The following is a 144179-nucleotide window of genomic DNA, read 5'->3' as shown; positions in this document are numbered from 1 at the left end:
GCTGTCCAAGGGACTCTCAAGAGTCTTCTCCAACACCACAATTCAAAACCATCAATTCTTCGGCCCTCTGCCTTCTTTATGGTCCAGCTCTCACATCTGTACGTGACTACTGGAAAAACCATGGCTTTGATTATCTGGACCTTTGTCGGCAAAGTGATGTCTCTGCTTTTAGGTTTGTCATAGCCTTTTTTCCAAGAAGCAAGCATCTTTTAATTTCTTGGCTGCAGTCACCATTCACAGTGATTTTGGAGCCCAAGAAAGTAAAGTCTGTCATTGTTTCTACCTTTTCCCCTTCTATTTGCCATGAAGTGATAGGGATGCCATGATCTTATTTTTTTTAATGTTGAGTTTTAAGCCAGCTTTTTGACTCCCCTCTTTCACGCTCATCAAGAGGCTCTTTAGTTCCTCTTCACTTTCTGTCACTAGAGCAGTATCATCTGCATATCTGAGGCTGTTATTTCTCCAAGCAATCTTGATTCCAGCTTGTGAGTCATCCAGCCAGGCATTTCACATGATGTACTCTGCATATAAATTAAATAAGCAGGGTGACAACATACAGCTTTGTTGTACTCCTTTCCCAATTTTAAACCAGTCCATCATTCTATGTCCAATTCTAACTGTTGCTTCTTGACCCGCATACAGGTTTCTCAGGAGACAATTATAAGGTAGTCCCGTACTCCCATCTCTTAAAGAATTTCCCACTTTGTTGTGATCCACACAGTCAAAAGCTTTAGCATAGTCAATAGGCAGAAGTTTTTCTGTAATTCCCTTGTTTTCTCCATGATCCATCAAATGTTGGCAAATGTAATTTGTAATTTCCTTTCTTTTCATTTTTCTTTATGAAAAGCATTAGGAATTTCTCACCTGAGCCAGACCTCCTGTTTATTTGCCTAGATGCTGTCTTTGACAGTTAATGCTAAGGGCAACCTGTGAGTGACAGTATGGAAACCAGCTGTCATTGATCATTTACTATTAAAAGTAAGTGGTGAGGGATAGATCCCTTCTTGCGCTTCCCCATCTTTGTGGGCCATCCCTGAGACACACTGTAGATATTCAATGGCCTTTTAAAGCACGTTGGTCTACCTACTATGTCAACACAGTCTACCAAAACGCGTGTCTCAAGACACCATCATTGTAGAATGGAAGTTTAACAGTCAGAAGAGTAGCCTTGAGGTATTGACCATTTACTACACATTTACCATTAAGAGCTGAGCTTGCACTAAATACTTCATAGGGATTATTTCAATCTTCCAAACAATCTCACAGGCATGGCTATTACTATTGTCCCAATTTTACAGAGGGGTAAAGCAGAAATTTCAAGGGGTCATCTGTCCAAGATCACATAATTAGTAAGCCAAAGAGCCAGGATTTGATCACAAGTCTTTCTGCCTCCAGAACCCCATCTCTTAAACATTGCTCAGGTAGGTGTCAGGACATAGTTACAAGACAAAAGTGAGGCTTAAGAGCTTTACAGAGCATGGATATAGATGTCTCCAGTTGGGGGTCTCACTGAATGACACAGCCTATGTGTCTGAGACAGGTCTTCCAAAACCTTGTTCCCTCCCACAGAGCCCTGGGACTAGTCTCCAAGCCACAGTTCATAGGCCCAGCCACAAGGCTAGACCCTTATCTGGCCAACCGGAGGCTACCTTTATCCTTGTCCATCCAGCACAGATGCCAAAAGCTGGAGATTCTCTGGGGGACCCTGGGGGAGTACTTAAGGGTATGGCACTCTTGGGGATACTGGTGCTCTGACACTGTAGTGGACCAAGAATTGCAAGTGGCCCTAAGAGCCAACCCTATAAACTATCCCGCAGTCACCGGCCCACACTGCAGGAGCCAGAGAGTCCCATACAGAGGCCTCCAGAGTTCCTCCAAAGGCTGACTGCTCATCTCCCCAGACCATCATCTGCTCTCCCTCTTGTCCAGTCTCCATCTGCAGAGGGCACGATGGGCCAGTGAGCAGCCCCAAAGAGAGAGTCCAGAGAAGGAAAGCATGAGCGGGAAGAGACAGATAGACAAAGCTCCCAGCAGCAGCTGCTCAGGGAGGCTGGATTCTCACCTCTAATCTACTTCTGCAGATTATGCATCGTGCAGTCAATGTGGGAGAAATACCACGATTTACATGACAAGGACCAAAGGAGAGAATTACGGCAAATCAATTCTGCATGAGGAGATAAAGCCCCATATTTAATGTATGCAGTGAAAGGTAGAAATTCAATTCTCATAACGTCAGATGAAGCTGATTAAAACTGACATTCATTATTAGTATGATGATTTTTCCCTCTCTTCTTGGACTTGAACAAACAGGCCCCATAAAGACGGGGTTGTAGAACACCATCGTGAATGGGCAAGTGAATGAAGAAAGGGCGGCTCTGGCCATTGCCACGGACGATCCCTCCGGAGAAGGAGCTACGGGAATAGCACCAATTACTCTCGCTGAGGCTGGCAAAGAGCAGACACTATAGCACGGCCTTGGGAAGTGCTGGCTGAGCCCTTTGCAAGCCGCATGGCCAGTGGTGAGTCACTCTTCCCTCTCTGAGCTCATCTTCCTTTTGGCCAAATGAGAGACATCGGACTCTTGCAGTGCTCCCCAAAGCTCACCTAAGGATGCCTCATGAAAGGGGGTCTTGTAACCAAATATGTGAGGCTGTCCCACAGACCAGATCCTTCTCTAGGCCCTCCACAATGCACATTAGTAAAGCGAAGGCTGTAAAGAGTTTTGCAGCAAAGAAACCCCTGTTGAATCTTGTTTAACCCTGGGATTTCTTAGATCAGGGTTGGCAAACTTTTTCTGTACAGGGTCAGACAGTAAATATTTCAGGTTTGGCAGATCATACAGTTACTAATACAACCACTCAACTCTATAACTGTAGAGTGAGACCAGCCCTAGACAAAAGGCAAACAGAAAGGTGTACTCCCATAAGACTTTATTTAGAAACATAGCTGTGAGCCATAGTGGGTCAATCTTTGCCCTAGATCATGAACTACTGCAGCCCCCAACCTTCTTTTCTATGCAAAACTTACTAACAGGTCAAAAAGTGAAATGGGTAGAAGGTCAGGTCTAAACCCCAGTTCCATTGGGCAGTAATTTTGAATCCTTGGGTAAATGAGCTCTGTTACAGCTCCTGGCACATAGATGGATGGGTGGGTGGGTGGGGTATTCAACATGACAATTTACTGTAAGACTATCCATAAATCACTTGCCACAGCAACTGTCACATAAATGCTCAATTACCATGTTGTTGAGGATCATTATTATTATTATTATTAATAATAAGCAGTGGAGTGTTCTTTGAAACACCCTGAAGAAACAGTCTCTGAAAAGCCCCTTGGGCGCCTGCATTCTGTTAGGTAAGGAGTGGGGAGACCAGCCACCAGTGTATCACCAGAGCCGTGGTAGCAAAGCCCTCTCGTGGAGTTTCCAGACTCTCATCATTAATTTCCCATCAGAGTTCATCCTCCCTGACCTCTCTGTCAGAGAAGTTTCTTTAGCTTCCTTTCAGCTCAGTTAATTATACCCAACACAGTGACCAGGCCACCAAATGAACTGCGGCTCAACTCACGGCCACCCTCCAGACTCAGCCCCACGCAGCTGGCTCAGGCAACTTGGTGAGAGAGGCCACCCCACCTCCACAGGCCCTGTCCAGATGGCCAACATCACGGGAGACCTTGGGGAGCTGGGAGCTATGCTAAAAGTGTGTGCCCATCTAATGTAACAAAAAACAGTTCCTCGGATGTCTGGCAAAGCCTCATTTTTAATGATCTCATTATTGGGGGGGGGGGCTTGTTTCTAAAGTAGACAATGCTTGTGTATCAGAATTTTTGAGCTGACAAGCAAAGGAGCCTTGCCTTGGGACAGAGGAGGAGAGATGCCGGCTAGGGGTAATGGTAACCATGAGGAAAAGGAGATGGGAATGACAGCCATGTGTGTGTGCATGTTTGCATATGTGTGTGCATGCATGAGTGAGCATGTGTGTGCGTGCACAGCATACAGGCTAGGGCAGCAGGCAAGACCTTGGTTTTTTTCTTGTTTGGTCCAAGCTTAAGTTGAGTCCTGTCTTCTTCTTGTACTATGTTTATACTTGCAGAAGCAAGTGCTAACCCTAACACATGGTAGGTCCTCAATATATTATCACTGACTGATCAATTGAAACATTTGATAAATTAACAAACCTAGAAGCACATTAAAAAGCAGAGACATCACTTTGCTGACAAAGGTTTATACAGTCAAAACCATGGTTTAAAAAAAAAAAAAAAAAACATGGTTTTTCCAGTAGTCATGGATGGACGTGAGAGTTGGACCATAAGGAAGGCTAAGCGCCGAAGAATTGATGCTTTCAAACTGTGGTGCTGGAGAAGACTCTTGAGAGTCTGTTGAACAGCAAGGAGATCAAACCAGTCAATCCTAAAAGAAGTCAATCCTGAATATTCATTGGAAGGACTGATGCTGAAGCTGAAACTCCAATACTTTGGCCACCTGATGCAAAGAGCCAACTCACAGGAAAAAACTTTGATGCTGAGAAAGATGGAAGGGCAGGAGGAGAAGGGAGCAACAGAGGGTGAGATGTTTGGATAGCAGCATTGACTCAATGGACATGAGTTTGAGCAAACTCCAGGAGATAGAGGAGGACAGGGAAGCCTGGCGTACTGCAGTCCATGGGGTTGCAAAGAGTCAGACAAGACTTAGCAATTGAACAACAACAACTATTCCCCCTCCTTTTTCTTCCGCTCTGGTCTGTTAGGCCCTCGTTGTGTTCCCCCTTGGTGAACTTCAAGCTGGCTGCTCTGATGTTGTCTCTTGGAAACCCTACTTTCTTCTCCCACCCCCTCACACCGGAAGCCCTCTATCAGGGATCCCTGCAGGCCTCTGGCCCTGGACCTGCCTGTCCAACCACACCCAGTGACCCAGGCTTCCCTTTCTTTGCTGACACGGAGTTTGTGGTTTCCTCTGTCCCTCTCTGCTGCTGTCCCTCTATGAACCCTCCTCCCTCGCGCCTCGGGGGAGCTCGTGCGCTGCGCCCTGCCTCTCTCCCCTGACACCCACACTTTCTCTAATTGACCCAGATCATTTTCTACCTGATAAAACTCTTTTTAATAGACAGCCTTTATTATCCTCCTAAGGGCTCTTTGAAGGCTTTAGAACATCTTTCCAGGAAAAGTTGTTACTTGAAGCAATAAATGCTGAATTTGTCATGATAGCTATGCATTAGCCTTTGTACTGGATGGTGTTTGCACTTGGCAGAGCGCCGTCACAGGGGAATCAGGGCTGTGCTGGAGGCCACCCAGAATGTAGACTCCAAGGCTCAAACTTTAAATCCTGGCTCCCCTCCTCCTGGCTGAGAAACTTCAGGCAAGGCCCTCCACCTCTCTGAGCTTCTGTTTCCACATTTGTAAAATGTAGTTGGTCTTGACCCCAGCCTTATCTAACTCAGGGAGAGGCCACAGGAATGAAATGAGATGATGAATTAAAAAAGAAGCCCTGTAAACCTTCAGGCATCATAATAACAGTAATTTGCTGCAGCCTGCTCTGTGCCAGGCTCTGCTGGGAATCCTCATGAAGGCTGAGAGTTTCCTCGTGCGGTCCCCAGTTTAAGATGAGAAAAAGCGAGGCTCAGAGAGAAGTGATATAACCAAGGCCACCCAGACCATTCAGTCCCAGTTTCCATCCAACTGTGGAGTTTCCACTCTGCCACACGGTGGGCATTGGGTTATTTATGACTCTAAGGGAGGAACCGACATCTCAGGGGGCAGCAACCCTACTCAATAAATCCTTCTTGATTAACCGTTTGAATGCATACGATATAATAAATAATGCAAATAAATCGATGCAGCTCCCTGCCCTCTAGGAGTTTTTGGTGTAATGCAAGCAGCAAACATTTCAGGAGACAGAGAACAGCAGTCTGACATAAAAGGGCCATAAACATGACAGGTTTTACGGGGTTTAGCAATCTTTTCTTAGCAAGGCCCTCATCAGTGTTCCTCTGCCAACACCAATGGAGGGCTGAATGGCTGGTTCACCCTGACAAGTGTTTTCATATTCTTATCCCAAAAGATCATTTTGCCTGACTCAAGACTGGCTAGACTTATCTTCCTGTGGCCCAGTTTGGGGGCAAAGGACCCCCCAGGGAACATGATATGATGGGGGGCGGTGAGTGATCATTCCTCAACTTCAAACCTCCCTGGATGCCCCATGCTTGGCAAGGAGGGGCAAACTGGAGCAAGGACAGAAGGAAGGTCCACAATTGTGCCTGCTGGTACTGTGCAGGATGCCCTGACCCAGGGTGAGGATGGGGTGGGCTACACTCCAGCTCTGAGTCTTCCTCCTGGCTGGGAACGTGGGTGTCATACTTCATTTCCCCAAATCCAGGCCAGACAACACCAGTGCCCCAAGATGATCCATGAAAATCACTTCCCTGGTAAATCCATTTGAGAAGCAGATGCATGTCAGTTCATCAAGGGCCCTGGAAAGGCCTGTGTATGGGGGTCGACTTGACTGTGTCTAAAGGTGCCTTCCAGTGAACCCTATTCATGTCCCGTGGAGCTAATGTCATCCGAAACACAGTTGGAGAGATAACATCCTTTCTTTTCACATAGAAGGACACTGGGGGCAAAAGTGGGGGCCAGATGGGATGGTTGCCTAGGATCAGTCGGTCAAACACCAAGGCCAATATCTGGGCCTAGAAGTTTCAGCAATAGCCCAGTGATTGGAAACAAAAGTACCCATAGGAGAAAAGCAGCGCAGCTCTAAGGAAGCAAACAAAAAAGTCTCTGGATGATTTAGCTCACATCTTCTTATATTTTAATATGTCATGAGTTTGGGCAATTGTTTTGCCTATTAGATAAATAATAGCACAAGAGTTGGGGTTTCCCTGATAGCTCAGTTGGTAAAGAATCTGCCTGCAATGCAGGAGACCCTGATTCAATTCCTGGGTTGGAAAGATCCACTGGAGAAGGGAAAAAGCTACCTACTCCAGTATTCTGGCCTGGAGAACTAGCCCATGGGGTCACAAAGAGTCAGAAAGGACTGAGAGACTTTCACTTTCATTTGACTCCATCAAAAGTATATCTCAGACAGTAAAAGCGTCTGCCTGCAATGCGGGAGACCCAGGTTCAATCCCTGGGTTGGGAAGATCCCCTGGAGAAGGAAAAGGCAACCCACTCCAGAGTATATATAGCACAAGTGTGATATATATATATACATACACACACACACTTGTTGGAGAAGGGAATGGCAACCCACTCCAGTATTCTTGCCTAGGAAATCCCATGCACAGAGGAGCCTGGCAGGCTGCAGTCCATGGAGTTGCAAGAGTCAGACATGACTTGCAACTAAATAGTAACAGATATACTCTTTTTTTTTCCCAATTATTTTTATTAGTTGGAGGCTAATTACTTTACAATATTGTAGTGGTTTTTGCCATATATTGACATGAATCAGCCATGGGTGTACATGTGTTCCCCATCCTAAACCCCCCTCCCACCTCCCTCCCCATCCCATCCCTCTGGGTCATCCCAGTGCACCAGCCCTGAGCACTTGTCTCATGCATCCAACCTGGACTGGCAATCAACAGATATACTCTTAATGGCAACTGACATTCAGTCTCAGGGTTTGGGAGCAAAAGGGAGTGGTGTGGACTGGGGCTAACAGAGTGCTCTGGCTACAGGGGCAGCCACTCCTCAGCCCCTGTGATTTCTATGAATGTACAGGTCAAATGGTATCAGCTCTTTTGATTTCTGAAGAGAAGCAGGATGGATTTAAATATTTCTAAAAATATATTTTTGCAGGCTGAATTTTGTCAGTGGGTCCCTGGTCTGTGTGTGCTAGACCCTTCTCTTTCATCCACGTCTGCTCCTCTCCTCAGACGGTTGAACACTAGCGCTGTCCGGCAATCAAGGGCAGTACCAGGCGGGTCAGCAGGAGGCAGAGGTTTCCCTTGGCCAGTTTGCTCTGCTCTGAGGGACTCCCCGCAGAGATGAATTAGGACAACAGTGCTCTGCAAACAGCCGTTTTCAACATAAATATTGCCAGGTTTGGGCTAGATATCAGCCCAGCCTGTAATCCAAACAAAATAGACCATTGTCCTGTGATTATTTTTCCTTTGGACAAAAGCCTCTGAACACTTGGTTTCCCATTTTTTAACCTCTGTATTTATGGGCCATGTTAATTTAATTCAGCAGCTCCGCCTTCCAACGCGGTTCAAAAGAAGCCGGGGATTTGCATTTCATGATCTCAAAGCCTTTCTGGTCTGCCGGGGCTGCCCTGAAAGGGAGGCTTTGTCCTCTTCATCCTGAGAAAGAAGAGGACAGAAAAGCCACCCAAACGCTTTGACATAATGCAAAACATCCTCGGCAGCTACACACACGGCTGCTCATCTCCCAGAAACAGAGACGGCCTCAGAACACTTGGAAAGTTCTGGAACAGTCTGTCTTGGCCCTCACAGCTGTGGGCTGTGACCAGGGAATGGAGATCTCCCCCTTCCCGGGGGCTTGACCCAGGCCCACCTAAAGGTGATTGGAAGTGCTGGCTGCTGGCCGGTCAGGCTGGGCCAGTTGTTCACTGGACTAGCTTGAGCCCTGACCAGGCTGCCAGGCTGTCTTCTCTAGAAGCAGGGGGCGGGGCGGGGGGGGGGCTTCCCTGAAGTCCACCCACCACTTTTTTCACAGTGTGCCCAGCATGGGGCTAACCGCTTCAGAAGCTATCCCTCAGCTCAACCTCACAACAGATGGGAAGGGATCTGTGACTATCATATCACAGATGGGGAAACCGAGGCCTACAGAGACAGAGTGAACTGCCCGAGGGCTCAAAGTCTCTTGAAAGGAAAAATAAAGGATTCTCTTTGGAAAGCAAAGTTGACTTTTTTTCATCTGGCCTCAGAAGATGACTTTGATTTTGATTTCCATGACTGAAAATGGATTTTCATTTTTCTTTTTTAATGTAAATTTCTAACAGAACAAATCATCCACGAACGTATTCCAATATGTTCTTTTTACAAAATGTTACAGGTAAGGCTTCAAGCTCCTCAGACCATTCTGCTCCAGTCCTCACCCCTTCCCGATACCCACATCCCAAGTCTCTCATCCCCTCACCCAAAGGTAGCCCCTGGAAGCAGCTTCCACATCAACCTTCTGCTATTTTTCTGAACACTTACATACTATTTTAATGGCTATGCATCACTTACATACTATTTTAACAGCTATGCATGTTTGTAGTTTTGGCCCCTTTTTAATAAAATGGTAATCATATTGTCTATATCTTTCTACAAGTTCCTTTTTGCAGTCAATAAGCTCTTGGAGAATATGGAATACTGCCAATCTAGAACTTTCGCAGTCTTCTTACCATGCTCCACGGTTTGGCCACACCACGGTTCACTTAGCTGTTCAGTGTTTGCACTCTTACACTCTGCAGGGCCAGAGCAGCCCAAGCCTGCTTCCTGGGGCACAACTGTGAGTATCTTTTCAGAGCCGATGTGAAAAATGGGATTGCAGTAGGCAACACGTACTGTTTGTTCCCGACATCCTCTCACTTCTTCTGTGATAGAGAACCCAGATTTCTCAGTTTAGGTTCCCTGAACCCGTCTCTGGCGTAGAGTGTGCAGACAGAGGTTTACTGGGGAGAGATCTCAGGAGGGCCACCTACAAGCAAGTGAGGAAGGCACACTGGGCCTGCAGTGCTCTTCCAACCAGGCCCCAGTGGGCCCCTGGAGGACCTCTGGAGTGGAGCTGGAATGCCACTTCAGAGCTGTCCCAAATTGATCAAGGGGGCCGGGAATTTTTCTGCCTGCATAAGCCAGGTACTGGCAAAAATGGCCTCCTTCTGGAAGGGGGTGTGATCCTAGGCAAGGTGGTTCCCTGTGGCTCTGGGCAGTGGCCAGAGAGAGCCACAATGGTGTGCTCAGTCACCGATATTCCCAGAGCTGGGGATGGGATGTCAGCCCCGAAGAGGGATCTCGGTCATGTAGCAGGGTATCTGCTGCACCCACTTCTGGAAGAGGGACTCCCTCTCCCAGGCTCCCCCCAGCTAAGTGCACGTGATGGGCTTCTGACCAATGGGACCTGCACTAACATGAGTAACTTCTAGGCTCCCATAGCGGGATCATCTCAGACTCCTGCAGGAGAGAATAATTAACTTCAGTGGTATTTAGATCAACTGTATTTGAAGTTTGTCTGAAAAACAGCTGAACAAATATACTGACTAGTGTATCACATGATTGGACATGCATTTTCAAATAAATTGAGTGGCCAGGGTGCTACCAGGCCTCTTCCCCCTTACCCACATCTGTGTGAATTTATCCTGCTACCTCAGAATATGAGCATTTCATTTCATGAAAATGACTTTGTACTGAGCCATCTAACCTGGGCCCATTTCCGACCTATTTGTAAGGGTTCTAGCAATGGGTAAGGATTCTGTCAGATGCATGGAACAAAGCAAGCCTAACTTGGCAGGAAACAGACCCAAACAGATCCCCCCACCAAGCTATATTGGGCTTCCCCGATGGCTCAGTGGTAAAGAATCCCCCTGCAATGCAGGAGATGCAGGAGACGCAGATTCAATTCCTGGATCAGGAAGATCCTTTGGAGGAGGGCATGGCAACCCACTTCAGTATTCTTGCCTGGAGAATCCCATGGACAGAGAAGCCTGGCAGGCTGGAGTCCATAGAGTCACAAAGAGTCAAACACGACTGAAGTGACTGAGCGCATGAATGCAAGCCATGTTAGCTCCAGCTCCTGGCTTCAGCTGGCTCGCACCTCAAAGAACAACTGGGACCAACGAAGCTCTATGAGTCTAAGCCAGAACTCTAAACTCAGAAACCTTGGCTCCAATCCCAACTTGGCTGCTTTCTTGGGAGCCCTGGGAAGATTCCTATGGGTCCTCTGTCTTCTCATCTGGAAAACCTGCCAGCCTGTGGCACAGAGGGGGCTCTTCACCCAGAGCTGGAACAGCCTCCAGTGAATCATGGTGCTTCTGTGGGTCACACAGCTGAGCTGCTGAGGACCCCACCTAGGAGGGCAGGCAGCATCAGGCTTGGCTGCCGTTGCTGAGTAAATGATGGTTTTATTATCAAAACTTCGGGCAGAGCATCATCTTCTCAGCAGGCACCACTGAGTTTATTTACAGCACAGCCTGAATCAACCAGGAGACAAGGGCCGCGGAGAAACAGCTCCAGGGAGGAAGGCAGTAACACTTTCTGAGGGCCTAGGATGAGCCAGGCGCTTACAAACATCACCTGATTTGATCTTCCCGACAACCTGCAAGCCCTTAGTCTAGCTACTGATAAGGAAATCGGGACCCAAACTGAACACAATTGCTTGGGCTGACCGAGTTGCTTCAGCTGAAGCTGAAGTTGCTGAAGCAATTGACACAATTGTTTCAGACTAGCCCTGTGTGGCACCAGGATTCAATAATAATAGCATTACTGCGCGCATGCTAAGCTGCTTCAGTTGTATCCGACTATCTGTGACCCCATGGACTGAAGCTCACCAGGCTCCTCTGTCCATGGGATTCTCTAGGCAAGAATACCGGAGTGGGTTGCCATTCCCTTCTCCGAGGGATCTTCCTGATCGAGGGATGCAGCCAGAGTCTCCTGCGGCTCCTGTATTGTAGGCAGATTCTTTACCACTGAGCCACCAAGTAATAGCATTACTACTAATAATATTAATAACTCTCATTTCCATGTCATATCTATATTGAGACATTGTTCTCAGCATTTTGCAAAAATCCACTACTGAATTCTCAGGACGACTCTGTAGGGTAAATCTTCTAATTATCCCCAATTTATGGATGAGGAAACTAAGACACAGAGTGGTTAAATAATTGGCCAAAGTCATACAGCAAGTAAAAGTTGGAACTGGGATTTGAATGAATAGCCTTGTTATGGAATCCATGTCCTTCTCCACATGTCCTCTGGGTTCACTGCCTTGTATTTGTCCTGACACAGTCAGCTTGCTACAGAATAATGGAGTTCAAAGGGATTATGGAGAACATAGTCTAATCTCCCCATTCTACAGATGGGCAAACTGAGACCCAGAGATGACATGATACTTGACCAATAACACACAGACGAGAGCAACAATGCTTGGAGCAGAACCAAGATGGAAGAAATGAGCCAAAATTCATCACTAAGTTTAAAACAAGGTACTTTTCACCCTGAGCCTCTTTTCTTTTTTTTTTTTTAAATTTCAACAGATCTGTGGTTCACAGCAAGCTGGTGGCTCTAGCTGTGGTGAAGGCCCCAGCAGAGGATGTGAGGGCAGCATTTGTGGGAAGAGGAACCGAGTGAAGCTGGGCAGTGGCATGGAAGGCTCTAGGGGCTCTGGAAGTTAGGTGGGTGGCCAGGCAGCCACAGTCAAGCACCACAGAGGGTGGAATTCTACCAGACTGATCGGGCTAAGCAATGCCCTCTTCATGTTTACTAGCTGGAAATTGAAAGCGAATACCAAATGAAGAGGGCGATGGTGAGGTAATCACCATTGAGAAGTCATAGAGGGTCATGGTTAGAACGAGGACTCCTGGGTCTGCTTCATCATTGGCTCTTGGTGTGACTACAGACAATTGCTTAATTTCTCTACCCCTCGGGTCTTGCCCTGATAAAACCATGATGAGCAGCATGTCTCATCTACTGGCGAGAACTAAATCCGCAGACATTCCGAAAGGGCATAACACACATCAAGCACAGAGTAAGCACTCAAGAAACAGTTGTTGCTCTTGCTTCTTGTTTAGCAACAAGAAGCTAGCTGTGACTAGCTGGGCACCGACCCTGTGCCCTGATTCAGGGCATTATAATCATTTTTCTCACTCACCCACCGGCTGTGGTGGGTGTATTATATCCAATTCACAGATGAGCAAATGGAGACTTGGAAGGATTAAGTAATTTGCACCAGGGAAGCAACTGACTTCTTGATGTGAGCGATTTACATGGAGCCCTCTGTCTCTCCGTGTGCAGTGTTTAGAATGGTACTGATAAATGAGGACATAGCCAAGGGTGCCGGGAAAGTCACCAGAAAAGGGAGGTGGGGGAGAGACACAGAAGGCAAATTTCAATGCAAATGCAAATGACCTTCATTAAAATGAGAGAATTCGGAGGGGTCTGGTTTTCTCCCTTAGCCCTACCATTCTCCACACTTCTCTGCCCGCTCTGGCTCAGAGGCTGACTCTAGACCCCCTTGCCCTCCAGGCCAACATGAGGCCCTGCCTGACACGAGAAGGGATAAAGAAGAAAGAGGGGTTGGGGGAGGGGCTAATTCCCCAGCTCCCTCCCTGCCAAACTGTCTCATTCTTCACCTTGAGGCCAAGGCTGCTGTCGGGGAGCCCCTTGTCCAAGGCTACAGCTTTCTCCCCTCAGCCCTCAAGCCTGGGGCTTGGCAGCGCTCCTGCTTTTCCTATCGGTTCCTTTAACCCTGCCCATGCACTTGTAAATAGTCCCCTGATTAAACTCTCTTCAACCAGTACTTTTTGGTGAAACCCCTACCAGAACCCTCATCTGGGTTATAGGGTTCCAGGGAGCTTATGGTACAGAAATGTCACTTGAGTCATTCTGATTCTCCTGGAGGCTGTCTAGGGAACACTCCCGACACCTTTCGTGAGTTCTCAGGGTAGTCAACAGCTCCCCGAAGCCCTGTGGCTCAGCCAGCACTGATTCACTAGTTCTTCAGGGTTTTCCAACCTCCTTCAGCCCCAGAGAGACAGGGAATCTTTGCAGAAACAAACTCCCACGAGTCAGTGTAAGGGCTGCCTGGCAAGGTCTGGATTGACCCCCTAGCCAAGGGCAAGTTCAGTGCCAGTGATCTCCAGGACTGGCAACCCTCCTTTCGTGGTGTTAATAAAGAGGCAGAGGTGACAGAAGAGACTTAAGGGTAGCCTTATTTTGCATTCTTGCCTCCTTTTAAGAAGACAGAGACACAAAGGGAGAGCCTCTCTTGGGGCTTTAGTACAACTGGCCAGAGTTGCCTGGCTGGAAAAATTCAATACAACAAGGGAAAAAAACAAAACTGAAAGAAGTGCAGAAAGAAAATACAGAAATAGGTAGAAACTGCAGTACAGCCAGAAACAAATGAAGCCAGATAAAGAATATAATTTTTGGATTTCAATGGTTCCTCTTCCCTTCCGACCTTGCTCTTTCCAACTCCTGCCAGATTTGCCAAGGAAAAGCCTGCCGGGATCCTGCAAACAGGTAAGAGTGTACCTGGTGAGGTGATGCTAGAGGCCGTGATGGAATGCTAGAGATGAGGAACACAGCAACTAACAGCACAGACTATATGGGGATATGGCTCTGGTAGACCAGATGGCTTAATTGCAGGGTTGGCAGAATTGGGCTCTAGGAAAGGTAGGTCTTTTTCTGTTCAGTCTGGCAGAGAATACATGATCCTCTGGTCACCAGAGGCCAATCTTTTAAGGCCCTTGCTATCCTCTGTCCCATCCCACAGAACTGATGGCAAAGGCCAAAGGTCATAGTCTAAAGAGATGGCCTTCCCACCACTTCTGCCTCACCCTGGTGGCCTGCCGCAGCTTATTCTTGATTCATGGGCATTCTTGGAGCCAGAAGTGGAGCCAGGGGAGCAGCCTCCATCTTTGGGGGGCACTGTGTTCCCTGGAAAGGGTGGGGATTTGGGTGTCACGCTGTCTGGGGTTTGCTTCCAACTCTGCCACTTGGGCAAAATGCCTACAAGTTTTTGAATACTTTCCATCCACCAGGTACAATGCCAGGAGCACTGCATGAAATTCCCTCATTTAATCCTCATGAGAATTCATATGACAGTCCCACGAGTTAAGTTGGGTTGTCCCTATTATACAGGTCCAAGGTTCCAGACACAGCATGCAGGAACTCAAATATCAGATCTTCATTTTCAAAATCTCTGCACTCAACAGTTATGTCATCTGTATTTCATATAACCTCTTGGCACTTCAATTTCCTCTTCCAAAAAATAGGGTACAAGCAGCTACCTTGGAATGAAAGGACCTAGAAACATCTCCATAAAAATAGTTTCCAGTTTTTGAGATTTACCACAGATTTACCATCCACCTTCAGACAGCCCGTCCCAGGGACAGGACACTGATCCCAGCAACAAGAGGTCATTCTGATTCACCCGCATATCTGAGAATCCACAGATCCGCATGAGAAAAAAGATATTTCCTGATGCTTCTTTTGGCAACATTGGATGTCAGGTCTCTCCTTTTAACTTACTCTCCATTTTATGATGTTTCTCAAGGAAAATCTGTCCATCCAGGGTGTAAGGGAACAAGCTTCTGACCACCAAAGGAAATGTAAATTGGTATAAAAATTCCTGGAAAGCAAGCCAGCCATGAGCATCACAAGTAGTTTTTTTGTCTTGTTTAAGTTCGTAGCTCTTACCCACTTCTAGAGATGGATCAGAGATCCATTTCTGATCAGAAATTCCAGGTAAGATTTATGTTCAAAGATGCTTATTATTTTCATTTATTGTAGTATAAATAATTATAGTATTTATTATTTTGAATAAAACTGAAAACAGCCTAAATGTCCAATGATAGATAATGGGTTAGATATGGTATAACACAGTGTTATGCCTTGTTGGTTAGGTAAGTTATGGTTCTTCTAAAAAAAATTATCCCTGAGCTATTAAAAATGTTAATCTGAAAAGAACATCTTATCATGGAAGCATGTGAATACAATTTAAAAATCAAGTCACAAAAGTATACATACAACATGATCCCAACTTAGATGCAGATAGAAGGGAAGAAAGGGAGAGAAGGAAAGAGAGAGGAGATGAGGGGAGGGAAGGGAGAGAGGAAGGGAGGAAAGTAGGAGGGAAGGGAGGGAGGGGGGAGGTATGGATCATGGGGGATAGGAAGAGAGAGAGACATTCTCAAATTTACAGGAGATATATCTAAAATATGCTTTTCTTCTCGGTAACAAGTCTAGAAATAATTATTTTTTCCTTGTAACTTTGTATTTTCCAAGTTCCCTACAGTGATTACAACTTGGTATTTTCCAAGTTCCCCACAGTGCTTACCGGTAAGAGTTTTATAAGGAAGCGGGGTGGAGGCCATCTCTGCCCAGTGAAGTGTCCTGAACGTCTCCCTTTCCCCTCCCTGCCTAACTGCCAGCCTCTTCTGGGCTCCACCCATGGCTCATTCAGAGCCTTCTGTGCAGCTCACTCCTGAGCCACGTGGAGCTGAGAATAAGCAAGCGTCAGTGCATTCAAGAGTCAAAGAGTGGACATGGTGAATGGACAATTTTCCGGTGCATCTCTCTGTACCACAAAAGCAATTCATCGTCTGGGACTAGTTCCAAGAAACGCTCATCTGCTCTGAGCAGCAGCTGGCTCCAGCACCTGCACACCTCTTACCTTGTTCCCAGACCTTCAGACATAAAAGCGAAGAGGGATGGCAGGCAAGCCCATTCACCCCCGAACTGGAAATGATCCCTCTTGCCAAGGGTGTCGCCGCCAGTCACATCTCAGGGACAGGCCCAATAGGGGCATTTGGTGGAAGAAATAAGGAGCTGCGGGCAGGTGCAAATGGATTTTCCACAGTGAGGTCACAGGAGGAGAAATCCCACCGATACAGACAAAATGGTAAGTCTGACCTGTTACTTTGGCCCATCACCCAGTGCAGCTACAAGGCTTTTACAAATGCTGTCTGTCTTCCCATCTGGCATGGTGCTATAAAAATTTAAATGAAATACCAAACACACACAGCACCAAATTACTATCATCATCACTCTCTCATGGAAACAAAAAATTCTGCTAACTGAACTCTCTCTTGTAAACTGCATTTTAATGAAGCTCACATTTATGTGTATTTCTAGACCCCTGTGTCTCCCCAGAAAGCATCATACATTATTGGGACCAGTTGGTGCTTTACCATCAGAACTTTAACTGTTTAATTTCCTCTCTACTGATTACCTTTGGGGTTCACCTCTTGGGAAAAGACTATTTCTAATCCTAAAATATTAGAAAAAGTAAAGGAATTTGGGTACCTGGGTTCTAACTGCAGCTCCCCCACTAATGAGCTGAACCTCAATTTCCCCAACTGTAAAATGTCTACCATATGTTTGAGGATCAAGTGAGACATAAAGTGTAAACTATAGTGACTCCTCAAATAAATGTGATTAATGTTATATCATCTTCCATTCTCAGGGTTCAGCTGTAAACTTTCACAAAAGCCCTAAACGGAGAATCTTTTCTCCAGTTCCCCTCTCTACAACCTTCCAACACACAAAATGCCCAGCATTTCATTCTTAATCTTTCATTATGAAATTTTAGAGGCTTTTTTGGGGAGCTAGTTAATTGAATTTGATTTATTTGACAGCAATTAAAATAATTAAAATCTTCTGGAGAAATAACGATCATTTAATACCAGAGAAAGCACCTTTATTTTTTTAAAAATGAAGACTTTTGATTCTACTCTACCTATAAATACAGACTAATCTTGATATACTTGTGGCTACCACAGCAGGGCAGTCCTCCCTCCAGCAGGGGGCTCCCTTTTTTCTTGCACAATCAGGAGCACACCTTCCCACACATGGTTGATGCAATTGCAAGAGAAGATACACGCCCTCAGCGTCCTCTTATCCTCAGACAACTGGACAATGCTGTTCTACAGATAGTTTCCCAGGCTCACCAAGTTTCATTCCAAGTTAAATAGTTTCATTTCAAGTTAACCTGTCAAAATCAACACTATTTCAAACTAAAGCAATAGGACTGTTCCACGGGAGCCTCATCATAGAACTACTGTTCCAGGCTAGCTCATGGAAGGGCCCAACTCCAAGATATTCTTTAAAAATAGTACTAGTATCAGCCTAGTCCCGTAAAACCAAAATTACTTTAGTTTCATTAAGGGCCAAACAGGGTTTTTGTGGATTGGCCAAGAAAGTTATCCCCAAATTAAATATTCCCTGGAATGCACATTTGGAGTTTGACACAAGAAACGTAAAAGCCAACTGTAGGGACACAGCACACGCTGCGGGGATCTGCCAACAAAGCCTAACTTTTTTGCACCAAATAGCTTGCCTCTGATCACAGCAGCAAATTTGGATAAAGCACATTAGCAGTGTTTATCCCTCTGATGGATGAGAACAGACAGAGTCTGGCAATTTGCTGATCAAACTCCTTACAAACCAAATCTCCCAAGTGATTGCTGTTTACACAAGAAATATTACAGATGGAAGGACATTTAGATTGTACAACTCCAACGTCTCCATCCTGCAAGTGAGAAAACTGAGGCCCGGAAAGGGGAAGGGACTTACTCAAGGTCACCCAGGCATGAGCCAAATCTGAATGCCAGACCCTCTCTCAGAGGTGTGCTGCCTCTGCCTCTTTCAACCAGCAGGCTAGTTCCCTAGATCCCTCAATTCTAACGCTGAAAGTTCCACAGCCAAAATTCAAAGCCAATCACCCCCGAAAGCAGGACCTTAAATATTTTTGCCGGGCCCCCAATCCCCCTCACAATAGCAACAGGGCTCGGGTTCAGTGAGAAGGACATACTTTTAAAGCAGGGATGGCATTTTTTTTTTTTTTTCAAACAAACAATCCCATTAGAGTGTAGCCTGTAGTCAGCTCGTGATGGAAACGGGCGCTCTGGGCGGTTTTGGCCCAGCACTAATCAGGTTCTGTGCTGGATCCTGAGGGACCTGGATTACTACCGTATGAAACAGAGAAATGCGTCCATTAGCCCTTAAATCTTTCCACTGAATTCAGGGGTTTTCATACCAAGGAGAGACATTGCTTGCCTGTTGGCTTCTTTTCTCCAGGTTAATCTGCATCAGTTCAGCTTTCTCTCCACTCAGGCAGTGCCGCCTGCCTGCTCCCAGGGGCACAGTGATGGTCCCCTGACTTCAGCACGGCCAGAAAGGCCGCTCCTTACTGCTGCAGTCTCAATACAGCCTTTCCCTACACCCGGTCCTCCTTACAGTTCCCCAAATGCCCCCATTGCTCCCTCTTGCCTCCAGAACACACAGGAGGAGATGGAGAGAAAGATGGAGATGCAGATGGGGGTAGGGAGGGATGTGGAGAGAGAGAGAGAGAGATGGAGATGGAGAGAAAGAGAGGGAGAGAGAGATGGAGATGCGGATGGGGGTAGGGAAGGAGGTGAAGAGAGGGATGGAGATGGAGAGAGAGAAAAAGAGAGGCCTGCCTATTTGCTCGTCTATCTGTCTTGTATGTCTGCATGTATACGTGCTGTTCCCCCATCTCCCTGATTACCAACTCTCCTTTACATCTAAGTAACTCCATACCTGTCCTTCCAGACTCAGCTCCTTCTGGAAGCCTTATACAACATACTCTCTCAGGGAATGAAGCAACCCTCACACAGAATCTGAGGATCTCTATTTTCCCCTATCATGGCATTTACCACATACCACAGTAATTGTCCATTTCTAAGTCCCAGCCACTAAACTAAGGAAAGCAGAGAAGTCAGTGGTTTACAGTCACTCCATCTGCTGGGCCACACTGCCTGAACTGCCATGTAGAGAGGCAAGTTAAAGTGCATATTGAGCTCAGTATGAAATGATACAAAACAGTCAAGTAGCCATGTCTGCCAAGGGCATGAGATTAGAGAGTGGGGACAGGTAGTTCAGTTGAGCAATAGAATGTGAGCTGCCTAAAGGCAGGGCCAGTGTGTGTGTATGCTTAGTCGTTCAGCTGTGTCCAACTCTTGGCAACCCCACCATGGGATTCTCCAGGCAAGAATACTGGAGTGGGTAGCCATTCTCTTCTCCAGGGGATCTTCCCCACCCAGGTTGAGCCTGGGCCTCCAGCATCGCAGGTGGATTCTTTACTGTCTTTGTAGCTTTGGTAAGCATAGCACAGTGCCTGAAATAAAGTAGGTACTCAATTAATATTTGTGCATGAATGAACAAGGAGTATACTATCTGCTATTTACTGAGGGTTCCTTTGGTACCAAGTGTCATGCTAAGTGTTTTAGATATGTTATTTAATATTCAGAAAGTGCCTATGAGGTTATAGGTATTTCTAGTCCTGTACAAAAGATGTCAAATCAAGACATGGCTCAGACGGTAAAGAATCTGCCTGCAATGCAGGAGGCCTGGGTTTGATTCCTGGGTTGGAAGACTCCCAGAGAAGGAACTGGAAACCCACTGCTGTATTCTTGCCTGGAAAATCCTATGGACAGAGGAGCCTGGCAGCCTACAGTCCTTGAGGTTGCAAAAGAGTCAGACACGACTAAGCAACTTCCACTTTCACAAAAGATATCAAATCAAGACATGAATTAAGCAGGTAGATGGCTCAGGATCACATGGTAATAGACCCAGGATTTGGGTCTGTCTAATCCCATAGCTATTGCTCTTTCCACTTAGCTACATGTAGAAGAAATAAAAACATCCTCTGAATACTATACTCAATGTCCCAGGCTAGGAAGTGCTATATGTGAGTCACTATTAGGGTTCTTCAGGAATCAGAGTTGATACAGAGAAAATTCCTGGGCAAAGAGGCTTTCCCTCAGTGTGGGATCTTCATGAGACCAAGCCACACACTTGTCAAGACTCCAGTTAAGACCCAGGTATGGAGTTGTTGAGAGAAGGAGGTGAGGCAGGCTTGTAAAGACTGATGAAGGCTAAGGATGCCGTCCAACTTCTCACCAAGTCTGTGTTTCTCTTCCCTTCCGGGGACTAAGTACCCATCTAAGTAATAAGGGGGTTGGGCTTGTCAGTGTCAATGTTTCTCCTATCTCAGACAATTTATATAGACAGTGGAGAAAAAAATATAGTAACAAACACAAAATATATGGAGAGATGCCAGAGTCACTTGTTGAAGATGGATTATTTCCAAAACTAAACTGAGTATAACACGGTTTACAGTTTTGGGGTCAGACAGATTGAGTCTGTATCCTAGCTCTTAATCATACCAGCTGGGAGGTGTATTACTTTCTCTCTGAATCTCAGTCTCTTCACCTATGAGATGGGGTCATTTGGTCAGTGGTTTTCAAGCATGGTTTGGAACAGCAGCATCACTGCCCCTGGGAGCTTGTGAGCAAACTTTCAGGCCTGACTCAGACCTACTGAGCCAGAAACTCTGGGGACAAGGGCTGGCACCCTGTGCTTTAATATGCCTTCCAGGAGACTCTGATGCAGTAAAGCTTGGGAACCTCAGAGTTAGGCCAGTGAATTTCCAGCTTTTTTCTCCACCACCCAATGTAGGAAATTTACTTTTCATTACAACCTAGTACTCACACATATTATGTTGGTAACTGAGACATACTTTCATGAAATATTCTTTCTTTGGCTTCTTGCAATGCTCTCTGATATTTAATATGCCATGCCATTCCATTCCACTCCAGTTCACATCATTCTACCCCATATCAATCCACTTCAAACCATTCCATCCCACTCCATCCCATACCACTTCATTTCATCCCAATCTATTCCATTCCATCTCATTCCAGTCTCCACCATTCCCTTTTTTAAATGCTGTTTTCAACTCATCAAATTGATTTCATGACCAAGTAATGTATCACAAGCTATGGTTTTGAAAGAAACAGTGACCTAAGCAGTCCCTTCCAGATTGGGCTGATCAGAAGACAAGTTTATAAAATACCTATCACACTGCCTAAGGCATACTGGGTTTTCAAATTAATGGTAGCTTTCATCATCATCATCAACTCACTATGCAGCAGGCAGAAACTTATTAAGTATTTTCGTGAAATGAAACTCATGTTAATGTTTCAAACCACATAAAACGCACAAGTCCCAAACCTCTTTTTTTGAATGTGCTTATGCATAAATCCAAGTTCATCTTTCCCTAGGAAATCCCTGGGAAAGTTATAATTACTCTGATTCTTGGCAATAAAATAATCATAGTGCTAGAAAATCCCCATGGAGGTGTGCTGGCAACAGACGAGTGAGAGGGGAGGCGGGGTCAGAGATGATCATTCTGTGAGGGCTGAGAAGGGAGTCTCTATGGTGCGCTGAGCTCTGATGGGTAAATTTCAACTTTCCCGTGGCATTTACTCAACACTGTCGTTGCCAACAAAACAGATCTCCGCTAAGGGGACCAGATGGCCGCAAAGGAGCCAAATGGGAAGGTGCTGGTTACAAATTACAACCACAGCACCTGAACTCTGCAGACGGAAGCTGCTGCAGTGCTAATCGCCCCCTCCTGGAAAATCAGACCTGCATTTAATGCTAAGGACCTGAAACGATGAATCCCATCAGAAGTACGCTGTAAGTCTCAACTCCCTTTACTGCATGCGGAAGGAAATGAGGAGTATAAAACCCCACCCACCAAGCGAGGGGGAACCTCTCTCCCAGGATTGCTAGGTGAGATTCACCTATCTAGAAAGTTCATCAACCCTCACAACCAGGACTTTTTAGTTATGATTTCTAATACGTACTCTTTGGAGGTTACTCAGTATGTGCCAGCAGGTGACATGCTGAACTTCATCTGTTGGGTCAAGTAGGATTGTAAATGAAAATTTTCAGAAGAGAACAGAAACTCAGACTGTCCAAGGTCATAGAGCTGTTAAACAGGGAGGTTAGATTTGACCCAGGTCTCTGCCTCCTAGGCCTTCCCTTGTGGCTCAGACGGTAATCTGCCTGCAATGCAGGAGACCTGGGTTCAATCCCTGGGTCCGGAAGATCCCCTGGAGAAGGGAATGACTGCCAACTCTAGTATTCTTACCTGGAGAATCCCATGGATAGAGGAGCCAGGCAGGCTACAGTCCACGGGGTTGCAAAGAATCATATACAACTAAGCAACTTACTCTTTCACTGTTCACTTTCTGGCTTCCAAGCCCACATTCTTTATCAGTCGGAGCCTACTTCTTCAAACTCAGCTGAATTGGGTCCCCAGAGAGAGGGAGAAGAGGAAGGAAGAAGAAAAGAAACCAGGATTTGTTGCATACTAACAGTGCGAAGTGCACAATTGGCTAGGTGTGTTACAGAAATTTTCTAAGTCACAATCTTTCAGATCAAGATTATTATCCCCTTTTCCAGATGAGAAAACTGAAGTAGAGAAAGGTGATGTATCTTGCCCAGGGTCACACCATTAAAAATGGAAGAGCCAGATTTTTTCTCTCCAAGTCGAAACCTCTTGTTTCTTCACTACTGCATGCTGACTAGAATCTTGGAAGGGCTTCTTTCCACTTCAGACCACTTCTAAGTTACTGCGGCACTAGTCATTATGAAACAGGCTAGAGCCCTCTCTTGCTCTAAAACATTCTATGGCTCCCAAGTACCTAAAGAATAAAGTCTCAGCCTGACTTCAGGATCTCCTTAGTTCAGATCCAAGTAGTCTGTCCAGTGTCTATTTGCAATACTGCTTTTCAAACACAAAGAGACCTCCCACATCTCCCTGGCCCAGTCTATCCTCCATATCAGCACCAACACATTCTTCCTAAACTGTTGCTTGATTACACCACCCCTTTGCTTGAGCACAGCTCTAAGGAGACATCTGTTACATCACTGCCATCACTTGCCCGTCTTCTGGTAACAGACATGATTATCCCCCTTGGGGTGAGCTTGTGACCACTCCTGGACAATTGGAGCGCCGCACCCCTCAGACTACCAAGATTACTTCGGTGTGGGCAAGTAACCTGGGCCAGGACAATCAATCTACTCCGAGCTAATCTCAGGATCTTGGCTCAGGCAAAAGCGTTCACTGTTTGGGGGGAACTGAACTGTAAGGACATTGGTAGTCGGTGTGCCACCAGAGGGGAGAATGCAGGGTAGAGAGGAGAGAGGCAAAAAACTCTTAATGACATGATGTATCATTTCTGGATCAAGTCTGGCCTGAAACTTCTTCATCTGCAGACGATTCTGTGACATAAGCTAATACATTTCTTCTAATGCCTAAGCGAGTTTGGGTTGGGCTTTCTTACCACTTGAACCTGGCAGTCTCCTTATGATTAGAAACTTTAATTGATGTAGCACTTTCCTGTCTTCCGCATGAGATTCAGTTTCCTAAGGGACCTTGAAGCCCTGAGCAGTCAGGACCTCAGACTCCATTTCCAAGCTCATCTCCTACCACTTCCCCTCCGCTCCGCCCACCTGTGTCATCACCTATGCTCACACACTCAAGTCTTCCTGCCATGGTCCATGCTGCTCTCTGCCTAAGTTACTTGGCCCTAGTCACAAAGCTAGTTGATGCTAGATCAGACTGGAATTCCCACTCACCCATCTCATGTATGCAGGTCAAGATTTGTATGCAAATCTGTATGCAGGTCAAGAAGCAACAGTTATAACTGGATATGGAACAATGGACTGGTTCCAGATTGGAAAAGGAGTACGTCAAGGCTGTATATTGTCACCCTGCTTATTTAACTTATATGCAGAGTACATCACGCAAAATGCCGGACTGGATGAAGCAAAAGTTGGAATCAAGATTGCCAGGAGAAATATCAATAACCTCAGATATGCAGATGACACCACCCTTATAGCAGAAAGTGAAGAACTAAAGAGCCTCTTGATGAAAGTGAAAGAGGAGAGTGAAAAAGTTGGCTTAAAGCTCAACATTCAAAAAAACTAAGATCATGGCATCCAGTCCCAGCACTTCATGGCAAATAGATGGGGAAACAATGGAAACAGTGACAGACTTTCTTTTGGGGGGCTCCAAAATCACTGCAGATGGTGAAATTAAATGCTGCCATGAAATTAAAAGACACTTGCTCCTTGGAAGAAAAACTATGACCAACCTAGACAGCATATTAAAAAGCAGAGATTACCTTGCCAACAAAGTTCTGTCTAGTCAAAACTATGGTTTCTCCAGTAGTCATGTATGGATGTGAGAGTTGGACTATAAAGAAAACTGAGCGCCGAAGAATTGATGCTTTTGAACTGTGGTGTTGGAGAAGACTCTTGAGAGTCCCTTGGACAGCAAGGAGACCAAACCCGTCAATCCTAAGGGAAATCAGTCCTGAATATTCATTGGAAGGACTGATGCTGAAGCTGAAGCTCTAATACTTTGGTCACCTGATGCGAAGAACTGACTCATTGGAAAAGATCCTGATGCTGGGAAAGACTGAAGGAAGGAGGAGAAGGGGACAACAGAGGATGAGATGGTTGGATGGATGATATCACTGACTTGATGGACATGAGTTTGAGCAAGCTCCAGGAGTTGGTGATGGACAGGGAAGCCTGGCGTGCTGCAGTCCATAGGGTTGCAAAGAGTCAGACACGACTGAGTGACTGAACTGAATTGAACTCACCCATCTCAGGGTTTAAATGCATAACCACCATGGGAGATGGCCTCTCAAAGGTGGGAGGCATATCTGGAAGGTGGGATGATGGAGCAAGGAGTACCACATGCCAGGAGAGGCCTCTGGACTCTATTCTTTATTTACTGTGTATAGAAAACTGTTAAAACACAGGGCCTAGGAACCAGACTTCTTGGCTTCAAATCTTGACTCTGCCTCTCACTAGCTGCAACACTTGGACCCCTCTATATTTTGGCTTCCTGATCTATCCCATGGTGGTGATAGTAGATCCTACCTTGAAGGATCAAATAAGCTAACAAAGGATTTAAAAAGTTAACAAAGATACTGCACTCAGAAAGTGCTTGACCCATGGTAGGTCAACGGAAAGCTTAGCTAGCTACTATCACTGTTAATCTGCAGGGGACAAGGAGCCATGGAATGTTTCTGGGCAGGTTTCAGGGACATGAGTGGGGCCTTTATCGTATTTCATACAAATGTGTGCCTTAGAGACAGAAAGGCCTTGGTGAATCCTGTGCACTCGTGGAGGGTCCCCCCATCAAACGCTTCATCTCCCTTCACACCAGACACCTGTGGGAAGGGGCCCTGGGGGCAGCCACATCGGGCTGGTCACCCTGGCCTCCATCCCCCTTACCTCCCAGCACAGGCCCTGTCTGCTCCCAGCTGAATGTGCCTGTCACTGGGCTGACCTCTGGTCCACAACAAGGCGTGAGCCACTAACTGAATGGCAGCTATGGGCACCAGGCCCAATGCCCACCGTGGGGCCTCTTTCGCCCGCAAAGCTGCCGCCTCCCAGATGCTCTCAGCTGGCTGGGTTGGCAGTCTGGGTGAGAGCAGGATGCCTGGCACATGGGAACCAAGCCTGTCCCCAAACCACCCGGAGACAAGGGGCCAGAGGGAGGCGGCGGGACCAGAGAAGATCCTGGAAGGGAGACCCCCTCCTCCTTCCAACTCCGACTCCCAGCCTGTGCTCCTGCGGACCATTCTGTGCCCCACACCCAGCTCTTCTCTTCAATGCTCTATAATTACTTCGTGGGGGGTGGGAGTTTGCAAGTGGCTGTTAGATCCTTCAGGGCAGGGGCTTGTCCCATACACCCCGGTTCTCCCCTCTGACCGGTGCAGACCTGCCCCCCAACTTGTTACAAAATCTGCCTGCTTTCCCCTGCTTTGCCAGTGGCACCTCAGACCAGCAGCTCCTGAAGACAGGGCCGGCCCTCCTGCTCCCCCTCTCTCCAGCCCCCTGCCATTCCTCCTTCCTGTGGCAGCCCAAGTGACCTTTTAGAAATGCAAATCAGAAGGTGTCACTTCCTGCTTAAATCTCGCAAAAATGCCTCCCATCCTAATTAAAAGGAAACCTAAACTCCTTACCACAGCCAACAAGGCCCTCCATGCACTGGCTCTGTCCACCCGCTCCCTTCCTCTTCCCAGTGATGCCTGCCATCAGACCATCGTTTTCTTCCCTCGACCTGGCACCCTGGTCCGTTCATTTTCACACAACTGGTTTCTTCTCGCCTCCAAGTCAATGTCCTCGAGCCGCATTTCCGGACCACCCAGTCTGAATTAGGCTACTCACCCCACCCTCCCTTTTCTACTGCATCATTTTATTTCAGTTTCTCCACAGCATTTACCAGTGCTCCCTAAGAGGCATTAGTGATGGTACTGTTTTCTTTCTTCCCTGTCTGATTTAAATATTGCTTATACTTTTCCTCCCCCATTAGAATATACACTTCATGACAGTGGAGATACTGTCTGATCCATGTCGCCCTCTGTCCCCAGAGCCTTGAACAGAGTCTGGTACAGAGTAGAAGCTTAATAACTATGTTTGAATAAACTTTTGACCTAATAAGTCACCTGATCCCTCTCCTACCTAGACCGCATTTTACAGAAGAGCTGAGTCCTGGGGAGGTGACAAGGGAAAGGGCACATCAGAGGGTGGAACTTTGGGGACTTTTCATCTGAAGGGCTTTGAGTTTGTCTCTGATTCACCTCACCTCGCCCATCACCCTGCACAATGGTAAAGGTCACCTGTAAACAGAGTCCAGTCCTGGGAAGGGACATTTAAGCCATCCTCAGAAGACTGCTCCAAGGGCAAAGCCTGGGATGGGGCGGGGAGTGAGCTCTGAAGTCAGACAGACCTAGGTTCAAGTCACATCTCTGACACATCTGCTTGGGAGGTTGTGCAAGCTATTTCTTTTCTCTCCAAACCTCAGTGATCTCACCCGGTTAACAGTTACCTTGTAGGGTTATTCCACACACTGGGCTGTGCATGCGAGCTCATTGTTCAGTCCTATCTGACTCTCTGAGACCCCATGGACTGTAGCCTGCCAGGCTCCTCTGTGTATGGAATTTTCCAGGCAAGAATACTGGAGCTGGTTGCCATTTCCTACTCCAGCGGAGCTTCCCAACCCAGGATCTCCCGAACCTGCATCTCCTGTGTCTCCTGCATTGGCAGGCGGATTCTTTACCACTGGGCCAGCTGGGGAGCCCTGTCCACACACTAGATGTTACTAATACTTATTAATAATCATTATTTCTATCTCAGAGGGGTGTGTGAGGATTCAATGAAATAGTGCCTGTCAGTCTACCATGGCACCTGGCACATCACAGGTGCTTGTAACTGACCATGACTTGCAGGTCACATTAGGAGAACCTAGGCTATCACGGGTATTTTTAAATACACGTTCCTGTACTTTCCTTTTTTCTACCTGAAAAGCAGAGCCTTCTGATGATGCTTCTCGGAGCTGGGTCCTCACCTGGTTGGGAGGAGCTGGCGGGAGCAATCCGGGAGGCTTGGATGACGCCACCACACCGCCAAGGTGCCCAGACCCTGAACAACAGGAGCAGCCAGTGCTGCCTGCTTGGCCTCCTCCCCTCCCCCTCGGCAGGGCTGGCCTGCCATGAATATGCATACTCAGGCCTCAGCCTGGCAGAGGAGGACGTCTCTGCCTTCTCTAGGTCAGACACCATGGCAACCCGGCAGGCCCCAAAATATCAAGCCTTTTGATGCCTTGGGTTCTCATGCATTGCTCACGGCTGGCAACCATTCTCAGGGGACTGTTTCACAGGCACAGACAAGACTCTGGAATCCTACTGGTGATTTTTCTTAAATAGCACAAAGGTAAAATGGCAAGGGGTGGGGGGGTGAGCATCGTCCCAGAGAGCTTGAGTTCTGATTCCAGCCCCAGTGATTCCTAGAAAGACAACTTACTTACCTCTTCGTCTGCCGTACAGTGGGAATAATAACAGTTCCCATTCATAGAGAAGCTATGATTACATTCAATTATTCATTCAACAAATAATCCTTGAAGCCCCACGTGGCAGGCGTTGTGCCTGGCACTAGTTCCTGCCTTTAGAAATCATAGCAGGGTGCAAGAGACATACCAACGATTATGCACGATTCACTGAATTTCACATGTGGCAAATGCTATGGATGGAGTCTACAGGGTGCTTTGAGAACAGATAACAGTCTGAAATGTGATCATTCTTTCAGTAAATATTTACTGAACATCTACTATCACTTCTTGTAGTTCTAAGTGCTAAGGAGCTTCCCAACTGGGCTTCCATCTTCCATTATTGACCCCCTCCCCATCCATCACTTCTCCACAGAGCAGCCAGGAATATTTCAAAATGAAAAATCAATCATCCCACCCAAGTGCTGAAAATCCTTTGTGTGTTTGCTTAGCTGCTCAGTTGTGTCCAATTCTTTGCAACCCCATGGACTGTAGCTGGCCAGATTCCTCTGTCCATGGGGATTCTCCAGGCCAGAATACTGGAGTGGGTATCCTTTCCCTTCTCCAGGGGATCTTCCCAACCCAGGGATCGAACCCAGGTCTCTCGCGTTGCAGGCGGATTCTTTACCACCTGAGCCACAAGGGAAGCCCAAGAGTACTGGAGTGGGTAGCCGATCCCTTCTCCAGGGGATCTTCCCAACCCAGGAATCAAACTGGGGTGTCCTGCATTGCAGGTGGATTCTTTTCCAGCTGAGTTACCTGGGAAGCCTGATAAAAATCTTCAGTGATTTCAATTTCACTTAAAATCTTAACTGGCTATTGCATCTTCCCAGGCCCTACCGAGCTCCACGGCTCATCTCAGACAACCCCGGCCCCCTGCACACTACGCTCAAGTCCAGTGGTTCTCTGATTCTAATATAGATCAGAAACATCTGGAAACCTTGCTGGGCCCCTCACTCCAAGGTCTGTGACTCCGTAGATCTTGGGGGGGGGCGGCTGAGAATGTGCATTGCTAACTTGTTCTCAGGTGACGCTGGGATCCACTAGACATCCATTCCGAGAACTACTCCAGCCACTTGGCCTTCGTGTTGTTCCCTGAAGACGCTAAGGTTTGTCCCACCTCAAGACCTTTGCACACGCCTATCCCTCTGTCAAGAACGCCCCAACTCTCCTCCTGGCTGGTGCTGAGGAATGGGGTATTTCTTGCCATATCCGCAGACAAGGGTGTCATCAGTGATTCTGGCCCTCCAAATGTGAATTTCTGAGCCCGGAGGGTGCCCAGGAAAAACAATACCTGCAATTGGGCAGCCATCCTTGAGCATTGAGGACCTGGGGGAAGAGGGATGTCAAGAACGTTGGATACTGGCCCCAGATAGCTGAGATGCATATTAAAGGAATGATTTCAGTAAGCACAGGCTCTTGCATCTTTCCATACACAAAATAGCAAGCTAAATCCCTCAACAGGAGATACCTGGTTTTCCTTAATTGACAATAATCTTTTGATGTTCAGACTACCTGCCCTTTGTGGCAAACTTCTACCTAGCCTGACTCCTTCACCCTTACCTACCCTCCCATGCTCCTACCCTTGCCACCCACCACCCCACCCCTACCCCCTCGAAGCAGTTCTCTCTTACTTGAGATGGTGTCTCCCAGGCTTGAAGTCCTAAAAATTCCCACCAAATAAAACATAATGCTCAACTTTTATGTTGTGACTGTTTTTTAAGTCGATAGCTCCTTCCCATATTAACAGCCACTTCCTCAGAAATGTTATTCTCGTGTATCTGCCTCCTTTGCTGTTTTAATTCGTGACAGCAGTCCCGGTCTTTTCCTATCACTATGCCCACCCTTTCTCCTGTAAGCTGCAGGAGTGAAAGTGCAAGTGAAAGGCTGGTCATTTTGTCTACCGGCTCAGCAGTGCTGGCCAAGGAGGAGCTGTCAGTAAGCACATTTGCGCTGAATAAAGGACAGACTCCCTGCCTCAGGCACGTCCAGCCTAGGCTAGTCCTTGCAAAGCTCTAAGCACCAGGCTTAGCACACAATAAATGACAATTATCACTGACAACCTCCCACCCTCAGGGTAACACGCCTGAAGGAGACGTCCATCCGCCTGAAACAGGAGCCAGAGAGAGGCCGTGTCCTTAAAGTTCCCTGAGACTGACATTCTTGGCCTGCATGCACTGAGGCAGCTGTTCACAGCTGGTGTTGGCCCCCACCCTAGGAAACCAGGTGGACTGCGTTCCCTCTGCAGACGCCCGCCCACTCCAGCGTCTTTGTGTCGACCCCCCCAGAGTTGATGCTTCATCTTGTGGAGATGTAGCCTTCATCCAGCTTCTCCAGTCCCCCTACCTCCTTGGTTCTGCAGTCTGACCCTAGCCCTCAGCCTGCTCTGTGCTCTGAAGTGGCATCACCTCCAAGGCAAGGAGCGCTGACTTTAAGCCCCATTGTTGTATTGGAGCTAGCATCTCTCTGTGAAAAGAATTCTGTGTCCAAGGCAGCAGCAGAGAATGGAGTCCAAAACCGCCCGTGAAGGCTATTCAGAGGCACAAACGGATGGGCAATTAATAACCAAAAAAGATCATAATGGCCTCTCCCCGCATAAAGGGGTTCACTTAAGGCACAATAGTGACAGTGAGGCAAATGGATAGCTCCAGAAGGGCTCTCTCCTCCCTTTTCTAAAGGGCTGACTCTGGCCTTGAGCAGGAGACCAAACCTTAAAGGAGTCATTTAAAAGGATAAAGGTTTACCCGTGAAGGGTTTCAATTCAAGGCTGGAAGGATTTCAGGAGGAGAAGCGCAGGGGTCCTATGGATTGGGTCCGCTGACCCCAGGACAGGTCAGATGCTCCCCTCGCCCTGGCAGTACCAGAGCAGAACTAGGACGGGCTGATGGCCCCATGGGGTCCCAGCCAAAGACAGGACAGTCACTCGGGGAGCCCCTCTAGGCAATCTGAGGAGAGTCAAGACAGCTTTCGAATGACTGCCAAGGGTCTTCAAAGCAAGTCAGCATGGCTGACGGTGCAAGGGGAATGGGGAACTGCTTCTGGTTCTTTAGAAGAGACAGGGCTTGGCAGTCCCACAGGAAGCTGGTGCTATCCTCCCCGCCACCCGCCCCCCCGCCACCACACCACTGCCCTCCGCTGTGATGCTCTGGGGGAGGTGGAGAGGGCAGATGCCTGGGGTCAGGTTGAAGAGCGAGGTGCCTTCTGAGCTGAGCCCCCGCGGTCAGCAGACAGAATGGTCACGTTGATGAGCCTGGTTGGTGGAATCAGCATGACGGAGCTCCCAGACCACTCGGACAGGACACAGGCTTCCTTAGAGACGACGTGCACTACAGGCTGACCCAGGCCGCCCACGGGAGGATGTCTGCCTTGGGGAGAGACCCACCTACCAAAAAGTGTTAGCATGGTCAGGGACCTTCCACACACGTTTCTATCACCCGGTTTAAGAATAAAGGTCAGTTTTCTCTAATGATGTAAATCTCACCCAGCTTTGTTAGGCTCTGGATCATAGCCTTCCTGAAGGACCTGTGCTCCCTCTCAGGGTCTTTCAATTCAAGAGGCTTACTCCATCATCAGACCTCACACCTGTTGTCCCAAATTTTCCTTTGTCTTTATCTGCAATCAACCAGTCTCTGCATGCTTATTTTGAACCCTGTGAAGTGTCAAGCACAGACCTAAGCACTGGGGATCCAGAGGGAACAAAACAGATATAGTGTCGGCTGTTAAAAAAAAAAAAAAATCTAGAGAATTCACAGCAGTGAACAGTTAAACGTGGGCAATAAACTGTCACAGTTAGGACCCCAGTCTCTGGAGTCAGACTGCCTACCTGGAGTCAAACCCCAGCTCTGGCACTTATCAGCCCTGTGACTTTGAATGTATGTGATATTGATCAAATGACTTAACTTCTCTGTGCCTCGGTTTCAACATCTATAAAATGGAGACAATAAGGGCCTTTACCATAGAGTAGTTTTTGAGGATTAACACATGTAAAAAGATTTTACATATATCAGCCACTATTTATCTCACCGCATTCTCATTGTTGGCTATCCTATTGTCACGGTGAAAGTGGAAATACAGGACTTTGAAAGAAAGAAAGCATTTCTTCTCCAGACGGTGGGGGCAGGGTGTGGGGTGGGGTGGGTGGGAGTCTGGGACCAAGAAAGGAACCTGCCCAAGGGAGAAGAGGTGACATTTGGGGATGATAGGGAAGGCATGGGCGTTTCATGATGGTCATTCTCCCAGCCTGCTCTTTTTTCATATCTCAGTGTCCAGCCCAGTACCTGGAGCACCCGAGGCACTCAGTGACTATTTAGAGGATATCTGTGAGTTTTCAAAAAGGATTTCCCTATATTTGCCTGCAAGGTTCAGGTCAGTTCGTCTCTCAGTCGTGTCCAACTCTTTGCGACCCCATGGACTGCAGCACACCAGGCCTCCCTGTCCATCACCAACTATCAGAGTTTATTCAAACTCATGTCCATTGAGTCAGTGATGCCATCCAACCATCTCATCCTCTGTTGTCCCCTTCTCCTCCCACCTTCAATCTTTCCCAGCATCAGGGTCTTTTCCAATGAGTCAGTTCTTCGCATCAGGTGGCCAAAGTATTGGAGTTTCAGCTTCAGTATCAGTCCTTCCAATGAATATTCAGGGTTGATTTCCTTTAGGATGAACTGGTTGGATCTTGCTGTCCAAGGGACTCTCAAGAGTCTTCTCCAAAACCACTGTTCGAAAGCACCAATTCTTCAGCCCTCAGCCTGCAACGTAAGACTGAATTTTTTAAGGGTTACCTACTTAAATGAAAATAATAGATGGGAAATGAAGATAACAGAATTGCTGTTCTTTCTCTCTCCTGCTTGCTCACACACACACTTACACTTTAATTTTTAATCTAATAGACTGATTTAATCACCACATCCCAGGGTGATATGCACCGTGGAGTGAGGATGGGACAGCAGACACCGCAGTGACAGGCACACTGCCTTGCTCAGCCCTCCTCACCAGCCCATCTGGACTGGATCCAGGCCTCGCCCTCCGCCTGGCCTGCAAGGTCCTGCTGCTCTGGTCCCTGCCTGCCCCTCTCCACCTGCAGGCCCCAGCCAGCCTCTTCCACCTCCAAATCCCTGACTCTACCCCATTCCTTCCTGCCTCAGGGACTTTGAACCAGCTGAGAGGCGTTCCCTCCTCCAGGACTCTCTCCCGCTCCCTTCCTTCCTCCTAGGAAACTCCAGCTTATCCTTCAGTCTCGGTTGAAACGCCTTCATAGCAGGGAAGCCTGTTGGGTCCCCAGCACAGCCTCGCTGCACCCTGCTCTCCTAGCATCCTGCAGTTGCCTTTGCAGCCCTCGGGTCACCTGCGAGTAGCTCAGTATTTGCACAGGGGGCTGTTTCCTCTCTCTCCCTCCAGACTGGGAGCTCCACTGCCGTATGCTTGGAGCGCAGCCCAGAGCTGACTACCAGCAGGTCCTCAAAAAATACTTTTTGGAAGGAAGGAAGGGAAGAAGAGACAGGGAGGGGAAAGGAGAGAACACATATCATTTGGGGAGAGATGCAGATGGACAGTGAGTCCATCAGACGGGGATACGCTTCCCTTTCTATGGGGTGATGGGGTCAGCATGGATGCTGCTTAGGAGAGAAGACTGGATCTCTAGGAATATCTGTGAGTCACAGATGAAGAGACTCGGGGAGGGGGAGGGAAATGAAGGGAGGCAGAAGCAATACAGGTGGCGGCCTGGGGACTCAGATCCAGAACACGAGGGAGAGAGGGCTGCAGATGTGATTAAGGGGCAGACAGAACCTTTGTCCAAGCAGCTTCTTCCATGTTCCAGGGCAGAGTTCATTTGGGGGAGCCGGACGCTCTATCCCTGTCTATCCTAGGAGGGCAGCTGGAGAAGTCCCTACTGCGTGGTTGTTAACTAACCGGCTACTCCTTATCAGAAGCCTCCAAGTTATCCTATCCTCTCAGACCATTGTTTGTTTAGTTGGTTAAATCATGTCTGACTCTTTGCAACCCTATGGACTGTAGCCCGCCAGGTTCCTCTGTCCATGGGATTTTTCAGGCACGAATACTGGAGTGGGTTGCCATGCCCTCCTCCAGGGGATCTTCCTGACCTAGGGATCGAACCTGCGTCTCCTGCACTGGCAGGGGGATTCTTTACCCCGAGCCACCAGGGAAGCCCTCTCAGGCCGTCAGTCCATACCTTATTCAGAAATTGCCACAGACCTCTGCTCACCCAGCAGGCCCAAACCATCACACATCAGCTGGTACCCAGGGGCTCCCATGGCCTAGCCTGGGAAGCGTCAGACATACTCAGCACAGGCCTAACACACATCCGACCCTGGAGAAGAATCCATGTCACTTGCTGGAAACTGTACAGAACCATGTCCCTGCCTCACACCAAAGCCATTCAGCCAATCCAGACACATGGTTTGTTGTGAATGACAAAGTTATAGATTAGACAGGGTACCACATTAATTCAAACCTCAGGAAACAAGACATTCACTCAAAAGTCAAAACAAGAATACAAATGTGCCAGTTTCTGATATTTTTATTAACAGGGCTTTTTTGTTGCTGTTGTTGGCTGGGAAATAGCAAAGGTTCCAAATCACGTGCTACTTTGAATAAGGCATTAATGGATTAAGAAAGTTTGTTGCTTTTTTTTTTTTTTGCCATTTATGCTACAGGACCTAACAAATGACCTCAGGGATTAGAACAAGTGATTTGCCCAGGCTGTCTCTGCCTTGAGAATGATGGACCAAATCATTTTCTTACCACCAAATGGTTTTCCTCCAGTGCTCCATGACTCAGAGAAACTGGTCTTTAGACACTGATAAAGGGGACAATGAAAGGGAAGGAAATTAGGTGACAGTGCAGCTCTGAATGCTGCTGATTACAAGTGACCCTCTGTCATCAAGGAGTCGAATCATCCTAGGCTGTGCAGGGAAATTAGTTCAACGTGCCTCAGAAGGGGATCTTTAAAGACCCATATATACCACACTGCCACTCACCCCTGCAGCTCCAATGTAGTAAATGGACTTCTAAATTCCCCAGCCAGACCTCACTATTGTCACAGAAGGTCTTCTCCCCCTTTCCAAACACTCAGGCAGTTACTTTTTCTTTTATGGGGAGTCACCTGATGAATTGAAGATGATAGAATTTGCAAGTCAGCCTGTCTCCTGTCATGCCTTCCCCTGGAAGAGCAAATAAGGTGCCTCACTGCCCTCTGCTCTGGATATCTGCTTAGTTCTCATCATGACAGGATGAAGCCACAAACCTTGAGGGCAGGCTGTGAGAGAAGATTCCAAAAGGAAGAGGGCTCACTGGAGCCCACAACTGTTTTCTTAGCACAACCACGAACTTGTTCCGGAGTGGACCCTGGGCCAGGCACTGGAGACATAGAAAGCACTGCCAGGCCCAGCCCTGCCCTCCAGGGTCACACAAGCTGGCAGGGGAGGCAGACGGGAAAACAGACTGTAAAAATAAGGGATCTACAGAAGCACCGGCTCCGTGCCCCTAGTCCCGACCACTCCTCACCCCTCCAGGGTCTGCCTTACTTCTGCCTTTGCTTTCAGTCAAGGGCAAGGAGGGTCAGCCCTGGGAGGTGGCAGTCCCTGCCTGGAGAGGTAGAGACAGTCAATAGGGGCGCTTTCGGGAGCTCGCAGCCCTGCCTAGGGGGCTGGTAACCACACATTCTGCCTGAGACTGTTACTTCTCCACTCCTGCACTTCAAACCAGGCCTCCACATTCCTCAGAACCTCTTTTGGAGAGTGTTTCAAGAGCCCCCTCCTCCACTTACAACACTGTGGACAAAGCTGTGTGTGTATCCTTCCTCAGCAGACAGCCCACCTTGCTGGGCAAGCTCCCCAAACTGAAGGCAAAGTCTGGATGGCTCAGCAGATCCAGGAGCTGGGGCTGAGAAGGAGCGGGTGGGGAGAAGTAAAAATAATCGCTCAATTTCAGGCTTGCTCGAGGCTAAGTGAATTTAATAATCCATAGATCATGTTATACAAATTGCATTTCACAGTTTGAAAAAAAATAATCCCACACTGTATACAATCCTGGGTGGTTTATTTTACAAATAAATAACCGTGCTCTAAACAGCTCTATTTCCTTAGCCATCACTCGCAGAGAGCAGATTGACTCTCTGATTCCCCTTGCTCCCTCCTCCACAGATCGTAATTTCATTGCCAAAGAGGCTTTATTTACACAGCTAATCACTATGTGAACAAAACAGAAAACAGATGGTATCTACTGAGGGCTTACTATGTGCTAGGTAATAGGCAGCATGCAAATGATAATATTAACAACATCATTAAATAATAACACACATGACTGCATTTAACGCTTATAGTATGAAGTGAGGATTGTTGTCTCATTCAGTAGATGAAGAAACAGGATCAGAGAGGTTAGGTAACTTATTCGAGTTCACGTAACTAATAGTCATAGCTCAGCGTACAGAAAAAAGTGCCTAACAAAATGTCCCACAAAACTAAATATCCAAATATTGTATGGCCTCCCCAAGGAGAACCGTGTACTCAATCCCAGTGTAAAATGGACTTGGGACTGGGGAGGGATCCAGAACTCCCAGGGGATGTCCTGGTCCTGGGTGCCCTTGCCATCAACCTCCCTGGGGAGGAGGGAGACAGTTGCCACCTGAAGACATTGCTTTATATTCCAATTCATGCAATGAGACAGCCAGGCCTGCTGGGGATGCTGAAGTAGCACCCAGGCCATACTGACTGCCTTTAACTATTTTTCTTTTTTTTTAACCCCTTCTGATTGGCAACAGATGAGAGAGCTGGACTATAAAGAAAGCTGAGCGCCAATGAATTGATGCTTTTGAACTCTGGTATTGGAGAAGACTCTTGACAGTCTCTTGGACCCCAAGGAGATCTAACCAGTCCATTCTAAAGGAAATCAGCCCTGAATATTCATTGGGAGGACAGATGCTGAAGTTGAAACTCCAATTACTTTGGCCACCTGATGTGAAGAACTGACTCATTTGAAAAGACCCTGATGATGGGAAAGACTGAAGGCGGGAGGAGAAGGGGATGACAGAGGATGAGCTGGTTGGATGGCATCACCAACTCGATGGACATGAGTTTGAGCAAGCCCTGGGAGTTGGTGATGGACAGGGAAGCCTGGTGGGCTGCAGTCCATGGGGTCACAAAGAGTCGGACATGACTGAGAGACTGAACAGAGCTGAACTGAACTGACTGGCAACAGCTCAAGGTGCCAGGGTGTTGGGTCACAAGAGAGAAAGAACTTAGGCTCGTCCAGATTCACACATTCTGATGGTACTTCGGTCTCTCTTCAACAATCCAGCAGAAGGACCAGTTCATGGAAGCTCAACGATAAGGAGTCACCCTTCCTGGGATGTTGTTACAAATCAAGTTCCTAGTTGATTTCAGAAATCAACCTTCTGTGGCTTAGTCTAATATATGAAAGCAAGTGTGGTCCCTTTGGCCAGGAGGGAAGCTTATATGCAAATTTGGAGATGCTTCATATTTCATCTAATAATTCATAGATTATGACTTCATAGCTCGTAATGCCAGAAGAATTATTAATAATGATAAGAACAGCTAACTAAATGCTAGACCTGACATAGTGCTGCAAATACATCCTCTCAGCTCATTTCCCCAAAACTTCTGTGAGGTAGGAATGACTGTCTCCTCTTCATTGGTCAGAAAGCAGAGGTGAAGCACTTTTGTCCTGGGATCTTACCTGGGAGGTGAGAGAGCTGGGCTTTGAACCTACTCTATCAAACTCCACAGCCTAGACTTTGCACCCCTTGCCCCACACAACCTGCTCAAATTTGAGTGGAAGTGCTTTGAAAAGCAAGGTACAGATGTCCATGGTTATTTGCATCTACATGACAATCTGATGGAGAATCTATGAGTTAAATCTTGCAGAGAACCATCCTGCTCAATTTCAGGAAAGCCACGAGTAAGCTAGAAAGAGACAGCCAGCGCTTTATTTCCAACGAATTTGGGGAAAGCTTCAGGTTAGGGCTAGAAGGGAAATGACCCTCCTTAGCACAGGCCTGCTGGGCAACAGTGGGTGTCAGTATCCCAGATGACACAATGAGTGGGTGCAAAACTTTCTAGGTTCTGGGGAGGAAAACACACGGTACCCCCTTCAGGGCCATTTCAGGTTCCATGACCTCACTGGCTCATGCCAGGTTATCCATTGATTCCCTCTCCTTGGAGAGAACTTGACTCACACGCGCCTGCAGGACTCTTCCAGCACTTGAGGGCCTGGGCTGACACTGACTCTCCATTGCACCCAGGATATATCAACATCTGTTCCACACAGCTGCCCACACAGACACAGGCTTGGGAGTCTCCGGCCCTTCGGTGAGTAGATGTAGATGGACAGAATTCAAGGGGCACAGCCCTTGTGATGGCCCGATTTTCTCTCTGGCTCCCACCCAGAAGAGCTCTGAGCTGTTCGTTCAACAATTCAGTGGTTCGCATTAATGATGACTCTAGCAGGCAGGCGGCACTCTGTCTGAGATGGCAGTCCTTACTCTTATTATCAAATACCCTAAAGCGATCGCTAACCCCCTGCTATCACCTGGCAGGCTGCGAGCAGCTCATTAAAAGGGAGAAAACTCCCTCCTCATGGTCCCAAGACTCCATTCCCTGGAGAGCTGCCCGGGGAAGCCGATAAACCCCAAGTTGTGTCAACTTTCATTTAAACCCAAACAATCCCGGGGTGCTCCCTGTGCTGGATGCGAAAATAGCATTTATATTGCTCCTCCCCATCTTTGGAAAAAAATGGAAGAAGCTAGGAGCTCACAGCTTTGATGGAGGAGAGCGGGGAGAGGAAGAGGAGGAAGAAAGGAGTTCGAAACCAGGAGGACCAAGATTCTGTGCTCACAATGCACCTTTACTTGGCTCCATCTCCATTAACTTAGGCTGGGAAGAGAGCAGATGATATAGAGCAAGATATTCAAGGTGCCATTTTCCTTGAGTTGCTTCCCTGAAGAAATTTTACAGAAATGAGATTGAGTAAGTTAAAAGCTGGAAGAAGTCTTGAGGGCACCTACTGTGCTAAGGCACAGGGACCTGGGACTTTATGCCACAAAAACATTGTTGACACACATACCCAAGAGATGGGATATACCACAGAGATTTGGGACCAGCGACTGAGTCTCTGGGCCTCAGTTTTCTGTAACATCACCTACCTTGTATACTACCGAAAAGAGTACATGAGTTAGTTGTTCTATTGAAAGACTCCGGTTTGGTACCTGGCACATGTGGCTTTCTTCTATCCCCCTTTCCCTATCGTTTTTTTTTTTTTTAAGCATCAGAGACAATAAAGTGACCTGCCAAAACCCACAAAGTCAGCTAGTGGTAAAGGCAGGGCAAGTATCTGTCTACTGACCTTTTCCCAGTTACGTCCTGACATTCTGCTGAACTAGCCTTGATGAATAAACATGGTTCCAGAGACAATAGGGTCGGCACCCAGTGAAGGTTCAGGCCCCCACTGTACAATTGACTATGTGATTCTGGACAAGTTCCCTGAGTCCTATGTATTAGCTTCCTCATCTATAAAATGGAATTTGTAGTGACTTCACAGGTTTGTGGTGAAGTTTCAACAAGTTCACAGGCGTCCAGGGTCCAGCCTCATGCTTGATGTGTCCCACGTGCTCAGCATCCTTTGCCATCCCCTGCCCCTTCTTACTGCGTCTCCCACAGTGCCAGGGCAGTGCCCTGTCCACACAATGCTCTCTGAAGCTGCTTGTTGGCCAGTAGGACTGAGGCCAACTTCCAGAGAAATGTAGCCTGCCCTGCTACATCGATTGTGAGATGGGCCAAGTCTATCTCCATCACTGCATCACCTCATTGACCCACTGCTTGGCTGCCTTTCTCAAACCTGCACACCATGTTCTGAGAATCTTCCATGCCCGCTTCAACCCCAGAGCTACACCACAGTTTCACCTCCTATTCAGCCTGTGCCCAATTCTTCTCTGATATAACGATGAGCTGATGACGATGAAGACGATGGGGGCAGTGGTAGTTAACTTTTCTTGAGCTCATTCTGTACCAGACACTGCCCTTCTCTTTACATAGGTTTCTTAATCCCATTCTTGTAATTCCCATGTGACCCATTTTTTGGTTAAGTAATTCAGCAACAGAAGTCACAAGCTAGTAAGGTGATGGAGCTGGAATTCATATCCTTCTAATTCCAGAGTCCACATGCTGAGCCCTTTGAAAAGCCTTAACTTAGAAAAGGTCTTACTCTGAATAATAAGTTATAGCCACAAGGGTAATAACGATGTGACAATTATGGTAATACCAGCTGCAATGACAGTTTGAATCTAAAAGTTTGGCATCTCAACACAAAAAGAATTGATCTCATATTTGTATAACACTCAGTGGTGGAATGAAGGAATGAACTGGTGACCAGGGGACCTTTGCCCTGCAGCCAGCCAGGGCTCTGGGCTGATGGATACTCTGCTGTCTTTGGCACACCGTTACATTGCAGTGAGAAGATTTTATAAGCCAGGCTGGAATGAAGCTTTAAATCATTTCTACCCACATTCCATTGGCCAGAACTCAGTCACATGACTTTCCCAAGTTACTAGTTAGGCGGAGGAGGGAAGCCCATGGCTGGGCAGTAACTCTTTATTGTGGAAGGGGTGCAGTCATCTTTGGTGACAGCCAGCCATTCCTGTCATAAATAATAACAGCAGCAATAATAAGAAAGATAATAATAAAAAAAGAGTTACCCTTAATTGAGCACTTGCTATGCATATGCACCAGGCTCTGTGCTAAGTACTTGATGTATATCATACGTACTTCTCACACTCTGAAAGATGAATATTATTATCTCTATTTTACAGAGAAGAAAACTGGCATTTTAGGAGAGGAAGGGTTTCAAGACTCACACAGCTGGTGAGCGGACTATCAAGCAACAAACCAGATGTCTCAGTCTGGGTCCTCTAGACAGCAGAGCTTCAGCGGGAATTCAAGTGCAGACACTCTTAGATGAAGCCCAAGTACTTAGCAAGTGCTTGTGCAAGTACTTACATCAAGTACTTAGCACAGAGCCTGGTGCATATGGCAGTGAGAGGGAGGAAAAGAGGCCAGGAAAGGGGAAGAGGGATGCGAAGCGCCGCCTCACGGGGCGGGGGGATCACTGCTTTACCACAAGCTGCTATATATAACACAGCAGGTGATCAGCAGGTGTGTTTGCTTAGCATGTGGCGCTTTCTCCAAAAAATCTGTAAGGACGAGGCCTCAGAGCGGTCCCTGGCAGGGAGGAAGAAGAGGGGAATGGGCTGATCTCCCCCAGGCTTATTCCTTCCTGTTGGTCCAAGTCTACAGAAGGTTGGCTCCCTACACTTGTAGGTGGTATGGTTTGGCCCCTGGTGGGCCCTGGGGAGGCCAGAGACAACACACTGCCTCCCACCCATGTCTCACAGTGAGGACAGTGCAGCAAGGGCAAGGGCCAGCGCAGAGGGCATGCAGGCCACGCCGGCCTAGCCCCTCAGCTTGGACGGTCCAACTGTGGGCAGCAGCAAGACGAGGAGGCAGGAGTGCCTTCAGCAAGAAGGAGGTGCTCTGAGTAACCCGAGAAATGCCTGAGGCTCCTGTCTCAGCACCAAAGCCCACGCTCTTTCCACCACCTTACCCAGCTCCCTCTCAAAGCAGATGCAGACTCTGGGAGTTCCAGGTCCTTGGATGGGGGGAGAAAGGGAGACTTCTTCGGGCAGGAGTGCCCCTCAGATCTCATCCTGTAAGGGACCACCTTTCTCTCCACACTGGAAGGAGCAGCTGAAATCAAAACACTAGGAACCCAGGACAGTCCACCCATGCAGCAGCTCCTTTGGGCAAGAAAAGGGGCCACACCCCTGATGATGGTGGCTGAGAGGGTGAGGGTGACACCTTTGAGCTCACTGCCACACCTGTTTTAGAAACTGAGGCCCACTTTTAGCAATTTCACAGCACTGGGAGGGAGTTCCCTCTCAGTTCACTCAGCCAGTGGGTGACTGGGTGGGACCAGAGTTCTGAGCCTTTTCAATGATGCCACCCTCTCCCAACATCTCTGCAGGCTTTTGCAGACCACGCTTATTGCTTCTCGGCCTTTTGGCTAAGATCAAGTGTAGACCACCCTTAACCCTAATTCTGGCCAGCTCTCCAATGCCTGGACTCCCCCAGCAAGAGGAGAAAAACTCTCCCCACGGTTGAGAAATGCACTTCTTTTCTAGCCATGCCTACCACAGGTACAGGGTCATTTCTATAGGGAAAGCCCTCCTGTAGGATGAATCATTTCACCTTTGGTTGTAAGGGATTCCAAACCCACAGACATCATTATCCTGGTTTATAACCTTACCTTATCCCAAGAAGTCAGCAGCTTGCCCACACTGCCTGCAAAAACCAGATAGGAGTGGGGGGCTCTGCTTGCAGGCTCTGAATGGAGGGCCTGCCGCCCACCCAGCCGCCTTTCCTCAACCCGTTAGCATTCCGGAGAGGGTCTCTGGGGGGGCGGGGAGGAGGGGGCACACTGATGGGAACATGTGCAGGCCTCTCCCCAAGGCCCTCCCCTGGCGTTCCATCAGTTTTAGCCAAAATGGTCCCCGTTTCTGAAACTGAAGATTCCTTGCAAGGAGTAGAGTCAAGCCCAAACCAGTATTTCCAAGCTGTCCCACTCCCCCTGCCAAGCCATGAGGAAGAGGATTAAGAAAATGATGGGGCATCAGGGTGGCTACAATTAGGCCAGCACATCGCTATCTCCACAAATGGCATGAGCAATGTGATTTAACAGCTCATTATTAATAGGAAAAATGAGATAAAGACCAGGTTCCGTGTCCAAGGGGAGATCCTAGACCAAATTGAATACACGTGCTAATGCTCACTTTCAGCCCAACCCTGACAGAAGGATGAATTCCACTCCTGCCCAACTTCAGCACCCCCAGCCCCAGCCCCATGAAACCGAGGGAGAAAATGGGCTCTGATAAAAGCACATTATCTGCCATGACCCACATCCTCTCCCCGAGAAGGACAGTAAGGGAAGTGTCGTGTCTGCTGTTTCACAGAATTGCTTAAAAAATAAATAACGAGCAATGTCAGCTGTAATGCAGGATAAAGGGGTGAGTTGTATCAGAAAAACAAGCAAGAAATACTGTGGAGATGAAACAAGGAGTTTCATGTTCCTGTGGCTTTCTGTATACAGGGCATTACCAGCTGTTTGGAGGCTGTGTGTGTTGTGTGTGTGAGCACGTGAGTGTGTGTCTCCCAGGGTCCCTTCTGGCTCCCTTCCAATCCATTCTTGTCTTAGCAGCTCATGTGATTGATCATGTCTCCCCCCTAGTTTTAAAACCTTTCAATGGCTGGGGGAAAAAAAAAAAAAAGACTACAATGGTGTACTCTTATACCAAAGACCAAAATCTTTCAAGTGACTGTGAGGCTTCACATGAGAAGCCCCTGCTTGGGCCCCAGCCCCACCTTCAACCACAACCCCGGTGAGTTGCCGGGGTCCAGCCACACTGGCCCCTTATCATGTCCTTGAGCACCCTCTGCTCCTCCCTGCCTCAGGGCCTTTGCACCTGCTATTCCCGCTGCCTGAGCCGTTCTTCTCACCTCCTTTTGCCCCTTCAGTACCTAGTACAAGCAGTCATTTCTTTTTTTTTCATTTGACATTTGCCATGACTCCTTCTTTCTTTTTGGAAAGACTGATTGCTCAAGTGCTCTAATAATTCTGCCTCAACTGGTTTAATGGAATATTTGCTATCAGTTCACTGGCTCACCCATATTAAAATATAAAAAGATCATGATTTTGTACCTAATCATCATTAAAACTAAGTATTTTTCCAGATGCACAAACAGGCACATGAAAAGATGTTCAACATCACTGATTCTTAGAGGAATGCAAATCAAAACTACAGTGAGGCACTATCTCACACCCAGTCAGAATGGCTATCATTATAAAGATGGAAATGCTGAAGAGGGTGTGGAGAAAAGGGAACCCTCCTGCACTGTTGGTGGGAATGTAAACTGGTACAGCCACTACAGAAAACAGTATGGAGTTTCCTTTATAAAATGAAAATAGAGTTGCCATATGATACAGCAATCCCACTCCTGGGCATATATCTGGACAAAACTCCAATTCAAAAAGACACATGTAGGGACTTCCCTGGTGGCCCAGGGGTAAGAATCCACCTTGCAATGCAGGGGAAGCGGGTTCAATCCCCAGTATGAGAACAAAGATCCCACAGGCCACGGGATCACTAAGCCTGCACATCACAACTAGAGAGAAGCCCCTGTGTTGCAATGAAAATACCCCGCATGCTGCAAGACCCAAGACCCAACACAGCAAAAAATAAATATTTTTAAAAGACAAGATAAAAATTATTTCTAAAAGGATATATGCACTCCCATGTTTGCAGAAGCACTATTCACAATAGCCAAGACATGGGAACAACCTAAATGTCCACTGGCAGATGAATGGATAAAGAAGATGTGGTACATATATACAGTGCAATACTACTCAGCCATAAAAAAATGAAATAATACCATTTTCAGCCACATGAGATTATCATATGAAGTTAAGTCAGAAAGAAAATGACAAATACCATACAATATCACTTATGTGAGGAATCTAAAATATGACACAAGTGAACCTATCTACGAAATAGAAACAGACTCAAGGACACAGAGAACAGATTTGTGGTTGTCAGGGGGGAAGGATGAGGGGTTAGCAAATGCAAACTATTATGTACAGAATGGATAAACAACCATGTCCTACTGTATAGCATAGGGAACTGCATTCAATATCCCGTGATAAACCATAATGGAAAAGAACACAAAAAAGAATACATATATATATATATATATATATATATATGAATTGATAAAACAATCACTTTGTTGTATAGCAGAACTTAACACAACATTGTAAGTCAACTATATTTCAATAAAAGAAACCTAGTGTTTTTTCCCAAAGCAATATATTTTGACCTAGAGATTCAAATTTTTTTCTTTTCCTTTTCAGTGTAAGCAGTTTCTCTGTTGGGAGAGTTTTGACTATGACTTCCCTCAAGTTGTTTCAGTTTCTTCTCTGAAAACACTTGTAGCTCTGAGCTGAGCTCTATTTTCTATCCTCGATATCAAGTGTGTTCTTTTGAATCACTTCAATCTTTATTCTTTTCCACTTCAGGTTTTCTCTCCATTGAGCTACCAGTTCACCTTCTCCTTTAGAGGAACCATTTTTTATTCCTGTTGCCCCTTCTTTACATGTCTCAAATGTGCTTATATGCTTTTCTTAAATTAATTCATTCTAGATTACACCAGAACACAGATTCCAAAGTATTTTCTATTAAAGAGAGAGTTCTCCACAGAAACAAAACAAAAGAACACCAGACACTATAGAGTTTAGGATAAGCAGATACCTTTGTTTCGTTTTAAGCATCACTAACACCGAAAAAACGCAGCCATTTCTAAGAACACTTTCCTTGGCCCCTTTATGTACTCTTACATCCCCCTGTATATCCTCTTTGTATTGGGTGTCACCATTTTAATTACATAATTATCTGTGTGGTTAGTTATTTAATGCCTGTCTTCCTCATTCTATTGCAAGCTCCATGACAGCAAGGTCAAGTTGCATTTTTTTCTGATTTCAAGAACACTATGTAGGAGGGCCGGCCTGCAGTGCAATAGAACAGAGGTATTTCCGGACATGTATGCAGCACAGACTAAAGAAAATAAGCTGAAAGCTATTGAGTAGGGAGGGTTAAACCATTTCTTCATTCATTCACTCAGTCTGATGCCAGGAGATGTCTTGGCTGGGCAAACAGGGTCTGGTAGTTAACAAGATAGGTGTGGACCATACACAAGGCACAGTTCATGTGACCTGTCCGCTCTGGAGTCATTCTTGAGCCTTTCACCTCCCAAGTGATGTACTGCTCCTTTTTTTCTGGTTGGTACCCATCTCTCAGCCTCTCCCATGTTGACCGCCCCGAGTATCTTCTCCACTGACTGTACCCACTGCACTGCACCCTGAGGGCCAGGCTAATTTTTGCTGACTGTGCCTACCCAGTGCCCAAGACAGTGCCTCACACCCTCCTGGTACCTAATACATGGACAACGAAAGAAGGCAAGAATGAATAGTGGAGCCACATAATCAAGACCATGAGCTGACCCCTTTCCCTCCCCAGTCCCCCTGGGATCCCCACTCTCTGTTCCAGCTGCACTGACCCCAGCACTTTGGACAACACTGAGTGTGCACTTGCACAGACTGCATCTCTTACACGAAAACTTTTCCCTTTGTCTGACTCAAGCTCATCTTGCAGTTTGTAGTGTAAGCGCCACTTCCCCCAGAATGCCTTCCCTGTCCTGACCATCACCACCTTCACCCTGAGTTCAGTTCAGTCGCTCAGTCGTGTCCGACTCTTTCGACCCCATGGACTGCAGCACGCCAGGCTTCCCTGTCCATCACCAACACCTGGAGCTTGCTCAGACTCATGTCCATCAAGTAATGCCATCCAACCATCTCATCCTCTGTCGTCCCCTTCTCCTCCTGCCTTCAATCTTTCCCAGCATCAGGGTCTTTTCAAATGAGTCAGTACTTCGCATCAGGTGGCCAAAGTATTGGAGTTTCAGCTTCAGCATCAGTCCTCCAGTGAATACTCAGGAATGATTTCCTTAAGGATTGACTGGTTGGATCTCCTAGCTGTCCAAGGGACTCTCAAGAACCTTCTCCAACACCACACTTCAAAAGCATCAATTCTTCGGCACTCAGCTTTCTTTATAGTCCAACTCTCACATCCATCCATGACCAGTGGAAAAACCATAGCTTTGATGACCTAACCCTAACCTTCACCCTCAACAGGTGCTAAACCCAGACTTGGTAGAGATTCCTGCCATGGCTTCTCATAGCTCCCAGGACTCCCCCAGTTAATTATCTCTGTTCCCTCCTAGACAGTAGCTTCATCTATCTTGTATACAAGCCCCTTTCCTGGCACATAGTAGACTCTGAATGAATTTTTTCAAGCAAGTGATTGTAAAAATACTTGGGTAGAAATTGCATATGAAGGCAGAATGCTTCTAATTTCTTGCCTTCAATTATGTAACTTCAAATACATGGGCATTTTACTGAAGCTCTGAGCAAAAAGGTAAATTACTTTTTTTAAGTTCACATTTGGAATTAATTTTTAAACCAATTTGCATGTTATTCTCAATATTCTACATCATTCTTGACTACACCTGCAGGCTGGAGTAATGAGGAATGATGTTCAGAATGAATCAAAGATTAAATCATGTTCACCGCATGTAAGAAAAATAGATTCTGACATTGTCTAAGGATTTTTAACAAGGGTTGGAACAAAAGAGAATTTCTAATTAACCCTCAGTTACCTAGGAAATTACACCCATCACAGAATTCATTCACAAAAATACATTTCTTGATCATGTAGTGTGTGAATGATTAAGGGCCAGAGACGTGAATGAGCACATGTAGGGGGCAGAAAGCAAACATGGCGCCATGTTGGGCGTGTTACATTGATTACCCACTTAAACCTCACAACCTCTCTGTGAGGTCAATATTATCACTGTCACTTTCATAGCTGGGAAAACAGACTTGGAGAAATTGTGTAATTTTCCTAGGAGCACATAGGTGATAAGGGCAAGAGACGGGGTTTGAGTTTAGGTCTGCTTGAAGGTAGACCTGTGCTTCCTTTAGCTTCCTGATTTCTACACATCATGACTGAGATGACGTGGGGAGACTGGTAATAATATCCACAATGCTAACACAGCATGGAGGGTACAAGCAAACAGACAATTCCATTCAATTCAATTCAGTTGCTCAGTCATGTCCGACTCTTTGCGACCCCATGAACCGCAGCACGCCAGGCCTCCCTGTCCATCACCAACTCCCAGAGTCCACCTAAACCCATGTCCATTGAGTCAGTGATGCCATCCAACCATCTCAAACTCCCCTTCTCCTCCTGCCCCCAATCCCTCCCAGCATCAGGGTCTTTTCAAATGAGTCAGCTCTTCGCATTAGGTGGCCAAAGTGTTGGAGTTTCAGCTTCAACATCAGTCCTTCCAGTGAACACCCAGGACTGATCTCCTTTAGGATGGACTGGTTGGATCTCCTTGCAGTCCAAGGGACTCTCAAGGGTCTTCTCCAACACCACAGTTCAAAAGCATCAATTCCCCTGTGCCCAGCTTTCTTTATAGTCCAACTCTCACGTCCATACATGACCACTGGAAAAACAATAGCCTTGACTACACAGACCTTTGTTGACAAAGTAATGTCTCTGCTTTTTAATATGCTATCTACATTGGTCATAACTTTCCTTCCAAGGAGTAAGCGTCTTTTAATTTCATGGCTGCAATCACCATCTGCAGCGATTTTGGAGCCCCAAAAAATAAAGTCAGCCACTGTTTCCACTATTTCCTCATCTATTTGCCATGAAGTGATGGGACCGAAAGCCATGATCTTACTTTTCTGAATCTTGAGCTTTAAGCTAACTTTTTCACTCTCCTCTTTCACTTTCATCAAGAGGCTCTTCAGTTCCTCTTCACTTTCTGCCATAAGGGTGGTGTCATACAGACAAAGGAGAGTCAAACTCTTACTTACCGCACCCTGTATCTCAGACATGTTACTGAACCTTTGGAAATCTCAGCTTCATTGGTAAACTGGGGTGACAAATAGTACTTACCTCATAGGGATTCTGTAAGGATCAATGAGATAATCCATGTTGGGTGGGGGACAAGATGCACTAAGGTACAATAATACTACAGAGAAGGATTCTTTTAGCCCTTTTGATCAAATGGTTATAAGACAAGGGACAGGGCAGTGATGAACCAGAAACCAAGGAAAGCAGGAAGTCATATAGGCTCACTTTATATAAACGCAAGGCTTCTAGGGGCCCAGCACCAGTAACTTCTTATTCTTTTAAAAAATCATTTCAGAATCACTAAATCACCAATGCTTACATTGGCATTGACAGAAAATGATACTATGTGGGAAAACATCCATATCAATGACTCAAAAAGTGATTCAGAAATCTCAAGCTCTAATTAGAGACATTTTAGCAATACCTTACTCGATTTATTTTGCTGGAGTCTTTTTTATGCATGCACAAGTGATATGATAGAAAGTCATGCCTAATTAAGTATAAGAGAACTCGGGGAGGTGGGAGGGGGGATCGGGATTGGGAATACATGTAAATCCATGGCTGATTCATATCAATGTATGACAAAACCCACTGGAAAAAAAAAATAAAATTAAAAAAAAAATAAATAAATTAAAAAAAAAAAAGAGAACTCTTCTGATAAGTAGAAAAATTCTAAGTGATGAGAATTCATTATGTCATAGTTTAATTGGCAGTCATATTTTCCCTGAGTGGTACATAAAATCACAGTGAATTTTATAACCAATGGCATCTGAGATTTGATGAAACACCATAACTCACAAATAGACATTTGGTATATGATCCATTTGTGAGTTTTAACTGCCTAAAGAAGGAATTTACTCTAAAGTATAAAGGGCTGTTCTCCTTTATGTCCCCAATATTTATGTCTCCAATATTTCCCAGAGTTAATTTTGCTGGAAAATGAGACTGCAAAGGGGAGAGAAGGGAAGGATGGAAAAGAGAGACAGGAGACAGAGTGTAGGGTGACGTTAAAGCAAAAATTGTATCATTTACAGTTTATACACAGGGCCAATCCTGATAACAGTAAATATTCAGAAGGATGATTCAAGATACTGTGAAATCTTCAGTCATCAGGCAAAGGTATTATATTTACCACATATGTTTGGAAAACAAAGTAGATTTTGAGACAAATTTGCAAGGATTGAAAACAAGATTTTTCTACTTAGTTAGCCTCAAGTAACTAGAACTTATGAAACTTAGACATCCCGGTTAAATGAGAGTTGGGAGATGGTAATAGCTTCATCTCATAAGTGTTCATTGTCTTCTCTGTAAAAAAATCCCATGCTCTGCAATACCATTGCTGCCCCTTTTATACTCTCACCAACTTAATTACACTATCAACAGATTGGTACCATCAAGATTGAGGAGAGCTGGAGACCAATATCACAAGTGAAGACAGATTTGGGAAATGTGAAGAACCTTCTCAACCTTTCTGAGAAGAACCTTAGCAAAAATCTCCCACAGCTTTTCGCTTTTTTCCTGTGCTTCTTTTGACTATGAAAGCAGAACTCAAATGGTGACTGACACACCCATGTCAGTAACATCTTTTTTAAGCTGGATGGCTCATCTATAACAAACCCGTCTAGAGCAGTTTGATCATCCAAGGTAGGAAAATACCTCAAGAACTGTTCAAATGGTACTGGGCTTCTAAAGGAGCTAAAGAATAAATATGCTACAAACCTGGGGGTGTGCTACTGTGGATCCATTCATGGGAACTTCATGTCAAGTCCAGGAAGGCTCACTCAGTTCTGGATTCCATGCTTCTGATGGAACTCAGCTTCCTTCTTCTGGAGGCTGTGCTACAAAACTCCTCACTTCCCTTGTTTCTCTCTAATCTCTTAATTCCTTCTTTTTCTAATTATCAGTAATAAAACATTGGCCATTTTGACATACTAATTCTTCTCTGAAAAATGTCTCATTTCTCCATCACTAAGTGGCACAGAGATGACCCCTAACATATGTCCTCTCTCCGAAACCAAGACACCTCACTGTCTTCAATGTCCATGTCACCAACAGCCACTGGTCACCTTCGATGCATAAAATCAGATGCCTGGCGCCAAAGTCATGGACAGACTTGGAGTATCCAGCTCTTGAGACATGGAAAGTCATCCATGTAGAGAGAGTAGAGGCTGCTTTGAAGACTATCCATGTTATCCTCTCTTCTTTGGCATATTTCTTAGTTCTCTGTCATCCAAGGGAAGCCATGTGATCAGTTTAGTTTACCCAAAGGGGTGTGGGCAAGGTGACCAAGACCTCTTCCAGGCCTGGCATCTAAACCTCCTGTGTAACACTTCATGCTCTCTCTTCTTTTGTCTATTGGCCAGATGCTAAAAGATCTCCTGGACTGCTGTAGGGAGGATGGTCCATAATGTCAACAGTTGTTATAGGGCATGGAGGCCCTGGGTGATGTATGATGGGAGAGCCCAGAGATGAAAGAAACTGGGTCCTTGAATGTTTTTGTGGAGCAGAGTCCCATGCTAACCCATCTGAAACCATGGCATGAGTAAGAAACATCCTTTTGATTGTATTCAGTTCAGTTAAGCCCTTGAAATTTTAAGCTTTACTTGTTATAGCAGCTAGCATTACTTACTTTAACATATTAACATATTTCTGAAAACTCTTTTCTAATGCAGATTTTATTTGTGCATGGGACAGCTTAAATGATTCAACTGGACCTGAGATTTTTTGAAAAGCAATGATCTGCCTTCAAGTCAGAGGGAAATGCAACTTGTCAAGGACGCTCACAACATCAAGGAGCTAATATAAAGGTCCCAATTAGATTCAGGGGCCTAACTGGGCAGTCCTGGTGGAGCAAACACTCTTCGATAAACAAGTATGTTACCAGCTCGCAAAATGCATGCTGCGTACCATCGCCTTTCAGTTGAGCAGATGGGGGTTTTGACATAAACTGTGCTGGCATTTGCTGCTCTGAAAATAGATTTGTTTTTGCCCACTTCCAAAATCAGTTTTAAAAGGCAACAAACAGTCAGCAAGTTTCAATTCCTCCCTTCAGGCAGGTCAGCAGGACCAGACCTCTGTTTACTATTGAAAAGTGCAGAAATGAAGGCTCCAAGTGTGGTGGGCTTGCAGGGCTCTTGGCCCTTCCCTTGTCACTGCCTTATCAATGCAGAAAACTTCAGGATTACTTGTAATCTCTAATCTTTCTAGAAGCATATATTCATTTGATAATAAGAAAATTATTTTTAAATTATAAAAGAACTAAAAGAGGTTCAGAATTACTTAGGTCAACATTTCTAAAATAAACTCTCAAGGTATAGAAGTTGCCTTGAGTTCTTAGAACTGCACATAGTGATTTCTGGACCATTCCAGATGGAGCAGCCAACATGTGCTTGCTTGCCCTCTTTGATGGGGAGCTCACCACTTGATGAAGTAGCTCAGTCTAGTGTTGAAGAGCACTGTAATTAGAGAACTGAAATGGCCTCCACAAAAATTCCATTCTTTAGTCCCGCTGTTGTTGTTACTCAGATACTCAGTTGTATCTTTGTGACGCTATGAACTGCAGCATGCCAGGTTTCCCTGTCCTTCACCATCTCCCAGAGTTTGCTCAAACTCATGTCCATTGAGTTGATGATACCATCCAACCATCTCATCCTCTGTCTTGCATCTGACCTTTAAAGGTACCACCTCCCCCCACCATAAATACAATCCCATCTCTACATATGGATCCTTCAGGCATTTGAACACAGAACTGAAGGCTGAACATTGGTCTTCTTGTAATTTCTGTCCCAAAGTCCTCTCTTCACCAAATAGTGTAATTTCTAGGGCCCTTCCTCGGAACATACTCCAGTTCATCAACGTCCTGTGAAAACTCAAGTGCCAGGAGCCAGTTACATGTCTAACAAATACAGAGGGGAATGGGGTTACCATTCACTGTGTTTAGGACATTAATGTTTCCAGTGATTTGAGCTCTTTGGATTGCATCTGAGGCCAGCAAGGCTCTCCTCAGCTCCAGGAAGCTTTACTGGTAAGATTAACATGGGGATAAGGAAGCAAGAACTTGGGTCTCATGGAAACCCTGAAATGGATGGATTAGCACCACAGGGTAATTCAGGATCCAAAGCAGTGCTAACAGCAGGGATGCCTCAGCAGCCCCTCAGGGGCCCTGGCTCCACCTCTGCTGCTCCGGATCCCACCCACCAGGCCCTCGCCCTCCATTCGTCTTTCTAGTGTCTGCTTACTCCTGGCTGATACCTCCTGGTGTCCATCATGCCTCTGGCTTCTCCTGCCTGCCTCCCCTGTGAGTGTGTGGTCCGTGGTCTTTTCCCAAAATATTCTCGATGACTTACATTCAACCCTGCCACAGGGAGAGAACTTGATATTTCCAGTTAATCACCATCCACCTAATCATGCCAAGTTTTAGCAGGAGGTCATCCTGTCAGCCTCTGGCCAGCCTACAGATGAGTTCAAATACTCTCCTCTGATCCATCAACAAAAATGAGAGGGGTGGCCCACAGGATATGACAGGGGCAATTTCTGCAGAAAGAATTCTGTGAGGGTCTTTAGTAAGATGGGCCTGTGCTGGCTTGCCTTATTTTAAGCCACATGCACAACTCCAGGCTTGTCAATACTTTTTTTTTTTTTTTAATATGAACCACTTTTAAAATCTTTATTGAATTTGTTACAATATTGTTTCTGTTTTATGTTTTGGTGTTTTGGCCAGGAGGCATGTGAGACCTTAGCTCCCCAACTAGGGATCGAACCCCCACCCTCTGCACTGGAAGGCCAAGTCCCAACCACTGGACCACCAGGGAATTCCAGGCTGTCAACACGTTTGACAGTCACATTTCCCCAAAGTTTGGCTTTTACCAGCTGCTGCTAAGCCTCTCCTCTCCCCCAAATAACTGTACGCACAAATCCTCACCTCTTACATTCATCTTGGTAGATTTTGCTCAAGGTCCAAACCTGCAAGTTGTCTCTTAATCCAAATGCATTCTTCTGACACCAACCTTTACAATCTTTGCTTTGTAATCCTGATCAGAACCATAAAGAGAAGCAGCAGAATGAGAGGGTTAAAGTCAGCACCCAAACCCAGCTCTGCTTTGGCCAGACAAATTGATTTTAATGCAATAAAATTTCAAGTAAGAGTTGGTTGAAACAATGGTTTCTGAAACAAAAATAAAATTTGAAAACCAGAGGCTAGGCCTTTCCTGGGCTCCCAGACTCAGTGGATGGTCTCATTGTTCACTGCGTGGAGATTCAGGGCTTGCACAATCCTCCAGGCCTCCTACTGGGGCAAGCAGAAGCCAACGGGTACACTCCATCTCCCCACTGCAGGTCCCATAGTCATTAAATGTGGCAAAGAGCTGGAACATGACTTCTGACCTCCCAGCTCCAGGGAGCAGCAGCCTGCTACACTGCTTCCCACTTCAGGCTTTAAACAGCATTCACTCAGCACAGCTGCAAGGGACGAGCTGTTTATCCCCGGCCCTGTGAGTCCACCATGGGCAGAGGGACAGCGGGTGAAACTGGCTGTTGTCAGCTTCCAGGCAGGAAATGAGATGCCCCTCCATGGGCACTTCTACGTTACTTTGAAAACTAAAATAGGACATCTGCGCCTTGTAAAGACTTAAGAGGCTATGGAAGGGGCTTTTTGTATTGTACCCAAACCTTGGCTGAAGCCTTAAATGAAAGTTAATGGGTAACAATAGGTGGCGCTAGTAGTAAAGAACCCACCTGCCAACGCAGGAGACATAGGAGATGCAAGTTTGATCCCTGGGTTGGGAAGATCTCCTGGAGGAGGACACGGCAACCCGCTCCAGTATTCTTGCCTGGAGAATCCCATGGACAGAGGAGCCTGGCGGGCTGCAGTCCATGGAGTCTCAAAAGAGTCAGACATGACTGAAGTGACTTAGCATGCATGCACGCCACGGGTGTTGTGGAGGGTGGCTTGACACATCCCAGCAACACTTCTTGGAAGATGGCAAAGCTAGTTCTGAGACCCCCCTTCTCCATTCAGGTTGTGTCAGAGGAAGCTGGGACTTCTCTGAGGAGCAGGTCCTCCTAAGGACATCCGTGGAGGAACAAGAGGGAAGAGATTTACACCCTCAACCCTCACTGGCCGAGTGAGGGGGCCCCAGAAGAACTGTCCAGAGACTGAGGATCCATTCAGGAGGCTTCTCACTCCTTAATTGTGCCCAGTTCCTAAAACTTGCAGAAAAAAAAAAAAAAAAAAGAACTCCCTGGTATACATGGAGTAGACAGAAGTGAGAAAGTTCTTGGGAACTCAGCGTGCCTCCAGGAGTTTGAAGTATATGTGAAATGAACAGGGCGGCCCAGGCACTGGGGCTGCCATGATCGCAGGGCAAGGGGATGGAGGTCAGCAGTGGCGTTGGCTGTTCACTGGCCTTTCTGCTGCAAGAAGGCACTGTACCCATGGGATAGAGAACCCTGGAGAACTGAGCTTGGACTGTCTCAACGGCCTGAAGAAGGCTGTGAGAGAGGGGACGGGAGGAGGGGAGCAGAACCAAGGAGACCAGCTGGGCTGAGGGGCACAGTCCACGCTAGGGGACGGGGCACTGCAGAGGACCCCCCAGAGGCTCCATGGCAGAGCCAGCTTCGAGGAACTGCTCTGACTCAGGTGACTGGATTGCTGAGCAAGAAATGCAAAGAGCGTCAGCTGCCCGAGAAAGCCCCTGCCCCATGCTTCCTGCCCAGCCCAACCCTCAGCAGCCAGAATGTGGGAAAGAAAGGTGGGGGGTGGGGGCAGCTGGAACACGGAACACGGAGAATGAAGGGCAGAGGGTGGTCTCCCTCTCAGTGTTGCTCCCTGAGGGCCAGATCAGGTGGACCTGACGGGAGGGATAACGTTTTCCCCTCAAGGGCAGGTGATGGTTTTCCATTTAAATTGGACTCAATGTTCAAATAACTCAAGATGAGATGCGACCTCTTCTGTCTGCCCCTCCCTTCCTCCTTCCTCTTCCCCTCACCCCTTCCTCCTCTTCTTTCTTCATGACTGAAAATGTGGGAACTATGAACGTCAGCAAGTGACAGAGAAGCGAAGGGACCTACTGAGTCCAGGCCACTAGAGAGGCTGGTTGGGGACTCTCAGAACTTAGTCTTCCTAAGCCTTAGATTCCTCATCTGTAACATGGCGATAACAAGGCTCACCTTCCAGATGAGTCTTGAAGATTGAGATTAAAGCGTTTATGTCAATGTATGAAGCATCTAGCACTTGGGAGTGCCCAGCCAATGTCTGCCATCGCTGACAGGGGTCCCTCCCTATAATCTCTGATCCAGCAGACTTCTACAACAGCAGAGCTGAGAGACTGTGGAAAGCCGTGGTCTAATATCCTCACGTTACTTATGACTAAACTGAGGTTCAGAGAAGCTTGAGTCAAGCTGCCTGGAGTCACCCAGTGGATTCACAGCAGAGTCAAAATCCAGACCCAAATCTGACCCCAAAGCCAGTCTTCTTTCTACCATGCCCCTGGGCATTTCCATAATAGTTCAGTGAAGGTCCACAGATTGGTTGGTTGAAATGTCTGTTGATTGACCTGGTGCCCTTAGCAGTGCCTAGAACTGCCACATAAATGGATGTGTGAATACAAGGTTTCATTCACCCAGCAAACCTTCCTCAGGCATCAACCCTGTCCCCAGAACTGTGAGTGGAGCTCGATATGGATCTGGAGACCATCCTCTCTGTACTCACTGAGCTCCCAACCTAACAAGGGAGGCAGAAGACTGTGAATATACCTTGGAGATTCCAGAAAGGCGGCACAGAGAGGTTCACGAGCTTGTGCAGTGGATGGAAAATGATGGAGGCCCACCCAGGATTCTCCCCTGTCCCCATCTCCCCAGGCCACCTGTCTTTTACGGTTCAACTTTGACCTCCCCAGCTCTGTTGTCAGGCTGGCAGAAAGTCCTCTCTGACCTTGCTTTGGCCTCTAAGGACCTTACTACACTGCACATAAGTCAAGGTTTCTAGGCAAGAGCTTTTTTGACATGGGTGAAGAAAAGATCACTGGAGAAAGCATTTGCCAACAATCAGCTCTGCTTGTTTCATAATTTAACATTCTGGCCAATCAACCCTTCTCTTTCCACTCTGATTCTCTGCCTATAGGTGTTTACAACAGGAAGGTAACTCCAAGTGAACACGAGGAAAGGTGCCTGTAAGGCACAGGGCTTCCCTGAAGATAGAAAAGTGAATTGAGCTCAAGGTTTAGTTCCTGGCTAGGGTGTAGGGTATTAAACTTCACATTCAAGTAGCACCATTCATCCAGTGATCTCAAAGCACTCAGAAAGAATGACATGAACTGCATTTTTTTAAACATCAGGTAATCCAAATCTGAATTCAGAGTCCGTGTAAGTACTACTGGGGATAAGCACTTAATGTCTTTGGGCACAAAACCAATTAAATACAGCCAAGGCAGTACTGCGGCTCGAATGTGTCAACGAAAGAATTCTCAGTGACGGCTAATCGGATCAGCCCAGATCTGCAGCTGGCAAAACCTTCAAGGGCTCTGAAAGCTCAGGACTGAAGGACTGGTCAGGGGACAACTGCTTCCAGGCCCTGGTAGACAGAGGGCAAAGGCTTCAGGACAAACTGGGGAAGGATGGGAACGAAACTATAAGGATGAAGATGTATTCTAGAAACAGCAGACCTCTAGCTGCCCAATTATGTAATGTTTTTACACAGGAAGACGGTCAGGTCTTAAACCAGAGATTGTAAATCAAGGGTCAGCAGATCAAATCTAGCCCATGCATGTGCTTTGTTAGGCCAATACAATGTGCATGCGTGTTGTTCGTATTAGTTGCCAATATTAAATATTGGAATACTTAACAAAAAACCCTGACTTCTGGGTTTTATTAAAACTTGGAATATCTGAAAGATTTAAATACAAATAAGGAAACTATTATAATAGAAGAAGAAATCATTGGAGAATTCTTTTATAAAGAATGCTTTTCCACTTTGGACCCAGAATCCAGAAGTTATAAAGGAAATAATTGATAAATTTGAGTATATAAAAATCAAAAACACAATAAACAAAGTCAGAAAGACAAACAACAAACTGAAGGTAGAAACTGCAACTCATATTACACGGGTATTATAATCACTCTGATATACAGAGACTTCAAGAAATCAATAAGTAAAAGATCAACAACCCAGTAAGAAACAAGCAAATGACATAAACTGACAGTTCACAGACAGTGAAATACAAGTGGCTTGTATTTCTAAATATAGAAAAGATGTTCAACTCTACTCATATTTTTTTTTTTAAACCAAGCTAAATTATACCCAGATGCCATTTTTCACATCCTGGAATGGCAAATATCCAAGACCATGATTATAGCCACCATTGGCAGCACTGAGGAAGATTGCAACTCCTCTTCCAGAAAATTAAACAACAACAACAATTTTCCACTGCAGGCCAGAAACCATCTGACTTTTAATCACATGTCCCAGTGACTAGATGGCCTTGGGAGTTTCGTACCTGGATCCTGAAGATGGAAACAAGAATCTTGTCTGGATACGATTCAGCATTTAACTTGAACATGCTGCACTTCGATAATTAGGCAAAGGTTCTGGTGAAAAATAGAAGGGTTTCCTCAGTAATTTTGAGCTGCATGTGCTCTTCTATTTCTTTTATTACGAGAGAGAAAGAAGGAGAAGCAGCAGCAGGAGGGAAGGCAAAAGTCTAGCACCATTGCAAACTTACTGTGCATTCATACACGTACTCACTGTGCACTACACACCTATCATCTCATTTCTTCCCCACAACAAGCCCAAGAGCATAGCAATCTTCTTTTTGTAGAGAAGGAAACAGTGTAGCCACGGGACCTGACCTTCTTTGACAGATGTGTGCAGGGAGGGGCTGAATGAAGGAGCCACAGCCTGGGTCCAAGTGGAGGAGAAGCTAAGTTTGACGTGGGTCATCTTGGTTGAATGAGTGAAAGGAACCCCAGAAGCTACGGGTGCCCCGGTCAGCTGCTGAGCCGTGGCAGGGGGCCATCCCAGGGCTTTCATTAGTGTTTTGCTTTAATCCTCCTCTTCAGTGAGAGAGGTGCCAAGACCAGTCTTACAGGCTGCTCTGGGTAAAGAAAAGAGCAGTGGTGAACCCCTCAAATGCCATCGCTTCCTCTGATTAGTGAGAAAGCACACCACTGACCTTTGCACTGCATAAATCATCAGGTTCCTGGACAATGTGGTGGGGGTGGGGAGGGTCAGACAGGACCTCAAGAGGGGCATGAATTTCCTGCTAGTAGAGCAGCTGGGGGAGGAGTCAATCAATTCACTAGAAAACAAACAATGACAAGACGCTGTGCTCTGCTCACTGAGATCTCTCCTTCCCTAGGCACCTCACCTAATCTGGCCCCCGACCCTTGCCTCCTCAGAGCAGTTCTCACAGGGTTACTTGAGATGCTGCCCCTGGGCTTGAGGTCCTAAAACTTCCCGCCAAATAAAACGTAACTCTCAACAACAACAAAAAGAAAAAGACTCTGCACCCTGAGACAGTGGAGACATTCTCACTGGTTACAGCCTATAGTACTTGATTTCCCTCTTCCCGTAGCCTGAATCATATGCCTCTCTTGGCAAGTTCACCATGAGAGACACTAGGATTCTTGCTGACCTGTCCTTCCCCGTTAATGGAACTACTTGTGGGTAGATGTTGTTATCCTTGGCAAAGGGATATCTTTGGAAACCAGGGATTAGAGTGAAAAGGCCAATATTTTTTCTGTAACCAAGGCGCATCCCTGATTTATTTCTTCACAGAGTCCTTCATGGAGTATCAGGTTGTGATGGCAAAAATTCCCAGAGAAGAGTGATGAGGAAGAAAGTCATTCAAGGCCTGGGAAAGCTGAGTTCCTTTGGAGCCTGCCAGCAGCACCTCTCCATCCCAGAAACCTCCCTTGGGAGCCATCGGAGCCCTTCTTTGGGGAAGACAAAACTCTATATATCTAGAGCTGTGATGCAAATGGATTTTGTGGGATGCTCTGAACACTGATTAAAACCACTGAGAAAGGGAGAGGGTGGGCAGGAAGCTGTCAAATTTTGCAAAAAACCACATTCCCAGAACCTTTCCAAACCATTCTCAGAGTCTCTCTAAACCCAAACTTGAGTTTCCCTTCACCATTACTCAGAATCACTGAGCTAGAGTTGTCAAAATTGTGCATTTCTCTGAAATAGTGCAACTTCAGTTAATCAAACTTTCTTGTATCAGAGCCCCAATAACACAAAAGCTGTCTAGATTCCTCTTTCCCTCTGTCATTAAAACAAAAAGGCAAAAGATAAGAAAACAATCTTACTTCAGGGCTTTGGGCAATAATGTTTAGTAGATATCTTGGCTTGACCTGAAGAATAAAGAGTCATAAGAAGTGATGTTCAGAATTACAGACTTGGGGGTCCTTTAATATCCTCAATCATCAAAAAAAAAAAAAAAAAGAATTTGATATGAGCCTTATACTCTGTCTAGTAGAATATCAAAAGAACTCAGAACAAGGGTTGAAACCAAAAGGGTTTTCTGGCTAAGCCTCCATCCCTATCCCTAAGTTTAGCACTTAATGGCAGTGGCACTGTAACTTCCCATTGCAGGGGGCAGGTTTCTTGACCATTATTCTGAGACATAATGGATCAGAATTACATAAAATGCACAGAACACTAAACCACAGGAGATCCAGTTCAAGCCAAGACTGTAACCAGCTGGGATTCGTCCTTCTAATTGTCTGACTCTGAGCTTCCTTATCTGAAAGATAAGTCGGTTGAATTAGCACAGGCTGACCTTACTGGGAGGAAAAAGAGACCAGCAGGGCACAGAGGACCTACCCAGTTGGAAGAAGGAAAATGTACTCTAGAAGAAGGGGAGAGCGTAGTGAAAGGCACATCAGTGGTAAAGCACGCTGTTCTTTCCCTTGGATCTGGGGACCTTATCCCTGCTCTTCTATATGGATTGGCTGTTCCCTTCTCCAAAAATGGCTTTTCCTTTCTTTTGCATGTGTCTAAATTCTGTGCAAACTTAAAGGTCCAGTTCAAAAGTCATCTCCATAATCTTTCTATTACAAATAAGCTCTTCATTGGACTATTACAGCACTAGTTTGCACTTCTATGATGACACTTGTCACTTTGTCTTATACTAAAATAGTACATACCCAGAGTGTCCCTGCTTCCCGTCAACTAGTCCCTGATACCCATAGTGTCACCAGCTTCCCTGGTGGCTCAGATGGTAAAGAGTCTGCCTGAAGTGCAGGAGACCCAGGGTCCATCTCTGGGTGGGGAAGATCCCCTGGAGAAGGAAATGGCGACCCACTCCAGTATCCTTGCCTGAAAAATCCCATGGACAGAGGAGCCTGACTGGCTAGAGTCCACGGGGTGGCAAAGAGTCAGACACGCCGAGTGACTTCACTTTCACTTTCATAGTATCCCAGACACAGACTGAATACATATTTGTATACTTGATAATGCCTAGGAGAATATTTCCTGCACAGTAGGTGTTCAAATTACTGTGGGGTGAATGAATGGAATCCCATAATATCTGAACAAAACTGCTCTAGTTAACCTAAATACTTTAAATACTTTTATCTTGAAATTCTTGCTTATATCTTATTTAAAAACTGGAATAATCCCATTTCAAATTCTAATTTAGTTATGGATCGATCCCACCATGGAGCACTTCTTAAAGAACCTTTAATTTCTGACAGTCAAATGTTCGATGAGCACCACACCTAGAGTTCTTCTCATCGCTGCTCTTAAATACGCATCTGTGACAACATTTCAGCCCAAGCCTGCTGGGAAAATTTAATTTCTCTCTTACAGCCTCACCTCCTAAGAACAAGAAAATAATACTTACAGAACCAGTAATCTTTGCTCAACACAAATAAAGGGGAAAACAATACCCATGGCTCCTTAAAGCTGTATATTAGCCACACTGCAGAAAGTATCTCATTGATATTAATGTGCTTACAGAATATTACACAAAAATTAATTAAAAATTGAATAAGACCAGAGCTCAACATTCTGCATGTATAATTTCCCTGCCAAAGCAGCTCATACAATGAATAGCTAAAATTTTAAGAGCATTAGTTTATCGCATTTCAACATAAAACTCCATGTCAGATCACCCTTTTCACAGGAAATGGGGGCTCTCTGGCTTTCTGGGTCCACAATTAACATGTCGACTTTGGGGAGGAGAATTAGATCCCAAAATAGCGTGATGCTATTTTATGATTCTCAGCTTGAGCTTCAGCCCCCAGGGACATGCCCAGTTATTTCAGAACCACAAATGGCCCATCCATGGAGAAACCTACCAGAAGTTTCCTCGACCCCAAGTCCCTCTGCAAACTCAGGAGAAACTCGGAGGGAGGAAACCATGGCAGGTCAGGTCAAGATGACTCCTACCTCCCAGGTCCCAGTCACTCTGCTCCCCTGACTCTGCTCCTTACAGGTAGCCACCAGAAGTATTGGGTTGGCCAAAAAGTTCATTTGGGTTTTTCCATAACATCTTTTCTTAACCCAAACGAGTTTTTTGGCCAACCCAATAGAGAGATAATGAACACTGGAGTCAGACAGACATCAGCAAGCAACTTCCACCTCTGAGCCACAGTTCTTCACTACCATATAGGTATTACTACATAATACCTACCTTACAGCATTCTGTCAAGAGCTACATGAGATAACGGAGAAGGCAATGGCATCCCACTCCAGTAATCTTGCCTGGAAAATCCCATGGACAGAGGAGCCTGGTAGGCTGCAGTCCATGAGATCGCCAAGAGTCGGACACGACTGAGCGACTTCACTTTCACTTTTATGCGCTGGAGAAGGAAATGGCAACCCACTCCAGTGTTCTTGCCTGGAGAATCCCAGGGACGGGGGAGCCTGGTGGGCTGCCGTCTATGGGGTCGCACAGAGTCGGACACGACTGAAGTGACTTAGCAGCAGCAGCAGCACACGAGATAATGTGAATGTTGCACGTGGTACAGAGCAGATGCTCAGTGAATACACCCTCCCCCCTCCCTGCACTGAACACAAAACCCCAAACTTCAATCCAGCAGCTCCCAGCTCCATTTATTTCATCATAAAGTATCCACAAACCTCTTGCAGGTTGAATCTACTGGACAAGTCTATCTCTTGAAGGAGAGATATACCTCATTCAATTCTGTGTTCCCAGCACCTGTCATAAAGCCTGGCACACAGATCTCAGCTGGAAATGTATGTAGAACAAATGACTGGAAGAATGGAAGAAAAACATCACTAGCTGTTGGGTGCCGGCCTCTAGCACTTCACACACATTGTGTTAAGTCACTTGCAGTTGTGTCTGACTCTTTGGGCTTTTCCGGTAGCTCAGCTGATAAAGAATCTGCCTGCCAATGCAGGAGACGCAAGAGATGTGGGTTCCATCCCTGGGTCAGGAAGATCCCCTGGAGGAGGGCATGGCAACTATTCCAGTATTCACGCCTGGAGAATCCCCATGGACAGAGGAGCGTGGCGGGCTACAGTCCATGCGGTCACAAAGAGTTGGACACGACTGAGCACACATGCCTTTGTGATCCTATGGACTGTAGCCTGCCAGGCTCTTCTGTCCATGGGGATTCTCCAGGCGAGAATACTGGAGTGGGTTGCCATGCCCTTCTCCAGGGGATCTTCCTGACCCAAGGATGGAACCTGTATCTCTTAAATCTCCTGATTGACAGGTGAGTTCTTTACCACTAGCGCCACCTAGGAAGCCCTTACACACATTAGTTCATTGAATCTATACAACTCTTGAAGGTGGATACTGCCTCAGTTCTACAGTTAAGGATACAAACACTCCAAGAGATTTGGCATGGCAATCTTGCAGACATTACACAAACAATAGGTCAACCACAGGAAATCACCTTCAAAAAATGCAAATGAGTATTTACTATATGTCAGGTACTGAGCTAAACACCCTACATGCATTAAAACTTCAGCATTACAATACCGTGAAACAAGAGAAACTACAGATATGGAAAGAGAGGCTCAGAAGGGTTATTCATTTTACCCACAGTTCTGAACCATTTTAGACTGACTGCAAAGGCCATTTCAAACGGATCAACCTGATCTTAAAAGGGAAAGCCAGGGCTCCAACTCAGACCTTTCTGCCTCCAAGTCCCTGATGGGCTGCTGCGCCTCTTGAATAAATGAGTGAGTGGCTGACAGGAGGGGAGAGGGAAGGGGAAGAAGAGCAGGCAGAAGGAGAGAGAGAGGCTCATGAGGAAGGGGACATATGTATACTTACAGCTGACTCATATTGCTGTATAGCATAAACCAGCACAACACTGTAAAGCAGTTATCCTCCAATTTAATAAATTAGAAAAAAAATTACCAAAAAAAGAAAAAAAAAAAAAAGAAGAGAGGGAGAGAAGAAAGGAATGAGGAGGACAGACGTTCCTCAACATAACTGTCTGGATAATTCCTACAAGGCCAGATCTTTCCTATTTAATCTTCTTCACAACTCCTGCTGTAGGGACCTGGCTGGTCTCTAAACCTGTAGTTCCCCATAGCCAGTGTGTAAAATGCCAAGGGGCCAGCCTCTGCTTTGCGCTTCACCCCAGAAGGCCACATGGATGGTTTCCCGTTGGAGGCAGAACGGCGCTCTCCAGCACAGGCACATCCTAGGGTCCTGTGCGGGTGGCCACCCTCTGTTGGTGTTGGCCTCCCAGGGGCCCTGCTTCCCAATACAGAGGCCCCTAGTTGCTCTCCATACGGCTGGTGAGACCCAGCTCACTGAACCCCAGGCTCACTTGTGAAATCCCCTTCACATCAGGTGCTCCAGCCACGGGAAGTTGGGCCAGCCCAGCAGAGATCTGGGGAAACCACGCCACTCTCTTCTCCCAGCTGGCCCTGGGCCACCGGAGCAAGGGTTTGAAAAACCAACTGGAGGAGGGATGGCTCCTCAGAGGAAAGAGAACAGGACCGAGAGCAAAGAGCCCCGGGTTCCAGGTCTGCGTGAACCATTTTATGTGAATCTTCTCCTCTCTCTAGGAACCAACAACTAACCAACTTCAGCTTGGGACTGGATCATCTCTTTGTAAGAACCCTGTGATACAGGTATAAAGTTTTTCATTACAGCTAAGGAGCCTGCATCTCAGAGGGGTTAAACGACCAGTACAGTGTCACACAGCAAGAAAAATGGGGAGTTGGGACGTGATTCCAGGCGGGATATGACTTTGAAGCCTATGTGCTCACCGTTGCCCTGTCAGGGACCCTGCTCCTTCACTCTTGGTAATGGATGATGGTCATTATCTTAACCTCCCATGCTGGGGCAAATGTACCTCTTGAGAAAACCTGTCTCTTAAGGCACTGATGGGCTCTCAAGTGCTGTATCAACGTCAGGAGTGAAGATCACTACGTTATTCCTCCCCTCCCCGACCCCAGTCTCAGGTTTTAGGTCGCTCACTGTGACCCAAGGGAGCCAGATTAGTGTTGCCCAAACTTCCACTTCTATGATTTTTGCCATATCCTTATATCACATGTACTAATACTTAATGTTTGTCTTTAAATCAGTGACTTTTTTTTTAACTCAACATCATTCTAAGCAATAATATCCATGAAATCAAGAGACCAATGCTTTGATTATATTATTTCCCAATACACAACAAAATGCATTGAGAATTAAGTTACAAACTGTTCATCTAGGTGACACCTAGGAGCATCCCATCGGAGGCAAGAGAGTCTTTGTTTGGGGGGCTCAGGGACCTCCAAGCTTGCATTCAGCTCTTGCTCTGTGAGTCTTTGCCCCATTCCCCAAGCATGGAGTTGTGTGTGTGTACTGGACCTGTGTCAGTTGCAGCTGTGTGGTCTAGTCCTCCACAGCGGATGCTGGACTGGCAAGAGGCAGCTGTGTGATGCGAAACTGGACCGCAACCGTCAGGCAAAGGAGCTGGAAGTTGATCTCTGGGAATCCAAGAGTGGTTTCCAGCTGGAGTGCCTGGGGCAGGAGACTGGTGAGCCCGAAGAGATGGAGAGCAGCAAAGGGCAGAGTCCCACTGGGTAGTGAACCCTTCCACCAGCAGCCACACGTCAAACCCAAGCCCTGCTCCCCATGGCGTGAGGCTAGGGAGAGCAGCTGGCCGGGGCCTTTAGGGCAACAGCATCCTCGGGGGTCTCTTCATGGTGGGGGGAGGTGGGGCAATCATCCTGCCACATATAGTGGAACTCACCCTTAAGTTTGTTTTGCTTGTTAGCCTTTCACTGAAGCAAAACATAATACAGAAAAATACACAAATCACAAATGCAGAGCTCAATAAATTGTCAGTAACTGAATACACCTATGCACTTAGTACCCAGATAAAGAAATATAACATCAGCTTCATCCTAGAAGCCTTCTAATGCTCCCTTCTAGTTGGTATCTTGTCCCAAGGGTGGACACTATCCTAGTTCCTGATATCAGAGGTTGGTTTTACCTATTGTGAGCTTTATATAAATGAAAACATACCTATGTCATCTTATGTCTGGCTTCTTTGGTTCAACATTATCTGTGCAAGATTCATCCATATTATTATATATAGGTTCAGTTTGTTCACTCTCGTTGGTATATAACAGTCTGTTGTATAAATATACTAAAATTTATTCATCTACTCCTAATGGGTATTTGGGTAGGGCTCGGTTTGGGGCTGTTATGAATAACAGCTATAAACATTCCAGCACGTGACTTTTGTCTTCTTTTCTCTTGGGTATATACCTAGAAAGGAAAGCATTCAGTCATAGTGAATGTACATGTTCAAGTTGAGTGGATACTAACAGTTTTCCAGAGCTGTTACACAAATATCTACTCTCACCAGCAATGTATGAGAGTTTTAGTTGCTCCCCATCCTTGCCAACCATTGATATTTTTAAAAATCCTTTTAACTTCAGCCATTCTGATGATCTTATCCCAAAACCATATTTTGGTTTTGTCCAAACAGCACAGGAAGCCCATAGGTGCTTGTTGTTTCTAGGAAGCAATGTGGCATAGCAGACATTGCTTAGACCCTGACTCAGAAGACCTAGCACTAATGCTGGCTCTCCAGCAACTAACCTGATGCCATTAGGAAAGAATTGCTACAGTCTTTACCAAACCCCTCCTGAAGCCCTCATGCATTCATCTGACTCTCAGGACGAACAGATAAAGGTAGGCAGGAAGGAATTATTCTCCAGAGCTTACACAAATTGCCAAGCAAGGACCAGAGACAAAATTCCAATTCCAGTCTAACATTCTTTCACTGAAGTTATACTGACTCCCCATTTATACTGATATTTACTGACATATAATTTGCTCCCCATTTTTAAGAAGAAGGTATAGAACTGCATGATCTCTGATGTTTCTTACAGTTTAAATATGGCAGAAAATTCATTTCTGAGTATATGACTGGTTTACTCCCTAAGAATTTAAACAAGTGGAAGAGACTTGCTCAGTTTTAAAAGGAAACTGAGCCAAGCTCAGCTGGTGACTCAAATGCCAAATGAAGCAGAATCTTTGTGAATACTCAGCTATTGGAGATGACAGAGATTCAGCAAGACTAAAAGGGAACAGAGGTTACAGCTTGGCCGTTGAAATGACAAAAATGTGCTCAACAAACACATTTTATTATTCAGGACTTCGTACACCTAAAGAGCAGCTAACCATCCATTCATTCATGCATCCAACCAATAAGCCATTTATCTATCCATCCATTCAACCATCCTCCCATCCTTTTAGTCACTGAGCATTTATTGAACACCTACTGTGTCAGTCCCGATACCAGCTTCTGGGGTTACAGAAACAAATCAGGAACAATTCCTGCTCTGAAGAAACTCTCCATCTAGGCAAATGTCTTATTCTATACACACCTCTCTACACTCTGAGTTACTAGAAGGCAAAGGCCTCTCTCAACTCTGTCATTCCCAAATCATCTATTACTAAGCCCAGTACATAGTACTGGTAAGACACATTTGACAAATAAACTGTTAACCCCTGAGAATTCTGGCAAAGAATTTGGAGTATTTATTTCTATCATTCCTCATTTCTCCTCATTGGACTAAGAATGAGACCAGGTCTTGGAGCTTCGCCTACCATGTTCCCTTCAGCATACCAACCAAACTGCAAAGAGAAAAAGCAGGTGATTGTCGCACCAGCTTCCTTTCTCAGTCATGCTGATGGATGCAAACAGCTGGGCAACAAGTTCTGCCAAAGTTCCCGGGAGAATCTTATTCATGAGACCCTTCCATATCAGTCTCCCAAGTGTTCTAATTGGTTAATGATGGAATGCTACTATGTTTTTAATGAGGCTCATCTGCAGTGCTTTTTCTCTAAAGATAGCAGGAAACCTACATGTTTTATAAAAAGCAAATAATTGTCAGCATTTCAACAACAAAGATGAGCAGAACATAGTTCAGAGGAGGTGAGCAGCTTGCAGGCAGGAGCCATGAAAGACGTGCAAGACACTTCAAACTCCAAAGCAGTGCCACTACTCCCCACCCCCAGTAATATTGATCCCCAAACCTCCAGGACTCAGTTCCAGCATTCAAGGCATATGCCTGCCAGTAGATGTGTTCAGGTCCATAAATACTCTCTGAGCTCCTATTATGTGCATTCAGTGGCTGGGTGTTACCCTTACCTCCTCCCCCTCCCTTACCTCCCAACCACCATTAAGTACCAAGTTGTACAATCCCTCTAGCTCTGGAATCCATCCCCTGCTCTCACTCCTCATTGCCACCATCTGAGGCCAGTCCATCATCATCCCCCTACCTGGATTCCCACACCAGCCCTCCTAACTGGTCTCCCTCCCTCTACTCAGACCCTCCAACCACATAACAGATGCAAATCTGATCACCCCGCCCTCCAAAGGCTTTCAATGGTGCTTAGAGAAATGCTCCAAGCCTTTCTGTTGACCTGTAAGGCCCTCCATTATCTGGCTGCTTGCTACCTGCCTTTTCAGCCTCATCTCAGTCCCTTCTCGGACTTATTTTGTTCCAAATGCACAAGTCTTTCCCTAAATATGCTCTTACTCTTCCCTAAAAGCAGACATTTACAGATGCTGGTCTCTTCTTGGAATATGCCTTTTCCCTGTGCTTTATCTCCTTGGTCACCCCACTTCATCCTAGAATAAGAGTTTCAGCTTCAGTCTTCAGTGAACACTTGTCTGAGCACACAATGAGGAAATCCCTTGCTTGTTAAGGCCCCAGCACCAGCACATTTCCTTTGGGGGATACTCGACCCATTCACGGGCTTCCCTGGTGGCTCAGCTGGTAAAGAATCCGCCTGGAATGTGGGATAACTGGGTTTGATCCCTGGGTTGGGAAGATCGCCTGGAGAAGGAAAAGGCTATCCACTCCAGTGTTCTGGTCTGGAGAATTCCATGGACTGTATAGTCCATGGGGTCCCAAAGAGTCAGACATGACTGAGTGACTTTCACTTTCAACCCATTGATTCTCCTCTCCATGTCCAGCCTCCCTCCTAGACTGTAGACTCCCTCAGAGCAGGCACATTCAGACTTTCACTATTGAGGAACTTCAGTTCCTAGCAGGCAGCCTCCCAAATAGGAGACTCTTGATAAACATTGGTGGATGGAGAGATAGACTGACTTATTCATCGCAAGCACTGAACTTCCTGTTAGAAGGTCAGAGAAGGTTTTAAAAGAGACACCTGGGTTTCTTTCCAAACTTTAGTCTGTTTGTCCTTGGGCAGGTGACTTCACATCTCTGAGCCTCAGGGTCTTCATCTTTACATTCATGATATAATACCTATCCATCCTGTCTCACTGATGTTGAACCAAAAAATGAAATAAGCATACCTAGCTGCCATTGTCAAAAATGTGTTGGTTGTAATGGCTCCTATTTTGATTAATAAAGATGTGTTAGAGCCTAGCTATAATGATTTAAAATTCACAGTCCAAAACTGCAATTACTTTTGTACCAACCTAATAGAATTCATTATAGCTTCCCTGGTGGCTCAGATGGTAAAGAATCTGCCTGCAATGCAAGAGACCCAGGTTCGATGCCTGGGTCAGGAGGATCCCCTAGAGAAGAAAATGGCAACCCACTCCAGTATTCTTGCCTGGAGAATCCAGAATTCTTGCCAAGGACAGAGGAGCCTGGTGGGCTACAGTCCACAGGATCGCAAACACGACTGAGGACTAAGCATGCACGCATGCTCTAAATAATGTATTCCCAACTCTGGTCATCTTCTCATCTAAGTAGAAAGGAACGTACCCCCTCCCCATTCTTTATCCCGAAGTACATTCTCTGGGCACCGTGGGATTGAGCTAAGAGCCTCTTAATAAATAATAAATAGGACACAATGAGAAAGGGGAAAGCCAAAAGAGATTTATAAGAGACAGAAGAAAAACACGCTAGCCACACACACAAAACAGCTCCCAGTCCTCCATGTCTCTGGGGTCTTATAATGAAGGAGAAAAACCCTAAATACTTATGGGAAAGGGAAGGAAACGGTATTGATGGCATGTGGGTAGAAAATGCATTCTGAGTAGCAGAAAGTCCTTTGGATATCCCATAAGCGGGTGGCTTTCAATTCCTTCACAGGCTCGAGTTAGATGACAGCCTGGTCCAGGAGAGAGTCCTTTGTCTACTAATGCAGCGGTTTTCAAAGCACAGATCCCAGAGCAACAGCGGCAGCAGCGCCACCTGGGAACTTCCTAAAGTTCAGATTCTCAGGCCTCAGTTCAGTTCAGTCGCTCAGTTGTGTCCGACTCTTTGTGACCCCATGGACTGCAGCACACCAGGCTTCCCTGTCCATCACCAACTCCCAGAGTTTACTCAAACTCATGTCCACTGAGTCAGTGATGCCATCCAACCATCTCATCCTCTGTCATCCCCTTCTCCTCACGCCTTCAATCTTTCCCAGCATCAGGGTCTTTCACATCAAATTGTTCTTTGATGAGTCAGTTCTTCACATCAGGTGGCCAAAGTATTGGAGTTTCAGCTTCAGCATTAGTCCTTCCAATGAATATTAAGGGCTGATTTCCTTAGGATGGACTGGTTGGATCTCCTTGCTGTGTAAGGGACCCTCAAGAGTCTTCTCCAACACAACAGTTTAAAAGCATCAATTCTTCGGCACTCAGCTTTCTTTATAGTCCAACTCTCACATCCATACATGACTACTGGAAAAACCATAGCTTTGACTAGATGGATCTTTGTTGGCAAAATAATGTCTCTGCTTTTTAATATGCTGTCTAGGTCGGTCATAACTTTTCTTCCAAGGAGCAAGAATCTTTTAATTTCATGGCTGCAGTCACCATCTGCAGTGATTTTGGAACCCAAAAAAGTAAAGTCTGTCACTGTTTCCACTGTTTCCCCATCTATTTGCCATGAAGTGATGGGACCAGATGCCATGATCTTAGTTTTCTGAATGTTGAGTTTTAAGCCAGGTCTTTCGCTCTCCTCTTTCACTTTCATCCAGATGCTCTTCAGTTCCTCTTTGCTTTCTGCCATAAGGATGGTGTCATCTGCATATCTGAGGTTATTGATATTTCTCCCGGCAATCTTGATTCCAGCTTGCGCTTCTTCCAGCCCAGTGTTTCTCATGATGTACTCTGCATATAAGTTAAATAAGCAGGGTGACAATATACAGCCTTGACATACTCCTTTCCCAATTTGGAACCAGTCTGTTGTTCCATGTCCAGTTCTAACTGTTGCTTCTTGACCTGCATATAGATTTCTCAGAAGGCAGGTCAGGTGATCTGGTATTCCCATCTCTTTAAGAATTTTCCAGTTTGTTGTGGTCCGCACAGTCAAAGGCTTTGGTGTAGTCAATAAAGCTGACTCAGCCTCAATGAATCATTTCTGTCAAGGGCCTGAGCAAGCCCTCCAGGAGATTCTGCCGACACCAAGGTTGAGCACTACAGTGCTACTTGGGTAGATGAAGAATGGAGATAGGACAGCAACTGGAAGGTACAGGGATGTTGCCTCTGGCACCACCAACACAGGCTTCCGTGTATTTCAGACTGACCAAAGGAGGACCTGATGCCAAGTTGTTCTCTGCACATGTCCTCACGTCCCTTCACCACCAAAAAAATTGATCCTGGAACTCAAGCAGAGCCTTGAGAATAGAGGCTTAAAAGCAAACAAATAATTATGCCTGCCTGACCTTCTTCCTCCCCCATTACCTCTGGAAACAGTGGCTACAGGGATAAATCTCTCAGTCCATATTCAATCTAGACAGTCTCACAATCAAGAGGAGGGAAGACTGTGAGTGATGGATAAAAATGTGTTGACTTTTAGGTGTTTGAGGGTTTATATTTGCCTCCACCTGCTAAGGAGAATTCTGTATTGCCTTTGGGTTTTCACTTCCCTCTCTTAAGGAGAAAAGTTTCACACTTGTTAGAAGGGGGACAAATTCTATAGCCAAATGAAAGGAATAGAGAAGATATGGAGGGAAGAAAGGGACAGAAGACCCTTTCAGATTATATGTAGTGAGATATGGGCTTAGGGGAAGAGAGACAGATTGAGAGGAACTGTAGGGTGTAAGGAAATTGGAGAAGAGGGAAAAGGGAGTTTTACCAAGGAGCATGGTAGGTTAGGTGAGCATCTTTGGTGTCTCCATGACATGGACTTTAGTTAGTTTTTTATTTGAATGTAATTACTTTAAGTTTTTCATTTTGATTGTTAGTCCTTGGATACACTAATGCTCCCAAGCTGGACCACGTGCTCCGGTCGCCTTCTCAGGGTTACATGTGCATGCTGACAATTACAGCACTTCAGCAGAGCTTTAGGGACAGTGCACTGTGCACGACTCACTCAAGTCAGGTAGGGAAGGCTCCTCCATCAGGGAGACATCCCCTCTGGGTCTGGGGGAATGAGTAAAGGTCAGTTAGGTAATAAAGGGCACCTGGTCAAATGACAGAGGACCTGTATTTCTAAAGAACAATTTGACGCAAAAGACCAACAGCTCTCAGAAACAATTAGCACTCTGAAAACTGTGGATGACAAGGAAGACAGCCAGGTCCCCTTTGGATGGGTGGTCCCCTCAACAACGTAGGGGGAATTTATGACTGGCCAACAGGACATTTCTGGCTGCCTGGGAAAATTATTAAATGGAGTCTGCCGGTGCCAAGGCATCTCAGCTCACCCTTGGCCATGCCTCCTAAGAACACTAATTCTTCTCTAGAAATCTGGCCTTCTACTCCCTCTCTCAGGGTCTTTGGAAACCCATAATGTTCCATCAGTGTTCGTCTCTATTTGGCATAGCAGAAGCAGCATCTCAGCTCTCATTTACTGAGAGATGGGCCAGGTTTAAAAGAGAACTGAGAGCTACATAATAATATATTGTCATTCCCACTTTACAGATAAGGAAACTGAGGCTCAGCTGGCATGTGGTAGAGCCAGCTTGAACCCAGGTCAGAAGGGCACCAAATCCTGTTCTCTTATCCAGATGCTTTCCTGACTGTCCACCCCAACCCTCACCACACACTCTTCTCTGTCCCCTGTACACCCTAACATTCCTAAGTAAAGGGTTTTTTTTTTTTTTTCATTTAAATTCTTACCTCCCCAAGCACAGCATATACTAGTTGGCCAGCATAAACTAGGTGATCAGAAAATATCTGTTTAATGATTAATGAAAGGAAGGAGCCCTTCTTTGTGTCAAGGAACCCTGCCCCGAAGTGAAGTCTGCTCTCCTCATCCCATCTGAAGCATGATGTGAAGATTGGTACACAAAGCCCTGCCCACCCCCAAATCAGCCAGACTGCATGGTGATCCACCCATTACACCTTCACCATCTGCGCGCTCAGTCGTTTCAATCACGTCCGACTCTTTGCGACCCCATGGACCGTAGCCCACCAGGCTCCTCTGTCCATGGGATTCTCCGGGCAAGAATACTGGAGTGGTTGCCATGCCCTCCTCCAGGGGATCTTCCTGACCCAGGGATCCAACCTACATCTCCTGTATCTCCTGCATTGCAGGCAGATTCTTTACTGCTGAGCCACGGGGGAAGCCCACACCTTGATTATTTATGTCTGAAAGTGGGTTTTTTTTTTTTCTTTGAAATAAAAATATCCCTTTGGGGAGCTATCAGAAACATTAGCACAAGGTAGCAGTCAGGAGCACAGATGCTGGAGCCAGATTCTCTGGGTTTAAATCCCAGCTTGAAAGTGAAAGTCACACAGACGTGTCCGACTCTTTGCGACCATGGAGTTAGTCATGGAATTCTCCAGGCCAAAATACTGGAGTGGTTAGCCTATCCCTTCTCCAGGGGATCTTCCTGACCTAGGAATTGAACTGGGGTCTCCTGTACTGCAGGCAGATTCTTTACCAACTGAGCTATGAGGGAAGCCCCTCTTGGCTTAGGAAATCCCAGCTTAGCCACATTCTGTGTGGCCTTGGGCAAGTTACTTAACCTTTCCCTGCCTATGTCCTTATTAGTAAAATAGGATAATAAGATCTACTTAGAAGAGTTGTTATGGAGATTAAGTGAATCAGTGTGTATAAAGTGCTTAGAATAGTGTCTGGCACATTTAACATTATTGAAGTATGTGTTGAAAACATGAATCAGGCAGGGATTAGATGGAAACCAGCAGAGGGTCAGAATGAGGTTCCATGTGAGTGGATGAAGAGAAGGAAAGGGCCCCGATGGGGGGCAGGAGTTGTCTGAAACAAAATGTGTGTCGCCTTTATAATCCAGCCAAGGCTGCCCCCGACTGTTGTGTGGCTCTTGGGAAGGTCTCAGCTGTCAGAAAGGTCCCCCTTCTGTCTGCACCCCTTGGACCAGAGTTGGGTCGGGAGATGGGGGAACACCCCGCAGAGGATGCTGGTGCACATAGGTCTGTGGACACCCTGGACTATCTCTGCGGAGACCAGTCTCTTGTGCCCAGCAGCTCTAGGCAGCCTCCCAGAGAAACTCCTAGTCCCTGGTCTGGCCCTGGGTTCCCACCCCTTCCCATTGAATCCCGAGCCCTTGGCTCAACCCAGAACATTCAGTCATTTCCCTCCATCTAGGGTTGAATAGGATCCCAAACTTTGGAGTCAACTAGACTTGGGCTCAAATCCTAGCTCTGTAAGAGTATCTGTTTGACTTTGATTAAGTAACGACCCTGAGTCTCAGTTTCCTCATCTTTAGAATGGGGGTGCAATGATAAATCCACCTCCAAGTGTTTTTGAGAAAACTAAGTTAAATAGCAAAGGTAAATCTTGGAGCATGAGCTCAGAAGCTCTGTAAAGATTTGCTGAATGAATGAATGATCACATAAAACTGAGTCCGAGACTCAAATGGCTCTTGGCTTCCACCATTCCATTGAAAGGGGAGACCACAGCACCGGATCACTTCCCCTTTCAACCTTGCCAAGGTCACTCTAGGCAGTCCAGGGCTATTTACCTAAGTGATGAGAAGACGGGGGAGTGTTCCAAGATCCCACCCACCACCCAAGAATGAAGCTGAGAGCTCAGCAGGTGACTGGGAGCGATCTGAAGTTTCAAAGAAAATCAAGAGCTGGTAATGAAAGATCAGGAAAAGCAATGCCTAAATTTGTCTGCATGCTTTGTTAACTCTGGAAGTCACATTTAGTAAAAGACCACTGATTAAAGAGGGGATACTTCTTTACTTTCTCTTTTTTTAAACCTTCTAGCATCATTCAGCTTTTGCACTTGCGGAACAAACCCCCCATCTCTCTAGCTTCCAGAGACCCCAGCTGACACGGGGCAGGCCAATGGTTTGCTCGCCAAGGGAAGCTGACATTCCCAAAGGGGAAAAAAAAGGCGTGTGATTTACATGGCTTAATATACTCATTAAAGGTTTAATTGGAGTCACTTTGCCACTGATCCTCCAACAGCCCCCTTTTCTCCCCTTTTAATTAACAGAGTAACCTTTAGCTTCACAACTCATAAAGAAAGCCAAGTATGAAAGCAGGGGCTCTATCCGCTTCTCTTTCTTGATCCTACCAGGCAGCTTAAGACCCCAGTGGGACTCATGGGCTGGGGCGCAGGGGGGGTGCCCGTCTTCAGTTTAAAGTGTTCATATCCTCCGAAAAAAAGGGGCTCCAGAGTCTAAGTCACCCAGGCCCAGGTTCAAATCCTAGCTTTGTCATTCACTAGCTGTGACCTTGGGCAAGATCACCTTTTAAACCTCAGTTCCCTTATCTGTAAAACAGGGACAATAATTAAACGGATAGTTCATGGGGTCGTTGTGAGTTTCAAATGCCTGTAACATTTGTACTGAAAGTGCTGTGCCTGGCACATGGTACCTGCCCGGTAAAAGTTTGCAGTTTGCTCTTATCACTAAAGTCATAGCTATGTAGTGTGATGAGTTTTGGGGTAGCAGGAATCTGACTACCAAGGACTTTACAAACACCGATAAAATGTCATTTTTGCCTGGAGGAGTCACCAAGTAGTTTCTGGGAAATCACATACAATATTTCTAGCAAAATTTATTTGGGGTGGCTGCACACAATCAACCCATACGTAATCAAGGTTCAGAATATTTTAGCTGCTTGCCAGGATCACAATTGGTAAGCTGTCTTTCTCCCAACCTCCCCCTTTTCTGCCCTTTTCCTGCCCGCTTGCAACACAAAATATAAATAATTAATGGTATCCAATTACCTAAGCCAAAAATAAATAAAGCTTCAAGGGTGTATTGGATTTCCACACAAATCCACCATTAGGAAGATGATGCATTCCACATGCAGGTGTCTGCATCCCGAAAGCCATTTGTGATAGGACCACTCAGTGGGCACCAGGGTTAGTTAAAGCTCGCTTCATTATGGTGGCGTTGGGGCAGATGGGAACTGACGGCGCCGGGCCATTTTCATAGGGAAATGCGCACAGAGTCCCAGGTCAGCGCTGTGATAAATGGGCTTGCCGACAATTTGCTGGGAGCATGCATCTTGGGAGATTCCCGAGGTCATGAAATGTCTGCCGTTAAGCTACACAATTTTCTTTACTTATCAGTCCCAACCACATCGCAGACACATATTTGCACAATGAAACAAAGGAGGACACGCATTATCGGGCCCCAGCCGGAACAAGCGAGGCACTCAGCCAGCCAGTGCTGATTGGATAAAGCCTGGACATACTGCACGCCAAGCGTGGAAGGCAAGAGAGGCTGGAGATTTCAAGTGGCGAGCTGGGAAAGGGAGCATGTGGGATGGCTGTGGGTGGGTGGGGTTCTCGAAAGAGCACAAGTTCCAAGGGCTAAAGTCATTTATCACCACCACAGTCTTGGTGGCTAGCTCTGTCCTCCACACAGCAGCACAGGACTCTCCCCAGAATGCAGATCTGATGTTTACAAGCATCGCCTGGCTCCCCATTGTCCACAGGAGAAAGCCCAAAGTCCCTAGCACACCTGCAAACCCTTCCACATTCTGCTCATACCTCAACCCCGACTCCTCCACCCTATCCCACATTCTTGCCCTTCTGCATTCATTCAGATGTCTGCAGGCCTTCGCACACGCCATTTGCTATCTGGCAATACTCTTTTCTGCACTCCTTTAACTGGTTAACTCCTAGTCACCCTTCATATCTCAGATGAGATGGGCTTCCTCCAGGAAGTCTTCCCTGACCACCATTAAATTGGAATTTAGTGCTCCTCCCCAGCCTCTCACAGCACAGCCCTGTTCAATGATATTGTTGATGCCCTGTTACTTGTCTCTAGACTATCAGCTCAGTGGGGGCAGTGTCTGTCTTGTGTGTGGTATTAATATTTCCAGCCCCCTGCACCATGCGTGGCTCAGAGTAGATACCCAAAACTGTCTGTAAGATGAATGAGTAAGAAAGCAGAGAAACAACCTGCACACCGGCAGTAGGCAGCCATGCTAGGTAAGCCACATGCTCTGTCAAGGTCAGGTCAGGACTCCATCTCCCCTACCGCCCCCATCCAAGTAAGCCTCCACCTGGCACTGGGAAACAGTGAGCAAATGAGTTAACAAAGTTGGAAACCATCTATGACATCAGAAACAAAATCCCTAGGAGGCAGTGGAAGTTACTCCCAACTTGGAAGTTACTCCCAAACAGGGGAGCAGAGGAAGATATGGAATTTGGTATATGAGACAGAAGTTTGGGGCCAGAGAGGTGAGAGAGGGTACAGAGAATCAGGAGCATATTGGGAAAGAGGTGATTTCAATGAATTTCCCCAAATAGTTATGAGTCCATGCTGCTCCTTTTATGGGTATGTTTTACAAGCCAAGAACAAATCACTCTCTTGGCTATGGGGTGATTGGCTAGTGAGGCCCAGATCCTATACAAGGCAGTGGTGACAGTAGACATTTCAAGAGAAAACTAAGCTTGGTTAACTGCAAAAAAGAGAGAGAGAGAGAAGAAGAAGAACAAGGTGGGGTGAAGAGAAATAGATTCAAAGCCACAAAACTAAGATCATGGCATCCGGTCCGATTACTTCATGGCAAATAGGAGGGGAAACGATAGAGACAGTGACAGACTTTATTTTCATGGGCTCCAAAATCACTGCAGATGGTGATCACAACCATGAAATCAAAAGATGCTTGCTCGTTGGAAGAAAAGCTATGACCAACCTAGACAGCATATTAAAAAGCAGAGACATTACTTTGCCAACAAAGATCTGTCTAGTCAAGGCTATGGTTTTTCCAGTTGTCATGTATGGATGTGAGAGTTAGACTATAAAGAAAGCTGGGCGCTGAATTGATGCTTTTGAACTGTGGTGTTGGAGAAGACTTTTGAGAGTCCCTTGGACTACAAGGAGATCCAACCAGTCAATCCTAAAGTAAATCAGTCCTGAATATTCACTGGAAGGACTGATGCTGAAGGTCCAATACTTTGGCCACCTGATGTGAAGAGCTGACTCATTTGAAAAGACCCTGATGCTGCGTCTTTTGAAAGATTGAAGGCAGGAGGTGAAGGGGATGACAGAGGATGAGATGGTTGGATGGCATCACCGATGTGATGGACATGAGTTTCAAGCTCTGGGAGTTGATGATGGACAGGGAAGCCTGGCGTGCCGTAGTCCATGGGGTTGCAAAGAGTCAGACATGACTGAGTGACTGAACTGAACTGAACTGACATGAGCCCATCCTGAGGGAATGGCTAATTCTAGGGGCTACCTGGAGAGGTATCAGGAAGCATCTGAGCAGGCCAGCCTGGAGAAGAGAGACCTGCAGCCCTGGTTCTGTCTGCTCTGTGACAAGTGGTCTGCTGCCTCTGTCTTTCCTGGTCCTCTTGCCGAAAACAATGCTTTCACCATTTTTGCCACAGAATCTTCCACCTGTTAGATAAGCCCCTCATTTAGCAGATGAGGAAACTGAGGATCAAAAAAATGAGTCACCTGTCCCAGCTCACCAAGCTAGTGGGTGACCACACTCAGATTCAAATGGTGCCCTCCCCTAAGTCCAGCAGGCCACCAGGGGGCCCAACTTCATGAGCCACAAAGCAAGAACACAGAAGCCAAGCCAGCTTGGGCTGACAGCCAGAAGTTGGCAAAATGTGTTCCGCCTCTGCTCACCCCGCCAGGCACCTTGTAGCTCTTTCCTGGGATTTGTTCCTCTGTACCCAGCACCAAACTGCATACCCCACTCCATTGCCCAAGGCCATGCTTCTCCTTTATTCCAGTGGTCCTGTCGTGTTTATTGATCGAGCAATCCATACCTGGGTAATTATGGCATCTCTCTGAGATAACCCTTTTGCATTTTTAAAGGGTTCTTTTTGGAGACCCAATGTCTTCACCCAAAGGCCGAATACAATAGAGAAAATGTCACTGTTCCCTGATGCACCTGCTCTCTGCTGGGCATGCACAGATATTAATCAACAGGTACTGCTGATCCCATTTTACAGATGAGGAGACTGAAGCCTGGAAAGATTTAATAATACATTCAATGTTACAGGTAGGAAGTGGCAGTGTAAAGCTCCCAGCCCAGGGCTATGTCTCATACACAGCTTTTTCCACTGTGTCAAGGGGTTTTCAAGCACCTGTGGGTATGTCGGGGGTGGGTGGGAAGAGCCGAGGGGATGCAGAGTGGTTCGTGCAGAGGGAGAGGAGGACAAGCAAACACTTTTAATAGTCTTCTCATCATTTCTTCAAGGGCTTCCCAGGTGGCTCAGTGATAAAGAATCCACCGCTAATGCAGGAGACATGGATCAATCCCTGGGTCGGGAAGATCCCCTGGAGAAGGAAATGGCAATCCATTTCAGTATTCTTGCCTGGAAAACCCCATGGACAGAGGAGCCTGGCGGGCTACAGTCCATGGGGGTCACAAGAGTCAGACATGACTTAGTAACTAAACAACACAAACACCACTCCTTCACACAGGGGGAAACACAGCGCTGGCTACAGAAAGAACTCTGTGGAGAGGAGAGGAGAAACAACCGCTACTAAAGGGAAGGGATCCTTTAATAGCGAGGGAGATGGAGACCCAGGTGGGAAGGAAGAAGGGGAGGGAGTCAGTCCAGTGTCAGAATTTGGGTGAAAAACTATCAGTATCCTGGAAGGCACCTCCCAAACATCTGCTTACCTGTTTATTTGGGGGGACCTGGTGGTCTCAGACCAGCAGTGTTAAGCACACACGTCAGTGAGTATTTTTCTTCTTATTCATGAACATTCAGACATCAGGATTCTGGGCTCCTTCTAGGACAATAAATACCAATTCCTACCTTCCGGAGCCAAGGGACAAACTAGCTAGGATGGACAAGTCAGCTGCCGTTTGCCTCTGTCCTTGGTCCACCCTCCTTGTCCACTGCCCTGGGGAACCCGAGTTCCAGGTGGATGGTGTGGGGGGAGGGGAGGCAGAAGCTCAGTGATGAGTTTTGAAGACCAAAGAGAGAGCACTTCCAAATTAAAACTTAAAAGAAGAAAGAAAAAAGTCATTTTACTCTCTGTTCTCTGATTCCTTGCTGAATAGGCGTGTGGGTTTAAAATTTAATCATGAATTCATTGGAAGGAAATAAATCGTGGAGTAAATGTTTAAAGTGCAAAACTGCTGAGTTCTTGGGTTGTGATCACTCGATTTAGCATAAAAACTAAGAGTTAGTGTTTTCTGAGAGTGGAGACAAAGACGCATTTTAAAATTCTTTTAAATGATAGATGCCATTAATTTTTTAAAAAATAATCTGATTTGCAATGCAGTGTAACAACATAAAAATGTCTCACTGTTCTAAACCTAGGCTTCAAGCTGCAGAAATATTATCTGTACCCACAGAAAGCTGAAAGTTGCTTTCTCACTCTTGAGCCTCATGGGCTCAGACAACTGAATTCTGATCTTTCCTGCCTACAGTTCAATTCAGAGGGTAAGGTGGATTTCAAGTGAGGTGCTGGCAAGGCCCATGGAGAGAGGGAAACTTGCAGGCAGTGAAGGAGACAGATATGGGTGCAATCAGCTTGCCCAGTTCAGGCCTCCCTCCTCTTTCCCCAGGTGACCCCCTGAACTTGAACCCCACTAGACTCCCTTCTATTCCATTAAACTCTCAAGCTAGAGTTATCATTGTCAAATACAATGTGACCACATCACTCTTGATTAAAACTTTTCCATGCTTCCCCAACAAGAAAGGCTCTCAACAAGAAAGCTCAATCTCTTGGCAGAGTTTATGCTATGGCCCTGAGCAGTAAGGCCCCTCAACCTCTCTGTCTTCCTTCCTACCCACGCTCAAGGTCTCAAGGTCTGGATTTGTCTCCACAAGGCCCAGGGGCATCTGGCCAGCCCTTTGCCTGATCTCCTCCCATTCTGCCCTTGCTCACTCCTCAAACTGGCCTCTTCACTCTATCTGCAACAGGTACAGCCTGCTCCTACCTCAGGGCCTTTGCACATGACTGCTTCACTACCTGGGCTAATTGGTGTCTCCTTAGGGAGTCCCACGTTTCCTCCTTCACTTCCTTCAGGTTCTGTACAAATGTCACTTATCAAAGAGGCCTCCCCTGATCATCCCATCTCAAACAACACCCCTTCTCCTAACCACACAGCCTATATTCCTGACTTTGCTTTGTTTTTCCCATAATGTTTCTAACCATCCAAAACATTATATCCATACCTGTTCATTCTGTGTCTTCTCATGCTAGGGTTGAAGCCTCACAGCACCAGGGCCTTTGTCCAGTTTGTTCTTTGCACTATCCTCAGCACACAGAACAATGCCTAGCACACACATTGTTGGGACTCAATGGATACTAATAGAATGAATTAAACGGATGAACAGCATCCTGATGTTTGCCATTCCACAAACATAGCTGCTGCGTCCACCTCTCTATCTTGGAACATGCTGTTCCATTCACACATGGAATGCCCTTCCTCCCATTTATTTTTTAAAAAATATTTATTTATTTGACTGTGTCGGGTCTCAGTTGCCGCTCTCAGGATCTTCGTCACGTCATGCCGGATCTCTTGTTTTGGAGCATGGATTCTCTAGTAGCAGCGCTTGGGTTTAATGCTCTTCTGCATGTGGAATCTTAGTTCCTGACCAGGGATCGAACCCAAGTTCCCTGCATTGCAAGGCGCATTCTTAACCACAAGACCACCAGTGAAGTCCCCTTCCCATTAATACTACGATGCTAACCCCTGCTTTTCTTTAATGCCCCTTCTCTGGGAAGGCCCTTGTCCCTGCCCCTTAGGCCCAAAATTGGTGAGCTCTCTGGCCCATGCCAGCTCCTTCTGGCGCACCAGCATGGAACTGTGGATGAGTTTCTCTTGCTCCCCTAGGAGATGCTGAATTCCACCCCTCCTCATGGAAGAGGTATATTATTTTTTCTCAAGTACCAACTATATCTTAAGCACCCAGCAAGGCCCTGGAAAATAATCAATACTCTGTAAAGGTTTGCTGAAAATTAGCAAATAAAGGATCATCATAGTTGATGTCTACTAAGCATTTACTATTTGCCTGTCACTGTCTAAGCTTTAGATTAACTCATCTTCTTCTTATCAACCCTATTTGGCAGGAGCTAATATCACTCCATATGTCAGATAGGTAAACAGAGGCACAGAGAGGTTAGCTGTGCTGCTGCGCTTAATTGCCCTGTCAAGTCTGACTCTTTGTGACCTTATGGACTGTAGCCCACCAGGCTCCTCCGTCAATGGGATTCTCCAGGCAAGAATACTGGAGTGGGTTGCCATGCCCTCCTCCAGGGGATCTTCCCAACCCAGGGATCAAACCCAGGTCTCCTGCACTGCAGGCAGATTCTTTACCATCTGAGCCACAAGGGAAGCCCTAATGAATGACTACTGATGGCTTAATATGTGTCAGGAACCACTGTAGGTGCCGAGGATGAAGCATTATCTATTTACACCCAAACATACCAAAGATAAATAAGCAAACAGAGTCAAGATAGTTTCAAAGTCATATAAATTACATTATAAGCACAACAAAGGAGGAAAAAAAACAAAACCAGACTGAGAAGAAAACATACAAAGAGTGATGAGAGCATAACGCAGGGGACTTTGATCTAGACACACAACAATGAAAACAAATACTTATGAAGTGCACACTGTGTTTCAAGCACCAAGCTCTGAATAGATCAGTCTATTTAATATTCATAACAAGACTGTATAGTGGAAGCTACTGTTATCTTCACTTTAAACATGAGGACATTTTAGGCACAAAAAGAGAAATAACTTGCTCAAGGTCAAACCAATAGTAAGTAACAAAACTAGGGTATGAAGCAAGGCTCACTTGCTGCAGTCTACACTCCTTCGTGCCTCGTTTATACCTTCTACCACACGGACAGGTGGTACTGGGATGAGGTATCAAGGGCTTGTGACCGTAGGCAGGCCACCACCTCTTTGGGTTTCAATGTTCTAGTGCGAAAAACAAGACTGCTGGACCAGATCAAAGCCTGACAGTCGTCTTCTGTCAGGGGTAAAGGACCCTCAGAAATCATGTGAAGAATTTTGTGTACATGTAAATGTGGCCATGTTTCTTTTCTTTCATTTTTACTTATAGTATTTATTTGGCTATGCCAGGTCTCAGTTGTGGTATGTGGGATCCAGTTCCCCAGCCAGGGATTGAACCCAGGCCCCCCTGCATTAGGAGGGTGGAGTCTTAGTCACTGGACCACCAGGCAAGTCCCGAGCATGTTTCTTAACTGTGGCACCATAGTTTAAATTTTCAGAGTAATCTGTGGCCCCCTAAAAAAGTGCATTCAAGCATTCCTTCTAGAAGGTAGAGTTCCGTGAAATATACCGAGAAACATTAACTTGTGTACTTTGTATTGTGTATACATGCCCACTCTCAGAAGAACCCAAATGTCTACAATACTTTCTGTTCAGATGAAGTATGAGTCCATCTTAAACAGTTTTCTCTGTACCTTCCCCAATTGTCCCTGCTTCCTTTGATTTTCAACCCCTCCTCCTTCACCTGTGTCCTTCTGTACATTGAAGACCCATGCAAAACTCTTCTCAGCCCTAATGTTATTAAGGTCAAATAAAGCTGAGCTGCATAGTTGTGATTTCATAAATGTGTCCAGTAAATCTGACAATAAAACATTTTATTAGGTGAGAAATGCCATACATAAGTTATTTATTTGCCCATCAAAATGTGAATAAAACAACTTCATTGTACAAGGGTACAGTTTGATTCCATGGCTGTCAACTCATGGCTTACCAGCATGGTCAGTGGGATTTGGTTTTGTCTTGTTATTTTATATTTAGATTTCTAAAAAAATTAAATTCGGCCATTCAATGCCCCAGTCTTAAGTCACTTAACATTACAAGCACCTTTCAATAATGCATTAACATATAAAATATATTCTTAAAGACAAACAGAAAGAATTAATATTTTATGACCTACAACCCACAAATGTCTTTAGAAGCATTGATTGCTTCCTAAATCCATTAGGCTCTATTTTGGTCTCTGATGGCTGGAGACAGTCTGCTCTGTGGTAGGAATTAGTTTGGCAGCACAATGATTTAGAGATGGCCAACATTTTGACGACCCTCAGCTTTTGACACTGAGTTCTAAAGAAGGTCGAATAAGAACACATGGCTCTTGGCACACCCCTGCCTATTGTCAGATTATATATTTGCTGGTCAAAGGAGAGCTGTTCTTCTGTAATGAAATCTGAGTAACCAGGCATCAGGCTAATCCAAATAACCTGTCAAAAGGTCAGATTGGAGCTATTTTCCATCAAGGTGATAATAATGATTACAATAGTAGTGGCTATGGTTTATACAGTGGATGATGTATATCCTGTCTGCCCTAGGGGAACCAATCAGACCATAGAAGAGGATGTAAAATGTCTGGAGGAAGGAGTTGCCGTTGTCTAGTCACTAAGTGGTGTCCAACTCTTTGCAACCCCACGGACTGCAGCCCATTACACTCCTCTGGGATTTCCCAGGCAAGAATACTGAAGTGGCTTACCATTTTCTTCTCCAGGGGATCTTCCTGACCCCAGGATCAAAACTCATGTCTCCTTCATTGCAGGTGGATTCTTTACCACTGAGCCACCAAGGAAGCCTCAGAGGGTAGGGTACCATCTTCTAATTCTCTCTCACACACAACCACTATACAAGCAAGTGATAGCCTCATTCCCCAGGGACCTGTGAGTTAGGGGTCATATATCCCCATTCTATATTTGGAGAAATGGACTCAGGCAGGTAACTGACTTACTACAGCCATAGTAAGGTAGCCAGAGTGGATGCTGAGATTCAAACCTAGCTCTCCTGACTTCAAATCCTGCACTACCCTGCACAACATACAAGCTGGCTGATGAGAGGGACCAGTGTGACTCCAAGAGATTGAAGGAAGATAGCAGCTAGAACAGATGGGAAAGCCAGAGCATTCCTTCCTGGTCACCCAGGATAGGACCTTCCAAGCAAACAAAGCCCCTCAGCAGAAGCTCCACCTGGATCAGTGACGAGGAGATCTCCATGCCATTGATGAAATCAACTTATCTCCCTCTCCCTTGTGATTCCTGATGACTCACAGTCATCAGATTCTCCAAAGCTCTCACTGAATTAAACCCTAGCTTCTAAGGTTTGTCTCTTGCAGAAGAGGTCTCCTGTAGAGAACTCACCACTCCATATCATGAATGTCTATTACTTCTCCAACATCCTGCAGGCCTGGGAGTGCTTGGGAGACATGAACTTCTCCAAGACTTTCTCTAGAATAGCTGATGATGATTTAAATGAGTTCAACTTAACTGGATTTTCATTCAGCTCTCTCCCCTCTGGACAAGTCAGAACTCAACTCAGAGCTGCCACCCCCGCTCCAAGTTACCCATCCACACTGTCCATCTGGGCTCAGCCCAGCTCAAGCATCACCTTGAAGCCTTCCCTCTCCCCTCAGACTGTCTCACACCACATGGGCTCGCAGAAGCAGCTTTGTGTTTTCAAGTGGATTAAAGCCTTCCTGAGGGACAGGTCTGTTCTTGGAGAGTTGGAGGCACAGGTGCTGTGCTGAGTCTCTCATTTGTGTCTGAGTCTTTGCAACCCCATGGACTATAGCCCACCAGGCTCCTCAGTCCATGGGGATTCTCCAGGCAAGAATACTAGAGTGGGTTGCCATGCCCTCCTCCAGCAGATCTTCCCAACCCGGGAATTGAATCCAAGTCTCCTTCATTGCAGGCAGATTCTCTATTGTCTGAGCCACCTGGGAAGCCCAAGAATACTGGAGTGGGTAGCCTATCCCTTCTCCAGGGCATCTTCTTGACCTAGGAATCAAACTGGGGTCTCCTGCATTGCAGGCAGGTTCTTTACCAGCTGAGTTACCAAGGAAGTCCCTTGGAGGCACATGCATATGCCCATATTATATACTATTTAACCTCCCTAAGCAGATCCACCTCTTCCTCACTAGAAGAAAGCAAATAAAGCCAACCAGTCCTAACTAAAGCCTATATCGAACAAGTGCATAGTGAATCCTCACAATGTCACTGCAGATAGGAAGAAATGATGCCCATGTTACAGATGAAAAAACTGACACTCAGAATTCTTCAGTAACTGGCCTGCAGTTGGACAATTAATCAGGGGCAGATCTGGAAACTGAATCAAGTTCAGGTCTCTTGCTCCTTCTAAGACACCAGACTGCATCTTGATCTCAAGCAAAATGATGATCTCTTCCTTCCGACATTTTCTTTTGAACCCACAGCAGTTCCGTTTCTAATAGCCAACAGCTGCTAAAGAAATGGTTCCATAATTACTCCCCAGAAATATCACCAGGTTTGTCTATTTATGCCAAGATCAGACCTCCATTACAGGCTTCAAACTGAAAGATGTCCAGATGTTCTTGCTTTGCAATTCAACATTTTAAAAAATCTCAGTCTTTCCTTCCATTCAGAAAAAAACAAAAAACAAAAAAAACCTCTGTCCATCTTAACTACAGGACTTGTCTAAGGCTGCTTGCCAACTGAAATGTAGTCTTAATTCTTCCTAGCTGAAGACAAATGGATCCTTTTAGAAACCCACTTGGAACATATGATGGAACCAAGACTCTGCATCTCTGAGTCTGATGTGACATGGTCTTAAGGGACTGCTACTTCTGCAGGCAAAGCTCAAAGTAAGAGGCCTGAAAAGGATGGAAGAATTAGAGATTGGTACGGAACCATATTTTTCTAATGTTGATCACACTGGGACACCTCTCTTTTTCTCTTCTTACCACACCAGCTGTTCTTTCTTTCTCCTTCACCAATGCTCTTCATCTTCCTGAAAGCTTAATGTTGGAGTGAGCACCCTAGAGATGAGTCCTCAGGTCTCTTTTCCATCCACACTTATTCCCAGAGTCATGACCTTAAACACCATCTATTCTCTGATGATTTCCAAATGTATATAACATAAACTAGACTTCTCCTGTGAACCTCAGACTCATGTCCAACCGCCTATTCAACACTTCTACTTGGGGGTCTGATAAGCATCTCACTGTTAATATGTCCAACACCCAGTCTCCATATTTTCTTCTTCCCACACCTGCTTCTTCTGCTGCCTTCTCTGATTCATTAAATAGCAACTCCATTCTTCCACTGGCTCAAGCCAAAAACTTAAGGCTTCCTTAACTCTTCCTTTCCTCTCATAACCCAGAAGTAATCCATCAGCAAAAATTGTTTGTTGTATATTCGGTGTATCTAGAATCAATCCACTTCTCTCCACCTCCATGACTACAGCCACTGTGCAAGTTGCCTTCATTACCCACAGGGATTATTGCCATCGCCTCCTACCTGCTCTTACTCCTCCTGTCCTCTCTCCTCTTCCAGCCATCCTCCACACAGAAGCCCCAAACAAGTGCATTCTTTAAAATGTAAGCCTGATGCTGTCTTTCCTCTTGCTCAAAACCCCCTGCTGGGTTTTACTTCCCACAATGGAAAAACCAAAGTCCTTATGACCAACTATAAGGCCCAAGCATCACTTTTCTCCCCTGATTCTTAGTTTCTTTGGCAACATCACTGCCATTCATCCTTAGAAATGCCAGACATATTCTCCTTGCAAGGTCTTTGCATTTGCTATTTTCTCTTCTTCAGATACCCTCCTGCCTCATTCCCTAGCCTCAGGACTGCTGAAACGTGAACACGTTGTTGAGGTCCTCCCAGACCAGCGTGTGCAACATGCTATCAGCACCCTGTTGCCATATTTCCATTCCGTGTACTCAGCTTCATTTTTGTTCACTACATTTATAACCATCTGACAGGCTCCATGTTCTACTCATTTGATGTTCATTATTTTGGTTATTCCCTCTCCTCACCAGAGTGTAAGCTCCAGCTGGACAAGACTTGTCTGATTTGCTCACCAGTGTATCCCCACTCTCCTAGGACAGTGCCAAGGAGAGGTGCCACAGGTCATTTCCCAATGAACAAATGGGAAAGAGGAAGATTCTCAGAGCCCCAGGAAACTAGCCAAGGATACCTCCAAGTCCTAAGTAGCCTTACGAGCTTTAGAAACACCCAGCAGACCACACTCATGGTCCCATCCATCCTGTGCCTTCTCCCAGTGGTGAGTAGGAAGGACCTGGCACTTTCCCCAGAGGTTGTCTTTAAACAGTTTGGATAGTTACCCTGAGGAATCTCTGGTTTTATTACAGAGCCTTTATCCAGAGTTTTCTTTGCAAAGAGGTGAAATGCTGCAATGGTGGGTCTCTGGGGCATGCATGCCCCATAAGAGACAGTCCTGGAGGCCTGAAGGTTTAGTCCATGGCTTCTGGAGGGTGAAATGACCTCTTCTCCCCATTCCTCTGCCATCCCACCAATGGGAAAGCCTAGCCACACCAGCACAACAAAGAGCAGGTCAGCCTTGGGGACACCGGCTCTATGTGGCCACCACCTGTGTTTACTAGAGGGATGAAGGGGAAGAAAAACAAAGGAAGTGAGGCTAGGGTAGGGGTGGGAGAAGGTGGGTCTTTGGGATAGCTCCCTATCCTCCTGAATGCTGACTTGACCTGAATTCACAGCTGTCACTAGACTTACCCAGTGATTTCCTCCATCACACCCTTTAGATAAAAGGCACAGCACCTTCCTGCCCCAACCGCAGAATGAAGCCGCAATGCAGACTGACCTTCCACATCTGAAAACAAGAATCTGTCATCTGAGAGCATTCACCTGCTCCTCAGAACTGTTCACGGGATGGTCTAGGGAAATGGAAATGGCTTCCAAGAGTGTCTGTGGCATAAACAAAAAAGATGCTTCTCTATATTCTGGCCACTGAACCTGGGGCTCTCATGGGCGCCAGGAAGGGCAGAACCATATCTGGGGTAAAGGGCTAGCTGACTTTGGAGTCAGTAATACCTGGCCCCAAGCTCAGCTCCACCATTAGCCCTGGACATTTTAACCTCTCTAAGCCTCCGTTTCCTCACCGTAAATGGAGTTGATCATAGTGCTTGCAGTTTAGGGTCAGAGAAAGAAAGGGTCTGCCATCCTATCCCAGTGGCATACCAACCACATCCGTCTATTCCCCCTACTCCCAACTATCCTCACTCCACAGAGACTAAGGCTACTAAGGCTCCAAGGACAGGAGTCTTGGCACATCCTTCTGTGTCCCCCACCCACACCCACTTCACCTGGCCCAGAGAAAGCCCATTAACAAGGATTTGCTGAACTGCATGGAATTAAAAAATATCTGGGCTGCGAGGTAAAACCAACTTCAGGGACTTGCAGAAAAAAGAAACCTTCTGTGTTACCACCCAGAGAAATTACCATTCTGGTAATGTCAGGGCTGAAATAAAGAGCTGCTGACTGTCTCTCCAGGTTGGAATCTGACTTCTGAAGGTGGCGCGGGGAGAGAGTTCTGATTTTTTTTCCTTGCAAAATTCATCACAGACAGTCAGCCTAAGACACAGGGGAAAACAGAACTGTGTTTTGACTTCTAATTTATCTTCTTAATATCCACTTCCCCACGCCCTGGACCAGGGCCAATGAGTCTCAAGGATCACATTTCACCAGCGACCTTCAATGTGTGATTCAACATCTCTTTTTGTAGTAATAAGATCTTTTAACCGAAAGTGACCATTTTATGAGGCTGAGACGTTATGAAAGAGCCAACAGGCAAACTGAAGCTGGGGGTTGTTGAAGCCCAGGGAGAAATCAGTGTGTTCTGAAGCCAGCTTCCAGCTGTGACTTAAGCAACAATGACCTGGGGTTCAGGAAAAGTGTTTGCCAGAGCCTGAGGCTGTGTCCAAAAGCACTGTTCACACCCCAATGGTGATCCTGTCTGTGAGTGAAGGAGCGGTCCACATCCTTCTTTGCTGGTGGGAGTGGGGGTGTCAGAGGGGGCCTGACGCAGGCTTCTGCACAGGATGGGGGATTTCCTGCAGCTGAGACTAGTAGGGCGCCTCTTAATCCCCAAACTGTGCATCCGGCCAGAATTAAGGGGCTGGGTAGAACTGAGTGTCAAAAGGGATGCTGGGTTTAGTAAGCCAGGAGAAGGACCCCCAAGAGGTTGAAGAATGGAGGCAGGGGTGTGAAGTTCAGGGATAGGAAAGCAGAGAGGCAAGTGGAGTACAGAGGGGCCTCAGAGGAAGAACAAGCCAGCGAAAAAGCAAGGCTAGTCTCACAGGGTCACCGTGGCGGCAGAGGCTTGATGCGTGGGAAAGCCAGCGGTGTTTAAAGGGACAGAGACTGGCCGACAGAAGGAGAAACCAGCAGTGCTCTCTCCAGGCATGCCTCTTCAAGAGCCAGCCCTCTAGGCATCACGGAGCTTCTGGGACACCAGGGATGCAGTCAGCCCCTCTGACACATCTCCCAGACCGAGGGTTTCAAGGACAGTCAGGAATCGAGCAGGACTGACAGAGTGGATGTGGCCCGGGGACACACATCCCTCTACCACCACCAGCCTGATCACAGAGGCACAGACATTGCCCTTCTCTTTTTCTCCCTCCCCAGCTCCCACTGCAGCCCAGCCTGAGTATCAGAGCTATTTGGGCCCATGCTTAGCATATTTAGTCACGTCTTCCCATTTTACAGATGGGCAAACTGAGGCCCAGGATGCAAATGATATACCTTCCCCGGTCATACAGAGAGAGAGCAGCCAGGGTAAGACTAGATCCAAGGTCTCCTGACTTGCAGCCCACTGATCTTTATTTGGTGACATATAATTTGGAGTTAATTTTGATTCAAGGTGGAATTTAATCCATTTTTTATTGTAAAATCAATACCTGCTTGTTGTAACAAATTTAAATATACTTGCAAAAATACTCGTAAGACATAGAAATGATGAGCTCCCTCACCCACTCACAAACACACACACCAGAGGTAACCATTCTACATGTGAGAGGTCGGGAGTTTACAGCTCCCTTTCAGAATGCAGATATGAGGAGCTCCAACACACACAAGACACACACACCCCTCAAGAATGCAACCTTGTCTACAACAGCCCTGCCAAGGGATCAATAAGCCTTGACTCATGTACCTACAGGACCAAGTAAGTTCATTACCTCTGGAAGCATCCTGTCCACTTTTCCATAACTCTGGTGGTCAGAGAGCTCCTCCTTTAATTGAACAGAAACTTGTCTACCCATCGCCCTAGTTTAACCCTTTTGACAACCCGAAACATATCTGCTTCCTTTTTTATGGTGGCCTTCAAGTAATTAAAAGCAGAACCCACTGCGCTCGCAGGCTTCTCATCACCATGCCAACCGTCACTGGTTCAGTGGTCCTGTCAGGATGCAGTCAGGATCACCTGCCACTCAGGAGCTTCACCAAGGCCCTGAGCCACACAGGGCTGCACAGACGAAACATTCATTACTCCCTCACCCATCACCATTCCCCGCAGAGCGAGGCAGCAGCCTCCAGTGAAGACGTGAGCCTCGCTGGATTTAAGAGAATCCAGTGTCCCTAAATCCCAGTGTAGGAGCCCAACCATTAACAAAGGGAGATTTGCTGGGATGACTTGAATTCTTTTGGAAACTGAAGATCCAGCTTTAACGAAAAGCTTCACTGGAATTTAAGTAATAAGTGTTGCATCACACAGGACTCACTGCCACACTAGTGTTTGGATCCCACTCCGAGGCCATCCGCTCACCTAATGTTAGCCACACTCTCCTCGTTGATGAACCTCTGAGAAGGGAGGCGCCGGTGTAGAGTGCAGCCTGAGAAGTGACACCCGTGGCGTCTCCCGCCAGGTGAGGGGCCCAGGAAGGGCGGAACACAGCTTCCTTCTGGAGACCCTCTGACTTCATGGATCTCACCATGTGGCTGCGAGTAAGCCCAGGACAGGAGCAGAAAAACAGCCATTGCACATTCTGAATAAATGGTGTCTCGTCACAGAAAATGCACTAAATGGACACCCTCACGGGCTGCAGTAACACACTACACGTCAACCTAACACACACGCACTGGAGCTGGGCCCTGGTCTCATAAAGGCAACGTGCCCACTGTGGGGCCACTGCTGGGTTTATCTCTGCCTCCACGCTTCCATGGGTTCATGGGGTCGCCAAGAGTCAGACACGACTGGGCGACTTGCACTTTCACTTTCCACACTTCCTTGCTGTGGGATCTTGGGTAAATAACCGCCTGTTCTGTCCAATGCCCATCTAGCATGTATAACATAGTCAAATGTGAGCTAGCCATAATAGCAGGTGCTTAGCAAACACTCGTGGGGAAAAGGCACTCACTCCCCCTTACACCCTCTAAGCTGCTGAGACAGGCTATTCTTAATAACCAATATCACCTCCTAAGAATGTGTTAGGGACATGCCAGGCAGCGCTCTGGGCACCTTACATGCATCTCCCCAGCTGATCCTCACCGAACTCCAGGAGGGGGCACTTTTACCCACTGTGCAGTTGAGGACACTCATCATTCCTGCCTGAGTACAACGCAAAACTCTCCCAACTACAAACTTCGTCAAGCTGGGATTTGGGTGCCAGGGCTGGCACGGGTGGGAAATGAGAGGGTTCTGTTACAGGAGCGCTCAGGGGTGTGGGGGCAGAGGAAAGGCAGGAATAGGACAGGACCAAAAGGGAGGGACAGGAAGAGGGAGGCTGAAACAAACACCAGAGCAATCGGTGTGCCGGGATTGCCTCCACACCACATCTAGGAACCCGCGGCGGGCTCAAGAGCATGGGGTGGGGGGCTGTCAGCTGGACTTTGAGGGCTCAGTCGTCTGCCCAGTGAGTCACCAGCTGCTTCCTGCTCCTGCAACCATGGTGCTTGCTGAGCCAGGACCTGGGCACACACACCTGCTCGTGAGGGAAAGTCTTCACGCGGTCCATTGCACAAAGCACCGAGAACACTGGGAGACGCGGCTCCTTTCCTGGCTGTGATCTGGCCAAAGGGAGGGGGAGCATCCTGGCCAGTTTAGAGTGTAACTTCCAGAAGAGACCCAGGATGTGTCCTTCAACCTCCCACCACCCACCCCTGAGTAAAGCAAGTCTTCAATTTCACTGCCTCCAAAAATGCTCAGGGTTCACAGTCCAAATGGAAAGAGAAATTCCTGATACAACAGTCTCCGTGAGTTTCACCCTTATGTGAGGTCTTACTTCAAAAACCCTAGGTTATAAATTCTTTTTAAGGCAGAATAATAAAGTAGAGCAAAAATGGCTCTCAAAGCAGTACATTTCAAGTTTAAAACAAGCAAATTACCACTGGGAAAGAAAAATAACCAAGTGTATAGGGGAGAACAAAGGGAAAAAATCCAAATTAAAAAGCCTGGAGGTAGCAGTCCAATTCTATTTCCTTCTTCCTCAGGTTTTTGTCTACAAAAGATACTTTTCATTCCAAGAAGGATTACATTTGAAATTGACAGCTGATGGGATTTTCATTGCAAAATTAAAACACATTTGTCAGATGTTTTTTCTTTAACTGTATTTTATTGACACACAGATAATTTCAGGCTACAGATACAGCTCATATTTTACAATTCCTGTAAACAGACAAAGGGATCCACACCTTCCCCTCTAAGTCAATGCAGCACAACAAATGGGGTGGGATGAAAGTGCTTTAAAGCTACAAACCAGCCTAAGTAGTTATCGGCTGTAGTAAAGAGCAGAGGTTTCCAGGACAAGCCAGCAGATGCTAGATCCCTGCCAAGGTCCAATGGGGACTGGACACAGTGGGGAAACATGACTGAAGGCCTGTCTGGCACCTTTATCCATGGCCTTCTGGACAACAACCCAAGAAAGAAGAAATTGATGGTCTCAGTGTCATTCCCACAGCAGGATGCACAGGGTATAAAGCAAAATAGTCCAGTGCCCACCTAATCAAATCCCAAGTCCCTTTTCAAAAGAAAAGAGGGACAATCTGGGAAAGAAGGCAGGATGAGTTCAGGCTGCGGAGGGTAGGTCACCCAATTCACAGATCTGTTCTCGCTAACACCTGGCCCCACGTGTAGACGATGCTGAGCGACATCAGGGCCATTTGCTAGCCTCTGGAGGAGCCACAGAGAGTCCTGAGAGGAACAGTTCAAATCTCTGCTGTGGCAAAGATTGCCGCTGGGAATCTGAGCAAGTCATCTCACCTCTCGGAGCCTCCACGGCTTTCACTGCAGACTGGAAATGTGACATGCTTCACAAGGATGTTGTCATTATACCTTTGTGCCAGGCACGGTGCCCGGCTTTCCTGCAAGATCACATTCAATTCTCACTACATCTGTCATGTAGGAACTATGTGGCGGTTTTAAGCCGTGCTACAGATGGTTTTCCACTCCTCCCGTCAAAAAGTAGACTCTAATTTCCCTCCCTTTTATATGGATCAGATGTCTAGACTCATATCTAATGGACAGAATGTAGCAGAAGTGATGCAGAGTGAATTCTGAGGCTAGGTCCTTAAAGGCAATACATGCCTGGTCCTCTCCCTCCCTCTCCCTCTCCCCTCCCCTCCTCATCACTCTCTCCCCATCCCCTTACCTTAGGATGCTCACCCTTGCATTCAGCTATCATGTGGTGAGGAAGCCCAGGTCCCACGAGAGGCTGCATGTAGCCCGGCTAGGCCCCTAGATGATTACCAGTACCAGCTACCACATATGTGAGTGACAGTGAAGGAGCCTTCAGGCGATTCCAGCTTCAAGCCACCTTAGTTGATGCTGAATGGAAAAAAGAAAACTATCTCCACTGAACCTGCCCCAGTCATAGATTTGTGAGTAAGATAAATGTAGCCATTTCTTTAAATCATTGTGTTGGGATGATTTGCTATGTAATAATAGATTCCTGGAACAAATTCTTATTATACCCATTTAACAGATGAAAAATTGAGGCTTGGAGAGATAAAGTCACACGCCTCACACAGCGAGCAACTGGCAATCAGGACTTGAACCCAGCTGGCAAGGCTTATAGTCAAAACCACTATTCCATACTACCTTCCCAGCCTGATTCTCCATCATCAACTCAAAGGCTTAAACAGAGTCAGATTAATCTGTAGTTGCCAGAAAACACGAATCCAGACTTTCTATTCCCTGAGCATTCTGGTCAAGAGTTAAACATATTCCCTCCTTTACCATGATTTGGTATCACGATTTTTTTGCCTCATTTAAATATTATCTTCTTGGGGATATAGACGGGGACATGGGAGGGAACCAACATTTTATTAGCATCCTCTATGTGCACAGCACTGTGCTCACTATTTTTCTAAACAAAACAGAATAGACAAAAAAGGAAAGTTGCAGTTAGATTGAACTCCAATGTCTATTACGACACCATATAAAATCCCTCTTCCTCTCCAGTTCTTGCTCCTCACCCACTGGCCCACACCCCACTGATAAGTGTTAAAATCTCTATTACTTTCTTACTGTGATGCCATTAGCAACATCTAAATTCAAAATCATCCCCCACTGTTTCTGCTACTTAAACGCACAGGACTCTTTTCAAGACAGACAGTAACAGTGACTATCTTCTTCACCGGAAGGTCCTCCTCAAATTCAAGGGGTCATTCTGTTTTTAATTGAAGTATAGTTGATTTACAATGTTGTGTTAGTTTCAAGTGTATAGCAGAGTGATATATATATATATATTCTTTTTCAGATTCTTTTCCATTATATAGGTTATTACAAGATATTGAATATAGTTCTCTGTGCTATAAAGTAGGGCCTTGTTGGTTTCCTGTTTTTTGTATAGTAGTGCGTATATGTTAAGAGAGAGGTAGTGTGTATATGTTAAGAGAGAGGTTTAATCTAAAGAGATGGCTCATGAGATTATAGAGGCTGGCAAGTCAAGGGGTCATTCTTAAAGTCATAATAAGGTTTCAGATAACCTGATCACCTCCGAAATTCAGAGCAACAATATTCACTGAAGGTTTAACTTGAAGACGGTGAGAAAGTGCTGGGTGAGGACAATTCTGCCAAAGGTGTGTGGACAGAACAGGCAGGGACCAGGCTGAGGGCTTTGGGAACGGATGAGATGACAGCTGGGAAGGGACAGAGGTGAAAAGGCTGAGGAAGCGCTGACTAGGTGCTGAGAGTAAGGCAGGAAGACAAGCCAGAGACAGCCTGGAAGGGATTCTCAAGGGTAAGGTACAGACACGGTGCTTCCTTGGAAGTCAGCTGTAATGAAGGCAAGACGTGGGGTTCAATCAGAATGTGAGGGGGGCTGAAAGGAGGCAGTGTGTGCAGCGCGTCCTACAGAACAAAGGCCTAGGGACACAGCGAGGCTGGTGAGATGCCAGCTCCACCACTTACATGGTCTGGGACGCCCGTGGACATGTTTCTCAGCCTCTCCACCTCTCAGTGTCTGTATCCTCCATGGAGACTGGAGTAGCTTCTACATCTCGAGTAATTGGAAGTGACGAGGTTATCACTGTCTACATGGGATCAGTTAAGATATGACATGTTAAGGACGGTGCCTGGCTTGGAGTCACTACACAATAAATAGCGACCGCTCCTAAAACTCATCCTACTCACTGCCTGTTCAGGGCCTCTTGTACATTTGCCTCCTTTTCCCCAGATCCTGCAGCTCCTTCTCAGCCTGTAGGGTCTGCTTGGAGATTTTCTCCCTAAAGAGGCCTTTCCTCACCACTTCCCTCCCTACCCTTCACCCTACCTGACTTTCCTCACGGCTGGCAAGCAGGAGCTGCTGCTCATTTGTCCTCAGTGATGAGACAATTCATCAGTCCGGTCTCCCTGACCATTTTCTTTGCTGCTTCCTTCCCCTCCTAACTGAAACTTTATGATTTATTTCTTTGTTTTACTTGTATATTGCTTCTCACTAGGGCTTTAACCAACTGGTTCGCCCTGCCAGCACACAGGAGGAACTCAATAGATGTTTGCAGAAGGATGGAATTCATATTGATTATAACTTTGTAGGCAGGAAGCAGGATTAGCCATTCAGGGCAGATCTGAGAGCTACCCACCAAGGATCAAATGCTGGGGCAGGGGGATGATCAGCTCATGTGTGGGGAGTCTCGAGAGACAGAAAATTATGGGACTTGGGCCATCCATCAGGAAAAGCCACAGAGAGGGGTTGGAGGGAAAAAGACAAGAGGGCCAGAGCAGGATCATCACAGTCTCAGCACACCAGCAACTGCATAGCTAAGCTCAACAGAAAGGGAAGACCAGAGTGAGGAACACAGAATGGGCTCTGAGGGTCAGAGGTTATCGTTTAATGAGGCCCCATATATAAACTGTCTCACAAACTTACGAGCCTGTACAAATAATTGTTCCCCGGAATGTTTGCACAAATGGTGCAGATTATGAAACTCTGGCCAAAGGATAAAAACATCACATGTGGCCAAGGTCACAGAGCAGCCTGGATCGTTGAAGAGAGGGCAGGAATTCTACCTCTGACCCTAGGCCACAAGTCTGTCTGGTCTGACCAGCTTGCAATAGATAGGTGATGTGATAGTATCTCTGCTGGGAGCTTAGGCCTAAAGGACGGGAGGCTCTCAAGGAAGCTCAAGTGTCTCAGGTCAAACTGTGTATGCCACAGAAGCACAGATGAGATGTTTGGAAAGAGCAGACTTTGAAAACAGTAAAGCAATGAAGACTCAGAGTTTCATAAATGTCTTTAAAGTCACTCCTGTGTGCCAGGCACTGGCCAGTTCCCATTCATTCTGGCATTTAACCCCGCAACAGCTCTATGACATGGCTGTCCTGGATCTTCATGGTCCAGGTGAGGAATCTGAGACTCAAGAGAGGAAAAAGGATCGGCTTAGCATCACAAATCTGGTGGGTGGGAGAACAAGATTCAAACCCAGGCACTTTGAGAGCATAATCTATACCCTATCTGACAGGTTACAGTAGCCTCTTAAAATGCAAGACACTTTGTAAAAGTGCATTGTGTCGCCAATATGCAGCTTAACATACGCAGGTGAGTGGTGAGAGTGTTTATTGCCCAGCTCCACTAGACTACAGGTCCTGTCTTCATACCTTTTATCTCTCTGCGGTCTAGAACCCTCCCTTATGCCTAGGAGCCATGGATCCAGCGTGGGTGGAGTTGACTGCCTGGTGGATTGATTGTGACCAAGCAGCAGGCCATGTCACTGCTCACCCTCTTCTTGTTCACAGACGAACAAGTCTATGAGATTTGCTTCCACCAGTTGAGGAAGCAGGCCGGTGGGTTCCTTGGCAAGCAAAGCAGAATCTCAGGGCAAAAAAAGTGAGTCTGGCTCTCGTGGAAATTTGAGGGCAGAGCAGAAAGAGCCCAGCTCTGGTATTAAAAAGGACCTGAGTTCAGATCCAGCTTCCCAGCCAGTGCTGTGCCCTTAAATCAGGTACTTATCCTTTCTGAAGCATGGTTTCCTCATCTGTCAGAGAGGACAGGGCCACCTGCCTCTGGAGTTGTTATCAGAATATACACAATCACAGTAAGTATTCAGTAAACTATGAATGTGAGGGCAATGACAGAATCATAAGAATTCATAGGTTCCATTTTGCCCAGTGTGTCCACACTACTAACATCTATTTCATAATAAGTCACAAGAAAGCAGATGTTCATCAAACCCACCCACATCCATCCCACCACCCACTCCCCCGACCTCCTCCCAGCAGCAAAACCCCCATCCATCTATAGTTCAATCTTTCCCTGCAGATGACATTATAGGAAGTTTAGAAAAACAGACTCTCAGATGGAATATATATTACACGGGTGTTTTTAATACCTAGCAATTAAATCTTCAGAACGAGACAGAGAATCAGCAGGCAAATTTTCAACGTCTCCACTGAGGCTCGACCTTGAAGAAGCCAGACTCAGGTCCTGGGCTGTAAAGCTGGTTTTTCCAGGATGGGGAGCAGCTGAAGAAAGGGGGCCTGTCGCAAAGTCTGGCAGAGGTAAGTGATGTGCTTGCGAGGAGAGTCACACGTGTCCCATTAGCCTGAGAAACTCCAACATGCAACATACAACCCAATGTTTTCTAAAGTACCCTAAAACATACAGAGATTTACACATTAATTTTGAAAATCCTTAACCCCTTTTCCTTCCATTCCAAAACTGGAAGATATTTTGGTTTGGAGTTTTCAAGGTTTTGCCTCCCAGAAAGCGGGTGACGCTCTTCATCATTGTCATTTATTTCTTACATTTCCATCATGTGCATTTGAGTCACCTGAGGACCTTGTGGAAATGCAGATTCCAATTCAGTCGGTATGGGAAGGGGCCTGGGATTCTCCATTTCTAACAAGCTCCCAGCCCAGGCCGTGGATGCTAATCACACACTTGGCATGGAGAGCCACATGAGGACCCTAGTGGGTGCCTGCCACCCGCCCAGGGTCCATCAAAGGGAGACAAATGTCAGCAAGTTCTTCCTCTCCACTGAGCTTTTTTCCCCTAAGAATGGAGCTCTTAAATGAGGCTTGAATATTAAAGAAGTCTATTTAAATCAAATTACAGCAAAGAGCAGGATTTAAAGCAAATGAATGACTTCTCTGCAGCTACTGTGAACCAGTTTCATCCATCTCATGGCGTTAGAAAGCCTCCTGTCTCCTACTCACAGTCTCCAGGACTCTCTGGGGCCAGACCCCCAGGGTCCACCCCTTCCCTGGACAGCCGGAGCCCCCTGCTTTCCACGACCTCACAGCCTCACTCAACACCCACCCACTACCCAACCCCTCCCTGTCACTTCATGAGAGGAAGAAAATACTGCTCTGTTCCATGTGGTTGGCAAAAGTAGAAAAGATGACATGCCCTGGAGGGAAAGCTCTGTGGGGCTCGGAAGCTTCTCTCCGCATCCCAGCTCCCAGTCCACACTCTGGCCTTGGCCACAGGCCGTTCCTAAAACACTACACGCTACTCAGTTCCCAGGCCTTTCTCCTCACAACGCCCCCCACCCTGACAACCTCCCTTTCTTCACGTGCTCAGGGGCTCTTTCTCATTCTCAAATCTCAGCTCCGGAAAGCTCTGGGCCACTGAGCCAGCATTCCCCATGGCGGCGGCTCCTCCTTCAGCCACCTCGTCCCAGGGCACCTGGCTGACCTGGATCGCAAGTGCTTAAAGCACATCCAAAGGAACAAGGAAGATTTTAAACTAGAAACACATATAGATGATCTGGCCTCTTGCTCCCCAGAAAGGACCTGCCAATGTGAGTGTGTGTTATGTGTGTGTTGTGTGTGCATGCATGCCCTCACCTAGTAAATGAGAGAATGAGAAAGTGATTTATCATTGAAAAAAAATGTGCAATGGGACAAAAAAGGATATCTGGAGGACGAAGTGTGAATTTCTGGTCCTGAATCAGGTGTAACCACCTGTGTGGCCTCGGGAACTCACTCCCATCACACCTCACACCTCTTTGCCTACACTTCACCCCAAAGAAGAGCCTGCTATCTTCCCACGGGGTGGACAGCTTCCGTTCACCTTCCTTCTCTCTCTTTCCTACTTTTACTCCCAGTCCTTCTCATATCTGATTCTTTTCCAGGACATCATTTCTCAACACCATGCCCCTGCCTATCACTCTTTTTTTACTCTCTACCTGCTGCCCCTTTGAGTCATGGAGATAATATGTGTGCATGTCTGCTAAGTTGCTTCAATTGTGTCTGATTCTTTGTGACCCCATGGACTGTAGCCCACCAGGCTCCTCTGTCCATGGAATTCTCCAGACAAGAATAATGGAGTGGATTGCCATTTCCTCCTCCAGGGGATCTTTCAGACCCAAGGATCAAACCTGCATCTCCTTCACTGGCAGGTGGGTTCTTTACCACTAGCACCACCTGGGAAGCTCTCTAACCCCAAACTATAAGACTAATGGAGTTCAGGTTTGCCAAGTCACATCTGCTCTCTACCAAACCGAGGTCAAAGTTACAGACAAACTTTCCGGATGTTCTATTACAGTACACCGAACGGTGCTGGAAAATGCTGAAAGTTATTCTAAGAACTGTACCATCTCCATCTTGAACTTAACAATCCAGGCTCCCCACTGCCTTATGTTAATGCTGAGACCCTCCTCAAACACGTCTTGTGTCTCCACTGAGAGCCAGATTCGACAAGCATTCACTGAGCACCTATCACATGCCAAGATGTTTTTTTTCACATGATCCATTAAATCAATAATATGAGATAGGAATGATTATAGCCATTTCACCCAGGAGAAAACAGAGGTTCAGAAAATTAAACTCTGGGGACTTTCCCAAAATGACATAGATGAGATATCATGGGGCCATAGTCCAAACAGTGCCCTAACTTCAAAGCCAGAACTCTTTTCATTATAAAAGAGAATCAGTTTCTCACATTGGAACTGCTCCTTCTGTGTTACTGCACCATGCCTGGTTAAATGCTTGGCACAAAATAAATATTTGTTGAATTGATTTAACTTTTGCCTTTGGGCAAGTAAACAAAGCCACAGCAACTTACGGCTTAAGACTCTATTAACTTAAGATAATTTTCTTACACTGAGAGATCAAAATGCAGCTATATTTAAAAAGAGATAGAGGGGAATACGTTTCAACAAATGCAACAAGATCATTATTAATACCCTCTATTCCTATGCATTTCTTTTCAAAGAACTAGCATGGAGAGGCAAAAGGTAAAAGGAGAAAAATTATCTTTTTCCTGTTTAAGCCAGAACCTCGAGACTCTTATTTTTGGTGCAAAAACATGTTTTTCAGCTTTCACACTTACTTTGAAATTGGTCGAAGATAACACATGTGTCTGAGAATGAAGAAGATATGGTAAATAACTACATGGTGACTGACTCAACAAAGCTTCATTTCAAAAACTGTCTACATTCCCCTTGAAGGCATGAACTTTGTTTTACCCATCATGACATAATTACATAATGGTTGGATTAGTGCATGAATGAAGAAATATATTTATCCAGAAACCATTTAATCACATAACTCAAATCATTTTGAACAGAATTTAAACTGACCCCATAATAGCAATAAACTGAGAACCTAGTTGTCCCACACCCTTACCAACTTCGGGAGTCATCAGACTTTTTTATTTTAGCCATTCTAATAGGTATGAAATGGTATTTCATTGTAGCTTTAAATTGCATGTTCCTTATGACTAATGATGTGGAACTCCTTTTTATGGGCTTATTAGCCACTCCTAGATCTTCTTTTGTGAAGTTCTCGTTCAAATCTTTTGCCCATTTTTTATTGAGCTGTCTTTTTAATTGTCCACTCGTAAAAAGTCTTTATATATTCTGGGTGGGAGTCCTTCGTCAGATATATGCATTGTGAATACTTTCTTCCAGTCTGTGGCTGACTTATTCTTGCAAAAGCATGCTTATTTTAATAAACCTGAAGCAAACTCACTCACACTCATTAGGTCCCTGGCTCCGGGGAGAAGAAAGCCTGTGGTGAGTGTACCAGCCCAGAGAAGGCTGCTCCAGCGAAGGCTGTTGTGCCAGATGCCTTGTTATATTAAGGCTGGGAGTTGTTACCGTTCATCTTGTGGTCCTCAGTCTGTTCAGAGATGCTCTTATGTGCTGGGCACCTGGAGAGTGTCATGGGACACCTAGTCCTGTGAAAGACAAGATTCTCCTCGGCAGCAGCACTTTTGCAGGGAAGGGAGGAGAGGAGATGCCCGTGAGCTCGCGTGTCCACACGAATAATACCCACAATAATAAACATCCAACAACCAGCGTCCACCTAAACCATGAATGACAGCAATACAACTTTATACGAGATATTCCCACAGACACCCTGTGTCAACTCACATTTGTCTTTGTCCCTCACACTGTCCAAGTCAACATCCACACAGGGTGATGAGAGATGTTCAATGTCACAGCTAATGCAGGCAAAGCTCCCAAAAAGAGTTTACATAGTTTTTTTTTTTTTCCTTTTTAACTAAATAATTCCTATTTAAGATAGAAAATTTAGAAAACACAGATAAGCAAGGGAAAGAAGAACCTCACAAACCCCCACTTACCAGAGATAAACATTTTAATATTTGAGGGTATATCCTTTTACTCTTTCTCTTCTGCATATATCTTCTTGTATTTTTATTTTTTAAAATGATCTCATGGAATACATACTGTTTTACATCCTGCTGTTTCTACCATTTTGCCGTAAATATTTTTTCATGTCATTGCATGGCTTCTCTTTCTTGTAACTTTAGATCAGAATATTGCCAAGTAACTGGAGAAGGAAATGGCAACCCACTCCAGTATTCTTGCCTTGAGAATCCCATGGACAGAAGAGCCTGGCAGGCTACAGTCCGTGGGGTCTAAAGAGTCGGACACAGCTGAGCGACTAAACTGCTGCTGCCGACTGCCAATTAACAAAGTTGTGATGGTGTCCGGTGAAATGCAGAGTGACTCAGGCATACACATCCATGTATCCATTCTCCCCCCAGCTCCCCTCCCATCCAGGCCGCCAGATAACCTTAAGCAGAGTTCCCTGTGCTGCACAGTTGGTCCTGGTTAGTTATCTTACATGACCTTCTATTACGTCTGTTTAATGGTTGGATGGTTCTCAGTTGAACAGAAGCACCATGGTTTATTTAACCAATTTCCTATTGTTGAAAGGACTGATCATTGGAAGGATCGATGCTGAAGCTGAAGCTCCAATACTTTGGCCACCTGATGTGAAGAGCTAACTCATTGAAAAAGATCCTGATGCTGGGAAAGATTGAAGGCAAAAGGAGAAGGGCTAGGCAGAAGATGAGATGGTTAGACAGCATCACGGACTCAGTGGACATGAATTTGAGCAACCTTCGGGAGATAGTGAAGGACAGGGAGGCCCATGGGGTCACAAAGAGTTGGACACAACTGAGCAACTGAACAACAACAAATTGTTGAAAATTTAGCTTGTTTCCAATTTTTCACTCAAGTGCAATATTAGGGTAAACATTTTAATAACTACATCTTTGAGCATCCAAGATTATTTTCTTAAAATAAGTTCCTGGAAATAGAATTGCTGGTTTAAGAGCCATGTAAGCATTTTAGGTTTTGACACAGCAGACAATGGCCATCTCACTGAAAGGAAAAACCTTGAACATTTATTGAGGCAAGTATGAAGCAGGCGCTGTGCTAGGGGCTTTAGCTGCATCACCTCCAACTCCTTGCAACAACCCAGCACGGGCCATGCCTGGATTGAACAGAGGAGACCTCGGCAGCTCCGTGAGGTTGAGGTATGAGGCTACTAAGTGAGGAGCTGGTCTGACCCTAAGGCCTGTGCTATTTCCAGACTCTGTTCTCTTGGCCTCTGTTTACTGTGACAGGGAAGTAGACTCGGACACTTCAAAGGGCTTTTTTTTTAAAGTCACTATATTTTGGGGGGTAGAGGGAGCTCCAATCATAATAACATCGATATCTAAGTGATTTAACCCAAGAAATATGATTTCTTGCTTGCATCACAGGCCAGTGTGGGGGCAGGGATTGTGGGCTTTGCTCCAGGCAGCCATTCAGGTCCCCAGGCTCCTTCCATCAGTGACCCTCCTTTAAGTCCTCTGGGATCACGAATGGAAGGGTTATTTTGGAGGAGGGCACCAGGACAAGCTTGCAAGCGACATACATCCTTTCTGTTCATATTCCATTGGCTAGAATTCACTGATGTGGCCAGACTTCACTACAAAGGAAGCAGGAACTTGTAGCGAGGCTGTGAGCCCAGAAGGAAGAGTGCATAGGTACCAGGGACTCCTGCAGTCTTTGTTACTGGGTTGAAGGCGACTAGGTTTTCCTAACCCTCAGCTAACTAGAAAAAGCCATGAATCCCTCACTTAGCCTAGGGTACAAGTTCAGTGCAGGTATCTTAGAGACAGACATCCTGTGTTCAATCCCAATTCTGCCCTCACAAGCTGTGTACCTTTGTAAGGAGTCAGAGTAACAGTAGCTAACAGTTTTCAGGTCTCTCTCTATACGAGGGGGTATTGTAAATGGTTAAATCCTTAAACTTTGGAGTCAAACTAGCTATGTTCAAGTTTTGGCTCTGTGCAGAAAGACAAATATCATGATATCCCTTATATGTAGACTCTTTAAAAATGATACAAATGAACTTATTTTCCAGATAGAAATAGATTCACAGACATAGAAAACAAATTTATGGCTACCAAAGGGGAAAGTCGGGGAGGGGGCAATTAGAAGTTTAGGATTAGCATATACACACGACTGTATATAAAATAGGTAATCAACAAGGACCTACTGTGTAACACAGGGAACTCCACTCAATACCTTATAATAATCTATAATGGAAACTAATCTAAAAACAAATATATGTGTGTATGTGTGTGTGTTTAACTGAATCGCCAGGCTGTACACCTGAAATGAAATCAACCATATGTCAATACAATTTTTTTTTTAAGTTTTGGGTCTGTCATTTACTAGCTGTGTGGCCTTGGGCACGCTCTTAACCTCACTGTGTTCCAGTTCCTCATCGGTAAAATGAGGTAAATAATGGAGCCCAAGTCCTGTACCCTCCACAGTGGTAAGGATTGAATGTGTAGTACCTATTAAAGCACTTAGCACAATGTCTGGCACAGACCAAACCTGATCTAAATTTTAGCTCTTATTGTCGGGATGGTGTGCGGGCATTGCACTTAGTGCTTTGAAGTTATTGAACTCCTTTGGGCCACAGTTTCCTCCCCCGTAAAGTGGAGAGAGAATCACTTGCCACAGGGCTGTTGCGGCGATGAAGGGAAATTAGTTATGGAAAGCACAGCGAGCATCTGGCCAGAATGAGCAGCTCCATGGGCGGCAGGCACCGCGAGTCGCCTCCACGGGCTCTAATTCATCAAGGTCGGCACAATTGCTGCCCCGTGGGCTGCTGTCAAAGGTCACCGGCGACAATCCCAGGCTCTGATTCAGGATGGGCCAAGAGGGAGAGAATTCTATAACCAGAGCCGTCGCCTGCGCTCACGTCCAGTCCTATTGTACACAGGGAACACAGTGTCGCAAGCACATTATTCCACTCCTGGGGATGCCGTGCCCTGGCCCCCTCGGGCTCTATTCAGCTTAGATTAAAAAGGCACTGCCTTTCCCAGCTGCCTTTCTGAAATATTCATCCTGCCGACAGATTCCAGTGCACGGGGCACCCTCCCTTGGAAGCTCAGGGGACTTGCTGGCAGCGAGCCCACAAGGGGCCCAGGTAGTGATGAGCCCACGGAGCAGCCTGTGCGCTGGTCCTGGTCACCACCCAGCAGGCTGGCCTAGAACACACTGCTCATACCTGCCTGGCCTCCACCTTCACAGCTCCCCTCTGCCCTCAGAAGCCCAGCAGGGCCTCCCTGAAAGAAATCTCCTAAGCTCTGTGTCCCAGTCACCTGCCTGGATGTCCCACCTCTCTCTCCTTGACCCACCCCCATTTGGGTAGGCATCTTAATCAAGAATATTTCTTTGGAGATCAGATTTATGGTTATAAGAGTTGGGGGTAGCAGGTAGGTTGGAGGAAAGTGGTTAAAAGGTACCAACTTCCAGTTAGAAGATAAATAAGTACTAGGGATGTATTGTACAATGATGACTAAAGTCAGCACCACTGTGTGTGTCTATGAAAGTTGTTAGAGAGTAAATACGAAAGTTGATAGAGTCATCATAAGAAAAAATAAGAAAGAAAAAATTCTCCCTTTTTCTGCTTTCTCTCTTTTTTGTATCTATGAGATGATGGATGCTAACTAGACTTATTGTGGTCATTCTTTCATTATGTATGTAAGTCAAACCATTCACCTATATGTCTTAAATTTATACAGAGATATATGTCAATAAAACTGGAGGTAGAAAAAGAAAATGCTCAGCCTTCTTCACCATAAAACCTAAATAAAAAAGAATATCTGTTTATCACCCAAGAGCCAAATGATCAATTGACCAATGAGCCTGCATTTGCCCAGCTATTGCATTTGGTTCACTTCTGCCTCTCCCACCCCAAGCTCCCAGGACACCAACTTGTTCTTCAGAGCCCCACCTGCCTCACCCTCACCCCACAGCCCCTCCTCATCTGCAGTCCCCTTTTCCCTGGGCAGGAACTTTAGTGACCCTGAACCACCACACTCCCCTTCTTCATCCCCAGAAAGTCAGGATCCCCCCCACCACCATCTTTCATGAACCTCTGTATATGTTTTTCAACAAGACACATGCACACAAGTTTTGAAAGGTCATCAACACCAGGGCTATATCTTATCATCTACCTTTAATTCATTCAGTTACTTAAATATTTAAATCATTAAATAAATCTGTAAATAAAATATTTCACGAATGCCTATGTTCAGTCACTGTATAGGTGCTAGGGATAAAAAGTCTAATAGGTCATATTCGTGTCTTCACAAAGCTCCCAGTCCAGTGAGGGAGAGAGACAAGGAAACATACTGAATGGACAGAGTGAGGACTGGGACAAGCGGTAAGCACAGGGGAGAAAAGCTCCCCCAACCTGGGGGTCACAAAGGCTTCCCCGTGAGGCAATGCGTCACAGAGGCTTAACATGTGAGAAGAGCTAGTTAAACAAAGGGGAGCCAGGGCAACCTAGCAGGCAGCTGAGACAGTAGAGGTGCAGGCAAAGAGGCAGGAAACAGCAGGGGAGATGGAGCATAATCTATAAAAATATTGAATCACTATGTTGTATACCTGAAACTAATATGATATTGTAAATCAACTTTACTTCAATTTTTTAAAAAAGAAACAGCAGGGAACCATTATAAGTCATTTAGAACCACTAGAGCTTATTTCTCAAGACAGGGGTGGGAGCTGGGGCTGCAGAAGAATGAGTGGGCCTAGGTCATGGTTACAGGGTGGTCAGCTCAGCCCAACTGGCCCTGACTTCCCCGTTTTAGCACTGAAAGTCCCACATCCCAGGAAGCCCACTCAGTCCTGGGCCAAGCCAGGCAGTTGGTCACCCTAGTCAAGGAACTCTTTGGCGGGCTGAGAAGCTTAGACATTTTGCAAAGGTGACAAGGAGTCTACAGAGGATCATAAGCATGCAAGTGACATGATCAGATCTGTCTTTATAATTGATTCAGAAAACCCGCTCCAGCCACTTCTGCCATCCGAACAGTGCATGCTCCTCTGTGAAGATCTCCACGGCACATCAGCCATTCATGATGCTCGGCGTGCACTGACCACCCATGCTTTGCCATGACACTGAAGCCTCTGCCACTCCCCCCGGCCTGCTGTCACGGAGGACGTCACAGCAGATTGCTGGAGATGGGCGCTCCTTCCTCCCACACCCCCATACACTTCATGGTTACCTACTCAGAGGCACTCCACTTCCTGGGCAACCCGTGAAATCACAGAACATGGAAATTCCAGAGACGGTTCAAACATGCCAGGATTTTCCCAGAGCTGTAGATTTTCTAGCTAGTGCGTTCTGGACTTTTAGAGCCACGGGGATGATATATCTAACGCAAGGGAGCGGCAGCACCCTAAGGAAATCCAACATGGAGAGACTCCCACGGCAACAAGCTTGATGGAGATCAACATCACTGCGCTGTTTTCAAACCTCATTAAGGCCAACTAGATTGCTGCCAGAACGGAGAGAAGATGTGCTCTATTATTTATTACTTTTGTTTGTTTGCATAAAAAGATTCCACTTACATGGTTAATTGCAAGTAACACAACACGCAGGGGGTGAGGAGGAACAGACCCATGGAAAGCTTGGCGGGAGAGCCTGGAAGGTAAAAACCATCATGACAGTATTTATCCTGTCTGTAACTGTATGGAGTACAAGATATTAATTATATAACTTTATTACATACATCTATAATTACAGGCACCCTAGCTATCCAAAATATTAACTAAATCTGTTTTTCAAAATGGCATGTTGGTGACTTGGAGGAGCTGGTTCAATTCCTGGTGCTGGTGGAAGCAGGAGGTGCCTCTTGGGAGGACATGGAGGGCTGGAGAGCAGAGGGCTGTCATGATGGAGTTCTGCATACAGACAGCTAAGCAGTAAGAAGGAAGGCGTGTGGGGGCGGGTGTGGGGCAGGGGGGAGTCTCGAAGGAGTACCGGGCAAAGCAGGCAGTTTGAAGTGAAAACAGAGAAAAGAATAAAAAACCTCGGAGAAGCCTATGTGGGGCTCCGGTCAGCTCTCCAGAGCCAAGGGAAGATTGAAGTGATGCTGAAAGAGCAGACTCAGGGCAGAGGCAGCGGCCTTGCCCGGCAGGTATTGGGGGCCTGAGGCCATTGCCACCCTCTCGTGCCCTCCCATCTCTTTCCTTTGCTCTACATCAGCCATTTGGGAGTCTGATTCAGGACATAACAGGGGAATGAAGAGAAGACAGGCATTTTCTGGTGAATCAAGTGTGAAGTATGGGCGTGACTTCTTTCTTCCAACTCTCACTTGGAGTTTTCCCGTCCGCCGTCAAGGCTTCGCAGCATCCCATCCCACCTACCCACCCCTTCCTCTCCGGTAACAGGCCCTGGCGCTCCCACTCTCTTACCAGATCTCCCCCGGCCCCCTGGGCTTCTCCCCCCAGTCACTAGGACTTCACTGTCCCTGTTCCCCACTCGTACTCCATTTAGCCTTTCTGACCTTGAACCAGACTACAAGTTCCCAGACATTCTCACCGCCAGCTACAAGCAGACCTCACTTGCCCACCAAGCGTCCCCCAGAAGCCTTGCCCCCCACTCCTTCAAGACTCAGCCTCAGCAACAGCATCTCCAGGAAATATCTCTGCCTTGACCCCTGTATCACACTGAGGAAGAAGTTGAACAGAGGCTGAGAAATTTGCCCAAGATCACACAGCAAACGAGGGGTGATGCTGGAACTCAGGCCCAGGGGCTTCCACAGACACACTGATCCTGGGGTGTGGGGGGCGGGGGCTGTGCCAGGAAAATCAACAAAGCCCCAAGTAGCTCAGAGGCTGGTCAGGATGCTGATCAGAAGACAGAACCCCCTTAGCAGCATCTGGGAGGTGTGTTTTGATCATCTATCCCTTCAGAGCAGAAAAACACAATCAAAGGTGTCATCAAACCTATCCTGGAGGTTTTGACGGAGACGAAGTTGGCTTATTGTATAAAAGACACTGTCTCCTCCTCAGTAAGTGACTCCCTGCCCTACCCCCACCCAGCTCCCCATCTGCCATTTCAAAAGCCAATAGGAAAGAGATGCTTTTATTACAACCAGCCCTATCATAGCCAATAGCTAGGCGGTGCTCTTTATTAAAGGTGCATGCTGATTCCGAGTGGCGTCTATCAGTGATTCAGTGCGTGCACGCGGCGCCACCACCCTGCGCCTGCCAGAGAACTGATAAGGTGCCTCTCGTTGGGTTCTGACAAGCAGCAGCATGGGAGGATGCATCAGGGCCCCCACCGAGCCAGAGGCGTGTTGCCAAGGAATAAACTCTGGGGGGAGAAACAAAGAAGACAGAAACAATATCCCAAAGCGATGAAGGTGAGACGTGAAAATGAAGCAGGTCCCTCCCCAAAATGCCCAGCCTCCATTTTCAGATGGCCTGAAAGAGTCCACTGCAACTTGGAAGTGGAAAGATAAATGACATGTGTAGAGGGGCTGGGGCGGTGACAGCCCCAGCAGAGGGGGAGAAGTGTGTTTGCCACACGCATCACTTCACTGCACATGGAGCTTGTCTCATGCACACGCTCTCTGAAACCCTTCTCTTCTCTCCCCGGAGATGAGCTGTTTGTTCAGGGCCCAGACAGCTCCGCCTTGTCAAATGCTGTCTCCTCTGATCCTCCACCTGCCTCCTCCAAGCCTCACCGTCTTAATCTATTCAAAAGGCTGTTACCCAAATGAACCTTCACACACTTCATATCACTCCTTTCCTTAGGCTGTTACACCCCAACTCCCGGCTCCTTTAACTTACTTACACCAGAGAAAATGTCTCTTCCATTTTCCCAAAGAACTGAAATGAAATTCAAATCTTGGAAGTCTTGTGGGAAATGGTAGAATCATTACCCTAGGAAGAGGAGACCTGGCTTGTCCTTCCCAATAAGTCTTTTAACCTCCCAGGGCCTAAAGAGTCTTTTCTGTAGAATGGGCCTGAAAGTAGTTTTTTTCTGAATACCCAAGTCAATTTTGGAAGACCTATGAGCCAACTCAAAGACCTATGATCAAACTAAGTCCACCGCCTTCCACCATTCTTTGACATATGTGTCGTGCCAGGCACAGGGCTTGTGGTCTGGGAACATAGAGATGCCAGGTCACAGTCCCTCCCTCAAGGAATGCATGGCCAATACAAACACCCAAATGCAAGGAGTGGGGAGTTATAGCCCAGGGCTCTCCTGGGTTTGAGAAGAAGGGTCATTACATCTGTCTGGGAACTGGAAGAAGAAACAAGAGGAACTGAAGTTAATGGATGGACAATATGAGCAAAAGCTTTCCAGGCAGAAGGCAGAGCTAGTACAAAGGCCTGGGGCTACAGGAGGCGTGCAATATGCCCTTCCATGCTCGCTGCAACATTCTCATTTGCCCCGTTCTTGTGCTTGCTTGGAGCCATACAATCAGCACCTTTAAGCTTTTTTCAGATGCAATCCCTTTGTATCACTGATGAGAAAGCAAGACCTGGGAAAAAGAGAGTTTTCTCAGGTTCCATACCAGATCTTCTGGTTCTCCTCTAGGGCACTTTCCCCATCCTATGTGTTCCCAGCCTTCTCCAGACCCCTTATCACTCAAAGTCCCCTCAATGGAAACGCTCTTTCTTCTTGAACTAGCTCCACCCCACTGCTTTCCTGACAACTGAGCCCAAGTAAGAGTGATATAAGTGGTGGGCAGCATAGTGGAAGCCAGTAGCACTCAGGGAAACAAGTGATTGTTAATACACATGCCTATCAAAATTCAGCTTTAGCATCACTCCCTCCAGGAAGCTTTCCCTGACCACTGCCCCAGGCCAAGGTGTTCCTCCTGTGTTTTTCCAGAGCCTTGGTGCTAATGCTTGAGCAACTGTCACACCAATGTAATTATATGTTTACTGTCTTCCCTGCCAAACTGGGAGTTCCAGACAGTATCTGGTACATAATAGGTTCTCAATGAATAGTTGTGGATGGATATGGATATGGATGGATGGATGAATGGCTGGATGGATAGATGGATAAATAGATAATTGAATGAATGAATAAATCTGTTTCTTTGAGAGGCAGTGTGAGATTGTTGAAGGAACTTGAAATAGAAAGACTTGAGTTCAAGTCCAGCTCTGCCACTCAGCAATGTGACCTTGGATAAGTCTCTCATTCCCACAGAACCTCAGTTCTCCCTACTGTAGTAGGGAAATCTAAATGTCAAGGCTGTCAGGAGATTTAAATGTCCATCAACCTGAAGGTATTCTGTCAACTACCCAATGTTGTGAGTATGTTACCTCTGTTTACAATTAAAATGCTTGGACAGCAAGCAAAAGAAAATCCATTTGATCTTAGCTTAAACAACAAAGGAATGTATTGACCCATCAGAAACACACTAATAAGAAATTTTTGAGAAGGAAATAATTGTAGAAGTAGAGAACATGATTTTTCTAAACACAAGATTTTTCTTAAAGTAATCTCCACAAACTTGCCTTTCTCCCTTGGCCTGTCTTTAAACCAGCAAGCTCTTGGCTGTCACATCTTATCTGAAGGAGAACTGATAAAGGCTACTTGTAAGAAAAAAGTCCACAGTTATATTATAGTCATTCATTTAAGCAACAGGTTAAAACTATAGATGTTTAATCTTCTTGCCTCGTTTTTCCTGAAATCCCCTTCAGTCAACCTACCAAGATATTTCTAGTGATATTTGTGTTTTTAATAAAACTGAGTCTTTTGAGGAAAGGCTAATAAAATGATCATAAACACACACACTCCCAGCATCACCACCAGAAGATAAGACATAAAGAGCTATAGCAATGCCAAGGGATAATAACGTGGGATTCTTCTATTGAGACCTTCCAGGGGAGTTTAGTGTTTTCTGAGGTAGACAATGGGACCTGAACAGGTGAAAGCACAGGGCTTGGCTGTAATTCTGCAGAAAAATCCAGGTCCACCCAAGCCACAGCACTCACACACAGACAACCAACTCTACTCCTGAACAGCTCCCATTGATGGGCAGTTCTAATATCTAACTTAATAGGAAGGAGTGGCTGGGAGAACAGTAAATTCAGACTGATATAGAGCAGAAGCTGTACTTGGTTAGAAGGAGGTAGATACTGAAATGAGGAGGAGGTAGATATTAAAACTCAAGCACTAGGAAACAAACAAGCCCAGGAAGAATTTTGCTGGAATAGGAGGGAAGAGAGCACCAAGGCCTTGCCCCACTTTCTCCATGAGCAGTCTCTCGCTGCCTGATCTGCGCCCAGCCCTCCCCTGGGATGAAGTCAGATACACTGGATTTTGAGCGACTGCAGTGGGGAAGCAGAGCTCTTGCGGACGTGTCCCGCCATAACCGCACAGAAGACAGAGTCTACCCAGAGGTATGCAATAATAGCTCCTCCCTTGAGAGGATCGTGGAGAGAACAACTGGCTGCCACAAACCAAGAAGCTAGACAAAAGAGTCTCTATGGAGTAGCTCCAGGTGGCCAGGATTGGGCTAGGATTTGGAAGCAACCTAGAAGAAGAGCAAACTGTCATTGTCCAGGAGGAGATTTCAGTATGGCTACAGAGGAGGACATCAGGGTCCAAGTCCTGAACTTGAGGCAGAGCAAGCCAGGCAGGCAGCCTCCAACCTACCAGAAGGGACAGATAACAATCAAAGTCGGTCTTTGTGTGCCTAAAGGCAGGCCAATCAAGGCGAGTGGAGCACAGTTCTGATAAAGAGACAGGGTCAGGCATCTGATCCACAGAGAAGAAAAAGCCTTGCCCGGGAATTGGATGATACAATGAGCACCAAACTGCTGGGTGCGCCAAACAGTCGGGGAACAAGGTGGAAGGAGGGTCATGCCTCCTGAATGTCCAGATTCTGAACTGTGCTGGATTCATAATACTTTCAGAGTTAAGGCTTCTCAAAATCAAAAAGAGAAAATATTTTTTTCAAAAAGTACGGAGCTGATCTAGCTCAATGGCTTCTGGTTAGATTCTCTTGGTCTTCCTTCCTCTTCCACAGATGAAGGAATGGCTATGTAAAATCCACCACACGACTGCAATGTAAAGGCTCAAAACAACTGACTTCAGATAAAGCACGAGTGACAGGCTCTCCAAACCGTGAGTCCCTGGAGAACGCACCGTGGTACCCTGCGGCCAGCAGTAGACAGCGGCTCACCCATCATCCTGCACCAGACACCACGAAGCACCCTTTAGTGAGGATGGTGATAAGGGGTTCTTTGAAACAGACAATTATTTTAATCTTTGAAGAAAAATTCTCCTTGGATGCACTGAGTATTTTGATCTTCACATAGTCATCTACTGGAACTGACAGGGAGCTATGGTGCCAAGTTACTGTTAAACATAATAAATAACAAGACAGCAAGGTTAGGTGCAAAGTCAGAAAAGCGTGTGTTTGGGGTGGAGGGGAGCAGACTAGTCATACATGTGGTGAATTGTGGTCATGATACATGTTTGGAATTGCTGTGAAATGCACATACTGAGTTTTATTATCTAAGACAGAAACTCAGAAAACTCTATCCTTGTTATAAGTTTTATAAATTTCTGTCAAAATGAATGCATTGCTTTCATGTAAGTGATCTTGATTAAAGTTATCACACCTTTTCTGAAGGGAAAAATGGCCTGTGATGTGGGGCATTTTAGCCTCTACTTCCTCCCCTAAAAAATGGGAGAAATAATACCTACCACTAAAAGTATTCTTCCATTCAGCATTCACTGGGCTCCAGCCACTTGCAGCCACATCCTTGATGCTAGTGCTACATCAATGAACATGAAAGCACATCTGCCCCTGGATGTGATGTGGATTTTAAAACTCAGGAGAAGGGACAAACAATAAACAAAAATGTAACTAAGCCTGCAATGTCATTTCAGGTAGGATAAGTGCTGTGACCAAAACAGCAGGATAAGGGCAGAGAGAGCGGGAGGTGGGGCTGGTTTAGATGATGTGGTCAGAGGAAGAGCCCTGATGAAGACTGAAGCCGCCAAGTGAATTTCAGGGGAACCCTTTTCCAGGCAGAGGGAGCAGTAGGTGCAAATACTCTGAGGTGAGAATACGCTGACAGGTTCAGGGAACAGCATGAAGCTCACTGAGGCTAAAGGGGAAATAAAAGGAAGGGGCAGAGAGGCGGCCTTCCTGGGAGACGTCCAAGCAGGCTGCATGAGTCTGGAGCGCAGATGCACAGTTGGACCTAAAGACAGAAACGTGGGAGTCAGCAGCATAGAAATGGAAAGTAAACCAAAAGGCTGGATAAGACCCCCTGCAAAGGCCTAGAGAAGAGAGAAAAGGACAAAAGACTGAGCCCAGGCACCTGACATTCAGAAAAGCCAGCAGATTGAAAAGACAAAATCATTTATATAGGAGAAAAAGCAAGAGAGCATAAGCCTTGCAAGGAGAGAAGGACCTGTTTTGTAGTAACGATACACAGTAATGTGTATAAAAGTCTCAGCATAAAGTCCATCAGGGCTGGCTCTCAAAAATGTTGTTTGCTTCCCCTTGGTTTCAGAGAGAATTATGCACTGCAGGGTTTCAAATAAGGAAGAAATCAGTGTGGCCTGGAAAAAGGAACACTATTCCCCACCCCTATAAGAAAGAACACAATAAGGCTGGTTAAGGTCAAAATGAATTTTTCCTAGAAACCCCCACAGCCCAAATGGCCAAATGCTGTGAAATGATCAGAATCCAAGGCTGATGAGGCCAGAAGGCCCTGAAATCTGGCTTCTGTAGCCATTTCTCAGCATCACTTATTACCCAAACCTCTCACACCTGATCTCCTCTGCCGTCTCACACAAGTTGGGGCTGGATGCTGAAACAGGGCTCATCCTGCTTCCATTTGGAACCAGTATTTTCTATGTACTTCAAGCATGATGGCGTGGGGACTCCGTGTTGGAGGTCCCACAGCTCCCTTCTGCGGGCGTCCCCAGACATCTGGAGGAAGCAGCTCTGTTGTTTCCCCGAGCCAGCTAGAAGAGAGGTCTTGCTGACAGCCATTTAATACCCAGGCCACACTCCATCCAAATCAAATACAAACCCAGCTGTCATCTAACTCACAACAAATGTGGACCCTCCAGTGGTGATCTGAAGGGATGAAGCAACAGAGGAAGCTTCCAGACCTCAATGGATAAAGGGACTTCATGGAAAGAACCGGAATAATCCTCTGTTCAGCCCTTTTCCACTAGTAAAGAACATGCACATTTATTATCTCACAAGACCCTGTAGTATAAACAAGGATGCCTGCCCTCTTTTGGTTGAAAAGCATCACTGACTCAATGGACATGAGTTTGAGCAAACTCCGGGAGATGGTGAAGGACAGGGAAGCCGGACATGCTGCAGTTCATGGGGTCATAAAGAGTTGGACACGACTCAGTGACTGAACAACAACAATCCTCTTTTACCAATAAGGAAACTGAGGCACACAGAAGTGACTGGCCAAAGAATGCACAGTGTATTTAGTGGCAGAGTTAGAATTGTATTCAGGTTTCTCAAGTGTTGCCTACAGCATTAATAGGAGGATTAAATGAGATGCACAAATGGGTGTGGATAGGATTCTGAGACATCAGGCCTCACAAAGTAGAATTAAGACAGTCAAATTTCAAATCTTTCATTTAAATTCTGATATCCATCACTACTTCCCTATAGCTCAGATGGGAAAGAATCTGCCTGCAATGCAAGAGACCCAGGTTCAATCCCTGGGTCAGAAAGATTCCCTGGAGAAGGAAATGACAACCCCACTCCAGTATTGTTGCCTGGAGAATCCCATGGACAAAGGAGCCTGGCGGGCTACAGTCCATGGGGGTCACAAAGAGTCAGACATGACTGAGTGACTAACACACACACATCCAACACTAGATAAGTTACTATTAACCGCCCTATCCTTCAATTACCTCACCTAACAATACCAACCTTCTTCTAGGATCATGGTAGATTACACTCAGGCAGAAGGTGGGAGAACACAAGTGGTTCACAAAACAGGCTGACGTCAGACGGTGAGGATTTGAGTGCTGGCTCCCCTCAAAGTTACTTCTCCTCTCCACACTGCATTGCACCATCAGTCAGAGATAATGAACAGTACCTTCCTCTCAGGATTTTTCTGAAGATTACGTAAAACACATGTAGAAGTTTCAGTACAGAATAATACAGAATAGCACATGATAGATGTTTAATAAAACTTGGTTTATGCAGCTGCTTTCACCTTTCTGCAATTCTTTCCCATTGATGGCAAGACTTATAGAGGTTAACCGTCTACTTGAGATGCCCAAGTTTTTCCATCTGTAAAATAGGGGCATGAAATAGATGGCCTCAAGGAACCTCTACCTCTGACATTCTGTGAGGCTACTGGAGTCTCAAGGAGATGCCTCATCCCAGAGAATCATGGGATCTTCCCAAAACTCAGAGTTGGAGAGCCCAGCTGTCTGCTGTCACACAGCTTGGAAGCTGCATCGCTGGCGCAGGTCCCCTTAACATTAACTGTGGGCAAACCTGGCCTTTGAAGCAACCCCAAGTGCTGTATCTGTCCGTGGTGGGGAGCCAGAAACACGGGCACCATGGTCTCCTCTGAGGTTACCCAAGTCCATCCTCTGACTGAGCACACACCCGGGCCATTTCAGGACACAAAGAAAGTTGCAGAAAGACGGGACTTCTGGATGGTTTACTCCTCCCTCCCCCTCCCCGCCTAAATAAATATTCTACTCCATGTTGTAATTACTCTCCTCTCAGTCCAAAATATTTAGCTGAAACATTTTAGGAGTGTGCGAACACCTGCCACAAAGCTCGGTCATATGAGGCCTTTTACTGCTCAGAGTCTCCCAATATCAGGTGACACACCCTCTCCTGCACACAAACTGATACATCTGGGTAATTAGAATCAGACTCTGCTACAGAGTTTGAGAAAAATGTGCTGAGCAAAATGTTACAAGGCATCTTCCCTTCTTCCCCTACCTTACACCAGTTCAGTGCAAAGGTTTGTCCAATAAGAAGACTTAACCTTCTCCTCATTAGCCATTCTTTCACCCATTCAGGCCAAATTGGTATTTGATGCAACAGGGAAATGTGTTGAGTACATTACTAATCAGACTCAGGAAAGGAAAGGTCATGGGGGTGACTGGTACAATTACGGGATGTGGGCAACAGGCCAATGAGAGTGTGCAGGGGAGGAGCAGAAATCGATGGCTATGAAATTATGGAGGGTTATGAATAGTTGGAGGCAACTGAAAGGCTGACATTCTGCCCAAACCAGACATGTGCAAGGCTTCCATCTTCAACTGTCTTCAACTGTTATTAAGAGGAAGACTTCTTGGTCCCGAGGCAGCCAGTACAGAGAACTGAATCCAGAAGCCTGCACCTAGGTCTTAGGAACAAGAGTCACTTGGTGTGGAAGATTCAGCTGGAAATGTATCAGGTGGCTTAGAGCTCCAGAAAGAAAAGAGATGTCAAGGTGCCCACCAAAGGAAACTAGGCTTGTTATCTTTTGATTTCCTTATGCAATTGCTCAATATTCTCAACAGCCTCGGGAGGACATGTGTTTCCAAGAGACTTTTCCAGATAGAGTGTGCTGGGGTACAGAAATGTCACCCAAACTGCCTTAACTGGACATTGATTCTCAATGTGCATTTAATTCTACAACAAACTAGTAGTAAACCATCCAGGAGGTCTCCCTACAGTGCACAGCTCAAAGAAAATCTCTAAGGAAGTCATGGAAGTTTGCAAAGGATGATGAACCAGAAATGAAGCACACAGCATTAAAACCCTCAATCCCTATCAACAGGCATGGCTAAGGATTTCTTTTTAAAGGAATCCCATCAAGCTCTAACTTTAGAGAGGACTATCCATCTAGTTTATCAAACACAGAGTAGATCAGGCAGTGATGAAGTTGTGGTCATTCTATTAAGTTTTTTAGATTACTAATCTGAATCACCAATGAAAGCTTTCATTAAGTTGCACCCTAGGAATTGATTTGCAATGGGTTGTTCCCATGTGCTATGCAAACGTGCTGTAGAAAATCAGTCATCCTAGACTCCCTAAAGAGTAGACATGACATCCGGGCATCTGTTAAGTTTGCTCAAAAACATATGCGAGCCTTTTTTTAAAGAACCATAATTACATCCTGCTGAAACCTCCAAGGACCCGGGTAACTGCCTTTGTATTACAACATCCATTTCCCACTTAGGCAGGCTCGGCTCTGCTATTTAGATGTGCATTACAATCTGCCTGCTCCTCCAGCACGCTCTCTCAGCTAGAGGCTGCAAATGGTCAAGTCATCCCATGTTCAAAGAAGACCAAACTTGGAGGAAGGAAGCGCTGTCAGGCGGTGGGTGTACGTATCCTTTATTAAAATACTACCAGGAATTTGGAGCTGAAAGGGACCTTAGCATTAATCCATGCCAAGTCTCTCATTTTCAGATGGTACCGCAGAAGACCAGAGAGGGAAGTCACTTGTCCGATGTCACACAGCTCAAATCTGAAACAGTATATGGTACAGTGATGAAAAGCTTAGACTCTGGGGTCAGACAGATGACAAATACCAGGCTCTCGGACAACGACTGAGCGACTGAACTGAACTGAACTGAGCTCACTTATTTACTCTGTGACATTTAGCAAAGCACTTAACTTCCCTAGTCTCTGGGTCCTTTATTTATAAAATAACTATAAAAGTATCAGGGATATACCCAAGGAACATTATCTGTTAGCTATTTTCATTTTCCCAAACATGACCTCATTTAATCCTCACAACAAGCATATGAGAAAGAGCTGAGATTAAGAAGAGAAAAAGAAGACTCAAATAGTGAAATGACTCTTCCGACCGTCACACACAGGCACTGTCCACTTCCTGATAATCATGGGGGTGCTTGGTCCCATTCAATGTCCCCCGGGTTTCTTGACTTCACCCAGAGATGAACAGGGAGGTCAGAAAGAAGTTTGCTTGTTTGTGTCTGCATGAGAGCAAACATCAGTGCGGCCACCACTGAGGATTTCAGATCCTGCAGGGACTCCGGGTCTAGTGGCTGTTCCCTGCCCTGGGGAAGAGAAGAGAGCAGATGTATCTCCAAACCTGCTACCAGATGATGTTGGGGACGTGTGTATAAATGGGGGAGGGGGCGTATGACCTCAGGAGTCTATTGCATGTTTTAAAGCTGACATCAGAGTACTTGTCAATGCTCCATCAGCCTGCCCTCCTGACCCCTAAATCTGGCCTTTGGGAGAAATCTAATTGACTGCTCTGAGTGACACTGAGGCCGGGTGAGTGATAAAGTCATATACAGTCACTTTCTGACTATATGCCCTAATGGAAGGAGGAAGGCATTGAATGAATGCATGAGCGAATGAATGAATGCACGCCAGGGTTATTTACACTAAGCTCTGGAGGGCAATATAGTGATGTCTCCATTAACACATCTTCTGGGAACTCAGCCTCTGTGAAGATGTCAGCCAAGGACAGAGTCACAAGAAAGCTGCCAGGGCTGTCTGAAACAAAGACCCCAAATAACAGCTTCTCTAGGCCTCACTTTGGGAGAGTTTCTGGTCCTTGCAACCCGCAAGGATGGACATACAGCTCAGGTAATGGGTGGCTGCACTCTGGGCCACTGGGAAGCAGAGCCTCCCAGAGAAGTCTCCACCTGCAAAAGGCCTGGAGGTCTGCCATCTTGTTTAACAGAGCCAGCAGAAACCTTTCTGGAAATTCTACAGCCATGAGCACCTCCTTATCTCCTTGCTATCTGTTCATTCACCCATTCATTCACTGCACGAAGAGGTCATCTCGGAGCACCTACAAGGTGCCTGACATGACAGCAGAAATAAAAGAATAAGCGAGACTTGACCTAAATCTTTGAAAAGCTCGTTGTCAAGTAGGGAAGAGAGATAGGACATCATACCCCACAATGGAGTATGAGAAGCCCACCACAGAGGTCTGCTCCAGGGGCTCTGAAAGCACAGAGGAGGGGTCCCCATACCAGCCAGGAGGTGGGGCTGAGGGAAAACTCAAAGGAGGAGACTTTTGACCTGAGTCTTCAAGGAAGACAAACAGCTCGGCACAGTCAATGCAGCCCTTGTTCTTGGCAGAGGAAGGAGCGCATGCCAATGCTCAGAGGCTATGAGAAGACCCTGAGGGGCAGGAGATAACAAACACTGCCGAACAACCTCAACTGAGGACCAGGGCCTGGTTCTACCTCTCTGGGTCCGACAACTCTGGGCCTCAGTCTCCTTGTCTGAACCATCATGGCTCTGTATTTAAAGACTCGGGTAGCGAAGGGAGAATCGACCCAGATATTTAAAAATCTGCTCTATCTAGATGGGGCCCCATCCACACAAAAAGTGAAGAGCTGACCTGAGTCATCAGTGGAGTGTTCTAGCAGCAACTACAGGGTTGCTATGAGAATCTAGCTGGCTGTCTAACATTTGGGAGTGGTGGGATGGGAAGGCAGGGAGCAGAGAGCTGCCACGTATCAAGTTCTCACTACACACCTGGCAGTCTCAACGTTCTCTTTTCCAAAGAGGGAAAATATTCCCGAAGAGCGTTATCCTTCCCATTGTACAGACAAGGAGCCGACGGTCAGAGAGGAGAAACAATTTTCCTATGGTCCCATCATAAGGGCTGGATCCAAGATTTCCTCTGGGAGCTGATTGCAGACCCACTTCTTCCCAGGACATCCCTCTGCTTCCCATCCACCACTGGCAGCTCTAGCAGGCCCAGCCCAGAGACTTGGAGCCTTCTCTCAACCCAAACACCTGTATCCTTGCCCATCTAGGGGCTCCTGGCTCCCCTCCTTGGCAAACAGGCCTTGCAGGGAAAGTTGCAGAAAGGGGACTGTGCCCAGAGGACTGAGCAGGAAGTGCAGCCCTGGCTCCCTCCCTCCATGCACACGGAGCTTCAGACGAGATGGGCTCCGGAGCAGAGGAGGGTGGGGAGGGTACTCTGGGCGCAGCTGCTGCCTCCCCACCAGGCCAGCACAGGCTCCAAGGAGCCACCCTGACGTCATGCCCACTGGTAACCTGACCCCTGGTGGCTGCCCCCTCCTGCCCCCGCCTGGCTCATCCTGCCGGCTCAGAGGAGAGGTCGCCCCCCTGGGGAAGGGGCCAGGTGGGGTTCTTTTTAGTGGCTGCTGAAATGAGAGATAATTTTGGCTATTGACATCTCCCACAGGACTTCCCATTCTCAGAGCTCCTCCTAATTCTCCCTCTCTGGCCATTTCTAGAGTCAGACCAGCTTTCACTTCACACTAAAAGAGCAAGCCTGGCTCTCCCCTGGGGCTTCCGCTCCTCACCATATTAGTTGGCCAAGGGCAGGAGTCATAAAAGGACAAGGTTTGACTGAGGGAGTTTCACTTTAGGCAAATAAACAGTTATGAAAAAACCCTTTATTTAATCACTGACACACACTCTATAAAATGGGTCTAAGGACCAGCCAAGCATTAAGGTTACTTAAATGTAATTCTAATAAAGCAGACAGAGGAGAAAGCATGAACCCTCCTTAAATCCCCTGGGTATTTATGGAGTGCTTCTATGACTTTAGCACCACGATCCACTCTGGAGTATACAAAACAAACTCGAGACTCAGTCTCCAGCCTCTAGCATCTTACACTCTAATTAGGAACACAGCACCATTGCTGCCACCAACACTGTTCTCTGACAGTATTTACAGAATAGTTACCATCTATTTGGAGAAGGAAATGGAAACCCACTTCAGTATTCTTTCCTGGAGAATTCCATGGACAGAGGAGCCTGGTGGGCTACAGTCCATGGGGTCGCAAAGAGCCAGATAGGACTGAGTGCCTAACACTTTCTACCATCTACTAAGTACCTCCTAAGTACTTGTATTATCTCATTTAATTCTCATAAGACGACCAGGATAGAGCAGCTACTGTTTTTCCCTTTGAACAATAAAGGGAACAGGGGCACAGAGAGGGGAAGGGATTTTCTGAAAGTCACAGAGCTGGGAGCTTCATCCTTCAACTCCACAGCTCATGCTCTTCACTCATGAGATTCAATGAAATAATATACCAGGTAGGAAACAGAGAGAGAGTTTAAAAGAATCAGAGAAGGAAGAAGAGAGAAGAGATAGGGAAGGTTTCAACTGGATAGGAAAGGGAGAATCAGTCTTAAAGAGTGATCCAGGCTGGCTGGTTGGAGGAAAGGGGAGAATAAGGTGAAGATGGACAGACACTGCCAGTTTCTGGGAGGACAGCTAGTCCTGCCTGAGATGGCCCAGACACAAGCCATCGTCTCCTCATCCTCTCATCCAATGTACATGCAACTTTGGCTCTCAACACATCTGCAAAAGTACACCAGATAGGATCATTATTTCTAGCTCATCCTTGTCCAAAGAGGGAGAGGTGCCCTCAGAATGAAGCTCAGCTGCCCTTAACGATAACATTTGGCCCAGAGATCTTGCTAAGGAAGGTAGAAAATGACAAAAGTCAAAAAACATCATGTGGGAAAACCAAGCTTTGCATAGTGAACAAATTCACAAACAGTAACAAGCAATCACCATTTTCTAAAGTTCTCTAAAGAAAGGAACTCTGCAAAGACATCTGTAATGCTGACCACCATTATTTTATATGATGGGAAACAGGTCCTTGACTCCTGCATCTTGTAAAACAAGATGCTTGTGTGCAAATGCCGTTGTTGCTGCTGCTGCCATGGTGGCGTCTGTCTGCTCCAGGTCACTGTGCCCCCTGCCTCCCAGTCCCACATTCTAACATGTGCCGACTGCCCACTGCCTGCAGGATCTCTGGGGCTCTGGACCGACACTGTAGGGGACACAGAGATGCCACAATAGGTTAACGGGAGCTGAAGACTCTTCCCACATAACTAGAGTCAAAGCTGGAAGATGGACAGACAGGGCGACATTGGCTGCTTTCCAAAAACCAGCCAAGGAGGTTCCGTTGGCCCAAGAGGATAGTCTGACCACGTGTCTGAGAAATAAGTGGGTGGGCATCCCTCTGTCAGGAAGTGAGTCTTCCTTTCATGGGGAGGCAGTAATGGCAGAGTAGATAAGAGGACCAACTCTGGCTTCTGTGATACTGTGACATATTAACAGATACATATTTAGTCTTCATCTCCAGTTCTGGCACAGAGCTTCTAAAATCCTTGGAATTTCCTGAGTGATAGGGGTGAGAGGAGAACTTCGTCTTCTGTTTTTCCAGAGTTTAAGCTAACAAGATGACTCTCGATAGGGGCTTCAGGATGGGGGCTGGTTACCAGAGGAACCAACCGTGATTAGAAGATTGGAACTTTCAGCCCCATTACCCACATCCTCTGACCTCCAGGGAGGGGAGAGGGGTCGGAAATTGAGTTAATCACCAATGGCCAAAGATCTAATCAATCATGCCCACATAATGGATCTTCTGCTAAAAACTCTTAAATTATGGCTGATTCATATCAATGTATGACAAAACCCACTGAAATGTTGTGAAGTAATTAGCCTCCAACTAATAAAAAAAAAAAAAAAAAGTTGGCAAACACATTGAGGTGCCAGAGGAGTGGCATGCCCAGAGGACAAAGAAGCTCCACGTCCCCTTCCACATGCCATGCCATACAGACCTCTTCCATTTGGTTGCTGTAGCCTTTATAATAAACCAGTAATAGTAAGTAAATTCTTTTCTTACGTTCCATTCTAGCAAACCCCAAGGAGCAGGTAGTGGGAACCTGCAATGGCTGGTCAGAAGTACAGGTGGTCTGGACTTGCATTGGCATCTGAACGGGGAGCAGGTTTATGGGACTGAGTCCTTAACTTGCGGGATCTGACCCTCTCCCCAGGTAGATAGTGTCAGAAGCTAATTGAATTGCATTGTAGGACACCCAGCTGCTGTTGAAAAACTGGCCTATGTGGAAAACACATACAAACACACAGAATACACACATTTTGTGTTCAGAAGTGTTCTGTAAAATTCATAGCAGTAGACCTTCAGACATACCTGGATTTGAATTTCAGTTTCATCACATTTTAGGCTGGGAACTTTGGGGAAACTGCTCAACCTAAGCTTTTTCGTCTATAAAATGTAGCTAATACCAACATCAGACTATTGTAAAGATTATAGGATGATGTCCAGTATACAGAACATGCTCAAACAATAATTAATCATCAAATGAGTGAATGAATGAATAATATCTAATACTTAACACAGCACTTAATATGTCAAGGCACTTATCTGTGTTACTCACTTGTCTAATGTTCAATGTTTAATGTTCTAGAAGGTAGATATTACTATTATTATTCCTATTTTATAGATGAGGAAACCAAGGCACAGAGAAGATAACTTAAGTTGTTGAAGGTCACACATCAAGGAAGTGGCAGATTACAGTTTTAAAACCAGGTTTGACTACTGAGCCCAGGTTCTATCTACTATATTGCTTTGTAGAGGGCTTGGCATGTGGTAAATATTCAGTAATTAGTCAATGTTATTGCTGTTGCCATATTGTTACTGATATACAGGGAAGTGTTTCCAAACTGAGGCCTGTATATCCACATGGTATATTTTATATATATCAATTAAAATTGTTTAAAGGTTTATACCCATGATTTTATTTTAATGAGTAATCAGAAAGAAAAATAAGTAGCACATCAAATCTGGAAATTCATTGATAATATTCCTGTGACAAGGCTAATCTTTTTAAGTGAGTCAGTTTTAAAACAGATATGGAGCAATAATAATAATATAGCAGAAATCAAGTGAGTGGTATATCAGAGTCTGATCACGGTACCTGATGAAAAAGGGCATAGGCTTTGGAGTCATGCAGAGTTGGCTTCAAGACTGAGGGGCTACTGCTTCCAGCTGTTAGAACCATGGGAAAGCTACTAGCTTCTCGGAGGCTTTATTTCCCTATCTGTAAAGTGGGAACACCAGTGCTACCTAAGATGACAAGCCACTAAAATCCCAGCACCACCAGATGCCAGGAATCACTTCTCTACCCTCCAGGCCACCTCCAAGTCAGGCATCTGAACTGCCCTCACTAAGTCTTTCCCCATCACCTCCACTTCATCCCGCTTAAACTCACTGAGATCTGGGATCTCCAGGCACCATTCTGGAGGCCCAGGGATTCTCCTCTCAACCTTTCTCCAGCAGGCAAATCCCTTCTGCCTCCTCAGTTGTGTTGATAATAAGATTTGGGGACTCCATAGGAATCTGTATAGGAAGATACTCCAGGGACACAGGCAGAAATTAGATTTTTTTTCAATTATTGTAGGAAAGGGCTTCATGTTGTTCTAGTAATGCAAACTGCTTATTTGCCGTTTCCCTCCTCACAGTCCTGCCCGGGCCCTGCCAGTGATTGATGGCCACGAGAGAAGAGCACACACGCACCAGGGCTCCTGTTTCCAAGCGCCCTCAATTTCAATCGGCACAGCGAGCTGGCTCCCTGGGCTTGGTGCAACGGCCCCTGGATGATAAAAAGCTGCCAGGGATGAAGACACTTTACAGCTGGGAACTCTGCCCAGCCTTCCAACCAGAAGATCCCCTCCTACAGCCACTCCATTGCCAAATACTAGCAAAGGGCCAGACCAAGGAGTCGGAGAACGTCATACAAATCCAGCAGGAAGGAGCTGAGGCCCAGGGAAGGACAGGACTCCCCAGTCGCAGCTGCCACGCCCGGCGATGAACTGGGGTTGTCACCCAAGACCTCTCCACCGTGTGACTTTTCCTCACGCTTCTGTAGGTAAGGGAGAGTGGTCCCAAAGTAGACCCGCTAACACCTCAATAACAAAGTGCAGTTTCTCATGGCTTAACGTGAGCTCAGAGACAGGTAAAGGAAAGTTCACTTTTGATCAGCACCAATTCAGTACACCAGGTACTGTGCTACGTACTTGACATACATTCTCTCTCTTAATAGAACCCTACAAGGTGTAAACGACCGGTACCCAGATTTCATAGATGAGGAAGGGAAGCTCAGAGACATTAAGAAGCTTCTCTCAGGTGCAGACATAGCAGATTTGCGGGAAGGAGAGGGTGGGAAGAACTGAAAGAGTAGCCCTGAGACATATACGTTACCACGTGTGAAATAGAGAGCGGATGGGAAGCTGCGTGTAACGCAGAGAGCTCAAGGCGGGGCTCTGTGACATCCCAGAGGGGTGGGATGGGGTAGGGAGGGGAGGGGAGAGAGGATCAGGAGGGAGGGGACGTGTGTACACTTAGGGCTGATTCATGTTGTTGTATGGCAGACACCAACACAATGTCGCAAAGCAATGGTCCTCCAATTAAAAACAAACTTAAGAGATAAATAAAAAAGAAGCTTCTCCCATCTCCAGTCAATGGCTACATCATTTACCTCCATTGCAGAACATTCCGTGGGCCCTGACAGGACACTCTCTTTCCTTGACTCCTCTTCCTTGCCCTCATCATTTCTCCCATTGTGCTACAACACATACGGGCACATTTTGCACTGATTTATTCAGTACATCCCCTTTTGGGTACATCTCAGCTGCTGTCTCGCCTTTAAATGACCAGCTCATATAGATATCAATGAAAGAAACTTCCAGGTTACCCGTCACCAAGGACCCATGGAAACTCAAAGGAAAAAGGAACATCTCTGCCAGGGCAGGTAGGAAATAATAGATTCACAATTAAAACAAAAACAAAAACAAAAAACTGGGTCTTCACAGCTAAGAAACCCCACGTACACAAAGATGTACAAGTGCAGGATATGCGGCTCTAAGCAGCCCTCCCAGGCCTTCTTTCTCCCACCACAAAATCAAAGATGATTAAACCCTCCTTTCTATTTTTTTTGAACTTTTTATTTTTTAATATAAATTTATTTATTTTAATTGGAGCCTAATTACTTTACAGTATTGTATTGGTTTTGCCATACATTGACATGAATCCTCCATGGGTGTACATGTGTTCCCCATCCTGAACCCCCCTCCCACCTCCCTCCCCATCCTATCTCTCTGGGTCATCCCAGTGCACCAGCCCCAAGCACCCTGTATCATGCATCAAACCTGGACTGGCAATCCGTTTCACATATGATAATATACATGTTTCAATGTCATTCTCCCAAACCATCCCACCCTCGCCCTCTCCCACAGAGTCCAAAAGACTGTTCTATACATCTGTGTCTCTTTTGCTGTCTTGCATACAGGGTTATCATTACCATCTTTCTAAATTCCACATATATGCGTTAGTATACTGTATTGGTATTTTTCTTTCTGGCTTACTTCACTCTGTAGAATAGGCTCCAGATTCATCCACCTCATTAGAACTGTATTCTTTTTCATGGCTGAGTAATACTCCATTGTGTATATGTACCACAGCTTTCTTATCCATTCATCTGCTGACGGACATCTAAGTTGCTTCCATGTCCTGGCTATTATAAACAGTGCTGCGATGAACATTGGGGGTACACGTGTCTCTTTCAATTCTCGTTTCCTTGGTGTGTATGCCCAGCAGTGGGATTGCTGGGTCATATTAAACCCTCCTTTCTAAGATGCTACTGCTCGATGCCATCTAGAGTGTAGCTCAGAGAGTCAAAGGACAGACCTGATTCTCTCTTTCAACCCTCAACCCATTCAGAATGTTGACTCTCATTCATTCATTCAACAAATATGCACTGATCATCGACTACATGCCAAACAATGTGGAGTTAGGAATCTCAAAATTAACAAGAAACCAAAAGATTAGTGAAGAGATTTTCAGCTATTGATTGGAAATTAACACAGGGAGATGTACAAGAAGCAACAACAATAACTGTTTGTTCTTTTCAGAACATGCCATTTTCCCATAAAGATTTGCCCATGTCATTGAGGACTTTTGCTTGTTGCCTTTTTTAATGATATCAGTGGAAAAGGAGAGAAATATATTTCAAACAGAACCAAGCAGTCTGGGGGAGCCTCATATATAATCTACTTTTTGAAGGCAGGGGTTGTTGCTGAAGAAACCTAACTCAACTATGTAAGAAGCTAGCAAAAAGCCTGGATTGTGAGCATAAAGAAAGGTACCCTGTTCCCAGGTGTCCAGATTGGTACCTCTGTGACAGCTTCACAAGAGATGAAGGACATAAGATCTTGCTAGTTGTAATCAAGGTTCTGACTCCTGTCCTTCACATCCCGCTGTGATTCTCAGAGGTCCAAGAAGCACAGATGCAGGAAACAGACAAGGCTTTAAGTAACCTTGTCTGTATTTACTCAGCTTAGCCAAGAGAGAAATCCCCACATACACCCAAGTGGATTTCTCGACCTTCTTTGCTGACACACACAGTTACACAACTCTGGCTCCTTCCCCAAATGACCTCCCATTCCCACATCAGGAACCACCCTGATCTGGCTCCATCAGCCACAGCCCCAATTCCAACCCTTGCTTTATCTTGCTCAAGCAAACTGGGAACACAGATGCAAGATTTCAGATGTTCCCACTTCCCAGAAGAGGCTGCATTATTAAAAAAAAAAAAAAAAAAACCACTCCTGCTCTGCCAACCGCATCTCTTCTCTTTTCTCTCCCCAACCCCCACATCCCTTTCTAATTATCCCAAAGAGAAGGAAGATTAAAAATTAATGCCCTGAGGATAGGAGTCAGAGATGTCAGTATTTTGATTCAAACTGCAGACATGGAGGAATCTGATCTAAGCTTTAGAAGCAAAGTGAATCTCATCTAGGACAAGATTTGGAAAGCATTGATTAATTGGAATTCACCTCCAGGTAACCAGACTTTTTTCCTTGGTACTGCAGTTTTAGGGGATGCTACAAAGTGTAATAAATGAAATTCATAAAACATATTCAATCAAAAATGCAACTTGTGGTAGGCGGGGGGATGTTGGAATTACACAAAAGGTTTAGACTCATCTACTATATAACAGGAGCTTCCCAAGTGGCACTCCCGGTAAAGAATTCACCTGCCAAAGCAGGAGACATAAGAGACATGGGTTTGATCCCTGGGTCAGGAAGATTCCCTGGAGGAGGAAATGGCATCCCACTCTAATATTCTTGCCTGGAGAATCCCATGGACAGAGGAGCCTGGTGGGCTACAGTTCATGGGGTCACAAAAAGTTGGACAGGACTCAGCATCTGAGCAGCAGCAGCTACATAATAGAGCCCTGTAAATTGTCAATTAACATGCAGAATGATGAGGTCAACAAAGTTCCTAGAAGATTGCTACATGAAGGAAGAATTGACTGTTTTTGTTGACTGTGCTTGTAGAGCATAAAAACAGACTTTCTTTGAGGAAGACTTGCAGTAACAAAGTTTAAATTAGAAATAATCATATATGACCTTCAGTTAACCAGAAAAGGAAACTCACATGAATTAGCAGCAGTCACCCAGCCCCCTACCATTTTATTCCCCAAATATACTTCTTGGAGTATTTTGCCAAGCCAGGGAAGGGAAACATAAGGTAAGAATTATAATAGATACCATTTAATACTTAACTGTGTACTAACTACTGGATTAAATACTTCAAGTATATTATATCTCATAGTCCTCACCAAAGGTTTTATTGTTCATCCTAATTTTCTAGATGAAGAAGTAGAGGCCAGAAAGGATAAATAAATTATCCAAAGTAACAAGGTTCCAAAGTTGTGTTCTTAACAGACACCGAATAGCTTAGATGACATTGACACTCTTTCCCTCCAGTATATGACCACACTCTACATAGTTCAAGACAGGAATGATGGAACAGGGCAGACCAAGGGGAAAAGTTAAAGTCTAAAGGGATCAGGTAAGTAAAAGGCTTTAACAAACATGCCAACCTTACACTGGAGGCCAGCTGGAGAGTTGGCACTGCTTACTACTTACTAAATTTCAGCCCTCTTTCGTGCTCAGGACACAGTAATTTGGTTCCTGGAAGCAAGTTGGGACAGAGTTGGAAGGCCAATGTCAATTCATTTAATTAGTGCAGAGCTATCCTTGTGCAGTTTATGTGTACCTTTCAAACAAATGGGGAGAGGCCACCTCTGAGGTGCCCAAGTTATTGGTCAACTTCTACCTGCTTCCCAGGTGGCGCTAGTGGTGAAGACTCCACCTGCCAATGCAGGAGACTCAAGAGATTGGGTTCGATCCCTGAGTCAGGAAGATCCCCTGGAGTAGGAAATGACAACCCACTCCAGCATTCTTGCCAGGAAAATTCCATGGACCGAGGAGCCTGGCAGGCAACAGTCCATGGGACCTCAGAGAGTCAGACACAACTGAGCTACTAGCACCTTTAGGACCAAAAATAACTTTTTCAGTATCTTTAAAGTAGGGTCCCTAAAAGGCCATTTTCTCCCCCACTGAAAATTAAGCTAAAATAACAAAATATCAATATTTATTTCTGCTGATTGAGGAAGGCAGTTTTATTCCCTGGAAAGTGATCCTAACTGGCGGATAAAGAGAATAGGGATCTTCACCGCCATCTAGTTATTGACAAGGTGTGTGACATGCGGCCGGTCACTTTTCCTGTCCATGCCTCACTTACTTCATCCACCAAATGGAGACAGTGTCTGCTCTGCTATGACCAGTGCAAAAGATCATGGTGCACCCTGGGTACATCAGTCAGGAGTGAACGTGCCCCTGGGCTATCGGACCGCATACTAATAGGTACGGGGGAGGTTCTGAACCTCGGAGACCCCTGGGACTCATGCCACCTGGCACGTGAGTCAGCCATATCCAGTGGCTGGCCAGTTTCTGCTCCTCAGATTCTATTTCTTATATCTGCTCATTTCTGCTTTCTTTGTCAGCCCTGGAACAGAAGCTTATCATGAATGCCTAGACCACTACGGGGGTCCTCTTTCTGGTCTCTTTGATTCCAGGCTCTGTTGCCTGCATTACTGTGCTCACCCCTTCCTAGCCACCCCGGTTTATTTCAGAATCTTCCCCAGAACCACATTCTGGGCATCCCCTCATTCCAACACCCCCAGCGGTTTCTCAGGGCCTATAGGACAACATCTCAACTGTCCACTTGGTAAGTCCAGTTTCTCCATTCTCTGTCCTCATCCTTTTCATCCATGGATTTCCTCATTCAACAAATATTTGCTGAAGACCTGCCAGGCATCAGGCACTGCGTTGGATGCTGGGGAACTGAAGTGGCATCGTCCCTCAGGGAGCTTACAGTCAGGACAGTTTAAAGTAAAATGCCTTCAGCCAACTCTCTCTCTTTCTGTGGGCTAGTGTCTGCTAGGGCCGCCACAGCAGAATACCATGGACTGGGTGGCTTAAAAAACAGAAGTTCGTTTTCTCACAGTTCTGGAGGCTTGAAGTCCACAATCCAGATGTCAGCAGGTATGCATTCTCCTGAGGCTTCCCTTCCCTTCTCACTCCATCCTCAAGCGGCCTTTCCTCTGTACACACACCCTTGGTGACCCTTCCTCTTCTCATAAGTCATATCAGCTTAGCGTCCCACCCTCATGACCTTATTTAACCTTAACTATTGCCTTGAAGGGCCTATCTCTGAACACAGTCACATTCTGAGATCTGCTTCAACACACGAATTTGGGGCAGGGGACAATTCAGTCCCTGCTGCGAGCTGCTCCCTCAGCCCTCCCCTAGCGTGCTTCTCACTCCGCCTCTCACAGGCGGAGCTCAAGCTCCTCCCCCTCCAGGCAGGCACTCTCTGCCCACCTTCCCACCCCTGCCAACCTCTCCAAACCGACAGACACTTATCTGATGTCACTGTTCCTGCTGGTTAAACTGACTGACTCCTTCAAGACAACGGAAGTACCAAGGGACAGTCTCTAAGCTCATCATTATGACCCCAGAGCCTCACGCTGTGGCGGGCCAGCATACAGTAGGGGCTTAATAAATAAATGTGGGAAGAATGAAAGCATAAATGAGACTGATCCTATGCTGTCTGATCTTCTCCACACTGAAATGAAAACAGGGCATTGCCCTGGCCCCTTTGCTGGCCTCTCTCCCCCTACACCTGAACAGAAGCTCCAAACTTACTGAATAGAGTTGCATCCGGCTACGGTCTCTTTCCATCCCTCAATGACATGTGCAGTGTGCTGTGCTAAGGCCTCAGTGTCCATCCCCCGAGCATTTGGTTCACACCCCCTCCATTCATGCCTGGCAGACAGGCGGGCCACGCAGGCAGAGCACTGTCAGAAGGCTGATCAACTTGTAACTGCTGCCACGGTGGGCTGCAAAGGGCCGGCAGCAGCACACGGGCCCAGGCCCGGAGCAAGCACCTCAGCTCATCTGGAAAGAGCTCGGGGAGCTGGGGCTAGAGCTGCATCTTTGACGTGTGAGCAGAGCGCTCACTGTCCAGAGCGCTGACTGCATGGTCGGCCTCTCAGAGCTCAGATCACTAGGAGGAGAGTTTCTCTACAGCAGCTCAGCCTCACCCTGGCCAGGGGAGGTGATGACATGGAGCTCTGATTTGAAGAATGATGTGGACATAAGACCTAGATGAACAAACAGCTGTGAGATGCCACACAGGCCAACCCTGCTATGCAGTATGCATGACTCACACATGTGCTGTGTGCTTCGTATATGTACAGGTATACAACTAAGTAAATAGTTAGAAGGAATTATTTTTAAAGTAAATTCCAGTTTTAAAATTTTACAGATCTAATCCTAATGGTGAGGAGAAGCTACAGTGAAATGCAGGAGTCTAGCAGACAAAATATGGAGAAGGCAATGGCATCCCACTCCAGTACTCTTGCCTGGAAAATCCCATGGATGGAGGAGCATGGTGGGCTGCAGTCCATGGGGTCATGAAGAGTCAGACATGATTGAGCGACTTCACTTTCACTTTTCACTTTTATGCATTGGAGAAGGAAATGGCAACCCACTCCAGTGTTCTTGCCTGGAGAATCCCAGGGATGGGGTCACACAGAGTTGGACACGACTGAAGTGACTTAGCAGCAGCAGACAAAATAAGTTGCAGAAACTTGGAGAAATCATAGCCTTTGCATCTGTGCAAGGGGTTAGTAATACCTACAACAAGAGCATGGGCAAGATCTAAATGAGATCAAATGAGTGCCTAGGACATTCTCTGGCACAGTGCAATTGTTCTACATGTTAGTTATTTTCCCTGTCTTCAGCTATTTCTTAATCCTTTCTGAAAGAATCACTAAATCTAAATCATGTGTACTTGAGAAAATTATCTTAAAATATGTGTCTTGATTCCTTCTTTGCCTGAAAAGAAGTAACAGCTGCTCTGCTTCCACTGGTGCAAAGCAAGTAAGACAGCATTTTGCCCTGAGAAGCATTAGAAGGTATCATTACCTCAACTCGCTTCGTCCAAAGGGCTACAAGCCCTCTCCAGCTGCGGACGTACCAAAAACTTGGCAACATCTTAGGTTTATACCTCTCTGCCTAGTGACTAGTCTAGTCACTAACCCAAATTTTCCTCCTCTTTCCTTCAAAATATCCCTACTTTCTATTCCACTCACCAGACCCAATCTAGCCTCCCTAATCAAATTTATTCAATCATTGCAGAGAACTCCTAACCATCTCCTTGAATCCTGCTTCTCCCTCTTCTCTCTCTAAGCGTGGACAACATGTTAAACCCGTCCTTTTGGAAGGTCACATTCAGCTTAAGGACCACAGGGAAAGAGAAATCTCAAAGCATCAAGTAATGTTTATTCATTCATTCAGCCAGTATACACTGGTGCCTATTGTGTGCCAGGGGATGAAGAGATGGACAAAATTAGTTCCTTCTTCAATGAGCCAATAATCTGGTACCGGGTGTGATATATGGAAAAAACATCTGGGCCACAAGGAGAATGCCATGAACTGCTGTCCCACCTGCACTTGAATAAGGTATTATTAATAGAAACAGGAGGGGGATGTACTCTTCATAGAGGACAGATGAGGAGTCTCAAGGCAGACAGGTGGACACATGAATAAGCAAAGGCTCAGAGATAGGGGAAACGTGAGCGTTGTTCATGAAACAGAAAAGAGTTTGGTAGAGAATATCTGGGTAAAAGAGACAGAGATTATAATCATCACAGCAATTCTCATTTGCTGATTATTTACCATGTTCCAGGAACAGTGCTAAGCATCTTATAAGCTATGAATAGAAACCACTGGGAGAAAAAAAAAAAAAACAGCTCAGGGACATTACAGAACTTTTTCAGGGTTGAAGCTGAAGTCTACAAGACTCCTACAAGAGTTGAGCTTTTACCCATTATACCCTAGAAGTTGGGCACAGTGTAAAGTGCCAGGGGCTGGGGAGGGTGAGGATCCAGCAGAAAACGTTAAAGTTGCTCAGTTGTGTCTGACTCTTTGCAAACCTATGGAGTGTAGCCTGCCAGGCTCCTCTGTCCATGGGATTCTCCAGGCAAGAATACTGGAGAGGATAGCCATTCCCTTCTCCAGGGGATCTTCCTTCCCGACCCAGATATTGAACCTGGATTTCCTGCATTGCAGGCAGATTCTTTACCATCTGAGCCAACAGGGAAGTCCGAGGACACAGCAGGAAATCTCTAAATAGAATGACAACACTTCAGGAAGACTCTAAAGAAGAGGAATCTGGCCAGGAGTGGAGGAGGCATGGAGACAAGACAGCCATCCACATAGGCTATGCCAAGCAAGAATTCCTAGACCTGAGATGAGGGTGGAGGCAGGGAGACCAGACAGAAGAGACAGTGGGCAGATATACCATGCCACAGGAGCCAGCCTTCGGAGGACAGGATGAAAAAGTAGTGGACTTAGGGAATGCGTGGCGGGGTAAAGTCAAATGACGCTGAGGTGATGAGGAAGTCAGGGATGCCAGGAATAAAAACAAGAGGAGAGGCTGCTGGGACAAGTATGAAAATATCTATCCCTTTGTCGGTCAGCATTTGGCAATCCAGAACAGTTCAGCCAACCCCGGAAATTTTAATTACACAAAACTCAAATTTACCCTCTCCAAAGTCATTTCAAAACACTTTCTCCAGGTGTCTTTCATGCTGAGAAGCTGACAGCCAGGAGAATATTCAAACCAAACCATCTCTGTCACCACTCAGCCATCAAGTATCTTGAAAACCCCTGAACAATTCTTATTTTACAGTGTTCACCCTCTGTGGGAAAGCTCCGTCTGTGAAGGACAAACTTCTAAGGAAGAGCAGAGAAAAAAAATCAATCAAACAGTCATTCCCTTGACTGATCAATAGGTGTCTGTCAGGGAAATTTTACTTCTCCCATCTGTGCTAGTTAAGTGGTCCTTACAGCACTGAACAATACTTATACCTTGCTGAATTTCTCTTCGTGGCAATTTGCAGCCCATGCCTCTCTGGATTTTTCCTGACTTCAGCACAGAATTTGAATTAGGCAAGATGCTAGGGATGCACGGGAAGCTACTGTCCATAAGTGGTGCCAAGATAAGTCACCCAAAAGGGAGTTCTGAAGGGCAGCCCTCCCTCCTGCAAGGTATGAGTGGGCATGTTCGCATCTGAAATCTGCCATCTGATCTTCCCACAGCCAGCTGCTGCTCATCACCGGGGTCTCCACTTCCCCAAGGGGGACCTCCCTTCTACCAGCTATGATGCACTCCCACAGGGGCAAGGAAGGGTCTATATCCTGCTCTGAGTGGTGGCTGCACAGGTGTACTAAAAATTTTTTTAAAATTCGAGTTATGAAATGAAGAAGCATGCACTTTACTGAATGTAAGTTACACCTCAATTAAAAGGAAATTAAAAAATAATTACAAGTGTGAAATACACCCTTCCAGAGCCCACGACACTACCCAGTCCTATTTATTTTCTTTAGCACATAGACCATTGTCTGCAAATAGATAGCTATGGAGAGAGGCACTGTCTGACACTGTAACCAATTAGTCATGTGTCTATTGAAGCTTAAATTAGTTTAAACTAAATGAAAACCTTTTTTTTTTTTTTTTGGCTGAGCCATGCAGCAGGCAAGATTTTAGTTCCCCAACCAGGGATCGAACCCATGCCTCCTGTAGTAGAAGCACAGAGTCCCAACCACTGAACCGCCAAGGAATTCTCAACTTAAACTAAACGAGATTTAAAATGAAGGTCCTCAGTCATACTAGCCACATTTCAAGTGTTCCATGGCCAGATACGACTGGTGGCTACTGACACGTACAGTTCATGAATGGAACATTTCAATCATCACAGAAAGTTGTGCTGGGCTAGAATGTAAGTTTCAGGAAGAAAGCCATCATGTCTGTCTAGTTGATTCCTAGCTCCAAGAACAGAGCTAGGCACATGGAAGGTACTTCATAAATACTTGCTGAATAGATGAACAAAGGAATTTTGTAATACCAAAAAAATCGTGGAGCAAAAACCCAAACCTGGAAACATCCTAATGGTACACACAGGGATTAGTTAAATAAACGTTGGCACATTCTATTGTGGAACTCTCTCTAGTCATTAAAAGGTGTGAGGTAGATGTGTATGTAATGACTCAGACAGACATCCATGCCATGTTAAGTGAAAAAAATTAGGTTCTTAAAAATATGTACAGTGTGACTTCCTTTTATTAAGAAACACAAGAGTAGTCAGGAATGCTATACATCATACTGTCAATAGCAGTTACTGCTGAACAGAATTAGAGAAAAGAAAAATTTACACTCCGAATTCTTCTGTAATGTTTGAAAGTGTAATGAGTGCTTCACCAGAGTTGTTTTTTTATTTTAAGATTTAGAACAAAATCACATGTAGCTCTTTAAGACCAAAAAGAAAGCAAGAAATCCCACATTGCAAACTGTCCCAAGAATATACAAAACATTTCTTAAATAATTACCAAGTGCCAAACTCCTTACCAGCTTTGCTTCAGTTAATCTTAACAATGTCTGTATAGTTAAATACTATTTTCCTCTGTAGAAAATGTAGACTAACAATCAGAGAGCTCAAGTGGCTTTCTCAGAGTCACCCAGCTAACACACAGCACAACTGGAATCTGAACTCAGCTCTCTGGTTCTACAGCTCACGGCACACTCGCAGGAAGCACAAGCGAACCCCTCACCCCCCAGAAAAAGCCTAATCCTAGAGGAGCCCACAACCCGGAGCTCTATCCCTATGGAAACCAGAAGAGGGCCAAGTTACAGCAAGGAGCATGAACCCTACCGAACCTTAAAGAAAACGGCTTTCGCTCCTCGGGACAGTAGGAAACACAGCAAAATGACACTAGCCAGTCTCCCGCTGCCTTGCCTCCTCAGCCCTCCACAACTGTCCTTTCCTGAATCACACACACACACACACACACAGACATATACACACTCTCTGACAGCAATGCCACAAGGATCTATCTCGTGCCCGCGAATGTGTGGTAACGTAAGCAAGCTGGTGGGGACCTCCCAGCTCCCCAACAGATGCCTCAATTGTGCCTGTGCTGGACTTTCAGCCAATCCCCCCTGAAGAGAGGTTCCCAGTTCACCCGAGATATCTGAGCCAAAACACAGGAGAGCCCCTTTTCAGCTCCGTGGACAAGACATTCTGGGCTGCGTGCCCAGAAGCTTGTTTAGCTTCACACTTGACACAAATGGTGTGTGTGTTTACCCACAAACACACACGTGCACACACCAACAGAAGCTGTTGCGGTGGCAGTATTTCTACGAGAATTACCCAAATCTGTACTCGAGCAATATGGAACTATATCGCGGTGCCTATCAGAGGACGCAATCTAATTCCGCCTCAGCCAAGTTCCAACCACTGCCTGGAAAATTCAGTAGGAGATGAAATGTAATACTCTATTAAGCCTTATTTTGCCAGCACAAGTGAGAGCTCACTCAAGCATAGACAGTCATTAAAATGGATCTTACATATATCATTATAAATTTAATAATCGCCATGACGGCTAGAGTTCAAGTTAAAATGAATGTCAGCTGAGCATGACCAATTGATGTTACCCCAGCTGCCGCGGAGCCTCACTTGGGGTTACAGTCTGCTTCCAAAGGCTCCACAGTACATGTGGACCCGACGCAGGGACAGATGGGAAATGCAGACAACACACCTAGCCAAGGAGAGGCTGTCATAATTGCACATTAGCTCGGTGTACCAGCCCAATTAAAATTTTCTACAGTGTCAGAGGTCCCAAATGTTCCTCTGCTGAAGTGTCTGGATATCAAACCTGGCTCACACTTAGTAAAACGCAGTTAATCCCAGGACCTGTTCACAACAGTTACCAGGTTTCCTCGCATCTCTCAGAAAGCTCCCGCAGAAACAGGAGCAGAGAGGTCTCATAGGCTGGTTATTCACTGAGTAAATCAAAGGCCACAAAACAAATTTCATTTATCTAGGTGCCTAAGATAGTAGGCACTCTTTCTGCTTTATGGTGAGTGCAGCTTCAGGAATGGAAACTTTCTTTTTTTTCAGGGGTAGTGTTACTATCAGTGTTTTAAAAATATAGTTTGTTTCCATTTATCTTTACTTTTTTAAGGTCAGAGCAAAGCCCCATACTAAATCCTTTTCAAACACATGCACAGCCATTGAAAATTATAGGGAAGAATTTTAAGGCTAGTTTTCACCTCCATGGGTATTTCACACGAGATGATTTTTTTTTTTAGACTCATGAAGAGAAGGGATGCTCCACCCCACATGGAGAGAATAGCAGAAGGTTTTCTTCAACCATCCACAACATTTCAAAGGAAATATCAGAAATTATTTTCAGGTTAGCACAGACTCCGGCTCCGCTCAAGCTGTATTTAACCCTGGCCACCCCCTGGTCCTACCAATTCCCCTGGGAGTGAGGAAGCACAGCTTCGACTTTCTTCCTGAACAACCAGCCGTGACTCTCGAAGGCTTTTGAAGACAAGTTGAACTTTAACTGGTAGACACAAGTCCTGGGTGACTGCGGCTTTCAGACTGATGACAGCAAATGACCTACACTCAATGGGCCTTTTTAAATGACTTTGACATTCTCACAGATGGGGCCAAAGAGCGGAGTAGAATATGTTTTTGATCCATAAACACAAGAACCAGCAGACCTCAGGGCGAATAACTCACATGAAACCACCACTGCCAAGAGTACCATTTCCAAATGGTGCTAACAGTGTATCAATCCCAAAGAGGGCTTCAGTACAAAATAAGCTCATATTTGACTTAGAGAACACCAACACTGTTTGTTAACTCCCGGGGCTAAGGCTTATGCATCTTTGTCTTTCTGATTTTTGCCCTTTCTCTCTCCCCTTGCCCACCAACAAGCCAAAACTTCAAGTTCAGCAGTAGGACCTGGCAAGTCAAGAGCCACCATCCTGCATCCTCAACCAGAGAAAGACAAACCAGCAAAATCAAAGACACGACAGCAACAACGAGGACGACCACCTGGGTGACCTGAATCCTGCTTAGCAATTCCGGTGCCATAAACCAAGCAACAAAATTCTCTCTTACCCTCTTTTGATCTTCCAGTCCGTGGGTAACCAGTTTTCTCTTCTGCTGCTGGCTGGACTCAGAAACCGATTCCATTTCCCAGGAATAAAATCCCCTCTCTTCTTCAGTGGTGCTTCCAAATCCACAGTGGAATAAAAGAACCCAGGCAAAAGTGATGCATGCAGGCGGCCAGACACGGTTCCTGCCAGCCGAGGAAATCCACACGACCGTCTCAAAGGTCTCCCTGGCTTCTTAAAACCCACTCAGGGACCTCTCTTGCCATCACTGCCTTAGCAATGAGGGCGGCTGCTCCGGCATCGTGAGAGCTGGGATTTGGGACTTTTACTTCAGTTCCAGTGCTGGCTTCCTGAGTGCCCAGAGGACAGATCTGGGCAGCGACGAGTCCATATCCTGGGGCATGTGCCACATCACTGCCCCAGAAATCCTTTCCCTCACTGTCTCCTTGGCACTGATAATTTATATGTCAATAACAATGTAAATGGGCATTTAATCCACCGAGCTGATAGCACCCACATCCCTCTCCAGCAGCCCCCGACTCCCATAAATCACCGCAAAGCTGCTCGCAAAGCCTCCCCTCACAGTTCCTGCGAGTGCTCATCACCGAGGCTGCTCCCTTCCCGGGCTGTTCATCTTCCTCCGTGGAGTAAGACCCATACCTGAGGAGAAAAGGTTCAACGGTCAGAATCGCCTTGTGCAGAGGAGGACAAGTGTGAGCTTCCTTGCCCACCATCTGAAGTCCACACCCAGCAGCCAGCAGTGATCTTCCTCTGAGCCTCGCCATCCTCCGAGCACATCCCTGGACGAGCACCTGGGGGCCACCTGGGTTCCCCACTCCCGCCAGGAAAAGACACACAGAAGACCCTGTTCTCCAAACACGCACACCGGAGACAGAAATGAATTCTTTCTCCAACCCATGTGGGGTGCATCGTCATTGTAGGAATAAAGCACCCAGATATGATAAGACAGGGAAGCAATGGTCTGTGAAGCAAAAAGGCATCAACATTTCTCCCCTAATTACAGCTGCGGAGGCAGCATGCGGCAGGCGAGACAACAGGGTCCACTAGGGAACTGAAAAGAGCAGTCTAGATCATCCGAAGGCGGCAAGGCGACTGTGCCCCAGAGCCGCGTTCCCTGCCTCGGAACCTGCAGGCAGAGAAGGCACCCAGTCACCTCCAGGCTGACGTCACAGAGCTCAGAGGGACAGGGAGGGAGGGAGGAGAGGAGGGACCTCCGCCAAGGAAAGCATTTTGCATGGGATGCACCTTCCATGAACATCTAAGGGGAGGGAACATATTGGAGAATCCCCACGAAGAAGCACCAATAAATAACTATGAATGCCTTTTCCCGTAGCACCAGCACCACCAGGAAAGAAATTTAAAAAGCTGGGGGGCAAAGCTCTTACCAAAAGGCACTCATCTCTTGCCAGCATTTCTAATCAACACTCTAGCCATTCTACAATTCAGGCTGCGCCAGCCTCCGGGAAAGCTGTGGCCAGATCCGGCCGCAGCGGGCATCAGACAGAAGCCCTCAGACCCTCCCTTGCAGCTGTCCTGACCGGTGGCTACTTTGGAATGAGGCCGAAACCACCCTCTGTCACAAAAGGCTTCCGCACGGCTCAGTGCCAAAGCAGGTTAAAAGGCAAATGAGAGACTCAGACATGGAGGGCTTGCAAGGAGGAAGAGAACAGCTTCTCCTGGAAGAGAAGCTACAGAAAGGTTGAAGGCTTGTCCTATTCCACCTGAAACACTCAGCAAGAGCAGATTTCTCCAAGTGAATGCCCAGGTCAAAAATGTTCTGAATTTGGCAAGAATCCATCCATGAGAGCTTAATGTATCCAAAAGACAAGCATCTTACACACCCACGGGTGTCAGAACTAAGAAGCCCTCTGCTGGCCTAGGAAATAGCTGAGCTTCCAGAGAAAGCCCACCACCATCTCCACAACCCCTTCAAGGGATCCCTGGCAGAGGTGAAACCTTTCAGATTCTGTTCTTTTTAGCTCCAGATCACAATGCAAAAACTCTTGCAAATGGGCTCTGAGTATTATTACCCTTTTCTGAATCTAAACTGAGACCTCAAACTAGAGGATTCAGCCAGATCTAGGTTTGAATCTCAACTCTGAAACTTCATTCACTGTGTTTCTCCGAGCAAGGAACTTAAGCTCTCTGGGTCTCAGTGTTCTCATCTGTAAAGTGGGGATAACGACAGAACATGGGAGTGGGAAGGTCAGAATCCCCTGTTGACAGGGTAGGTGATGGAATGCTAAATGCTTGCTCTACGTCAGGAGCTCTCTTCTGCTTTGCATACTCATTCATTCAACAAATCTCTGTGTCAATTATCTTGCTCCAAGGTCCTTGGCTTCCCTGGTGGCTCAGCTGGTAAAGAATCTGCCTGCAATGTGGGAGACCTGGGTTCAATCCCTGGGTTAAGAAGATCCCCTGGAGAAGGGAAAGGCTACACACTCCAGTATTCTGGCCTGGAGAATTCCATGGACTGTATAGCCCATGGGGTCGCAAAGAGTTGGACACGACTGAGCAACTTTCACTTTCAGCCTTGGGTTAGAGATGAGACAACTGCTGGGGAGAAAGGAAGTAACCTGCTGAAAGTCATACAGCCAGAAAGTCGGGCTGGGAAGTGAACCCATGTCTGAGTGCAAAATCCTTGCTCACAGCCGCGCCTCTCTGGCAGGATTGCTGTTAGCTGGCTTTTCACAAGCGGCCTGAGTCCAGAGGCCACACTTCTCACTGCTTCTGGCTCTCCTCATGAATAATAATAAAAGAAAAAAAGGCCCCGCCCAAAGGGTCTCCTACTTGGACAGGCCTTCTCCAGGGGGCCCGCGGCGTCCTCAGCCCTTGTTTCTGAGAACAGCTCTGGGCTGAGCACCAGACCCTGGCTCTCTCCCGGGTGAGACCCTGTCACATCCCATCACGCCAGCCGGTGCACACGCCCCAAGTGCACATGGGCACAGACGTCCTCGCCACAGAAAAACCTCCCCGTTGGTGGGGAGTGGGAGGAGGTTCAATACCTCCTGTGAACCTTTTTTTTTTTCCTCCTGGGAGTCAGTCTCCACCAGTTCTGGGGCTGTCACTGTCCTTGTGCTAGAGCCAGGGTAGGGAGGGGATACCCAAGAAAGGGGAGAAGTGAGGATGCTGCTCTCGGCTGGCTGCCACATCCCATCAGTTTCCTGATGGGGGAGGACTTCAAGACAGCAAACCCTGATGTATAAGCTCTGATTTCTTACTGCCCAGAGAAATCTCAGGAAGTTTTCAAACATACTTGAATTAAAAAAAGAGAGAGAGAGCTGAAAGGCAGGACTAACGGGCCATTTCACCGGATGGTTGAGAAGTCAATATGTTTGCTGGATTGATCCCTAAATGCAGCAACATAGCAGCAGCTTCTCCTCTCCATTCCCTAAGTCAGCCAGGAGAAGTGCAAGGGAAAGGGAAGGAAGAAAACTGGACCATAAGAGGGATCGGGGAGCATCATAGGCAAGCTCAGCTCCTCCTTAAAGTC

This window comes from Cervus elaphus, chromosome 2, assembly GCF_910594005.1.
Source record: "Cervus elaphus chromosome 2, mCerEla1.1, whole genome shotgun sequence".
NCBI classification, from domain to species: Eukaryota; Metazoa; Chordata; class Mammalia; order Artiodactyla; family Cervidae; genus Cervus; species Cervus elaphus.
The sequence above is the reverse complement of the archived record's forward strand: the minus strand, read 5'-3'. Positions refer to the sequence as shown.